Source organism: Oncorhynchus gorbuscha, linkage group LG06, assembly GCF_021184085.1.
Source record: "Oncorhynchus gorbuscha isolate QuinsamMale2020 ecotype Even-year linkage group LG06, OgorEven_v1.0, whole genome shotgun sequence".
Taxonomy (NCBI): domain Eukaryota; kingdom Metazoa; phylum Chordata; class Actinopteri; order Salmoniformes; family Salmonidae; genus Oncorhynchus; species Oncorhynchus gorbuscha.
The window spans coordinates 33,176,925-33,303,061 of NC_060178.1; the positions used below are offsets into that span (position 1 = coordinate 33,176,925).

General features: G+C 43.0%; 4 protein-coding genes across 5 annotated transcripts; 2 read left to right on the top strand and 2 right to left on the bottom strand.

Annotated features, from left to right (window-relative positions):
* The first annotated feature begins 16,513 nt into the window (after nucleotides 1-16,513).
* On the top strand, nucleotides 16,514-19,856 carry srd5a3 (steroid 5 alpha-reductase 3). The gene is made up of 5 exons (XM_046353022.1): nucleotides 16,514-16,774; nucleotides 17,006-17,160; nucleotides 17,293-17,484; nucleotides 18,498-18,629; nucleotides 19,513-19,856. Exons 1-5 carry the CDS (start codon nucleotides 16,554-16,556, stop codon nucleotides 19,770-19,772), a joined length of 960 nt encoding a protein of 319 aa, XP_046208978.1. The 5' UTR covers nucleotides 16,514-16,553; the 3' UTR covers nucleotides 19,773-19,856.
* A 607-nt stretch (nucleotides 19,857-20,463) lies between these two features.
* On the top strand, nucleotides 20,464-25,400 carry tmem165 (transmembrane protein 165). 2 transcript variants are annotated; one of them, XM_046353024.1, is made up of 7 exons: nucleotides 20,464-20,573; nucleotides 20,713-20,836; nucleotides 22,920-23,148; nucleotides 23,297-23,472; nucleotides 23,590-23,772; nucleotides 24,077-24,182; nucleotides 24,501-25,400. In XM_046353024.1, exons 2-7 carry the CDS (start codon nucleotides 20,738-20,740, stop codon nucleotides 24,575-24,577), a joined length of 870 nt encoding a protein of 289 aa, XP_046208980.1. In that variant the 5' UTR covers nucleotides 20,464-20,573; nucleotides 20,713-20,737; the 3' UTR covers nucleotides 24,578-25,400. The 2 variants fall into 2 exon arrangements, with proteins under 2 accessions (XP_046208980.1, XP_046208979.1); XM_046353023.1 differs by having other exon boundaries at nucleotides 20,498-20,836.
* Nucleotides 25,401-29,509: 4,109 nt separating this feature from the next.
* clocka (clock circadian regulator a) lies at nucleotides 29,510-89,965 on the bottom strand. The gene is made up of 24 exons (XM_046353025.1): nucleotides 89,868-89,965; nucleotides 70,763-70,852; nucleotides 57,515-57,579; nucleotides 57,012-57,256; nucleotides 56,811-56,902; nucleotides 50,144-50,206; nucleotides 49,865-50,013; nucleotides 48,037-48,128; nucleotides 46,334-46,423; nucleotides 45,986-46,106; nucleotides 44,281-44,394; nucleotides 44,013-44,131; nucleotides 43,772-43,854; nucleotides 43,295-43,401; nucleotides 39,830-39,977; nucleotides 39,613-39,694; nucleotides 34,325-34,469; nucleotides 34,123-34,217; nucleotides 33,850-34,028; nucleotides 33,627-33,732; nucleotides 33,371-33,529; nucleotides 32,762-33,180; nucleotides 32,359-32,605; nucleotides 29,510-32,273 (listed from the first exon to the last, which is right to left on the bottom strand). Exons 5-24 carry the CDS (start codon nucleotides 56,828-56,830, stop codon nucleotides 31,998-32,000), a joined length of 2,814 nt encoding a protein of 937 aa, XP_046208981.1. The 5' UTR covers nucleotides 56,831-56,902; nucleotides 57,012-57,256; nucleotides 57,515-57,579; nucleotides 70,763-70,852; nucleotides 89,868-89,965; the 3' UTR covers nucleotides 29,510-31,997.
* A 13,462-nt stretch (nucleotides 89,966-103,427) lies between these two features.
* nmu (neuromedin U) lies at nucleotides 103,428-114,438 on the bottom strand. The gene is made up of 8 exons (XM_046351747.1): nucleotides 114,227-114,438; nucleotides 112,011-112,066; nucleotides 111,746-111,793; nucleotides 111,461-111,514; nucleotides 111,259-111,285; nucleotides 104,036-104,089; nucleotides 103,904-103,941; nucleotides 103,428-103,645 (listed from the first exon to the last, which is right to left on the bottom strand). The coding sequence occupies exons 1-7, from the start codon at nucleotides 114,372-114,374 to the stop codon at nucleotides 103,906-103,908; spliced, it is 423 nt and encodes a 140-aa protein (XP_046207703.1). The 5' UTR covers nucleotides 114,375-114,438; the 3' UTR covers nucleotides 103,428-103,645; nucleotides 103,904-103,905.
* Nucleotides 114,439-126,137: the final 11,699 nt, after the last annotated feature.

Below are 126,137 nucleotides of genomic sequence, written 5' to 3' on the forward strand. Positions count from 1 at the left end.
CTGCTGGGACTCTGCCACCTGAACCGCCTGCCCTCCTCGTAGCCAACACTTCCTGGCGGGCACTCCAATCCCGACAGGGCACTTAGAACAGGAACTTTTCTTTTTTTCTTCTTGTGTTGTTAGATTCACAATACAAGGTTCTAATTGTTCTCTACTCAACAAAGAGAATGAGAGAGAGAGAGAGACCGAAAGAAGAAAGGATGGTGAAAGAGAGAGAGGCAGGGGCTCTTGAGGGAGAGAGAAATGTTGTACCAGAAGATAATGATCCTCTATGTTTATGAGGTATTTGGGTGTTGCTGGATGGGGAGCGCATATTTCACAGTGGGAAAAAGCAAGGGTTGTGATTCCTGCTGGAGATTTGTGCAAGTTTTTCCAGTAGTTAAAACAAAGACCACTGCCCTTGTTCTAAATGTGCACCTTGCCGAACTGGTCCTATATCTGGTCAACCACCGAGGGGTGCAGTTTCCACTCCGTAGCGATAGGATCAAAGAGTCAACTCCTTTAGGCATGACGGGGATACCTTAAACAACCAATGGCAGTGGCAAGATATGTCCGGACGTGTAGAAATCACCCAAAAGAAGCATCGACAGAAGTCCCAGATGCACCACAGCTATCATAGAGGAACTGTGCAAGACAGAGTAAGAATGCGACCCTCCTCTGTTGAGAAAGAAAATGCTTGATTCAGAAGCAATTACAGAATGAGACCCAGAAACTTAATGCGCTGAGCCAGAGTCAAACAACTTTTCATTATAAACCCCAGAGACTGAATATGGGAAACCAGCATGGCAGTGTGGAACTGTTCCCTCGACTCCGCTATGACCAGCCAATCGTCCAGTTAGGCCAATACTCTGATTCACTGGCACTGCACCGGTTCCAAAGCCACCTCTACCACCACAGAAAAGGTGCAGGGAAAACTTGTAGGCCACACCCTCGAACTGAAGCTACATAAACTTTCTGTGGGGAGGATGTATAGCCACATGAAAATACTCATCCTTCAGACCTATGGATGTGAACTAATCACTGGGACGCACCGACTGCAATAGCTGGCAAAGTGTGAGGAAATTGCAAACCTTGAGGTGCTTGTTTAAAACAAGTCCAGGATGCAACGTTCCATCGCTCTTGGGAACTAAGAAGTACCAGCTATACCAATCACTCTAAACATTGAGGAATCTCGGGTAGAAACAATGTGCTTTCGTGGTACTACTGTTTTGATACCAGACTTGGTTGCGAGGTCTGCTACTTCCCCCGCACAGCTTTCACCCCGCTTTCCTTTTGACCCTGCATGACCTCTTTGCCAAGACGTCCGCCACTGCCAAGAAGCACCAATATGGTCAAAAACCGACCTCGAAGACACCCCCTGGCCCAGTGCAATCCACCTTTGGTCTGGACCCTTTCCTTCACGCCTCGAGAACTGCCGAGCAGCCCTTGAGATGGATTTTTCTGGGAGAAGGACCAGTAGAGCTGCGTCCTGTTTTTGTTTCTCCTCAAAATGAGCCTGTAAGGACTTCATTCAAAACAACCTTGTCAGCAAAACTGGCTCACCCAAATGCGTGGTACACTTTGTCCAGCTGATCCACAGAGAACCGGCAACTCGGAAGCACCGTGCTAGGATTAGCCCACTTGTTAGCCTCTGGATTTAAGTAACTAGCCAGCTTTCCATCCATCGACAGTGTGCAAACAAGCCTTGCCTCCTCCATCCCCTCAACATTCATGAACTCACCATAACCTGGTAGTACCAGCCTTGCTGAATGAGGGGAATCTCAGGTCGCCTTTAAAGAAATGCAATCAATGCTTCACTACTGCAATTACAGGAGGTAAATACTGTACCTTCCCCCAAACCTAGAGGAACACCGATGCGGGAGTTAAAGACGAATCCAATCCACCCCCAGGTGATCTGCCACCCCTACTACACCTCTCCATCAAAGGCGCATTATTACCACCAATGGTTCACTCTCCTCCCTCCATCAAATCCACAGCCGGGGGTTTAGACCGCCTCAAACTGATGTCAGGGTGTCTGTTGATAGGGGTGTCAGTCACACTATGAAAACCTTCCAGAGCCAACCAGGGACAGCATATCATCCCCGGAATCCGGAACCTGAACACCGCCAGAGAAACCGGAATGAGCCTCGCTTGGCTGGGATGACAGCCCTATAAACTTCAACCACCGCTGCGGCTCTCACCCGGCCTCAGACAACCCCATTCCCGAGGTCGCTTCACCGGAAGACCCTTTGCCAGAAGCCCCAATCTTTCTCACAAAGTCAGCCCGACGCACAATGGAAGTTGAGCCCAGCTGGATCTAATGGTCCCACGAACTGGTCCGAGCCAAAGCCTCCTGAGCGTGTTTTTACCCAGACAATCAGGACAGCACTTTAATTTTCATGGTGAAACCACATGTGCTAGGTCAGTGGTTCCCAAACAGTGTGGTGCACCCTCTGCCCAACCCTCGTGCATCCCCTAGGGGGATGTTCCCCAATGCTGAAAGGGGGGCCTGAGTTAAAAAGTGATGCCCAACTCACCTCAGCACAAATATCTCCTATAGTTAATCCTTTAAGCAACGCCCAAGACACTGCTGGACCCCAGGTAGAGTGGGCGCGTACATAGTTAGGTAACCGTTGTCCCATGTTGTTATATGCCAGGGAGATAACCTCCACAATCCAGTGGGAGTGCGCCCTGCTGCAAACTGGATTAGCAAAACAAACAAAAAGCTGGTCACCTGGGATCGTTCAATGTACATGCGTAAAGTTTGCACAGAACACAGGGCATGTAACATCTGTTGCTTTTCAGAAGCAAATGGAGGAGGTGAAAAGGGAACCAACTCAAAAGCTAAGGACCTGTAGGACATAGTCAAGACCTTTGGTGTGAAGGCCTCATTGAGACGCAATGTCACCTTAGAGTCGCCCGGAGCGAACTGATTACAGGAAGAGTGTACGGATAGTATGTGGAGGTCCCCAACATAATAGGCAGAGGCCAAAGCGATGAGCAGGGAGGTTTTGTAGGAGAGGATCTTCAATCCAGCAACTCCAGATTCTCAATGTGAGTGCAATAGGTTCACATGACATGCTGAGATAGCGACCATGTGCGCTTTTAAAGTGGAGAAGACTTGAAAAGCTCCTGTATGAACATAAGGATGTCCCTCAGAGAGCACTGAAAAGGAACCAGCCCTTTATCTTGGCACAAGGGCTCAAACGCAACTTATACGCATACATCCCTCTCATGGAGGGCGCCCTTGCGGACTGAATGGTAGCAATACCATACAGAGGTAAACCTCTAGCCATCAGATTGGCCCTCTACAGTCAGGGCGTGACTGTTTGTTTGTTTTAGTATACAGTACTACCGCAAATCGTTTTTGTTCACACCAAGTGGAATAATTGAAGGAATGAATCCAAGCCTCACACTTTTGGAAGGCAGGACTTTCAGTGAGGCGCACATTTCATTGGCCTTGTTAGGTGTGATTGTACATCCTTCAACCGAAGTATCGAGAGTGCGACTCCCCATAGTATCTTATACCGAAGTTGACCGACTGAAAGGGAACTAAATGGTTCACCCCTACCATTTCTTAGTTGGGGCCACACTCCTTTTTATCCAGGCTGTTGTCACGCCTTGGTCATTGTATCTTGTGTTTTTGTTATATGTTTGGGTAGGCCAGGGTGTGACATGGGTTTATATGTTGTATTTCGTATTAGGGTTTGTAGTAATTGGGAGTGTGTATTATTAGGGGTGTGTCTAGTTAGGCTTGGCTGCCTGAGGCGATTCCTAATTGGAGTCAGCTGATTCTAGTTGTCTCGGATTGGGAACCGTATTTAGGTAGCCTGAGTGCGCGTTGTATTTCGTGGGTGATTGTACCTGTCTGTACCTGTGATTGTACCAGATAGGCTGTATTAGTTTCATTTGTTTGTTGTTTTCTTCTTCCGTTATTTCATGTACCGTATTAGCTTCATTAAAAGTCATGAGTAACCTACACGCTGCATTTCGGTCTGACTTTCTACAAACAACAGATGAAGATCATTACAGAATCACCCACCACGATTCACAGACCGAGCAGCGTGTGAACTGGCAGGATCTGAAGGAGGACGCTATGGACGGCAGAAGCAGGGATTATACAACGTGGGAAGAAATCGACAGGTGGGCGGCCGACCCAGGGCGAGTGCAGGAACCCGCCTGGGATTCCCTACAGCAATGCGAAGAGGGCTATACACGTATGGAATCGAGAAGGAAAACATTGCTATACAGAGCGAAAACTGAAGGTAACAGGGGAAAGCGCAGAGAGAGAGTGGCTGAGTCAGGAAACAGACCTGAGCCTACTCTCCCTGTTAATCGTGAAGAGCAGTTGCAATGGGAGAGAATGCATCATTTGGAGATTTGGACATGGGAGGAGGAATTAGACGGTCAAGGACCCTGGGAGCAGCCGGGAGAATATCGCCGTCCCAAGGAGGAAATAGAAGTAGCTAAAGCGGAGAGGCGTGAGTATGAGGAGGCAGCACTGCGACGCGGTTGGAAACCGGAAAGTCACCCCAAAAAATGTATTGGGGGGGGCTAAAAGTGAGAATAGTTATGCCAGGTAGGAAACCTGCGCATACTCCCTGTGCTCACCGTTGGGCTAGAGAGACCGGGCAGGCACCGTGTTATGCTATGGAGCGCACAGTGTTTCCAGTGCGGGTGCAGAGCCAGCTGCGACTCATACCAGCCCTTCCTATTGGCCGGGCTAGAGGGGGCATCGAGCCAGGTAAGCTTGGGCAGGCTCGGTGCTCAAGAGCTCCAGTGCGCCTGCACGGTCCGGTCTATCCAGAGCCACCTATACACACCAGTCCTCCGGTAGCAGCTCCCCGCACCAGGCTTCCTGTGCGTGTCCTCGCGCCAGTACCACCAGTTCCAGCACCACGCACCAGGCCTCCAGTGCGCCTCGCCTGTTCAGCGCAGCCAGTGCTTTTCTCCCCTCCTGCGCTGCCGGAGTCTCCCGCTTGCTTAGCGCAACCAGAGCTGTTCTCTTCTCCTGCGCTATCGGAGTCTCCCGCCTGTTTAGCGCAGCCAGAGCTTTTCTCCTCTCCTGCGCTGCCGGAGTCTCCTGTCTGTCCAGCGCCACCAGTGCTCCCAGTCGGCCCAGCGCGTCCAGTGCGCCTCGCCTGTTTAGCGCAGCCAGAGCCTTTCTCCTCTCCTGCGCTGCCGGAGTCTCCTGTCTGTCCAGCGCCACCAGTGCTCCCAGTCGGCCCAGCGCGTCCAGTGCGCTTCGCCTGTTCAGCACAGCCAGAGCCTTTCTCCTCTCCTGCGCTGCCGGAGTCTCCTGTCTGCCCAGCGCCGCCAGTCGGCCCAGCGTCACCAGTCTGCCAGGATCCGCCAGAAGTGCCAGTCTGCCAGGATCCGCCAGAAGTGCCAGTCTACCAAGATCTTCTAGATCGGCCAGACAACCTTAATCATCCAGGTCCACCAGCCAGCCAGGATTTACCGGAGCCTACTACCTGCCTGAGCTTCCTCTCAGTACTGAGCTTCCTCTCAGTACTAGGCTCCCTCTCTGTACTGGGCTCCCTCTCAGTACCGAGCTTCCTCTCAGTACCGAGCTTCCTCTCAGTACCGAGCTTCCTCTCAGTACCGGGCTTCCCCTCAGTACCGGGCTTCCCCTCAGTACCGGGCTTCCCCTCAGTACCGGGCTGCTTCGGTCCCGGGCTGCCCCTCTGTCCCGGGCTGCCCCTCTGTCCCGGGCTGCCCCTCTATCCCGAGCTTCCCCTCTATCCCGAGCTGCCCCTCTGTCCCGAGCTGCCCCTCTGTCCCGAGCTGCCCCTCTGTCCCGAGCTGCCCCTCAGTTATGTGGGGATCAGCTTATTAGCTTCATTAAAAGTCATGAGTAACCTACACGCTGCATTTCGGTCTGACTTTCTACAAACAACAGACGAAGATCATTACACCCAGAACAACCGCAAACAAACTTGTGATGTTGCTGGAGGAAACGGGTCCAAAAGTATCTATATCGAGAGTAAAACGAGTCCTATATCGTCATAACCTGATAAGCCGCTCAGCAAGGAAGAAGCCACTGCTCCAAAACCGCCATAAAAAAAGCCAGACTACGGTTTACAACTGCACATGGGGACAAAGATGGTACTTTTTGGAGAAATGTCCTCTGGTCTGATAAAACAAAAACAGAACTCTGTTTGTCCATAATTACCATCGTTATGTTTGGAGGAAAAAGGGGGAGGCTTGCAAGCTGAAGAACACCATACCAACCGTGTAGCACGGAGGTGGGAGCATCATGTTGTGGGGGTGCTTCGCTGCAAGAGGGTCTGGTGCACTTCACAAAAAATGGCATCATGAGGATGGAAAAATATGTGGATATATTGAAGCAACATCTCAAGATATCAGTCAGGAAGTTAAAGCTTGGTCACAAATGGGTCTTCCAAATGGACAATGACCCCAAGCATACTTCCAAAGTTGTACCAAAATGGCTTAAGGACAACAGAGTCAAGGTATTAGAGTGGCCATCACAAAGCCCTGACCTCAATCCTATAGAACATTTGTGGGCAGAACTGGAAAAGGCGTGTGCGAGCAAGGAGGCCTACAAACCGGACTCAGTTACACCAGCTCTGTCAGGAGGAATGGGCCAAAATTCACCCAACTTATTGTGGGAAGCTTGGGAAAGGCTATCCGAAATGTTTGACCCAAGTTAAACAATTTAAAGGCAATGCTACCAAATACTAATTGAGTGTATGTAAACTTCTGACCCACTGGGAATGTGATGAAAGAAATAAAAGCTGAAATAAATCATTCTCTCCACTATTATTCTGACATTTCACATTCTTAAAATAAAGTGGTGATTATAACTGACCTAAGACAGAGCATTTTTACTAGGATGAAATGTCAGGAATTGTGAAAAACTGAGTTTAAATGTATTTGGCTAAGGTGTATGTAACCTTCCGACTTCAACTGTAGGCTACATTGCTAAACATACTGTAAATTTCACAAATTCTTTGCAGAATTTCATTAAATGCCAAGAAAAACTCATTACAGTTATTGTTTTATGAAGTTTATTTGGGTTAAAAATCTACTTCTTGAGAAGTTGATGTCCATGGGTCAGAGCCCTTTACCTGTCCTTACACACAGGGAGCTGTATGTAACCAGTCACTGGATCCTATCACCAGCAGAGTCACGTTCTTTGTAGATAGAGGCCGACGCCCATCTAGGAGAGAGCGAGTCCTTGAAGCTAAAGAAACAGTTTGTCCTCTAAGACAGTGGGGAAAACTCACCACGCGGTTAGGGATTCTGTATCGTGTCTCAAAACACCCAGCGAGTAAGAAGAAAATATTCCAATATGTCGTACCTGTGTCTTTGAGAGGCCTTGTGTTGAAGGGAGTTCATGATGATGCTGGTCATCAGGGTCAGCAGCGCACATTTTGGCTCACGAGACAGCGGTTTTACTTGTAATCTATGGAGGATGTCAAGGAATACGTGGCCCACTGTAAGAGATGTGTTTTGAGTAAAGCACCTGAGCCTGAAGCAAGAGCCCCCACTTGTCTCCATTGTGACAACAGCACCTTTAGGACTGGTGTGTATTGATTTCTGGACTGCAGAAGATTCAAACAACAAGTCTATTGATGTGTTAGTAGTGACTGATCACTTTACTAAGCTGGCCTGTGCGTATCCATGTCCAAACCAGTCTGCTAAGACTGTTGCTTGTGTTCTCTGGAATAATTTATTCTGCATTTATGGGTTCGCTGATTGTATCCATTCTGACAGGGGTGCTAACTTTGCAGAATTACTTCAGTTATCTGGTGTTGAAAAGTCCCACACCACACCTTATCATCCCATGGGTAACGGTCAAGCAGAATGTCTGAATCACACACTGGGTGGGATGATTAGAGCTCTGCCAGCTAGGTCCAAGGCTAAATGGCCTCAGATGTTGAACACGTTGACTTTCTCCTATAACTGCACTGTTCACGAGACTACTGGGTTTCCACCCTTCTTCTTGATGTTTGGACGCACCCCTAGGTTGCCAGTAGATTATATGTTTGAAAGTGTGCTGTTGGATGGGGACACAGTAGATGTGGATAAGTATGTCCAGTCTCTGGGTGAGGATCTGAGAGAGGCCATGACATTGGCCCAGCAGCATGCCAATAAGCAACAAAAGAGACAAACCGAGGTCTTACAACAAACGGTTTAAAGGTCACTCGGTACGGAAGGGAGACAGAGTTCAACTTGCTAACAAGGGGGAGAGGGGCAAGAAGAAACTGGCTGATCGCTGGGAGAGTGTGGTGTACATAATGGTTGCGAAGAACAGCTCTGTAACGGTTTTCTTCCGTTGAAGGAGAGGAGGACCAAAATGCAGCGTGGTTTGTGTTCAACATGTTTAATATAGACAATAAACAACAACACTACAAAAATACAAAACAACAAATGTGAAAACCAAAACAGTCCTATCTGGTGAAATGACACAAAGGCAGAAGACAACCACCCACAAAGTACCCACAGAATATGGCTGCCTAAATATGGTTCCCAATCAGAGACAACGATAGACAGCTGCCTCTAATTGAGAACCAATCTATGCAACCATAGACATACATACTACCTAGAAGGGAAACAGCCCCATAAACATACAAAAAACCCTAGACCAGACATAACACATAAATCCCCATGTCACACCCTGAACTAACCAAAATAATAAAGAAAACAAAGATAACTAAGGCTAGGGCGTGAGCTCACTGAACACATGTCGTATCCAACACCCTGCCACTGGACGCATCAAAACTGTGCATAGGAACCTGATTATGCCAGTCAACGTTCTGCCTTTGCTTTCGTAGGAGGAACCTGAGGGTCACGAATCTCTATCGAGTGGTGACGTGATCTCTGAGATGTCTGCAGAGTCCAGCCAAATGGATGGGAGAGACGCCAGGACTGTCCGCTGGGTAGCAGGCCTTCCTGAGTCTTCTGGGAGAACACTCCAAGAGGATGGTGAAGTCCCAGCTGATGGAAGTGAGGTGGAACAACCATATGAAGTCCCCTTAAGTGAGGTGTACTCAGCGGAAGTGGACCAGAGAGATATCCACAAAGCCTACAAGAGTTCTAATTGTGAAACTCCATTCCGTGTGGATGATGCTGTGACAGATAATGTTACCTTGGTTGAAGATGCTTCGTCAGTGTGGTCTGTGACAATCTACCAGGATTCTGATCAGTAGTCTGACACTACTAGTGTTGAGTCTGTAACTGAAAGTGTGCTGGCTCCGGATATGCGGATCTGTAGTACTCCCCATCCTGAGGTCAGACCTCTGAGCAGGGTTAGTGCTGTCCGTGACATTCCTGATAGGTTTTTGGGTGAGGGTGTTCGGACTAGACTAGGTAGAGTTATTAAGCCAGTGGATAGGCTAATCCAAACTATGTCTACACAGGAAAGGAAACAGTTCCTGGTTTCTCGGTGACGGTAGGATATTGCCTACCTTTTCATTTTTTTATATATATGTAGTAATCTAAGTGTCTTAGAATGATTCATTGAGATGGATGTTTTCTAACAACCTTTCTCTTAAGGCTGAGGTCACCTTGTTGCCTCGATCAGATTCTTTGATTTGAAAGACAATGGAATAATCAAACATTTAACATTGATATTCAATAGTTGGGTCTGTACATTACCAGAGGTTCTCACAGGCAATTCTTAGCCTTCAAACATTACTTCTCTGCAGAAAAACTCTAAATGTTACAGTCTTCTCAAACTTCTCGAAACAAATTTTCTGTCTGACTGCTGATGGCTCTTTTCACCACAATATACTCCCGACCTGTGCCAAGAGAGCCTGCTATTCCATTATGAAAAAGATAGGCAATGGCGGGAGAGGGAGAGAAAAATAGACCCAATCCCCAATACTCTGACTCTCAGCTTCGTATCCTCAAGTCTTTCCTGTCTCAGCCTCCAGTATTTATGCTGCAGTAGTTAATGTGTCGGGGGGCTAGGGTCAGTTTGTTATATCTGGAGTACTTCTCCTGTCCTATTCGGTGTCATGTGTGAATTGAAGTATGCTCTCTCTAATTCTCTCTTTCTCTCTTTCTTTCTCTCTCTCGGAGGACCTGAGCCGTAGGACCATGCCTCAGGACTACCTGACATGATGACTCCTTGCTGTCCCCAGCCCACCTGGCCGTGCTGCTGCTCCAGTTTCAACTGTTCTGCCTGTGTTTATTATTATTTGACCATGCTGGTCATTTATGAACATTTGAACATCTTGGCCATGTTCTGTTATAATCTCCACCCGGCACAGCCAGAAGAGGACTGGCCACCCCACATAGCCTGGTTCTTCTCTAGGTTTCTTCCTAGGTTTTGGCCTTTCTAGGGATTTTTTTCTAGCCACTGTGCTTCTACACCTGCATTGCTTGCTGTTTGGGGTTTTAGGCTGGGTTTCTGTACAGCACTTTGAGATATCAGCTGATGTACGAAGGGCTATATAAATACATTTGATTTGATTTGATTTTTCCTCCGTCATTCAGCAGGACTGTTGATACCCAGTTTGTGGTTCTCAGTTCAGTTCTATCCCAGTGTCATGTGTAATTAGGGATGTCTCTCTCAAAGCTGATGGTGGTGGTCTATGAGGGCACAGGACAGATGGGGCAGCTGTGGACATGGGGCCTAAAGAGGGTCCAACTCTGGCTACAGTGAGCGAGTGGAAGGTGGACAGCAGTGAGGGGAAGGGGACAGGAAACAGTCCACGCTTCCCCAGACAGGAAACTGAGCTCCTCTAAGAGGCATCCTGGAATCAAACGCCTCAAAAGCAGGACTGTCTCTTACACAGAAACACACACACAAGCCCTAAACACGTGTCACACTGTACACAAGGGAGCAGCATTTGATATATACATATACATTACTCTCACACACACACACACACACACACACACACACACACACACACACACACACACACACACACACACACACACACACACACACACACACACACACACACACACACACACACACACACACACACACACACACACACACACACACACACACACACACTCACTCACAGTCACACATAGAAAGCACTGAGTAAGCTGAACTCTGTCAAACCTGACAGTGATCGTGCATACTAAGAATAAACCAATCAATCAAATAGATAAAACACTTTCCATATCTATCACATACACACAAAGCCAAGAATACAGTGGATATACACAGTAAACACAAACACCCCTCACTCTCTCTCTCTCTCTCTCTCTCTCTCTCTCTCTCTCTCTCTCTCTCTCTCTCTCTCTCTCTCTCTCTCTCTCTCTCTCTCTCTCTCTCTCTCTCTCTCTCTCTCTCTCTCTCTCTCTCTCTCTCTCTCTCTCTCTCTCTCTCTCTCTCTCTCTCTCTCTCTCTCATCCATGCACTCACAATAAATAAAGTACATGCTTAGACTATTGTAGACCATCCTGTCTTCTGTGGGAAAATGGATTCCTAATTAAGTGGCTGTTGTACTGCAGACACAGAATAATTACTATAGCGGAAGAGGAGGACTGAATTTATAGCCTCGTAATGAATTTCAATTGTCATATATATCACGTCCAGGAAGTGGCTTTATCCTTGAGGCAGATAAGAACAGAGTAGACCAAAGCTACTGCCATTAAATCAAAGGAACTATAACTGAACCTGGTTGGCTAAAGAATAACTGCTATTAGGTCAATTAAAACATATTTGGTCTTGCTCCCCATCATTGGCTTACAGTACTTTTATGAACACAGCTCACTGTAATCAATCAATATTATTACCAATTATTTTAGACACTATGGAGCTCAGTGTCTTTTCCGTTAATAACAAAGATTTTGTCCGTCTTGTACACAACAAGTTTGCCATCGGAATCTTAACACCATAGTGTTAAATGTAACATTTTCTTAGAAATGATATGTGACCATCTCAAAGTCTTAAACTAACACTAAGTGTTGATAAACTAACACCCCAAAAGTGTTGAGTCCATAACACCATGGGTGTTGCAAATTCCAACTTAAATTAAAGATCATGACCATTCCAAATCATAATTTTTATGAAATTGGATGATATTTGGATGAAACCAGATCAAAGTATGAAACAAAATTGTTGCTTCTACATTGATGAAGTTTGATCATAAAGTTACTGTTCCTCTCCCCAATGTCAAACACTTAAATTCAGAAGGCGGGACTATTAAGGACATCACCCTAACTCTCTCATTTTAATACACCAATGGTAACATGATATTCTGTTACCCAATTTAAATAAGTACCACCTTGTAACCAACATCAGAGAAGGCGTGTTTGTAGAGGGGTGTGGAATATTTCTTACATTATTAGCCCAGAATTTCTGGGGGGAACTTTTGGATATCAGAGCGACAGTAACTCACCGGCAATACCAGCATTACGACATGGGAATACTACTTTCCCGAATTGGATCCTTTGTTCGTACCCCCCAGGGCAATCGAACTGATACCAGAGGCTGATCCAAAACACCGCCAGCAGAGAAGATGTATACGGAGTGGACATCTAGTCCCACTCAAGAGGCTGCGCACACCACCCACCGCTTCCGAGTATAATACTCGCTAATGTTCAGTCTCTGGATAATAAAGTTGATGACCTCAGGGTGAGGATCTCCTTCCAGAGAGACATCAGAGATTGTAACATACTTGCTTCACGGAAACATGGAATTCTCTGTATATACTGTCTGAGTCTATACTGTCAGTTGGGTTCTCAGTTCATCGTGCAGACAGGAATAAAGATCTCTTCCCGGGAAGAAGGGCGGGAGTTTATGTTTCATGATTAACTACTCATGGTGTGATTGTGACAACGAGAATCTCAAGTCATTTTGTTCACCCGAACTAGAATACCTCACAATGAAATACAGACCGCATTGCCCCTCAAGAGAATTCTCTTCGGTTATAGTCACAGCCGTGTATATTTCCCCTCAAGCCGATACCACGATGGCCCTCAAAGAACTACACTGGACTGTATATAAACTGGACACCACATATCCCGAGTCCGCATTTACTGTTAACAAAGCTAATCTGAGGAAAACGCTACCGAAGTTATACCAACACATTGACTGTAGCACTCGCTCTGAGAAAACATTGGAACACTGCTACTCAGCATTTCAAAATGCCTACAAAGCCCTCCCCCGCCCTCCCTTCGAAAAATCTGATCAAGACTCCATTTTGCTCCTCCCTTCTTATAGGCAGATACTCAAACAGGAAGTACCTGTGCTACGGACTATTCAACGCTGGTCTGACCAATCGGAATCCATACTTCAAGTGTTTTTTGATCACACGGTCTGGGATATGTTCCGGGTAGCCTCTGAGAATGACATTGACGAATACACGGATACAGTGACTGAGATTATCAGGAGATGTTGTACCCACGGTGACTCTTAAAACCTACCCAAACCAGAAACCAGCATTCGCGAAAACTGAAAGCGCGAACCACCGTATTTAACCATGGTAAGGTGACTAGGAATATGGCTTAATATAAACAGTGTTGTTATTCCCTCCATAAAGCAATCAAACAGGCAAAACATCAGTACAGAGACAAAGTGGAGTCACAAAAGACCCACTTCAATTTGCCCCAATAGATCCACAGACGATGAAATCGCCATCGCACTGCACACTGCCATCCCGTCTGGACTCCCAAGAGGAATACACCTATGTAAGAATGCTGTTCATTGACAACAGCTCAGCATTCAACACCATAGTACCCTCCAAGCTCATCATTAAGCTCGGGGCCCTGGGTCTGAACCCCGCCCTGTGCAACTGGATCCTGGACTTCCTGACAGTCCGTCCCCAGGTAGTGAATGTAGAAAACAACACCTCCACTTCGCTGATCCTCAACACAGGGGCCCCACAAGGGTGCGTGCTCAGCCTCCTCCTGTACTCCCTGTTCACCCATGACTCTGTGGCCACGCACGCCTCCAACTCAATCATCAAGTTTGCAGACGACACAACCTGTTTACCAACAATAACGAGACAGCCTACAGGGAGAAGGTGAGGGCCCTGGGAGTGTAGTGCCAGGAAAATAACCTCTCACTCAGCGTCAACAACTGATTGTGCACTTCAGGAAACAGCAGAGAGAACACCCCCCTATCCACATCGACACGACCGCAGTGGAGAAGGTGAAAAGTTTCAAGTTCCTCGGCATACACATCACTGACAAACTGAAATTGTCCACCTACACAGACAGTGTGGTGAAGAAGGTGCAACAGTGCCTCTTCAACCACAGGAGACTGAAGAAAACTAGCTTGGCATCTAAAACCCTGACAAACTTTTACAGATGCACAATTGAGAGCACCCTATCAGGCTGTATCACCGCCTGGTACGGCAACTGCACCTCCCACAATGACAGCACTCTGCAGAGGGTGGTGCGGTCTGCCAAACGCATCCCTGGGGGCAAACTACCTGCCCTCCAGGACACCTAAAGCACCCGATGTCACAGGAAAGCCAAAAAGATCATCAAGGAAAACAACCACCCAAGCCACTGCCTGTTCACCGCTATCATCCAGAATGTGAGGTCAGTACAGGTGCATCAAAGCTGGGACTGAGAGATTGAAAAACAGCTTCTATCTCAAGGCCATCAGACAGTTAAATAGCCATCACTAGCACCTTAGAGGCTGCTGCCCTATAGACATAGACTTGAGATCACTGGCCACTTTAATAATGGAACACTAGTCACTTTAATAATGTTTACATATTTTGTATTACTTATCTCATACGTATATACTGTATTCTATTCTAATTCTACTGTATTTTAGTCTATGCTCCACCGACATTGCTCGTCCAAATATTTATATTTTCCTTTACTTTAGATTTGTGTGTATTGTGTGTATTGTTGCGAAATTGTTCGATTTTACTTGTTAGATATTACTGCACTGTTGGAGCTAGAAACACAAGCATTTTGCTACACCCGCAATAACATCTGCTAAACAAGTATGTGACCAATACATTTGATTTGATTTAGATAGCTACTCTACTGATGCCAAAATTTGACTGTAGGGTGTCAGCAAATATAATAACACATTTACCCTATTCATATATAGGGTAAGCTTGTTTGCCCTTTCATATGTGTTTTGTTTTAACTAGTTACTGGCTAGCTAGGTCTTCAGCCAGCATGGAACCAAATGGGGTGAAGGTTCGTTCACTGCAGTTAGAATGACTGCCACGGTAAGGAAGATTGATAAAGGAGACTACCTAAACCATCTACATTTGAACCACCATCTCAATCATTTGTGAATAAGTCCAACCATTTACAGATTGGAATAGTTTCGAAAAATGTATGTTATTTATCTTTGTGCAGTATAAGATCAATTAATCAATCAATGTGCATACAGAAACATAAACATTAAAACTCTGATTTTCCAGTAGGGAGGCAACCATCTGCCAACAAAGCCATTGTCAGCCATCCCTCTCCGGTTCTCATTTAGGATTGTCAGAAGCCAATGCTTGTGGGCGTCATAGAGCATGTTACATGTGCGTGTTTGTCAGAGCCTCAGCTTTCATATATAGCTTTTAATAGTTTGTAGCTCAAACCATTCGGACTCTACATACATGCAGAAGAAATAAACAAATCCAAAGGTACAAACCAGAAGTCTGTAGCTCAAACACACTTATGTTTAAAAGGGGTAAGAAGTACAAAACGTGTCTGCAATACGGTGTGACTCATTGGGTTAACATCTTTTTAGCTTCCTCTCATGGATATGTTTTGTGTCATTTGTGTACATTTTTTCTTGTGTTTTGTTGTTCTCTTTTGCAGGGACAGTGGATACTAACCCACAGGTTTACCAGTGAAGGCTGGTTTGAGCTGGTCTCCTGTCATTACTTTCCTGAGCTGCTGATCTATGTATCTCTGGGGATTGTGTCTGGCAATCACACTCTCACCTGGTGGCTCATTCTCCTTTACATAAACACAGGCCCTCACGCACTTTGATATCTAGAGTTCTGACTGGGTCTTGACTGCTGGAGCTGCTGTACCTCTCATACCGCCTCCAACAGGAGGCCCTTAAAGGAAATCAATGGTATAGAAACAGTTAACATGGTTCTGCCTACATTTGCTGTACCAAAGCTTAAGTAAAAATGTCTACAGGAAAGCAATAAATGAATGTGTTCAATGAATGTTCCCACCTCAGCCACTGAATGACACTAAGGTTGAGTCAATGACAGTTTGGATATTTTGCATTGTGGATTTTTCTGAGCTGTTTTCTCAGGCAGTGGCTCGAACAGTCAAGTCAGAGGCTGTCAGAGGCAGAGACCGTTAAAAAAAAGACATTTTCAGAGGTCTTCTGGCCAAACTCTTGCTGCCACCTGCTGTTTACACCTGTAACATCAACAGCACATTAATGAATCGTTGTGTTTTTTTAAATCATCTATTGATTGGATCAGTTATATCCGTAATGTATCATACAGTACGGTGGTTATTTATCTGATGAACTAACTAATACACAACTGTCCCTGTGTAGTCTTCAAACCCCGACCCTAGGCAACGTTGTCAAGTTTCGGGTTACGGGTCGAGTTATCGAGACTAGTCCCTTTGCAGCAGTTGTGCATCGGAACTTGAATGCTCCATTGGTGTTTCCAGACGGAGGTTTTTGAGTGCCTGACCGAACAATGCTAACACTTTTAGGATTTTGTGTTATTGATTTCCTGTGGTTATCCTTGGCTTTATGCTTTCTCTTAGCTTTTTGCGTCCACAGACTTTCACGTTACCTGCCGACTGGATGTGAGCATTCAAAACTGTATATATTATTCCAGGATCTAATCCGATACGGTAAAACCAAGGGACCACTGAAACGAGACCACTGGCTGCGTGTTTTTGATATCCCAAAAAGGTAATGCTCGGCCCTTTTGAGGAAATGGGAAAACATATTTCAACTATATTTTAAATGACCCACTTCCATATATTTACTTTATTGGGTGGACGTTTATCAGCACAACGTAATGTAACAGCTGATCGGAAGTCCAGATTTTCGAATGGTTTTGCAAGACTAGAGCCCCGATTGATGATGATGACACTTGACTGACTGTAGGCCACTGATTTTAATTAAACCTCTTCTTTGTAGATGGTTCTGGCACTTCTATGCAATATCTGTTGGCTGGAATGGTTTTCTTATTGTCCTGTCACTTAACATGATTGTATGGGGCCAGAAATTCCCATCATGGTTGACTGACATATTGGGATTCCTGACTACTGGTGGACCAGTGGCAGTCAGGCAAGGTAACTTGTCCAGATTTGGGATATTTTATGGTTACCTCATTTGTTTTCATTTGCTGTGTTGGCACCTGGTAAGACCAACTCATCATATTAGGTTGTATGTGCCTGTAGAACACTGACTCGTGTTTACTTTAGTTCCACAGGTGTCAGCTGTGCTGGTGCAGGTCCTGTTATGGATTCATTCTCTTAGACGACTACTGGAGTGCCACTTGGTCAGCGTGTTCTCTGATGGGGTCATTCACATTGTTCAGTATATATTTGGCTTGGCCTACTACATTTTACTGGGGCTGACAGTGCTGTGCTCGGATTCTTTGATAATTGAAGGAGGTGAGCTTTGTTTTGTATTGCTTCACAATTCACATACTGCTTGATGATCTTTACCGAACAAAAATATAAACGCAACATGTAAAGTGTTGGTCCAATGTTTCATGAGCTGAAATAAAGTATCTCAGAAATGTTCCATATGCACAAAAAAGCTTATTTCTCTCAAATTGTGTACACAAATGTGTTAACATCCCTGTTAGTGAGCATTCCTCATTTGCCAAGATAATCCATCCACCAGACAGGTGTGGTATATCAAGAAGCAGATTGAACAGCATGTTCACATTGTGCTGGGGACAATAAAAGGCAACTCTAAAATGTGCAGTGCCACAGATGTCTCAAGTTTTGAGGGAGCATGCAATTGGCATGCTGACTGCAGGAATGTCCACCAGAGCTGTTGCCAGAGAATTGAATGTTAATTTCTCTACCATAAGCCGCCTCCAACGTCGTTTTAGAGAATTTGACAGAACGTCCAAACAGCCTCGCAACTGCAGGCCACATGTAACCATGCCAACCTAGGACCTCCACATCCAGCTTCTTTACCTGCAGATTGTCTGAGACCAGCCACCCGGACAGCGGATGAAACAGAGGAGTATATCTGTCTGTAATAAAGTGCTTTTGTGGGAGAAAAAATCATTCTGATTGGCTGGATCTGGCTCCCAGTAGGTGTGTCAGGCTCCCCAGTGGGTGGGCCTATGCCCTCCCATGCCCACCCATGGCTGTGCCTCTGCCCAGTCATGTGAAATCTATAGATTAGGGCCTAATTAATTAATGTAAATTAACTGATTTCCTTATATGAACTGTAACTCAGTAAAATTGGTGAAATTGTTGCTTGTTGCGTATATATAATATATTTGTAAGTCGCTCTGGATAAGAGCGTCTGCTAAATGACTTAAATGTAAATGTAAATGTAAATGTAATATATATATATATATATATATATATATATTCAGTGTATTATATGTAATTGTGATATTTGTTATGCTGTTGATGCCAGACTGATGGTGATGTTTTGGTAGGGAGCCCTGCTTTCCCATTGCTCTCCCAGCTGAGGTGGTACTATGTGGTTGGAGCTGTACTCTTCTTCTGGGCCTCTCTGCTGCAGCACCGCTCCCTGGTCTTGTTGGCCAGACTGCGCACTGGAGGATCAGGTGAGGTCATGCAGATCAGATGTCTCAATTATTAGTTCAAAATGACTCCGAGAGGACACTCGGCAAGTAAATGTTTGATCACATTAACCATATCAGTCCCGAGACCCCAGCAAAAATCTGCTTTTTTTGTCCATGCCTTATATTTATCCTCACAATTAAGTGTTTTACCATTTTCTTTTCAGGACAACGAGGGCTACAAGTAGCACACACAACACTTTGACACAATCATTTGCATTCATGAGTTGTATTGACAAATGTCAATAAAAAAAACAAGGTCACCCAAAGAAAAAACCTGATTTTTCTTTTTAATGAACGCTGTAAGTACAGAAATGGTTTGTTCACTGGGAAATGAATATCCAAATTGTCAGTGACAACTGTGTGGTGTTTCTGACAGCAACTATGTGAGCTTATTACAGTATAGACACTATGTCCTGGGATTTCCAATGACCTTTGTAGAAGAACATCATACATTCTAACGACTCTTGTGCTTGCTTGTGAGCATCAGAGAGCAAAACATGTGCGTGTTTGTGAGAGTCTCGACTTTTCATGGAAAGCTTTTAATAGTTTTGTAGCTCAAACCATTCGGACTCTGTATATGTTTTTGTATAAAGGCCCGGGCCCCTTTGGAATCCACCCTTGTCTCACAAACACTGCTCTATCTCAGCCCCGGTTAATTATGGACTACGGATGCAGAAGAAATAGATGAGTCCAATGGTAAAACCCAGTAGTCTCTAGCTCAAACACACTGTTTAAAAGGAGTTAGAAGTCCAAAATGTGCCAGCGATACAGTGGGACTCATTTGGTTAACATCTTTTTAGCTTCCCCTCATGAATATGTTTTGTATAATTTGTATACATTTTTGTCTTGTTCTCCTCTTTTGCAGGGACAGTGGAGACTCTAGCCCACAGGGTTCCCGGTGGAGGCTGGTTTGAGCTGGTCTCCTGTCCTCATTACTTAGCTGAGCTGCTGATCTATGTGTCTCTGGGGATTGTGTCTGGAAGTCACGCTCTCACCTGGTGGCTCGTTGTCCTCTATGTGCTCTTCAACCAGGCGCTGGCTGCCCAGCTCTGTCATGAGTTTTACACAAGCAAGTTTCAGTCTTACCCACAGCATCGCAAAGCATTCCTCCCTTATTTATTGTAACTGATGCCTGATATGAATAATGTGATTTATTTTGTACAACTTCATTTTCCAGAAAAATAAATCTAAAGATTTTGTTTGTTGAAATGATTGCGTTGAATATCTATTTTTTTAATGGAATAGATTTAAAGATGAAACAAATTAACAGGACAAGATTGATAAGGACACTGTTAGCAGCAGAAATCGTTTGTGTACATTGGCAAGGACTGATAAGGGAGTGCCTTGGCTTCCGTACTTAAGGTGACTTAATTAAGGTGCAGGGTTTACGCCAGGCCCTAACCCAGTTTATGCTGTGACTGACAGCAGCAGCTCCACTAGATAATGAATGGCATTGGTGTCCATTTCGGTGTCCATATCCTGAGATTGGCCCCAACTTAAAATCGCAGTTAATGACATCAATATTTAGAAAAGTCTTCCAGCATTTTTTAAATGATCACAGTATTTGAATTGCTTTTATTTGACTACTTGTATTACTCTACATTAAAGTGTAGCTACTATATAGTATAGTTTCATAGAGCCTCTTGCTCTCGCTGCATTTTCTTCCCTCCCATTATTGGTTGGCAATTGTAAGTCTCTCTAACTTGACATTTTCCATGACATCTACAAATTGGCAGTTGAAGTAGCCAATGACAGTACTGCACAGAAGTTAAAGTAGCAGATTACATACGCGTCCTCCTTTTAGCGATCCAATCACATTAGTGGTTTACTGTCTTTCAGGTAGCAAGTTCACAATTTAAAAATCCCGTATGAGTTCTATCCAAAGCAGTTCAATCGGCAAGCTTTTCTACCAACTAGCTATGTAGTGTACGTCTAGCTAATTATATCGAGTGATTTACGCAGTGATTTTTATCCCATACGCTTATGTAAACTGCCTTTATTATCAGCATTTTAACACAATCTGCTTGATTATCTTTGTTAAAATGTATCTACTGGCCGGCGGAAGGAATGGAAGGGCTAACAGAAGTGTGATGTGTGTCCTGCTGCCCCTGGTTGTCGCGGTGTTGTCAGCTGGAGTTTCTGGGATGCAGGAGGAACACAAACCAGTCCAAGAACAACCGCAACAAGAGGTAGTTAACTAGTTCGTTAGCTATCTTAACTAGCAACTCGAAAACATTCCACATAGCTAATAATGCTAACTAGCGAGCGTCGTCACGTTCGCATAGCCAGAGCAAGATGATGTGTAAAGTCACCACCAGTATCTATTTCACTCGGTTACTTTGACCTCTTTCTTGGTTCATGCTTTGGGGACATGCCATAGGTGGAAAACATGGTTAGCCGGGTTATTGTCCTGGTCGTCACTAGCCCTAGTCTGAAAGTTGAACTAATAACTACCAAGTTGTATTATACCCCCAGTCTACGTGGCTTTGACTACCTGCTTCAATGAGACAGGCTGTACACTTTCCAATATACAGTATCAGTCAAACGTTGACACACCTACTCATTCCAGGGTTTTAGTTTATTTTTTTCTATTTTCTACATTGTAGAATAATAGTAAAGATATTAACTATGAAATAACACACATGGAATCTTCTAGTAACCAAAAAAGTGTTAAACAAAAACATATTTTAGATTATTCAAAGTAGCCACCCTTTGCATTGATGACAGTTTGGTATTCTCTCAACTAGCCTCATGAGGTAGTCATGATGCATTTCAATTAACAGTTGTGCCTTGTTAAAAGTGAATTTGTGTAATGTCTTTCCGTAATGCATTTGAGCCAATCAGTTGTGTTGTGACAAGTTCGGTGTGGTATACAGAAGATAGCCCTATTTGGTAAAAGACCAAGTCCATATTATGGCAAGAACAGCTCAAATACGCAAAGAGAAATGACAGTACAACCATTACTTTAAGACATGAAGGTTAGTCAATCTGGAAAAATGTAAGAAACTTTGAACGTTTTCTTCAAGTGTGGCAGGTTGGGGCAGCAGGTAGCCTAGTGGTTAGAGCGTTGGGCCAGTAACCGGAAGGTTGCAAGATCAAATCCCCAAGCTAACAAGGTAAAAATCTGTCGTTTAACCCACTGTTCCTAGGCCGTCATTGTAAATAAGTATTTGTTCTTAACTGACTTGCCTAGTTAAATAAAATTTAAAGTTAAAAAAGTGCAGATACAAAACCATCAAGCGCAAAGGCTCTCATGAGGACCGCCACAGGAAAGGAAGACCCAGAGTTACCTCTGCTGCAGAGGATAAGTTCATTAGTTACCAGCCTCAGAAATTGCAGCCCATATAAATGCTTCAGAGTTCATGTAACAGACACATCTCAACATCAATTGTTCAGAGGAGACTGCGTGAATCAGGCCTTCATGGTTGAATTTCTGCAACAACACCACTACTAAAGGACACCGATAAGAAGAGAGAAACACGAGCAATGGACATTAGTTTGGTTTGAGGAGTCCAAATTTGTGATTTTTGGTTCCAACCGCTGTGTCTTTGAGACGCAGAGTAGGTGAACGGATTATCTCTGCATGTGTGGTTCCCACCGTGAAGCATGGAGGAGGTGGTGTGATGGTGCTTTGCTGGTGACATTGTCTGTGATTTATTTAGAATTCAAGGCACACTTACCCAGCATGGCTACCACTGCAGTGATACGCCATCCCAGCTGGTTTGCGCTTAGTGGGACTATCATTTGTTTTCAACAGGACAATGACCCAACACACCTCCAGGCTGCATAAGGGCTATTTGACCAAGAAGGAGAGTGTTTGAGTGCTGCATCAGATGACCTGGCTTCCACAATCACCTGACCTCAACTCAATTGAGATGGTTGGGGATGAGTTTGACTAGAGTGAAGGGATAGCAGCCAACAAATTCTCAGCATATGTGGGAACTCCTTCAAGACTGTTGGAAAATCATTCCAGGTGAAGCTGGTTGAGAGAGTGCCAAATTGTGCAAAGCTTTCAAGGCAAAGGGTGGCTACTTTGAAGATATATTTAGATTTGTTTTAACACTTTGTTTTGGTTACTACATGATTCCATGTGTGTTATTTCATAGTTTTGATGTCTTCACTATTATTCTACAATGTAGAAAATTGTTTAAAAAAAAATAAAAATAAATAACTTTTGACTAATACTGTATGTGTACAAAAAAAAAATTAAGACATGGTTTCCATGCCTAACCTGTTGTGGAACTGAACTGATATTTGTTTCCCCTTCAACAGAAAACACCAACCGCTCATGCTATTGGCCCAGAGGTCAGTGAAAATGATTCCAGCAAATCTGGTGACCTGGGCTTCATCCATGCCTTTGTTGCTGCCATCTCTGTCATCATTGTCTCTGAGCTGGGAGACAAGACTTTCTTCATCGCTGCCATCATGGCTATGCGCTACAACCGCCTCACTGTGCTGTTAGGGGCAATGCTAGCGCTTGGCATTATGACCTGCCTTTCAGGTTGGTGGATGGATTGTTGGGATTTTGTTCATGTATCCCAATTAGTGGAGGTGCGGATCCATCCTTGGTGTGTCTGAATGTCCCCCTGAGTATTTGGTTCTGTACAGTCCGTCCTTTATCCTACTAAGTCCCTCTTATGTTTTCTCAGTGATGTTTGGCTATGCCACCACCATCATCCCCAGGATCTACACATACTATGTGTCCACAGCTCTGTTTGCCATCTTTGGTGTTCGCATGCTGAGAGAGGGGCTGAAAATGAGTCCAGACGAGGGTCAGGAGGAGCTGGAGGAGGTGCAGGCTGAGATTAAAAAGAAGGATGAGGAGGTCTGTAAAACACACACTGCCCACACCTACATTTGCATGTTAGGAATTTTCATATTACCCTGCTGTAACTCTTGGTCTAGGGTTTCATTGTTTGGTTTGTATTCCTATTTCCTATAGCTCCAGCGGTCTAAGCTGGTGAATGGGGCTTCAGATGTGGAGTTGGGCTCAGGGTCAAGCCATCCTCAGGGGCGATGGCACAGCTTCATCTCACCTGTGTTCATCCAGGCCTTCACCCTCACCTTCCTGGCAGAGTGGGGAGACCGCTCTCAGCTGACCACCATCATCTTGGCTGCCCGGGAGGTGAGTCCTGGCAGACCCACTATGGAGTCTGAGTCTGCTTGCCTAGTAAAAATGGCACATGCTGGCAAATGTTACACTGATCTCAAGCTAAAATGCTGAGATGTGGCTGCAAAGCATTCATTGTGGATCTAAAGTCCGAGTTCATGATTAAGATCAGGATATAGGGTTGCTGTGTACGTGTAATATACTCAAAAGGAATTATATTGTTATGGAATTATTGTTGTGCATTTATTTCTACTGCACTGTGATCCTTGTTGGTTCTGTGAGAGGCTTAAACGTATCATAAACAAATGCTCTGTCTCAGGATCCTTTTGGAGTGGCAGTGGGTGGGACTCTGGGACACTGTCTGTGCACAGGACTGGCTGTGGTTGGAGGAAGGATGATTGCACAGAAGATCTCTGTCAGAACTGGTGATATATTTTTCCTCACTTGAATAATTTAAAAAATGTGTTCCTGGTTGTGGTCATAGCCTACACCAGGGCTCTCCAACCCTGTTCCTGGAGAGCTACCGTCCTGTAGGTTTTCGACTTCAAACCTAATCGAGCGCATCTGACTAATAATTAGCAGCTTGATTCGATTAATCAGAAGTTACAACTGGGGTTGGAGCGAGATCCTACAGAAGGGTAAGCTCTCAAGGAACAGGGTTGGAGAGCACTGGCCTAAACTGTAATGAATGTAGCTAGTAGTCATTGGAATTGTGTTATGGACCTCTGTTTTCTCCTCCTCAGTTACAATCGTTGGTGGGATAATGTTCCTGGCCTTTGCATTCTCTGCCCTCTTCGTCAAGCCAGATGCTGGAATCTGATTGGAGTACATACCTGTAAAGCTCAACTATGTGTATTTGGAGAGGCTGTACTCTTGACTCTGTGTGTATGACAGTTGTACTGTACTCATGGTGTGGGTGAGATATGGAGAATATTCTATAATGGGACTCTAATGGGTGAGTGTATCTGTGTGAATGTTGCCCTCTTGTCTTACTGAGTCTGTGATCCCTCACCGTTCTGAATCCTGTGTCTTACACACAGGACAAGACTTACCTCTCCCTCAGGCCTGTCAGTACTGAGCTTGGGTCTGTTTTATTAATTCGTTCCCCATCCTCGGGTTATTATATTATGATTTAAGAGCAGCTCATTCATTGACTAAGTGCATGGAATCTCTCCTCCCCTCTTCAGCATGAGCTCAGTGTTGTTGAACGCTGACTTCAGGGAAATCCCATGGAGGGCCAGTCTGTCTTATCTACCACTCAAATTACTACAACGTTTTATGAAGAGGTTGTGTGAGGCCTACTGATGAAGAAATCATGGAACAAAATACTTCATAGCTTCACTGCCATGTTTTGAGACCTGAGCCATTGTCTACTACACCTTTCCTGAAAGTGGTTGGTTATGGTATTTATTTACAACTTTTGAGCAGAAATTGGTATCGTTAACTTTTATTTTTTTAGCTGAAGTACTGTAGACATTTTACTTTTTAAAAGTACACAGGGAAATGTCACTACATTGTCAATATTTGACAAGTTGTACCCTGTGATGACCGACCAAGCGTGTACATGTACGCTGTTTGCGATATTCACTTCATTGTTAAAGCCTGATTAATGTAAATACGCAATAAAACTTGTCATGCCAAGACTGGTTTCTTACCTTATAAATTATTGTCTAGCCCCTACATTTTATGCAATGACTAAGTTATCCTGGATATGAGTGATTGCTGAAAATTGCGAGAAGCAATTAACGCCTGCCTTCTGGTTTGTCCATCGAGTGAATGTCCAAAACAAGGGATTTCTCAATTAAAAAACATTTTATTCATTTTAAAATGTAATAAGGGATTCAAGCAGCATTGCTTGCTTTAAAAGGTTCCATTATGTTTAGTTTATGTAGGAATGATCTGGCTCTAGAAATTAATTTATAGCAGCAAACTCCTTAGTGATATTACAGCACCATTAAAATACTAAATTCCTTCAGAATGTCTCAGTGTTATCACACAGCCTAATTTACCTATGCTGCAGAGCATGGTTAGCACCATTGAAATAGAAGGGGTAGAACGGACATTAAAATGCATTTTTCCTTTAAGTCTACTCCGGGGTCCAAGGGATGAAACTCCCAAACAAATATCTATCATATTGGTCCATTCCACTGATTTCTGAACACCCTCAACGATCGTGTTCGAACTTTGAGTTCAACTGATGACACAGAACTAGACAGAGGTTGTGGAATTCATTGCTTGAATAAAATGCTGAGATATACATTTAACTACAAACTGTCCATTCTACTTGTTCTAAATCTATGGTTAAATGTAATTATGGGTCAAGAACTGATGTAAAAAGTGGAACACAGCCCTAGGTTATGACTCAATTGTGCCAAGATAAACCATTTTCCAGTTCCAGATGTTTTTTGGAAATTGTACTGAACAGATTAATTTCATGAGCCAAACAAGTGTACTGCAAAGAACGCCACACATACAAAGATTAAATGATGGAACACTGATAAACATTCAGAACTTCTAGCGTGTACATCAGAACTACAGAACATTAAACATGATTCAGCACCCTCTACATTGGGCATTAAAAACATCTTTCCCACATATTTCCCACTGGGTTGAATTACCTTGTATATATGCCTTTTGAGATACAACATAGGAGATCCCTACTTTGATACTTCTGGTAAACATGTGAAAAAGGAACATCAATATGTGGTCATCCTAGAGATGATCCAATATATTAATATAGCATTCCCCTCAAATCACATTGAGAGAATTCATAAGATTTATTTGGCAATTGAAACCAATTACATGGAGGGGGGGGCATACAGCATATGCTGTTAAATAAGAATTCCTTTCAACATTTCAATATACCTTTGTATAACCATGAGCTCATGAGTCCGTATCTAGGAGCTCAAAGTAGCCAATCCTGTTTTGGGGAAATTAGATCAATAGTTCTTACGCATGTCACAGTTTGTTTAATTCCTTTCTCATTTGAGGTAAATCATTAGGTAGATTTTTCTATTCTGCTTTCCCTTTCTACACCATGATAGCAGTATATTACAGTGTATGACAATATCTACTATAGCTATCGTTTGAGGTCTAGCTTGGCCATAGAAAAATAATCTTAAAATCTGAGGTGTGTGTTCTGTTAAAACACTTGGTTATTCATTTCTTTATGCATACCAGTTTTTACACAGCTATGTTGGTGTTCGATATTAAATTACATTCATTCAAGTATTGCACTGCCTGACCCACTGATGGTAGCTGAAAAGGTTTATCAGTAGATGGAGCAACTTTCATTTATGTTAATAAAAATAACAGCATAAAATCAGTGACCAACCAACTATTAAGAAAGAGCCACATATACCGTTTCCATACAACTTGTTGAATAATCTGTGTCAATATGCATTACTGGCAATACAATAACTTTGAGGTTATAGGAAGTACCAGCCTTGTTGTACTGTACAGGGCAATGCACCACCAATAGCCTAGCAACAGGGACCACCATTCACACTAAGCGTGAATTTTAATAAGCAGAGACTAGCAGGCTTTGTGTGACTTATTGTACATGTGAACAGAAGGGCTTGGGACAGTTTTGCCATGAGGTACTGCAACATGAACATGGATTAGACCAGCCAGCCTTGTGAGAGACCAGAGCAGGAAATGACCCCTAGAAGGCCCAGAGGTTCTACAATGTTATGCTGTGATACCAGAGGTTTGATAGAGAATGTTATTTGTCAACTTCCACCAATAAAAAAAGTGAAACTTAATGCAGGTTTCACACAATCCTTCTCAACTAAAAGATAGCAAACGATCAAGAATATTAATTATTCAACACTGAACAAAAATATAAATGCAACATGCAACAATTTCACAGATTTTACTGAGTTAAAGTTCAGTTCATTCAAGGAAATCAGTCAATTGAAATAAATTCATTAGGCCCTAATCTATGGATTTCACATGACTGGGAATACAGATATTGTTGGTCACAGATACCTTAAAAAAAGGGAGGGGTGTGGATCAGAAAACCAGTCAGTATCTGGTGTGACCACCATTTGCCTCATACACCACCACGCAACTCCTTCACATCGAGTTGATCAGGCTGTTGATTGTGGCCTGTGGAATATTGTCCCATTTCTCTCTTCAATGGCTGTGTGAAGTTGCTGGATATTGGTGGGAACTGGAACATGTCGTACACGTCGATCCAGAGCCTCCCAAAAATGCTCAATGGGTGACATGTCTGGTGAGTATGTAGGCCATGGAAGAACTGAGATATCTTCAGTCAAGAATTGTGTACAGATCCTTGAGACACGGGGCTGTATATTATCATGCTGAAACATGAGATTATGGCGGCGGCTGAATGGCACGTCAATGGGCCACAGGATCTCGTCACGGTATCTCTGTGCATTTCAATTACCTTCGATAAAATGCAATCGTGTTCATTGTCCATAGCTTATGCTTGCCCATAACCATAACCCCACCATGAGCACTGTTCACAACATTGACGTCAGCAAACAGCTCGCCCCCACATGACGTTTCCCCAGCGTCCCAGTAGCCATCGAAAGTAAGCATTTGCTCACTGAAGTCAGTTACGAAGCCGAACTGCAGTCAGGTCAAGACCCTGGTAACGATGACGAGCGTGCAGATGAACTTCCCTAAAAAGGTTTCTGACAGTTTGTGCAGAATTTCTTCGGTTGTACAAACCCACAGTTTCATCAGCTGTCCGGGTGGCTGGTCTCAGATGATCCTGCAGATGAAGAAGTCGGATGTGGAGGTCCTGGGCTAGCGTGATCTGAGGTTGTGAGGCCGGTTGGACGTACTGCCAAATTCTCTAAAACAACATTGGAGGCGGCTTATGATAGAGAAATTAACAGTCAATTCTCTGGAAACAGCTCTGCTGAACATTCCTGCAGTCAGCATGCCAATTGCACACTCCCTCAAAACTTGAGACATCTGTGGCATTGTTTTGTGTGAAAAAACGGCATATTTTAGAGTGGCCTTTTATTGTAACTGTGTAATGATCATGCTATTTAATCAGCTTCTTGATGTGTCACATGTCACGTGGATGGACTATCTTGGCTAAAAACAAATGCTCACTAACGGGGATGTAAACAACTTTGTGCACAACATTTGAGAGAGAAGCTTTTGTGCGTATAGAACATTTATGGGATATTTTATTTAATTCAGCTCATGAAACATGGGACCAACACTTTAAGGATTAGCCCCTTTTTTTCAATTTTCGCCCAAAAATGACATATCCAAATCTAACTGCCTGTAGCTCAGGCCCTGAAGCAAGGATATGCATATTCCTGGTACCATTTGAAAGGAAACACTTTGAAGTTTATGGAAATGTCAAAGGAATGTAGTAGAATATAACACAATAGATCTGGTAAAAGATAATACAAAGAAAAAAAAGAAGTTATTTTGTATTTTTTTTGTACCATCATCTTTGAAATGCAAGAGAAAGGCCATCATGTATTATTCCAGCCCAGGTGCAATTTAGATTTTGGCCACTAGATGGCATCAGTCTATGTGCAAAGTTTTAGACTGATCCAATGAATCCATTGTATTTCTGTTAAAAAGTTTTTATCAAGACTGCCCAAATGTGCCTAATTTGTTTATTTATAACTTTTCATGTTCAAAATTGTGCACTTACCTCAAACAATAGCATGGTATTTTTTCACTGTAATAGCTACTGTAAATTGAACAGTGAAGAATTTAAGAATTTAAGCTTTCAGCCAATATCAGATATGTCTATGTCCTGGGAAATATTCTTGTTACTTACAACCTCATGCTAATCACATTAGCCTACGTTAGCTCAACCGTCCCGTGGAAGGGACACCGTTCCCAAAATGTTGCGTTTATATTTTTGTTCAGTATATAATCCATTTTTTATAGAGATGAAATTAGCTGACCTGCTCCCTGACCATTCTACTGTAAGTGAAGATTCATAACGACTACTACTAAAGTGCCATTCTGCAGAAGCCCCTGACAACAAATGAGCAACTGGGAAAACCAGAGGCTCAATCCCCAAGAACCTCACTTGACAACATTCACCATAGAAACCTGGAAATCCACTATGGAAGTTAATATGGCAACATATAGTACAACCAGTCCATAGGACCCCACTCAACAACAGTTGTTTTACATTTGCCATGGCACGACAATATAACCATCACCTTATAGCCTTACAACACAGTTACATGGTGATATGTACTGCCTGACAGGAGGAGCAGAGCAGCAGGAGAAGAAAAACTTCAAACAGACAACATCTCTTAACTGTATGATAATTGTTTCAATCCATTCTTTTGGCAGGTCCAACAAACACCAGTTTCACTTGTTTCAGAGGTCATTTGCGTTCTAGGATCAAATAGCCTCAGCATTTTCTCTGTTCTTGTCTGGACTGGGCCTAGCCTTAGGAAACATTTCCAGTAGTGTAGTTTGTCTTCTCGCAATCGAACAACTGAGAAGAAGTGAAGAGTACTGTCTGTAGGGCCAGAGTTTCAATAAGTGCTATACGTTTACTTTAATGAATGACCCCAGTAGGTCAGATTAGCAGTTTAACGTCTTGATTAAGACCACATCCCCCCCACAGTGTAATACCTACGCCACTGGCTTCAGACAAACATTACAAGCTTACTTCACGAACACATGAAGATGAACTCGGATCGCAACAATCGCTGGTGGCGTTCTGTCCTAACACCTATTTGATGAGATCCACCTTCATTACATTTCTCCTCTAAAGAGGACAAATTATCAATCATTTGTTTGTTCTGACCCAGAAAAAGCTTCATTGGAGATCAAGGTCATAAACATGTTGTAGTTGTTGGTTGTAAGTGACAGGAGAAAGTATGGACATAAGGGGATGCATTTCATTCATAGAACAGACACTAAAATAATTCAGTATTCATACAATTTCTAACAGAGCTAATATGTGATATTGTGCGGAAAAATCACAAGCGTATATTGCATTTCTTAGTTTAAGGTAGTGTTTTTGACCATTTAAAACGGCATTGAATAGATACTTTTTCTATGGGAATACTTATATTTTCTACACATTAAGCCTTCGAGGCTAAAATAACTACAGTATTGTAAAGCATTATGACTTGGCCCTAGTATAGCCTGTATCTAGAGGTACTATTCATGCATCACTATGAGTGTTATGTGACCACTCCTTAAAACAGTGATAATGCCACAGGTTTGAATAAACAAATAAATGCTTTTGGCATGAGGCATTATGGCCGAGTAAAGAATGAACTCATAGGGTTTCCATAGGATGCATTTAAAGTCTATTTGGTCAACTTTGGGTCTTTGCTTTATTAACTATTTAAAATATTGTTTTGACTAAGATTGTGTCTATTTAGAGTCCTCAACATGTTGCTTTGGACCACAATGTATATTCTAAAAAAATATTGTAAATTTAAAACATTTTTTTTCCTTTACCAAGACATTGAAAGTGAGGAAGAGGATGAAACAAACTGTGACATGACGAGCAGCATCAGCGGTGTCCGCTAAGCAGACCCCCCCCCCCCCTGAGAAGAAGGAAGTCTGTGAAAAGATCTGCCCTTAAGCGTGTTAGGTTTGCTTTCTTTCATAGAGTACTAGATAAAAAATATATATATTCAAAGCTACAAATAACAGACTACGCTTTTCATTTCATGCATCATATAAAATATTAGTTATCTTTTTGTCCATATATTTACATATTATTTTACATGTGTTCTGTACAATAAAAGTACAATCCACATGACATTCTTAAAAATATTTTCTTACCCATAATTACTTTCACATGAAAAACAAAAATAGGAGGAAAAACAATACACACAAGGAATCTGTCTGCTGTCTGTTCCGTAGGACTTCTTTGAAGCCTGGATTGAAGCTCCAGTGTGTCGACTGGATCATCCTGCATAAATTAATCCTGTGAGGGTGACCGGAGCACACACTGAACACACAAGACGAGGACAGGGGAGGGGACAAACACTGGCGGGACCAGGGTTTCCTCTTCCTGCCACCGTGGTGAGGGGACCTGGACAGAGTGGAGGTCTCTGTGAGGTAAGAGTTCTGAGCATGGCCGTGAGGCAGAGCGACCCTGTGCTCACTGTCAGCACAGCATTGTTTTCTCTCTGAAGCGCCAATCGTTCCCAAGTTCTATTGATCCATCCATCCACTATAACTCTTCACCCCCTCACACAAACACACAGACCTTGTCTTGGTTCAGTCCACATGTCTAATTGGCTGTTGCCAGGTTACTGGGGCTGTGTGCTGGAGCGACCTGACATGCTACCTGCCCTGTGAGAGGCCAGCTGCTGCTCCTGTTGCTGCTGTTGTTGGAGTTGCTGTTGCTGTTGTTGTTGCTGCTGCTGGAGCTGTTGCTGTTGCTGCTGATGTTGCTGTTGTAACTGTTGTTGTTGTTGCTGCTGCTGCTGCAGTTGCGTGGTGGCGAAAGCGCCTTGATGCTGCAGTGGGAACGCCGCCTGCAGGATCAACTGAGTGGACTGGTTTCCATGGAGCAGCCGAGGGCCCTAGAGAGGGAGAACAGAGAGGTGGGTGGGAGGGAAAAATACTTTATCTACCTCTACAGACAGTGCTCCCTATTGGTCACCTCACCTGGAGGAACTGGGTTTGTTGCTGGGCCTGTCCATGCTGTGTGGCTAAGGCCTGAGACTGCGCCTGCGTCTGCTGCTCCTGCTGCTGAGGCTGCTGCTGGGCGATGCTGATTGTCTGAGTCTGGCCCTGCTGAGGAGTGAACGCTGTCACCACCTGGCCCATGAACATGGTCGTAGGGACCATGACCGCTCCACACGCCATCGGACCAGTCACCAGCTTAGTCAGCAACTGAGAGCCAGCTGGGAACCTGAGAGAGATGAGGGAGAGAGGATGGCAATAAATGAGCAACATAAGAACCACACACAAAAAATGTATGCAAATCCCTTGGGTAATCAATATAGTTCTCAGCAACAATCAGCTGCTGAGTGAGAGGAGAATAAACCCTGTTGATGGCATCATGTACCTGATCTGTCCCGAGCGGTCCTGGGCAAAGGTTGCCACAGTAGCAGTGTTGTTGCTGCTGTTCTGGGCCAAGCTGTTGGCTATCTGGACCACATTGGCCTGGTTGGGCTGAGAGATCATCATGGTGTTGTAGAGGGAGGCCGGCAGGGCACTCTGCTGGGGCGGCAGAGAGTGAGTCGACCTCACAGAAGACTGTGAGAGGACAGAGCTGGTGTCTTGTAGCAGGTTCTGTTGTTGAGGCTGGGCCTGCTGCTGAGGTTGCCGTTGAACCGTGTGCTGCTGCTGAGTACTGCCCTGCAGGTTGCCTGCAGACACCACCTGACCCTGCATGTTGAGAGCGCCACCTGGCTGCATGGTGGTCCCCTGGGCCAGCTGCACAGAGCTCAGGCTCAGCCCACCTGCACCCTGTTGGAGGAACATCTGCACCAGAGAAAATACCACATGGTAAGACTCTTCTTACATAGAAAAACACAGGCATAATGACACATGCATGCATCCACACAAATGTAAGCAGACATTTTGGTTCAAGTACCCTTTCCCAGCTCTACATAAGAGGGCCATGGTCAATATAGTGCTGTTCCCGAGACAGACAGCAGGGGGCAGTGCTAACCTGTAGGCCCTGGCCCTGCACCTTCTGGAGCTCCTCCTGGATCTGCCTGAGCTCTTGCTGCTGCCTCTGGATGTTGGCCTCAATCCTCCTGGTCCTCTGCTCCAGCTGATCCTTCAGGTGCTGCATGGCATCCAGCTGGGTGGAGAACTGTACCATGGGCTAGCAAAGATGAAAAATAAGGGATGTTTGTGGATGGCTCATTATAATTGAACATTTCTGTCACTGCGAAATTACAGTCCTGCGAGAGATTTCTCACCTGGACACTGGGCTGGATCTGCAGCTGCTGCTGTTGTGGCGGTTGCTGCTCTGGTGGTGGTTGCTGCTGCTGTTGTGGTGGTGGTTGCTGCTGTTGTGGTGGTGGTTGCTGCTGTTGTGGTGGTGGTGGTTGCTGCTGTTGTGGTGGTGGTGGTTGCTGCTGTTGTGGTGGTGGTGGTTGCTGCTGTTGTGGTGGTGGTGGTTGCTGCTGTTGTGGTGGTGGTGGTTGCTGCTGTTGTGGTGGTGGTGGTTGCTGCTGTTGTGGTGGTGGTGGTTGCTGCTGTTGCCGTTGTGGTTGTGGTTGCTGCTGCCTCTGCTGTTGCTGTTGATGATGTTGTTGTGAAACAATGGACGGGGCCATGTTCTGCCCTGTATTCTGGGTGTGCTGGGAGCTCATTGATTGCTGTTGGAGACAAACACAGGAACTACATTATGAACCAGATTACTATCAAAAATAAAGATGCGGTGACCGCAAGCGGAAGAAAGCCAACACTGACCTGACTGCTGACGGACGACCTTCGCTGTGATGTCATCTCAATAGCAGAGACGGACTGGCATCCTGGTGTACCCCTGTCGGTCTTTAGCTTAGGTGCTGAGGAGGAAAAAACAAACAACTTACTCTTAGGATCAAAGTAGCTCTCAGAAAGGATGTGACCATAGACAAGATGGATGTAGTGATGTCATGTGGTAGGTGCTTACAGGCTGGATTGGAGACGGCGGTGTGAGACGAGGACTTGCGGGAGCTGCGGGAGGAGGTGGAGGGCGTGCGGCTGCGGTCAAATCGCTCCAGGGCCTCCTTCAGGCTGGAGGTGTTGAGCTGGTGTTGAGACTCAGAGCCAGAGTCCTGAGATTGGAGAGAGCAGAGAGAGAACAGTCAGACTCACTACTAAAACTCCCAAACGTTGTTAGGAGACTTTGGAAATACATCCCTCCTTCATCGCATGAGGTAATCACTGATCTAACACAGTTCGATAGGTGAAAACAAAATGTTTTTATATAGTTTTTCCATTTGCACATTTAGCTCACATAATATAATTTAAAAGTATGCATTACGGTGTCTGTAATAAATAATACATTTGGCAAAAACGAGTGTAGACATTAATAAATGCATTTCCATAGCTACAACAGTGTTGTACCAAGATGGAGACACGGTGGATTCAACACAGCGCCCCCTAACAGTCATATAGTGAATATATAAATCATTGTTCACAACCTCTCCAGCAGTAGGAGTTGATGACTTCACACAGCACACTTGAGCTGTCCAAAGCAAAATGAAGTGCCAATCAATCTACTCTGAGCGTATTTATTTTAGGGAAAGCGATTTACAAAAGTACACCTTCAATAGTGAACATTCTAGCAATATGCTGGCTAGCGTTGACAGTATGCAAAAATGTATGCTAGCCTACTGTAGCCATTTTGATCTCTCTTTTGGAGCGTTTGTCTTAAAAGGGACAGCGTCCTATTTTCAAATCTTCTCAAAATGACATAGTTTAGAAACAAATGAATGCAATGTAATTCTAAAGAATAGAGTAATGACTTGCATTGCTAAATTATGACACAGCTTTTAAATACATATCATAATAACCAAATATAGGCAATTAACAGCTGAATATAGAGAGAAAGCATGGCAAACTTTAGGCCAATGTATTTAAGAACCAAACCATGTCCGGGCCAGTATAAATTATTTTTGGGACACTCAATTTTTGGCCAACTTGGCAGAACACGGCCCTATCCATATTTTAACAACAAAAACAGCAACATCATCAACAGCAACAGCAGAGAATGCCAAGAGTGTGCACAGCTGTCATCAAGGCAAAGTGTGGCTACTTTGAAGAATCTCAAAATATAAACTCAGCAAAAAAAGACATGTCCTCTCACTGTCAACTGCGTTTATTTTCAGCAAACTTAACATGTGTAAATATTTGTACGGACATAACGAGATTAAACAACTGAGACAAAAACTGAACAAGTCCCACAGAAATGTGACTAACAGAAATGGAATAACGTGTCCCTGAACAAGGGGGGGAGGTCAAAATCAAAAGTAACAGTCAGTATCTGGTGTGGCCACCAGCTGCATTAAGTACTGCAGTGCATCTCCTCCTCATAGACTGCACCAGATTTGCCAGTACTTGCTGTGAGATGTTACCCCACTCTTCCACCAAGGTACCTGCAAGTTCCCGGACATTCCTGGGGGGAATGGCAATAGCCCTCACCCTCCGATCCAACAGGTCCCAGATGTGATCAATGGGATTGAGATCCGGGCTCTTCGCTGGCCATGGCAGAACACGTAACATTCCTGTCTTGCAGGAAATCACACAAAGAACGAGCAGTATGGCTGGTGGCATTGTCACGCTGGAGGGTCATGTCAGGATGAACCTGCAGGAAGGGTACCACATGATGGAGGAGGATGTCTTCCCTGTAACGCATAGCGTTGAAATTGCCTGCAATGACAACAAGCTCAGTCCAATGATGCTGTGACACACCGCCCCAGACCACGATGGAGCCTCAACCTCCAGAGTACAGGCCTCGGTGTAACGCTCATTCCTTCGACGATAAACGCAAATTCGACCATCACCCCTGGTGAGACAAAACCGCGACTCATCAGTGAAGTGCACTTTTTGCCAGTCCTGTCTGGTCCAGCGACTGTGGATTTGTGCCCATAGGCGACGTTGTTGCCAGTGATGTCTGGTGAGGACCTGCCTTTACAACAGGCCTAGAAGCTCTCAGTCCAGCCTCTCTCAGCCTATTGCGGACATTCTGAGCACTGATGGAGGGATTGTGCATTCCTGGTGTAACTCAGGCAGTTGTTGTTGCCATCCTGTACCTGTCCCACAGGTGTGATGTTTGCATGTACCGATCCTGTAAAGGTGTTGTTACACGTGGTCTGCCACTGCGAGGACGATCAGCTTTCCGTCCTGTCTCCCTGTAGCGCTGTCTTAGGCGTCTCACAGTACGGACTTTGCAATTTATTGCCCTGGCCACATTTGCAGTCCTGATGCCTCCATTCACGAAGATGAGCAGGGACCCTTGGGCATCTTTCTTTCTGTGTTTTTCCAGATTCAGTAGAAAGGCCTCTTTTAGTGTCCTCAGTTTTCATAACTGTGACCTTAATTGCCTATTGTCTGTAAGAAGTTAGTGTCTTAAAGACCATTCCACAGGTGCATGTTCATTAATTGTTTATGGTTCATTGAACAAGCCTGGGAAACAGTGTTTAAACCCTTTACAATGCAGATCTGTGAAGTTACTTGGATTTCTACAAATTATCTTTGAAAAAGGGACGTTTCTTTTTTTGTTGAGTTAATAAAATATATTTAGATTTGTTTAATACTCTTTTGGCTATTACATGATTCCATATGTGTTATTTCAGAGTTTATATGTCTTCCCCATTATTCCACAATGTAGAAAACAGTAAAAAAATATATATAAAAAATAAACCATGAATGAGTAGGTGTGTGTGTGTGTGTGTGTGTGTGTGTGTGTGTGTGTGTGTGTGTGTGTGTGTGTGTGTGTGTGTGTGTGTGTGTGTGTGTGTGTGTGTGTGTGTGTGTGTGTGTGTGTGTGTGTGTGTGTGTGTGTGTGTGTGTGTGTGTGTGTGTGTGTGTGTGTGTGTGTGTGTGTGTGTGTGTGTGTGTGTGTGTGTGTGTGTGTGTGTGTGTGTGTGTGTGTGTGTGTGTGTGTGTGTGTGTGTCCTTCTGTAGCTCAGTTGGTAGAGCATGGCGCTTGTAACAGGGTAGTATGTACAGTATGCACACATGACTGTAAGTCGCTTTGGAGGTTTAAATGGCATATATTATATTATATTATTTATTATTATTATTATTATTATTATTATTATATTATTATTATTATTATAACGTATGTACAGTTGAAAGTCGGAGGTTTACATAAACCGTAGCCAAGTACATTCAAACTCAGTTTTTCACCATTACTGACATTTCATCCTAGTAAAAATTCCATATCTTAGGTCAGTTAGGATCACCACTTTAATTTAAGAATGTGAAATGTCAGAATAATAGTAGAGAAAATGATTTATTTCAGCTTTTATTTCTTTCATCACATTGCCAATGGGTCAGAAGTTTACATACACTCAATTTGTATATGTAAAATAAAACTATTTATTTGGCAGCATTGCCTTTAAATGGTTTAACTTGGGTCAAATGTTTCAGGTAGCCTTCCACAAGCTTCCCACAATAAGTTGGGTGAATTTTGGCCTATTCCTCCTGACAGAGCTAGTGTAGCTGAGTCAGGTTTGTAGGCCTCCTTTTTCAGATCTGCCCCAAAATGTTCTATAGTATTGAGGTCAGGGCTTTGTGATGGCCACTCCAATACCTTGACTTTGTTGTCCTTAAGCCATTTTGCCACAACTTTGGAAATATGCTTGGGGTCATTGTCCATTTGGAAGACCCATTTGCGAACAGGCTTTAACTTATACTTATTTTCCACCATAATTTGCAAATAAATTCATAAAAAATCCTACAATATGATTTTCTGGATTTTGTCTTCTCATTTTGTCTGTCATAGTTGAAGTGTACCTATGATAAAAAGTACAGGCCTCTCTCATCGTTTTAAGTGGGAGAACTTGCACAATTGGTGGCTGACTAAATACTTTTTTGCCCCACTGTATGTAGGTACAGTCGTGGCCAAAAGATTTGAGAATGACACAAATATTAATTTTCACAAAGTCTGCTGCCTCAGTTTGTATGATGGCAATTTGCATATACTCCAGAATGTTATGAAGAGTGATCAGATGAATTGCAATTAATTGCAAAGTCCCTCTTTGCCACTGAATCCCCCCCCCAAAAAAATCCACTGCATTTCAGCCCTACCACAAAAGGACCAGCTGACATCATGTCAGTGTCTCGTTACACAGGTGTGAGTGTTGACGAGGACAGGGCTGGAGATCACTCTGTCATGCTGATTAAGTTTGAATAACAGACTGGAAGCTTCAAAAGGAGGGTGGTGCTTGGAATCATTGTTCTTCCTCTGTCAGACATGGTTACCTGCAAGGAAACACATGTCGTCATCATTGCTTTGCACAAAAAGGGCTTCACAGGCAAGGATATTGCTGCAAGTAAGATTGCACCTAAATCAACCATTTATCGGATCATCAAGAACTTCAAGGAGAGCGGTTCAATTGTTGTGAAGAAGGCTTCAGGGCGCCCAAGAAAGTCCAGCAAGCGTCAGGACCGTCTCCTATAGTTGATTCAGCTGCGGGATCGGGGCACCACCAGTAATGGCAGCAGGCAGGTGTGAGTGCATCTGCTGGCCTGGTGTCAAGAAGGGCAGCTAAGAAACCACTTCTTTCCAGGAAAAACATCAGGGACAGACTGATAGTCTGCAAAAGGGATTGGACTGCTGAGGACTGGTGTAAAGTCATTTTCTGATTGTTTGCCAAGAAGTTAATTGACAGCATGCCAGGGCGGATTGCAGAGGTCTTGAAAAAGAAGGGTCAACACTGCAAATATTGACTCTTTGCATCAACTTCATGTAATTGTCAATAAAAGCATTTGACACTTGTGAAATGCTTGTAATTATACTCCAGTATTCCATAGTAACATCTGACAAAAATATCTAAAGACACTGAGGCAGCAAACTTTATGAAAATTAATATTTGTGTCATTCTCAAAACTTTTGGCCGCGACTTTATGTATGTATGTATGCATGCATGTATATACATGTATATATGTATATATATATACATTTTTATTTTTATCAATCTTATTTCCTGATAGTTGCTGGTTGAAAAAAACAATCTAGCATTAAAATGTACCAGAGGCCACCAAACTAGAGCTTGTAACACCCCCATCCCAGCCCGGGGGAGCCTGGTTGGCTATTTTCTACTTGGCTGGCTTCTCCATGTGCCTGTGGAAAACACCCTCATCATTAACGAAACTCAGCCCCGTCTTTATCCCCTAAACTGAATTCTGATTGCTCGTGCTCAGGAGTCGGCGAGACGAGCTCTCATGTCAGTCTCATAAATGTCTCACCTTATCTACCGCAAAGATTTCTGGCGGCGGTGACTCAACAATCCCCAGCTCCCTGCGCTGTTCTGCCCTTACCTCAGCATAGCTGCAACACAACAGTGAAAGAGGGTTATGAACATCCTAACACAATGTAATACTACTGGTTATCCATAGTATGACAGACATACTTCTTGTGAAATATACATACGAATATCATTATTATTGATTGGCCGATTTATACCTGACGACAGTGTGCGTGCATACGATGAACTCGGGCCTTGAATTCCACTGGTGGTAGGTGATGTAGTAATGAGTCTGGAGCCAGATCCACTGCTGCCCTTTGGTGAGAAACCTGTAGTAGCATGACTTCCCCTTCCCATACTGCATTACTGAAGAAGAGAGAGAGAGGAGTGAACTGATGTCACAGATATGGACATGGGACAGGAAAACGCAAACACACTCATAAAATGTGTACTCACCGTGACTATTAAAACCTACCCTAACCAGAAACCGTTTGCAACTTCCGGCGCCGACAGAGATGGCCGCCTCGCTTCGCGTTCCTAGGAAACTATGCAGTATTTTGTTTTTTTTACGTGTTATTTCTTACATTGGTACCCCAGGTAATCTTAGGTTTCATTACATACAGTCGGGAGGAACTACTGAATATAAGAGCAACGTCAACTCACCATCATTACGACCAGGAATACGACTTTCCCGAAGTGTATCCTGTGTTTTGCCCACCACCCAGGACAATGGATCGGATCCCAGCCGGCGAACCAAAACAACGTCGCCGTAAAAGGGGCAAATGAAGCGGTCTTCTGGTCAGGCTCCGGAGACGGGCACATCGCACACCACTCCCTAGCATACTACTCGCCAATGTCCAGTCTCTTGACAACAAGGTTGATGAAATCCGAGCAAGAGTAGCATTCCAGAGAGACATCACAGACTGTAACGTTCTTTGCCTCACGGAAACATGGCTCACTCGAGACACGCTATCGGAGTCGGTACAGCCAGCTGGTTTCTTCACGCATCGCGATGACAGAAACAAGCATCTTTCTGGTAAGAAGAGGGGCGGGGGGGTATGCCTTATGATTAACGAGACGTGGTGTGATCATAACAACATACAGGAACTCAAGTCCTTCTGTTCATCTGACTCACAATCAAATGTCGACCGCAATATCTACCTAGAGAATTCTCTTCGATTATAATCACATCAGTATATATTCCCTCCCCAAGCAGACACATCGATGGCCCTGAACAAACTTTATGTAAACTGGAAACCACATATCCTGAGGCTGCATTCATTGTAGCTGGGGATTTTAACAATGCTAATCTGAAAACAAGACTCCCTAAATTCTATCAGCATATCGATTGTGCAACCAGGGCTGGGAAAACCCTGGATCATTGTTATTCTAACTTCCGCGACACATATAAGGCCCTCCCCTGCCCTCCTTTCGAAAAAGCTGACCACGACTCCTTTTTGTTGCTCCCAGCCTTTATCCAGAGACTAAAACAGGAAGTTCCCGCGCTCAGGTCTGCTCAACGCTGGTCCGACCAATCTGATTCCACGCTTCAAGAATGCTTCGATCACGTGGATTGGGATATGTTCCGCATTGCATCCAACAACAACATTGACGAATACGCTGATTAGGTGAGCGAGTTCATTAGCAAGTGCATCGGCGATGTCGTACCCACAGCAACTATTAAAACATTCCCAAACCAGAAACCGTGGATTGATGGCAGCATTCGCGCGAAACTGAAAGCGCGAACCACTTCCTTTAACCAGGGCAAGGTGACCAGAAACATGACCGAATAAAAACAGTGTAGCTATTCCCCCCGCAAGGCAATCAAACAAGCTAAGCGTCAGTATAGAGACAAAGTAGAGTCGCAATTCAACGGCTCAGACACAAGAGATATGTGGCAGGGTCTACAGTCAATCACGGATTATAAAAAGAAAACCAGCCCCGTCGCGGACCAGGATGTCTTGCTCCCAGACAGACTAAATAACTTCTTTGCTCACTTTGAGGACAATACAGTGCCACTGACATTGCCCGCCACCAAAAACTGCGGACTCTCCTTCGCTGCAGCCGACGTGAGGAAAACATTTAAACGTGTCAACCCTCGCAAGGCTGCAGGCCCAGACGGCATCCCCAGCCGCGTCCTCAGAGCATGCGCAGACCAGCTGGCTGGTGTGTTTACGGACATATTAAATCAATCCTTATCCCAGTTTGCTGTCCCCACATGCTTCAAGAGGGCCACCATTGTTCCTGTTCCCAAGAAAGTTAAGGTAACAGAGCTAAACGACTACCGCCCCGTAGTACTCATTTCTGTCATCATGAAGTGCTTTGAGAGACTAGTCAAGGAACATATCACCTCAACCTTACACCCTAGACCCACTTCAATTTGCTTACCGCCCCAATAGATTCACAGACGATGCAATCGCCATTGCACTGCACACTGTTCTATCCCATCTGGACAAGAGGAATACCTACGTAAGAATGCTGTTCATTGACAATAGCCCTCCAAGCTCATCATTAAGCTCAAGGCCCTGGGTCTGAACCCTCCATGTGCAACTGGGTCCTGGACTTCCTGACGGGCCGCACCCAGGTGGTGAAGGTAGTAAACAACATCTCCACTTCGCTGATCCTCAACACAGGAGCCCCATAAGGGTGCGTGCTCAGCCCCCTCCTGTACTTCCCGTTCACCCATGACTGCATTGACACGCACGCCTCCAACACCTCCTCTCACTCAACATCAACAAAACAAAGGAGCTGATCGTGGACTTGAGGAAACACGCCCCTATCCACATCGATGGGACCGCATTGGAGAAGATGGAAAGCTTCAAGTTCCTCGGCGTACACATCACTGACGATCTGAAAGGGTCCACTCACATAGACATTGTGGTGAAGAAGGCGCAACAGCGCTTCTTCAACCTCAGGATGCTAAAGGAATTTGGCTTGGCACCTAAAACCCTCACATATTTTAATAGATACACAAATGAGAGCATCCTGTCGGGCTATATCACTGCCTGGTACGGCAACTGCATCGCCTGCAACCGCAGGGCTCTCCAGAGGGTGGTGCAGTCTTCCCACCGTGTCACTGGGGGCAAACTACCTGCCCTCCAGGACACCTACAGCATCCAATGTCACAGGAAGGCCAAAAACATCATCAAGGACAACCACGTGAGCCACTGCCTGTTCACCCCTCTATCATCAAGAAGGCTAAGTCAGTACAGGTACATCAAAACTGGGAACAAGAGACTGAAAAAAAAAAGCTTCTATCTGAAGGCCATCAGACTGTTAAATAACCATCACTAGCTGGCTTCCACTCGGTTACGCAACCCTGCACCTTAGAGGCTGCTGCCCTATATACACAGACATGGAATCACTGCCCACTTTAATAATGAAACACTAGTCACTTTAATAATGTTTAATTAAATGTTTACATACTGCTTTACTAATCTCATATGTATATAATGCATGCTATTTTACTGTATTTTAGTCAATGCCACTCCGACATTGCTCATTCTAATAATTATATATTTCTTAATTCCATTATTTTACTTTTAGATTTGTGTGTATTGTTGGATACAACTGCACTTTTTGAGCTAGGAACACAAGCATTTTGCTACAACATCTGCTAAATATGTGTATGTGACCAATACAATTTGATTTGAAATACACAAATGTGACAGAAATGTACTTACAGTGTTCGTGGCATTTGGCCAGTGACTCCAGGTCATCCACGTGGTAGTAGTCATAACCAGATGTACCCAGAACCTCAAACGGCAGGTAACCTATTATGGGCGGAGCCCTGGGGAGGTAACAATGTCATTAAATGAGAGCACAACCCATTCAAAGACAATAATATACAGTTTATCACCCTTTAAAGTAGTTATAATAACACATCAAAAACACACAAAACAATGCATTACCCTCTGGACCTGGTATCTACAGAGGACAGTATAATAAAGGTTTTCAGTGGCAGTGAAACACTATGTACTCTTTCTAGTGTTGTTGCTCAAAAACAGTTGAGACTGACTGGCCCAGAGAGAACACAGCAGCCAGCTAATTGGATTTGAGATGAACCTAACACTCTAGTTTCAAACAGGTAGAGGCTAACTCACTCGAACATGACATAGGCAAGTAAACACACAGACATGGCTATAGACAGCACACATTACCTGTGGTCCAAGAAGAGGAACTTCCATTCTAAGCTGTGTCTGGAGGTGAATTCTTCATTGGGTTCTTCCACAGTGCACATCTCCTGTGGGTGAGTGAGGAAAAACTAGATGTTTACTTCTTATACAAAGGAAATCATTTACAAGGCAGTCACTTAGGAAACGTTACAGTACAGCATTTGACATACCTGGTTACCTAGCTACCTACATATGCAGTCTGTGATATACTGTATAAGTGTCTTACCTTAATAAACTGTGGTTTAGCTAATCTCACAGTTGCTATGAAACAGACTCGGTCCTCAAAAGCGGGCCGGAGTGAACGCTGGATCACCCCTTCCAAGCCGTTTCGAGTTGAGTTAGGTACTTTGGGAGAAAGGGAAAATAAAGATTGGGACAGACCAAAAGGCAACAGTGACTAAGTGCATTTATGGTCACAAACTAAATACAGAGCAACTACTTGTGTACACATTCCAAGCCTATATTCCCATAAATCAATATAAAATAAAACTTACCATTATTCAGGGCCTTGAAGTTTCCGATGAACTTGACGTACTCGTACACAGGGGGAGCTTTAGGGTCAATCGTCCCTCTGAGCATGTGGCAATAGAATTCTAACTGGTTTTTAGCTGAAAACAAATTAATTATACAATAAAAGAGTACAAATAAACTCATGGGTACATCTAACTCTAAAAAAATGATCTGCTTATACTGTGGCCAAAGAAACTTGACTATGACGTTACTTTAGCTAATATGGTGACAGCGATATAGGCTGTGTGTAGCGGTTATCATCTGGTTTGGCTTGGAAATATGTTTTTTTTTACGCCTGGTAACATATAGCTGATGTGCATTGAAGTCCACAAACAAAGAGAAAAGGTGAGAGGAAGAGAGCGCATGGTTGCGAGAAGGAATACAACGTGGCTGCTCTTAAAGTGAACTGTGTTTACATGTGATCAGGAGTGTATACATTCTGCCGATTCAGTTTAAAAACATTTCTTAAAATGGCAGCAAGCGGAATGAGCAGAGTTAAACATACCTCAATTTGTCTAATAGAAACTCTCGTTTGCAACTGTTGGACTAACAATTACACTCTAGATCAGCTAGATGCAAGCAAGAGTGTGCAAGGCGGTATTGAATGTGTCACTATCTGTCCGTGTGTTACTGTCTGTCACCTAAAAATATCTCGACCTGTATGCACCTACGTTGTAAACTTTGATTCACTGGTCGAATTGCTGCAAATAAACTACTACTAAAGGGCACCAATAAGAAGAAGAGACTTGCATGGGCCAAGAAACATGAGCAATGGACATTAGACCGGTGGAAATCTGTCCTTTGGTCTGCTGAGTCCAAATTTTATATTTTAGGTTCCAACTGCGGTGTCTTTGTGAGACACAGAGTAGGTGAACGGGATTAACTCCGCATGTGTGGTTCCAACCTTGAAGCATGGAGGAGGAGGTGTGATGGTGTGGGTATGCTTTTTCTGGGGACACAGTCTGTGATTTATATAGAATTCAAGGCACACTTAACCAGCATGGCTACCACAGCATTTTGCAACAATATGCCATCTGGTTTGCACTTAGTGGGACTATCATGTGTTTTTCAACAGGACAATGACCCAAAATGACCCACACCTCCAGGCTGTGTAAGAGTTATTTGATCAAGAAGGAGAGTGATGGAGTGCTGCATCAGATGACCTGGCCTCCACAATCACCTGACCTCAACCCAATTGAGATGGTTTGGGATGAGTTGGACAGCAGAGTGAAAGAAAAGCTGCCAAGTAGTGCTGAAGGTATGTGGGAACTCCTTCATCCTCCCTCTTCATAAACGGCACCGACCGCCACTGATATGCACATACATTTATACTGACTCTACACACACGCACACCCACTCACTTACAAGCTACAGCCTCTCTGTTTATCTTATATCCTGTTGCTTAGTCACCTTACTCCTATACATACAGTATCTAGCTCCATCAAACTTGTATCCCTACACATTGTAAATATGGTATTGGAGCTGACCCTGTATATAGTATGCTTACTTACTTATTGTGTTCTTCATATTTCTTCTTATTTCTCATGTGTTTTTTCTAGTATTACATTGTTATTGATTATTGCATTGTTGAGTTTTGAGTTTGCTAGAAAGGCATTTAACTGCACTTGTGCATGTGACATTAAAACCTGAAACTGAACAAAAAAACACTAAAACAGCTCCAGTACTTACTCTTGAGATACTCAGGCGTTAGCGTCTCGCCCTCCAGTATGTGAGACGACAGAGCTTTATACACGTCTGAATGTTCCCCCAGGGGCAGGAAGTTCAATAGGTTCTGATCCACCAGGTCAGACTGAAACACACACACGGATGTCAACCTTGGTCATGTATGTCAACCTTGGTCATGCATGTCAACCGTCGTCACGCATGTCAACCGTAGTCACGCATGTCAACCGTCGTCACGCATGTCAACCGTCGTCACGCATGTCAACCATCGTCATGCATGTCAACCTTTAGTAATGCATAACAACAACCTTACATAGGCATTAAGTAATGTGTATGGACAGAATTAATACTCACAGGAAGATGTTCCAGTAGAGATGTAACACTCTCTGAGACATAGATTATGTTCCCATCAGTCATAATTGCTAGGAAGAAGCCGTCTAACGCCTAGCAGATACAAAACAGTTATTAAAGCACCATCTACTTGCAGTATAGAGTATTACTAAGTAAACTATGTAGAAAAAAATGTACCATTGCGGTTAACTTTAAACTTGAATAGTCCTTGGTGTGTTAAACCAATCAACAATGACATCCCAAAAAATGAAGGGTGGTTTGCATACAAGCATTTATACAAATATTCCTTCGTTTTTTTTTTTTTTACCTATACAGTGGACCTGTTTTAACCCACACACAATTTTTCTCTAGCTTATACAGCAGACAGGGGGAAAATATTTCACACAGACGTTTCATTGTCAACCTTCTTACGGAAACTATGAACAAAAACATGTTCAGAATGTTGTTACTGCTACCTGACATCCTTTTTGACTGACATACTTTATTTGTACACTGAACAAAAATATAAAATGCAACATGTAGTGTTGGTCCCATGTTTCATGAGCTGAAATAAAAGATCCTAGAATGGTTCCATACGCACAAAAAGCGTATTTCTCTCAAATTTGGTGCACAAATTTGTTTACATCTCTGTCAGTGAGCATATCTCCTTTGCCAAGATAATCGATCCACCTGACAGATGTGGCATATCAAGAAGCTGATTAAACAGCACAATCATTTCACAGGTGCACCTTATACTGGGAACAATAAAAGGCCACTCGAAAAATGTACAGTTTTGTCACACAATTCCACAGATGTTTCAAGTTGAGGGAGCGAGCAGTTGGCATGCTGACTGCAGGAATGTCCACCAGAGTAGTTGCCAGAGAATTTAATGTTCATATCTCTACCATAAGCCGCCTCCAACGTTGTTTTAGAGAATTTGGCAGTACATCCAACCGGCCTCACAATCGCAGACCATGTGTATGGCGTCGTGTGGGCGAGGGGTTTGCTGATGTCAACATTGTGAACAGAGTGCCCCATGGTGGAGGTGGGGTTATGGTATGGACAGGCATAAGCTAGGGACAACAAACACAATGGCATTTTATCAATGGCAATTTGAATGCACAGAGATACAGTGACGAGATTCTGGAGGCCCATTGTTGTGCCATTCATCTGCCGCCATCACCTCATGTTTCAGCATGATAATGCACAGCCCCATGTCACAAGGATCTGTACACAATTCCTGGAATGTCCCAGTTCTTCCACGGCCTGCATACTCGCCAGACATGTCACCCATTGAGCGTGTGTGGGATGATCTGGATCGACGTGTATGACACCGTGTTCCAGTTCCTGCCAATATCCAGCAACTTCGCACCGCCATTGAAGCGGAGTGGGACAACATTCCACAGGCCACAATCAACAGCCTGATTAACTCTATGTGAAGGAGATGTCATGCTGCATGATGAAAATGGTGGTCACATCAGATACTGACTGGTGTTCTGATCCACGCCCCTACCTTTTTAAGGGATGCATATCTGTATTCCCAGTCATGTGAAATCCATAGATTAGGGCCTAATGAATTTATTTAAATTAACTGATTTCCTTATATGAGCTGTAAATCAATATAATCTTCACAATTGTTGCATTTATATTTTTGTTCAGTATAGATCCTACTTCGTGAAAGGATGTGTAATCTACTGCACTTTAAGTGTGTTGACTGCCACTCTCACCTCCAGCATCAGCTGTGTGAACTCTTCATTACTAAGAAAAGGAGGTTTCCAGTCCTGTCGGATCTCACTTGACTCTGACTGCGCAGCGATTTCTGACAGGGAGAGACACAGATTGAGTAATTCACGTCAGTGATTCCCCTGACAGCTTGGTTAATACCAGGGGTTGGAACCGGTTCAGGGAACAGTCCCGAAAACTGGACAAAAATGTTTTTCCGAAGAACAGAACCAGAACCGAGAACGAAAGTGATGTATCCATGATCTGAATCTGCACGTTTCATCACAATATTGTTTTGCACGTTCGTTTTAGAACAGACGTCCAGATGAGCATTCATCTCTATGCAGTCTTAACAGGTGGGGATGACGATCTCGTCTAAAGTGCATTACTGTGCCGATGGCATTTCAAAAGGAGGCAAATAATTAGTAGGACATTTTTTGTCATCATTGTAATGTCGCCAGATTGACTTTAGATGTAGCATAACTTTAGCTAGCTAGCTACGATTGAGGGGAGGGCACCGACATTTTAGCCAGCTTAAAGTTAGCATTGCTACATATTTCTGACCAACTTTGCAGGCTCATGCCAACATTGCCATTTCTATAAAGTAAACTTGAGGACATCATAATGCCAATGTTGTTTTCTACAAATTATTTGTCTACTTTTAGCAATGTCATCTTATTTCCAGGCCACTATAGTGTAATTTTGACGAAACAGTCATTAGCCCCCGTTCAGGAAGACTAAGCAATAACCATCAGTAGGATATCAATATGCTGCAGCATCTGTAGAACCTTGATAGCAATGGCAATGGCGCGACCAAGTGACGGAGGTGCAACCCATGAATACTGTTCCGGAACAGAACCATTATTTTAAAAGCATGGGAACTGTTCTCCAGTCCCACGCAAAAAACAACAAAGCGCCCATGCAAAGAAACTTATTCTAGTGTCCGTCTGCCTACCAGCTGACAATCTTTGCCAGTGTGTGTAAACTACCGGCCCCTCCCCCTACTTCTAAAGCATGCATAGTCTACTGTAGTGTGATTTAGAAATTAGGGAGAGATTTTTAATTACAGAAAAACAAATTAACTTTTTTCACATGCGATTTAAGGATACTATAGTTACAGCATCATGTTTCACATTGGATTTATTAACAACAAAAAAGTTATTTTAATTTTAATTCTGGTGCTTCTCTGCACACACAAGCTTGTTAGCTAGCTAGCTCTGGTCTAGCTCTTGACAACTCTAGACGGCATTATGAGTAATGTAATGGAACTGAGAGTCATGATCCAAGGCTAGCTCTGGTCCACCGTCAGTTAAGCCAAATCTCTGAAGTTCAAAGATATTCAAAGTTCCTTCATAGAAGCCGCTCCTCCGTAGGTATAATTATGTGGGCTTAATTCAGATATTATACGTCATAATTACAAGATGCCCAGCACTTCATGCCCAGCGCTCTCCTCACCCGCCAAATTTCAGTCGCATGTTGCACCCTACACTACACTTGTCTGTCCAATGTATGCACATTGCTTGCCCGCTCCATAGCACGCTGCTCTATCCATTTGTGAAGTGATTTATTGTCAAACTAAATGTTTTAAAAAAAATCAAAAATCTGAGGTTTAAAAAGGAACAATATAAACAGTTCATTTTTTGGTGTTCGAACCAGTTCAGATCTTTATTTTGCTGGTCGGAACAGTGGAATGGAATTTTTTTTTTTAATTAAGATTCTGTTCAGAACAAAACTAATGGAAAATAATTTTGGTTCCCTGGTTAAAACACTGAAATGTTCCTATTTTTCCAGACATGTTGATGTCCAAGTGCTAGAAGGAGGAGAGGTCCATACCTTTATGCTTGCGCAGGAAATCGATGCTCTTCTGTAAGATGGTAGACTTGTCCATCTTCCGAGTGTTGCCTGGCAACATGGTAGCCAGCTCCTTGATGAGGACATTGAACTGGTCTCTGCGCTTCTTCTCAGACTTGTTACGGGATACTCTGGAGGGTTGGACATGAGAAAGATAAGAATACACATACTAAGATGCTAACAAAAACAACACAATGATCAAACTAAGCCTTTGTTCAGAGTTCCCTTTAATGGAGTGCTTGAGCTTTATTAAGACCTCACCGTTTTGCTTTGTCCTTTTCATCTTCTTCCATTAACCCATCAAAGATACTGCTTGCGTCATCACTGCAAAACAAACAACCAACCAACCGGTCAAACAAGATCCTCCAATCCTAAACCTCTACTCAATAAAGACCAGCCAATCACATACCACGGCCCCAAAACTATTTAAAATCCATTTATTTAAACTAACTTTGCATTTACTTACACTTAAATAAATTCAGAGGAATAATATAAACATTTATTCAATTACAGACCAGAACAAAAAAAAAAAACTTGACAATGGCATTACAAAATAATTATTTTGGGCCAAATATAAGAGGTGCAGATATCATTGGCCAGACTGCTACCTCAGCCCAAGCAGTAGAGGGCAGTGCCAGGCTCAGTCTATATTTAGACAGAGACTTGTGCTCTTTGACTCAGCTGGTATTGAGGAACAATGTCCGTGGATGTGACTCATTTGCCTTGGAAGGGAGAACCTTTCGCTTACTCAGCCGACTAAGACTGATATCACTAAAGTACGTCAAATTGTCATTATTAGGACCTTGACAAGTAGCATTGGCAATGTTCTGCCTGCAGTTAGAAAATATTCATAAGTACAGTGTGTCAGCATGGATGAGACCTATTGAAGCCTATGGCGCTGGGTATTCGTGCCAATATGCATGTAGCTGTGTATTCGTGCCAATATGCATGTAGCTGTGTATTCGTGCCAATATGCATGTAGCTGTGTATACGTGCAAATATGCATGTAGCTGTGTATACGTGCCAATATGCATGTAGCTGTGTATACGTGCCAAAATGCATGTAGCTGTGTATACGTGCCAATATGCATGTAGCTGTGTATACGTGCCAATATGCATGTAGCTGTGTATACGTGCCAATACGCATGTAGCTGTGTATTCGTGCCAATACGCATGTAGCTGTGTATTCGTGCCAATACGCATGTAGCTGTGTATACGTGCCAATACGCATGTAGCTGTGTATACGTGCCAATATGCATGTAGCTGTGTATACGTGCCAATATGCATGTAGCTGTGTATACGTGCCAATATGCATGTAGCTGTGTATACGTGCCAATATGCATGTAGCTGTGTATTCGTGCCAATATGCATGTAGCTGTGTATACGTGCCAATATGCATGTAGCTGTGTATACGTGCCAATATGCATGTAGCTGTGTATACGTGCCAATATGCATGTAGCTGTGTATGTAGCGTGCCAATATGCATGTAGCTGTGTATTCGTGCCAATATGCATGTAGCTGTGTATACGTGCCAATATGCATGTAGCTGTGTATACGTGCCAATATGCATGTAGCTGTGTATACGTGCCAATATGCATGTAGCTGTGTATACGTGCCAATATGCATGTAGCTGTGTATTCGTGCCAATATGCATGTAGCTGTGTATTCGTGCCAATATGCATGTAGCTGTGTATACGTACCAATATGCATGTAGCTGTGTATACATGCCAATATGCATGTAGCTGTGTATACATGCCAATATGCATGTAGCTGTGCGTGTGTGTACATGCAGTAAATGTTAATATGTACACCTCCAAGAAAATATTTTAAAGTGCTTGACTGTCTGTCTACATGCATAGCATGCGTGGATATTGTCCATATGTGGTGTCACTGTGCTCCACAGTCCTTCCAGCCAGTACCATAAAGGTTTATTGGCCAACCTGAGTCACTTCTGAGGTATATTGTCACTCCACACTTCCTCCCATTCAACAATCATTCATTAAATCACTGACCAAGATTCCTTGGAGGGGGAAAATCATGCTAATGCAAATGCGTAATGATCTAAGCCTGTGCCATTCTGTGGAATGAGGTACACTGGCATGCTTTCTGTATGTGTGCATCTGTCCCAATATTTGCGTTTTGGTGCATGCTGTGTGAGTATGAGATTAATGTTTTATATGAGTGTGTGTGTTTTTAACCCCAGAATTGCTACGATCAAATCAGCTTCAAATTACACTCACCAAAGATATTTTTAGATGAAGCCATGAACATCAACAATGTAGAAACCTGATGGTTTCATATCAAAACAACAAATGCTGCAATAAAGATACAGTAAAAACAAGCACACATCCACTGACAGATAAGTACAGCCAGGCTCTGCTCTCATATGAGAATGAATGGGACTGATATTTACATTCCAACTTGCTGGAGGCATCAGATCAATAACAAATTGCCCATAAAGATGCCACATGAATAAATGAATCTCCACCCATAGAGCACTATTAAATTAGGCCACCTAAAGCTGGCAGTGTTTTACTGTGGTGCCATGTAAAACGTGAGGATTGTGTATTTAAGCTGGTGTTAATAGTGTTGTTAATAGTGTGTGGCCAGCTCTAACCTCTGCCTTACAGGAGGCGGAACTACAGAGGACCGTGTGGCAGCAAAACACTATTCTCCTCTGAAACCAAGGGACAATGAGTAAGATGGATGCTCACAAAAATCCTACTTACAAACACAACCACCGTCAAAATACTTGAGACAAACTATCAACATACCTTTCACAATCTAACGACAGACTTTTGACAAGAGGTATTTTTATAGCAGTTGTGCTGGTCTTTGTGTTTTCGATCCTCACAAATCCTTAACATTTATTTCTTTAAGTAGCAGCCAAAGAGGGTCAAAGTGTGAATAGATTTTCAAGTAGATTTAAGTCAAAACTGTAACTCGACCACTCAGGAACATTCACTGTCTTCTTGGTAAGCAACGCCAGCGTAGATTTGGCCTTGTGTTTTAGGTTATTGTCCTGCTGAAAGGTGAATTAATCTCCCAGTGTCTGTTGGAAAGCAGACTGAACCAGGTTTTCTTCTAAGATTTTGCCTGTGCTTAGCTCCATTCCATTTTTTTTTCTATTCTGAAAAACTCCCCAGTCCTTAATGACTACAAGCATCCCCACCACTATGCTTGAAAATGTGGAGAGTGGTACTCAGTAATGCATTGTAATGGATTTGACCCAAACTGAACACTTATTCAGGACAAAAAGGACAAAAAGTTAATAGCTTTGCCAGTATTTGCAGTATTACTTTAGTGTCTTGTTGCAAACAGGATGCATGATTTGGACTATTTCTTATTCTGTACAGGTGTAATGACCTCTCTCTTTCTCTCTCTCAAATTCCTGGTGGAGACTCTCTCCCCCTGGCCATGCAGAAAGAGAGACACAGAGAAAGAACAAAGGATTTCACATGACAAACTCCTAAATCCCCAAAATGGAAATTTGAAACAAAATATCCACTTGTGAGAAGGTGGGAATGTTCCGTGGACACTTAAGGGGCGGGTATGACGAGTATGTTTCATTTGGTGACCTCAGAGAGTACAGGAAACACACATAACTATCTCTGAATGTGTGCATTTCTCAATTATGGGGTTTGCATCTAATTCTTGTATAAAATGAATGAGTAAAGATGAAATTATTTGTGAAATGATGTAATTTGATGTTAAACCTTTAATGTGAGAGAATTGTATTCCCTTTAAAGTTTAACTAAGTTATTGGCCCGCCCCCGTGAGCGCAGACATTACCTGGCGTCATAGAACCTACTTTTCTATTGTTACGAATAAAAACCCCTCCTAAGGAAATCCTCTTCAGACCACAAAAAATCTCAGTATAAGGTAAGGTTGTAATGGTTGCTGAATTCCTAACCATACTACGTGCAGCATTGGCTACACGGCTGGAAATGGTTCAACTCTGAGACTATCGATCCCTACAGACTAAGAGCAAATCTTAGATAATAATTACTAGTCTGCAGCTAGAAATGATGTCAACCTGGGATGTGAAGACCGACAAAACATCTAATCTATGAGAACATTTCTGAATGGTACTCTGAAGTATCCATTCTAACCACGATAGATTTTGATCTTCAGGGAAGTAGGGAGGGAGACGATGATGAACTGACTCTCCAACAGAAGAACTGACGATTCCAACAGAGATCATGACGACGCACTGGGTGTAAATATATATATTGATTACAATTATTCCCGAATGAGTGAGCGTTCATGTGCAAAGGATTAGCATTTCAATTAATATAATTATAGTAGTACTGTGTGTAGTGAGCCCTTTGTTCTTTTCCGCCTGTTCTCAGTCCACACCTACTTCTCTTTGTCCACCAAGCCGTCATACCGGCTTAGCCCACTAGGGAACCGCCCGGGAGGTTTCCTTGTAACCATAACTGTTTGTTTATGCATTTCGGTGACTATTTAGTTAGTTGGTAAATAAATGATTAAGACAATTGGTGTATGGATGATCCATAGTAAAGGCCGGGTTCGTGCAGATAACCAACAATGTACGACGTTTGCAATGAGACTAACGTTAGGTAAAGAATAATTCTATAATTAGTAGACACATTAATCAGATATTAAAATATCTGAAGAGTTATATTAGGAAAATGATAACTTTGTAATTGGAAGATCTTCCTTGGTGCCCCGACATCCTAGTTAATTACATTTACATGATTAGTTTAATCACCTTGCAAAAATGACAGAGAATTGATTTGATAAAATAACAGTTCACTTTTAATGGATGCCAAAGACACGACACAGGCTTCCTTTTTTTCACTTTGTCAATTAGGTTAGTACAGCCATTAAACTCTGGAACTGTTTTAAAGTCAACTTTGGCCTCATGGTAAAATCTCGGAGCGGTTTCCTTCCTCTCCTGCAGCTGAGTTAGGAAGGACGGCTGTATCTTTGTAGCGACTGGGTGTCTTAATAACCATCCAAAGTGTATTTAATAACTTCACCATGCTCAAAGAGACATTCAACGTCAGTCAAAGTGACATCCAATGTTTGTTTTCTAACCCATCTACCAATAGCTCCCCTTCTTGCAAGGCATTGGAAAACCTCCCTGGTCTTTGTGGTTGAATCTGTGAAATTCAGTGCTCGACTGAGGGACCTTACAGGTGTGCGGTACAGAGATGAGGTAGTCATTCAAAAATCAATTATTGCACAAGGATTGAGCCCAAGAAATGTATTATGTGACTTGTCATGCACATTTTTACTCCTGAACGTATTTAGATTTGCCATAAGAAAAGGTTTGAATACTTATTTTATACGCATTTCAGCGTGTTATTTTTTATAAATAAATATAAACATTTCAAAAGACATTATGGGCTTATTGTTAGTAGGCCAGTGACAAAAACATCTAAATGTAATTCGTTTTAAATGCAGGCTGTTACACAACAAAATGTGACAAAAGTAAAGGGATGTGAATTCTTTCTGAAGACACTGTATTTAACAAGGCAAGTTCATTAAGAACCATTTCTCATTTACCAATGACAACCTGGCAAGGTATAGTATATCCCTGCCTGGTGGGACAGTATACCAGGGTTGGGGTCCATTTGGAATATCTGAATTTAATTCATTTCAAACAATGAATTTGAATTGGACACATCTCATAGGAAGCAGAGTTTGAAATGAATTTTCATTTTAAGGAAGTATCATTTCAATTCAAAGCAAATCAAATCAATTCAACTGAGATGTGAAACATGAAAGTCTCATTCATTCGAAAAATCTTCTATCAAAAGGATATGCCTCTTAAATAATGCAAAGAACACTCAAGAGTCGATATTCATGTAATAATAAAGAATTCCCCTCAACCACAACTTCACGAAAACAAACATTCCTTGCCATTGACCCCAGTGTAAAAGAGCCAACTTCATCATCCATTTTTAGCTATACAGAAATAACAAAGCATGACGAAAAGCTGCTGTGTTGTTCAATGTAGATGTTACCAGATATAAAATCCCAACCCTACGGTTTGCAATGCTCCCACATAGGGAAATAGAGCCTGCGAGAAGAGCCCTGTGGGTTCAGGCTTTTCAGCGTGGGAGAGTGGGAAATGTGGGGAAGCCGGTGTCCAAGTAGGCTAAACGTAGCTATGTGTGTGGAAAACAGCACAGGTAAGACATTTATCTTGTTTAGTATAGTTTGTAACTCCACTCACTACTTCATTTTTTTTTACCCTTATTTTACCAGGTAAGTTGACTGAGAACACATTCTCATTTACAGCAACATACCTTTCCTGATAGCTAAACACATTAAGTCGAATTATTAGACAACCCACATGACAGTAGAGGGGGAGTTCAGTGGTGCCCAATAGAGAGGCCCCTCCCTTGCATAAGACGGCACACACACACACACACACACACACACACACACACACACACACACACACACACACACACACACACACACACACACACACACACACACACACACACACACACACACACACACACACACACACACACACACACACACCACACTGGGGGAAGAGAGAAAAGAAAACACAACCCACTCAAAATGGAGCGGGGCTGAGTGGTATACTAATCCTGGGGTTAAGGCGGGAGATCGCGTGCTGGTAGGATACAAGGACACTTCCGCTGTCACTCAGCTAGCCAGCCAGTTAAAACAGGTGCCGAGCCAGAGTCCACCCACACACAGGTCAGTCACACACACCTAAAGGTCCACCAAAATGTTGCTTGAAATCACCATGGGGACTCTGTGCAGCCAAGGTGAAGTACAGATGAAAATGTAAAAAATACTTAAGGATTTTTAACCACAGGTGATTTCAGAGACACCGTCTAGGTTACCAGTTTGACGAGCAGGTAAGGTAGGATATTTATTTCTCTCAGGGGTAGGAGGAGAGTGGTGGACTGACTCACCCGCCTATGCTGGAAGTCATCTTGTAGCCTGTTCAGGGTCGCAGTGGTGGAGAGGGGCCTTTTAATCGTGAGGTAGACATTTGTGAATTAACCTGCCAGATAAAACTAGATTAGCAGTGAAATTACAGTACCTGGCCTGAAACAAAAAAATAGTCCACAGCCTCCATCCCTGAAGCGCAGCAGCACACAGCCCAACCTTACCTCCTGTCTAGCCGACTATGTGGGAGGATGAGGAGTGTGGTGTAGGATGAAGGTCCACTCTGTGAGGAGACACTGTGGTGATGGCAGAGGTCTATGTGCCCACTAGGGGAGAGGGTTTGTTACGAGAGTCACGGAGAGGATCCTGTGTCAAAGGCCAGCGGTTGTCAACGGGTCCTTTCTGAGCTGAGCTTTCCGCCGGGTTCGGTTGTGGACGTACCTCATGACAGCTACATCGGATGCTCTAACTGGTTACAAAACAGAAGACATTACATTAGTAAACCTTTGGAGTTTTCTATTTTTTCTATTCCAAAGGTACTTGTGTACCCTAGGTCCTTGTGTCCGTCTGAAATGAATGATTGGAGAAATGTTACATGGAGAAAATTCCACCTAGCCTATCAGTGGCGGTATATTTCTCATGTGCCTAGGAGGGGAAGGGTTTAGGGGTCAATTTGGGACTGGCTGTAAATCACACTGGTTAGTACAGAGCAGAGGAAAGCACTTACCGATCACATGGTTGGTCTGGAGTCGCTACAGCACTGGACTAGAAGATACCCTTTTCTTCTCAGATCTAAAATAAGAAAAGGCACATGACATTATACCCCTGAAACATACACAAACACACACCCACATTATACCCTGAAAACAGACACACAAATAACCTTACATACAGACGCACATATAACCTTATACCCTTAGAGATGACACATGATGATGGAACAGCTGATTCAAAGAGACAGATGGGTCACAACAGCCACACGTACGCAACCAAAAACTGACATGATAAAATCCTTGTTTAGACACCGGCCATAGTCTTTAAACTGGTTAGCGGTCCTAATGATACCTACTTCTGCCAATGCAAGGACGTCTACAGTAGAGCTTGACTGACCAATAGAAAATCACCAATGACGAGCTTTCCTAAAATGACCAGTATCAGGATTCCTCCCATTCTGACTCAACAGACTGCAATACCTGGATAGAACAAACCATCAGAGTTGGTGTTTGACACATTTTTTAACTACGAACACATTTTAGGATAGAACGAGCGAAACCGAGACATTGGGGTGTGGTGGCTGTGGCTGAGTGTCTAGGTGAATGAGAGGAGTGCCTGATAGAAGGGGGGGGCGGGCCAGTGTCACCGGCCGTTGACTTTCAGCTATGCCCATTTTGCTGCTCTCTGCATGTGACAGATACATTTGACCTACACAGGCAGAATGACACACAGGCTCTCACACACAAACACATCACATAACACACAGAGAATAAGGTCTCTGTCCATAACATAAGGTTACAGGTTTAATGAACTCTCAACGTGACCATGTATGTAAGCAGCAGCAAGTTTCTATCCACATTATGTAGCCTTGCAACAAGGGCGCATTGACACAGCTGGTGATGTCGTTAAATATCCATTTCATCTGTCAAAACTATAAAATAACGTGCACAGAATTGGAAAGTTATGGTCATTCTCCAGTGGGAATAAATATTGAAAAAATGTCAAACGTAAGTGTTCACGTACAGTGGTATAAGCGAGGGATGGCAACAAACGGTATTCAATCACTTGTTGTGTGTTAATTTGAGAGAGAAAAAAATGGGCTTATTTTAACAATGAAAAAGCTGTCTAAATTCAATTCAGTTATCCATGTGACATTGTTACAGAAAGGATATACCATGGCATTTGAAATTCTTAACTTAATAAAACATCGAACTTTTGAATGTAGTTTTTATGACGGTGCGTTGAGCCACTGCTGCACATTTAGCCCACCAGGCAGCCCTGACAATGTTAAGCTATTTTCCCCTCTTCAATTAACGATTACAGGCATGCACCTAACGGAGGTTCCACAAGACCTGACACAGATAATTGCAAAATACCCAGCAGAAAATATTCTTCAAACAGAATCCGTTCAAATCAAATGTATTTACAATTTACAGCAAGTTTAAAAAGGTGCAGTGAAATTCTGACTGCTTTATCACAGCAAACATCAGACTTCTCTTTTATGATCTACTCAAAGCATATTTAGAACTTTATATATATATATATATTTTTTATATTTAAAAAACATCAAAAACCGTCATATGAAAAATATTGTGATATGGCCATATCGCCCAGCTCTAGTTCCTTAGGATTGCATATTTACAGGTAGTGTGAATAGTATACAAGGACAGGCACCACACCCTAATAGGTAATTATTTCTCTTTATATAGGCCTATATCAAAAGTAACCTTTACCTGTTGAATATAGACACATAATGTAACAAGATATGCAAATGAGACATACACTACCGTTCAAAAGTTTGGGGTCACTTAGAAATGTCCTTGTTTTGAAAGAAAAGCACATTTTATAAAGAACATCAAATTTGATCAGATGCAGTAAGAAATACAGTGTAGACATAGTTAATGTTGTAAATGACTATTGTAGCTGGAAACTGCTGATTTTTTTGTGGAATATCTACATAGGCGTACAGAGGCCTATTATCAGCAACCATCACTCCTGTGTTCCAATGGCACGTTGTGTTAGCTAATCTAAGTTTATCATTTTAAAAGGATAATTGATCATTAGAAAACCCTTTTGCAAGTATGTTAGTTAGCACAACTGAAAACTGTTCTCCTGATTAAAGTACATATCAATGACGCCACTCTTGCTGCGGGTGATTCCCTGATCCACCTCTACACAGACGACTCCATTCTGTATACATCTGGCCCTTCTTTGGACACTGTGTTAACTAGAGGTTGGCCGATTAATTAGGGACGATTTCAAGTTGTTTTCATAACAATCGGAAATCGGTACTTTTGGACACCGACTCATATTCCAGACTCATATTAAACATCTCCAATCCAAAATGAAATCTAGAATCGGCTTCATATTTCGCAACAATGTCTCATTCACTCACTCCTAAAACTGACTATCCTACCGATCCCCGATTTCAGCGATGTCATTTACAAAATAGCTTCAAATACTCTACTCGTCTATCTCAGTGCCAACCATTTTGTCACCAAAGCCCCTTATACCACCCACCACTGTGACCTGTATGCTCTAGTCGGCTGGCCCTCGCTACATATTCGTCGCCAGACCCACTGGCTCCAGGTCATCTATAAGTCCATGCTACGTAAAGCTCCGCCTTATCTCAGCTCACTGGTCACGATAACAACACCCACCCATAGCACGCGCTCCAGCAGGTATATCTCACTGGTCATCCCCAAAGCCAATACCTCCTTTGGCCGCCTTTCCTTCCAGTTCTCTGCTGCCAATGACTGGAACGAATTGCAAAAATCGCTGAAGCTGGAGACTTATATTTCCCTCACTAACTTTAAGCATCAGCTGTCAGAGCAGCTTATCGATCACTGCAGCTGTACATAGCCCATCTGTAAATAGCACATCCAACCAACTACCTACCTACCTGTTTTTCTGCTCTTTTGCACACCAGTATTTCTACTTGCACATCCTCATCTGCACATATATTACTCCAGTGTAAATTGCTCAATTGTAATTACTTCACCACTATTGCCCTCTATATTGACTTACCTCCTTACTTCATTTGCGCACACTGTATACAGATTTTTATATTGTGTTATTGACTGTACGTTTGTTTATCCCATGTGTAACTCCGTGTCATTGTTTTTGTCGCAGTGCTTTGCTTTATCTTGGCCAGGTCACAGTTGTAAATGAGAACTTGTTCTCAACTGGCCTACAAGGTCAAATAAAGGTGAAATAAAACAAATATATTCAAAAAGAGACTAACAACTTACAGATGGTAGGAAATTAAGATCACAATTATGAAAACTGAGGACACTAACTAAAGAGGCTTTTCTACTGACTCTGAAAAACAAGAAACGAAAGATGCCCAGGGTCCCTGCTCATCTGCGTGAACGTGCCTTAGGCATGCTGCAAGGAGGCATGAGGACTGCAGATGTGCCAGGGCAATAAATTGCCATGTCCGTGCTGTGAGACGCCTAAGACAGCGCTACAGGGTGACAGGACGGACAGCTGATCATCCTCGCAGTGGCAGACCACGTGTAACAACACCTGCACAGGATCGGTACATCCAAACATCACACCTAATGGAAAGGTACAGAATGGCAAAAACAACTGCCAGAGTTACACCAGGAAAGCACAATCCCTCAATCAGTGCTCAGACTGCCTGCAATAGGCTGAGAGAGGCTGGACTGAGGGCTTGTAGGCCTGTTGTGAGGCAGGTCCTCACCAGACATCACCGGCAACAATGTCGCCTATGGGCATAAACCCACCGTCGATGGAACAGACAGGACAAGCAAAAAGTGCTCTTCACTGACGAGTCGCGGTTTTGTCTCACCAGGGGTGATGGTCGGATTCGCAATTATCGTCGAAGGGGAATGAGCGTTACATTGAGTCCTGTACTCTGGAGCGGGATCGATTTGGAGGTGGAGGGTCCATCATGATCTGGGGCGATGTGTCACAGCACCATGGGACTGAGCTTGGTGTCATTGCAGGCAATCTCAATGCTGTGCGTTACAGGAAAGACATCCTCCTCCCTCATGTGGTACTCCTCCTGCAGGCTCATCCTGACATGACCCTCCAGCATGACAATGCCACTAGCCATACTGCTCGTTCTGTGCGTGATTTCTTGCAAGACAGGAATATCAGTGTTCTGCCATGGCCAGCAAAGAGCCCGGATCTCAATCCCATTGAGCATGTCTGGGTCCTGTTGGATCGGAGGCTGAGGGCTAGGGACATCCCCCCCCCCCAAAATGTCAGAGAACTTGCAGGTGCCTTGGTGGAAGAGCGGGGTAACATCTCACAGCAAGAACTGTCAAATCTGGTGCAGTCCATGAGGAGGAGATGCACTGCAGTACTTAATGCAGCTGGTGGCCACACCAGACTGTTACTTCTCATTTTGACCCCCCCCCCTTTGTTCAGGGACACATTATTACATTTCTCTTAGTCACATGTCTGTGGAACTTGTTCAGTTTATGTCTCAGTTGTTGAATCGTGTTACATTCATACAAATGTTCACACATGTTACATTTTCTGAAAATAAACGCAGTTGGCAGTGAGAGAACGTTTCTTTTTTTGCTTAGTTTACATTTTGTGATAACTGCACTGTGACTCTGCACTGAACAAAAATATAAACGCAACAATTTCAAAGATTTTACAGAGTTACAATGCATTAGGAAAGTATTCAGACCCCTCGACTTTTTCCACATTGATTATGTTACAGCCTTTTTCTAAAAATGATTAAATGGTTTTTTCCCCTCGTCAATCTACACACAATACCCCATAATGACGAAGCAAAAACAGGTTTTTAGAAATGTTTGCATAAGCATTCAAACCCATACTCAGCACTTTCTTGAAGCACCTTTGGCAGCGATTACAGCCTCGAGTCTTCTTGGGTATGACGCTACAAGCTTGGCACACCTGTATTTGGGGAGTTTCTCCCATTCTTCTCTGCACATCGTCTCAAGCTTTCAGGTTGGATGGAGAGCGTTGCTGCACAGCTATTTTCAGGTCTTTCCAGAGATGTTTGGGTTCAAGTCTGGGCTCTGGCTGGGCCACTCAAGGACATTCAGAAGCCACTCATGCATTGTCTTGACTGTGTGCTTAGGGTCGATGTCCTGTTGGAAGGTGAACCTTCGCCCCAGTCTGAATTCTTGTGCTATCTGAAGCAGGTTTTCATCAAGGATCTCTCTGTACTTTTCTCCGTTCATCTTTCCCTCGATCCTGATTAGTTTCCCAGTCCTTGCAGCTGAAAAACATCTCCACATCATGATGCGGCCACCACCATGCTTCACCGTATGGATGGAGCCAGGTTTCCTCCAGACGTGACACACATGGCATTCAACCCAAATAGTTCAATCTTGGTTTTATCAGACCAGAGAATCTTGTTTCTCATGGTCAGAGTCCTTTGGGTGCCTTTTGGAAAACTCCAAGTGGGATGTCATGTGCCTTTTACTGATGATTGGCTTCCCTCTGGCCACTCTACCATAAAGGCCTGATTGTGGAGATGGGAGAACCTTCTAGAAGGACTACCATCTCTGCATTTACTACACTAGAGGAACTCTGGAGCTCTGTCAGAGTGACCATCGGGTTTTTGGTCACCTCCCCGACCAAGGCCCTTCTCTACTGATTGCTCAGTTTGGCCAGACGGCCAGCTCTAGGAAGAGTCTTGGTGGTTCCAAACTTCTTCCATTTAAGAATGGCGGCCAATATGTTCTTGGCGACCTTCAAAGCTGCAGAAAGTTTTTAGTACCCTTCCACAGATCTGTGCCTCGACACAATCCTGTCTCGGAGCTTTACGGACAATTCCTGCGACCTCATGGCTTGGTTTCCGCGCTAACATGCACTGTCAACTGTGGGACCATATATAGACAGGTGGGTGCCTTTCCAAATCATGTCCAATCAATTGAATTTACAATAGGTGGACTCAAATAAAGTTGTAGAAACATCTCACTGATTTTTGATCAATGAAAACTGGACGCACTTGAGCTCAATTTCGAGTCTCAAAGCAAAGGGTCTGAATACTGATGTAAATAAGTTTTTTTTATTTTATTGTTTTCGCTTTGTCATTATGGGGTTGTGTGTGTCGATTGATGAGGAAAAAAATCCATATAATCAATTTTAAGATTAAGGCTGCAATGTAACAAAATGTGGAAAAGGGGAAAGGGTCTGAATACTTTCCGAATGCACTGTATATTTTATTTGTATTTTATTTTACTAGGCAAGTCAGTTAAGAACAAACTCTTATTTTCATTGACGGCCTAGGAACAGTGGGTTAACTGCCTGCAAGTGCTCGAGTGATAGGGTGCAGGGCTTTGTATAGGAAGCGTAGGGTGCAGGGCTTTGTATAGGAAGCGTAGGGTGCAGGGCTTTGTATAGGAAGCGTAGGGTGCAGGGCTTTGTATAGGAAGCGTAGGGTGCAGGGCTTTGTATAGGAAGCGTAGGGTGCAGGGCTTTGTATAGGAAGCGTAGGGTGCAGAGCTTTGTATAGGAAGCGTAGGGTGCAGGGCTTTGTATAGGAAGCGTAGGGTGCAGGGTTTTGTATAGGAAGCGTATGGGGAAGCGGCATCCAGGAGGAGCGGGAGAGACGACTCAATTAGGAAACGGAGTAAAGTATAGAAAGACGTTACATGCGCTGGAGGGGTGTATCTCATTACAAATTGAAATACCGTTATAAAAAGTAAAGTAAAACTGAAACCGGTGCGTGCATCAATACCAGTATATACTGTATAGTAAAATACTAATGCCGCCCGGGCCTATAAGTTACTATGCCTTTTGCGGATATTTTTCTAATTTGATTGTCTATTTCAGACTGTAACAACCATAACGGAGGGTGTAACATCCGTAAGTCATTTTTCGTCTCTAAAGTAATAATGGAAATGACAACCTTTAAAAAATTGTTTTTGTGCTCAGCCAAACCTTTCCTTCGAAATGGCTATCCATGTTAAGACGTATAGACTTTCACTAATATGTTCAGTCTCCTCTAAAAGCTTGTAAACAACATCCATAACGCTTCGTATTTGCTTTAATTCTCCAACATGCCAATATTTAGAAGTTAGCTTTTTGGGTATAAACACCCCCCCAGGGCTATTATACACACATAAAAGTTTAAATGTATATTTTTTGTAAATTCTTTTTGCGTGCAAGTCCATAACACTGGAATTGCCACGAAGAAAAACATGCAGACAGAGCATGACGTGAGAGCAGAGGAATGATAGGGAGTAGGATTAGGGTTAAAAAGCTACAGCAACATTTCTATTTCCTCTAAAATAACAACAGTTGCAGTAGCAGCAGCAACACTAGCTGTAGCTACAGCTAAAGGCTGTGCTTGTATAACTATGAGGTCACTGAGTGCTTCACTGATCCGCTGACACAATGACCTATTTTCCTCTTCCTTCCCCTTTAACTTCATCACAGCTCCACAGGCAGCCAATAACAGAGCACTTTCAGTCACCATGAAACCCTGAGCAGCCAACCACTGAGCAGAGAAAGTCACAATGAGCCCTGAACAGCCAATCAAGTCCCTAACCAGCATATCACAACATTCAAAAGCCAATTACACAGTTGGCAAATGCATCCGGGCTTCTCTGGGGCAGTAGTGAGACAAGAGGAAAAGAAGAGAGAGGGAGGCATGAAGGATAATGGGAAGGACATGGAAAATGAGAGGGTGGAAGGGGAAGAGAAATGTTTTTAAAGTAGCCACTCATCAATCACTGAAGCCGCAAATTTCCTGTTTCTCCCTCATATACACAGAAACCGATTAATACACCTCCCAGGTAGGAGCCCCCTCATAATTTCTTAGTAGCCTCAAATACAGAGCCTATAGGGAGGAGGTCAGAGAGCTGGAAGTGTGGTGCCAGGACAACAACCTCTCCCTCAACAACGGCAAGACAAGGGAGATGATTGTGGACTACAGGAAAAGCAGGGCCGAACATGCCCCAATTTATGTCGACGGGGCTGTTGTGGAATGGCTCGAGAGTTTCAAATTCCTTGGTGCCCACATCACCGACAAACTATCATGGTCAAACACACCAAGAAATTTGTGAAGAGGGCACGACTACGCCTTTCCCAGTCAGGAGACTGAAAAGACCTGGCATAGGTTGCTAGATCCTCAAAAAGTTATTCAGATGCACTATCGAGAGCATCCTAACCGGTCGCATCACCGCCTGGTATTGCAACTGCTCGGCACTCGACCATAAGGCTCTACAGAGGGTAGTGCATATTGCCCAGTTCATCACTGGGGCCAAGCTTCCTGCCTTCCAGAACCTATATACTAGTCGGTGTCAGAGGAAGGCCCAAAAAATGGTCAAGACTCCAGTCACCCAAGTCATAGACTGTTCTCTCGGCTACCGCACACATTTGTTCCCGGAGCGCCAAGAATAGGTCCAAAGGGCTCCTTAACAGCTTCTACCCCCAAGCTATAAGACTGCTGAACAATTAATCAAATGGCCACCTGGACAATTATTTTTTTACTTTAGCGAACTTAGTAAATATTTTATTCTCTATTTTCTTAGAACTGCATTGTTGGTTAAGGGATTGTAAAGTAAGCAATTCAGGGTAAGATATGCACTTGTTGTATTCGGCGCATGTGACAAATAAAATTAGATTTGATCCGATTTTTCTCCCACTTACAAAATCTCACTCACCAAACCCTTTTTCACCAATTCCCTCTCACAGGCATTGTGCTGATGCGCTGTGTGTGTGTGCGTGCGCACGCACTGACTCAGATGTAGGTCAGAGGAGCTCTGAGGATATGACTCATTCTAAAGTGGATCCTTGGCGCAGCTCGTCGTCACGCACACCAACGCATGCATCGAGACGCCAGCATATCGTCAGTGCCCATCAGCAACCCCATAGCAACCGCCCGCGCCATGCAGGGTAAAAATAGCTCCGCTGAATTCCTCTACAGATGAGAATTGCTCCATCATGAGTGCGCATCCCCCTATTCTATTATAGAGCAGAGAGAGAGACTCCCTTTATCTCTGTTGGAGGCTGAGCTCCCCCCTATGATGGTCTACCTACCGCAGAAAGAGGACCTACCTCCATACCTCTACGACCTTCGCTAGAAAAATGAGAAAAAAAGCATCAATAGCACTGTTTGTCCATCTTGAGACACTGTAGCCAGTATGCACTTCCTCAAAACAGTCTGAATTTATCTAAGATAACTCAAGAAATCGGTAATTAATTTTGACATTTTTGCCAACAAGATCTTAGTCACAAAATGTTTGCATCTAACTAAGATGTTTGGTACAGTATTTCTCAAGTAAAAAAAATATGCATGAAAACAATGAATCTCTCATTGAATGACAACAAACACTTCATTGAAGAATCCCTACTGTTGACCAATCACCAGCGAAGGGGCGTAGACTTTGGCTATCGACTTCAGGTTGCCTAGAGACATTGTGTGCGCACGAACAACATCTTGGTGTCATTATACTCCTAGTGTGCTCTAACATATGGACCTTCTGAAATACACACTCACATGAATGAATTCATTTAACATTGAAAATATGAATATGAATCAATCTCAAAAGTACCCTTTTTAAGACGTATTGTTTGGAACGATATCTACTCTATAAGTACATAAGATTTACAAAGTGGCCTCTCTGCTAATTCTGATCAATTTTATGAGCACCACCAACACAGTGAATGGGAAAATGGATTTGAAGGGAACTCTGTTGGTGATTTGCTGAATGTGCAACCCTAAAAGGAGGGCTGTGCTTGGTTAATGAACTATAATGTCAATTTATATGGAGAAAATTGTCATATTTTCAAGTACCAGAGTGCATTCTCTTGAAACGTGACGTGTTTGAAGAGAATATGGTTCCAGACAATGTCTAAAAATAAGCAAAATCAAAAAGGATACTTGTGAGATAAATATTTTTAATGTTGAATAAATTAATGGGAATCTAGACAGATATGAGAGCACACTATAGCCTAAGGAGTATAATGACACCAAGATGTTGTCTATATCATGTACAGTTCACGGATCATAGGGTCTTACTGGAGGTATGTAAAACGTACCTATATTAAACACAAAAAATCTGATCCGTATCGTATGGAACTTGGCATACAAAATAGGTCCTTTCTAAGCTCAGCCCAAGCAAGTGTGTACCATCCCGACATATTCTGACATCGGAATCTCAAAATAATTTGTGGACCATCGATTAGTAAGGAGGTAGGATAGCCAGAGTGTCACCATACGAAAAGCAGCAGTACTGCTTTTAGGGAACTGACAGTGGGGATGGGAAAATGTCTCCGCCATAGAAACAGGCCGACATTTAAGATATTCAGCCGTTCAGACAAGGAGCTGGAGGAGGAGAGTTTCTGCTCTAAGTGGCAGAGAATCCCTCAGTAATCTAATGCAGTCGGAAACCGCCAACGAGCATCAACACATTCACTGCCGGGAAACGAAGCAAATATACATTTACCCACACTTTGCATATACACCCTCTCTCTCTCCCGCTCTCAGACACAAAGGTTACACCTCTCCCTGTTAAATCAGACAATAAGAGAGTGTGCCTGCTACCAGCACACACTGTGGTTAATGGCTTCTAATTAGTAGGCTGACAATTCCAAGAAGAAGGAGAATACAGTGGAGTTACTGACAAACAAAAACAGCAGGCTCGATGATTCTTCTGACAGTCAGTGATCCGTACTGTGTCTGGGCTAAAGCTTAAACCTTGAGCTACTGTTTCTCTATCCATGCTGCTGCCCAGTTCCCTGCCCACCCCAGCTCGTCTCCACACCACTGGGCTGCTGAAGCCCCCAGAGCTGGGCAACCCAGTTGTGTTCCACCCAAGCACATGCATCCGCAGCCCCAACAGCACAAAAGGGGTCTTTGTTTGCGTTTGAATCCCACACTCCACAGACAGGAATGTCAGAGTAGGGCAGCGGTTTCCAATGGCAGCAGGAGGACGGAGAGGCTGCCAGGAGCCCCACCACTTGCCCATTCTCCCACAGTGGCCAGTTCAGACAGAGAGAGGGAGAGAGAGAGACAGAGACAGAGAGATGAGCACTGCCAGGCCAACACAGGAGAGGAAGATATTAAATACGCCATGCCAACTGCCCACAGTGCCCGCTACCACCGCCTACCACGATATGCATCATGAGCGTAGGCTTACACTACCGTTAAAAAGTTTGGGGTCACTTAAAAACGTCCTTGTTTTTCAAAGAAAAGCAATTTTTTCGTGAATTAAAATATCATCAAATTGATCACAAATACAGTGTTGGCACTGTTAATGTTGTAAATGACTATTGTAGCTGGAAACGGCTGATTTTTAATGGAATATCTAAATAGGCGTCTAGAGGCACATTATCAGCAACCATCACACCTGTGTTCCAATGGCACATTGTGTTAGCTAATCCAAGTTTATCATTTTAAAAGGCTAATTGATCATTAGAAAACCCTTCTGCAATTATGTTAGCACAGCTGAAAACTGTTGTGCTGTTTAAAGAAGCAATACAACTGGCTTTCTTTAGACTAGTTGAGTATCTGGAGCATCAGCATTCGTGGGTTCAATTACAGGCTCAAAATGATAATGGGCATCGGTATGCCTATTTAGATATTCCATAGAAAAATCAGCCGTTTCCAGCTACAATGGTCATTTACAACATTAAGAATATCTACACTGTATTTCTGATCAATTTGATGTTATTTTAAATGGACAAAAAAATAGCTTTTCTTTCAAAAACAAGGACATTTCTAAGTGACCCCAAACTTTTGAACGGAAGTGTAACTGTATCAATGTTTCCCCCCATCACTACTTACTAGTCAGGGCAAACCCGTTTTGGTGATTTGATCAAAATAAATAAATCACCTCATGTTTTTTTAACTCATTCAGCAGTTTTTACCAGATTAAGTACAATGCCATTGGAAATTCATTTTTGTTAATAAAGTTACATTTATATTACAAAAAACGTCAATTGAAAATTAGGCTGTCGCTGCTTTCTGCTGACAAAACATTTTGATGAATTGCCCAAAGTCAAAAAACAGTTTTAAAGTGTCCAAATCAATAACCAGAAACACATTTTGATATATTGAAAACCTAAAACATACAATTTACTATATACACATACTTTGTAATAGTAATCATATTACTTGTATTTTTTAAACAAGCACCTTGTAAACGGCACACATATGGTAAAATAATTACGCATGCAAATTTATGATAGTATACACTGAGTGCACAAAACATTAGGAACACCTGCTCTTTCCTTGACAGACTGACCAGATGAATCCAGGTGAAAGCTACTGATGTCACCTGTTAACCTGTAAATTCACTTCAATCAATGTAGATGAAGGATTTTTAAGTGTTGAGACATGGATTGTGTATGTGTGCAATTCAGAGGGTAAATGGGTAAGACAAAGTATGTAAGTGCCTTTGGTAGTAGGTGCCAGGTGCACCGATTTGAGTGTCAAGAACTGCAACGCTGCTGGGTTTTTCATGCTCAACAGCTTCCTGTGTGTATCAAGAATGGTCCACCACACAAAGAACATCCAACCAACTTAACACAACTGTGGGAATCATTGGAGTCAACATGGACCAGCATCCCTGTGGAAAGCTTTCGAACATTGTGTAGAGTCCATGCCCCAACAAATTGAGGCCAATGTTTGGTATACTCAGTGTAGATTCATGAGAATTGCAATACATTTTGTATCGGCACCCAAGTATCGTGATAATATCGTATCATGAGTATGTTGACCACTCAAAAACAATTGCAACAATGCCATTTATTTCTCACTCATTTAACCATTTCGAGAGTTTATAAATGCACTCAAACACAATTTACCCAGACACTCTAGACTAGAGCCTCGATAGAGGCTGAACGTTTTTCTTTGCTATTCGAACGGTCATTACGGAGACTGCGGTCATCAAAAACTCCATGACCGTCACAGCGCAAACGTCAACATCAGAACCAACCATTTATCTCAAGATAGTCAGGCTATAATATATTCCGAAACCCTTACCTATCACCATTTTGACCTATTACCTGGACAAATTTTAACAATGACTTTACTCTACTTGGGCAAACCCAAATACCCACTTTGAGAAACCCAAATTTAAAATTTAGACCCCAAAAGGTGACACATAGCTAAAATCATCAAATATAAATTACATGCACAAATAGCCTAAATTTGTCACTGCGTGTATTCAAAAATTCTTTAGACCACATTAACTTAATAGACCCGTCACACCAATGGTGCCAGTCTAAATGGAGTCGTTGCATAGACTGTGCAGTACATTCCTCAAATGCCATGCAGCTTTTTTCTTCGTCTCCTTACCTCTTACACTTTATTAAGCGATGTCCAATAAGGCAACCAACCCTCTGCAGCCCATGTTCTCAGCACAGCCGTTTTGTTCAAAATGTCAACCTGGAAAATAAAAATAACAAAGGCCACTGAGAACCACACATATATTTGGTCAAGAATGCCCTGTGGTCTGGGCGAGTCTATATGGTAGGAATGTTGAAACAGTCGTTACCTAACATTCTTGTGCAGTGACCCACCTGAAGCTTTTCAAATTTCCTTGTGACCAGCAGAAAAAACAATCACAATATATTGTGCCAGAGTGCAGTCTTTAGCAGGCAGGGCTGGGAATTGCCAGTGACCTCACAATACAATATTATCACGATACTTAGGCGCCGATACGATATGCATTGCGATTCTCACGATTCTATATGCATAGCGATTCGATAATAGGTTTCGATGTACCAAACATATTGACCACCATGTCTGCTGTAAAGGGACAAGAATGAGCCATGATCAATCAGCCATGGAAATAAAAGTGCTGAAATCATGTTGAGAATAAGCTAGACAAGGAGTTAGGGACTTGCTTTAGGTTTCATTGGGGTTGGCTGTGTGGTGAACTGAGTTTCCAGAGGACAAGGCGGTGCCGTGTGAGGTTCTGCTCTAGCCATCAGCTCTGCTACTCCCAGACGTTCTGATTAGAGATTAATCACATCCTGAAGCTTCCAAAGCAGTGACACACCAGTCAGAAAACACAGACACACACAACCACACCTCCTAAACTCATTTACAACCAAGACTTGGCACTGTGTCAGTCAGCTGGGATGGGGGGTTCGGTACCACAGATGTAAACACAAGCTTCCATCTGCTCCTGGATCCACATTAAACTAATCCTAGGTGTGTGTCGTGTCTTGAACCTGGCGAGAGAGAGAAATAGAGAAAGAGAGAGAGAAGGGTTGGACTCATTTCAAATTGATTTCAATTTACTTTTCAGTTTATTGAAAAGTCATTCAATTGTGATTTTAGTTTACTTCCTGAATTGACTGTCGTCAATACGAATTGAGCCCAACTCTGGCTGGCTGGCTGGCACAGACAGACAGACAAGGCTAGTGACTTGAAGGGGATTAAAGGTGCTACACCTACAATTTCTAGGTGAATTGCAACAGCGCTAGGCTGCATTCAAAACAAATCTCCCCCGCATCTCATTTCCGTGTTAGGTGGAGACTTGCTTGAGCCTTTTACTTTCGGTTTTGGTCCATCAGCTTCAAACAGCTGTCAAAACGATATTTTTTGTGATTGAAAATATATTTCCGAGCAATTTTGATGGTACAATGATTTCCTACAGTATTCAGTGCTTGTTTTCTCACATAAACTGAAATTGAGCAAACAGTGTACAATTTTAGCAGCCAGGAAATGACAGACTGATTTCTTCATGGCCACTTAATCCAATTCCCACTAGAAAACACAGCCACAAAGTCCATTTTGATTACAGATGCTGCACCGGTAGGAGAAATCAACAGGTGAATATCACAGCGGGAAGTAATACTGTCAAACACTATCATTGCAATAACTACGAATATATTATAGACATTTTCTCAAATGATTTTTTTTTTCAATTAGGCTACTATCTGACGAAAGAAGTTTCAATACTCTTTGCACAAAGACAGGCCCAGGCTGACCTTCTCCATCACCACTGGAGTGGAGATACACCAGATGTTAAGATGGCGCCGAAGAGGATGGCTGACGCTTTACATGCCCATAACCAATGTGTGTCCATGTGTGATTCAACCATATACGCATCAGCAACCACAGCTAATGAAGTCACTGAAAACCTTAACAAAGAGTTGCAGTCTGTTTTGGAAAGGGTTGGCCAGTAATAAACTGGTCCTGAACATCTCTAAAACTAAAAGCATTGTATTTGGTACAAATCATTCCTTAAGTGCTAGACCTCAGCTGAATCTGGTAATGAATGGTGTGGCTGTTGAACAAGTTGAGGGGACTAAAATACTTGGCATTACCTTAGATAGTAAACTGTCATGGTCAAGACATATTGATTCAATGGTTGCAAAGATGGGGAGAGGTCTGGCCGTAATAAAGTGATGCTCTGCTTTTTTGAGACAAGGATTTCCCTACCGGCCAAACCCTCCCTAACCCGGACGACACTAGGCCAATTGTGCGTCGCCCCAAGGACCTCCCGGTCGCGGCCGACAGAGCCTGGGCGCGATCCCAGAGTCTCTGGTGGCACAGCTGGCGCTGCAGTACAGCGCCCTTAGCCACTGCGCCATCCGGGAGGCCCTCTCTTGGCTAAGAGTTGAGGAGAGACTGACTGCATCACTTCTTCTTTTTACAAGAAACATTAATGTGTTGAAAATCACAACTTGTTTGCATAATCAACTTACACACAGCTCTGACACACACTTATCCCACCAGACATGCCACCAGGAGTCTTTCATAGTCCCCAAATCTAGAGTAAATTCAAGAAAACGTACAGGATTATATAGAGCCCTTATTGCATGGAACTTCCTATCTCATATTGCTCAAATAAACACCAAGTCTGGGCTCAAAAAACAGATAAAGCAACAACTCACGGCACAACGCCACTCCCCTTTTTCACCTAGATAGTTTGTGTGTCTGCATTTGTATGTAGGCTACGTGTGCCTTTTTTTAAATGTATGTAGTTCTGTCCTTGAGCTGTTCTTGTCTAATGATGTTCTGTATTATGTCATTCTGTTTTATGTTTCATGTTTTGTTTGGACCCCAGGAAGAGTATCTGCTGCTTTTGCAACAGCAAATGGGGATCCTAATAAAATACCAATTGTGCTATTATGTTCGATTTTTTTGCGTTGTTTGTAACTTGTTTTTTGACTTATTCTGTACATAATGTTGCAGCTACCGTCTCTTATGACTGAAAATGACGTCTGGACATCAGAACTGGGATTATTCAACACGAACTGGAAGATGATTTTTCATTTAACGAGTCTGACGAGAAAGATATACTGCTCTCCAGGGAACAGACCCAGATCCCCGCCATTTGCGTGAAGAAAAGACAGAGGAAAAGAGGACGCAGATCAGGCTGCCTTTTGACAATCCGTAGGCGAGTGAGTAAACTCCCACTGCCACCCGTTTTACTTGACAACAAACAATCATATCTTATGTTTCACCAAGTGATGGCTGAACGACCACACGGAAAATATAAAGCTGGACAGATTTTCAACGCACCTGCAGAACAGAGAAGCTACAGTTGAAGTCGGAAGTTTTTCAACCACTCCACAAGTTTCTTGTTAACAAACTATAGTTTTGGCAAGTTGGTTAGGACATCTACTTTGTGCATGACACAAGTCATTTTTACAACAATTGTTCACAGACAGATTATTTATATTTTAATTCACTGTATCACAATTCCAGTGGGTCAGAAGTTTACAAACACTAAGTTGACTGTGCTTTTAAACAGCTTGGAAAATTCCAGAAAGTGATGGCATGGCTTTAGAAGCTTCTGATTGGCTAATTGACATAATTTGTGTCAATTGGAGGTGTACCTGTGGATGTATTTCAAGGCCTACCTTCAAACTCAGTGCCTCTTTGCTTAACATCATGGGAAAATCAAATGCAATCAGCCAAGACCTCAGACAACAAATTGTAGATCTCCACAGGTCTGGTTCATCCTTGGGAGCAATTTACAAATGCCTGAAGGTACCACGTTCATCTGTACAAACAATAGTACGCAAGTATACACACCATGGGACCACGCAGCCGTCATACCGCTCTCCTAGAAATGAACATACTATGGTGCAAAAAGTGCAAATCAACCTTGTGAAGATGCTGGAGGAAGCAGGTAAAAGAGTATATATATCCACAGTAAAACGAGTCCTACATCGACATAACCTGAAAGGCCACTCAGCAAGGAGGAAGCCACTGCTCCAAAAACCGCCGTAAAAAAAGCCAGACTACGGTTTGCAACTGCACATGGGGACAAATATAGTACTTTTTGGAGAAATGTCCTCTGGTCTGATGAAACAAATGGGCCAAAATTCACCCAACTTATTGTGGGAAGCGTATGGAAGGCTTTCTGAATCGTTTGACCCAAGTTAAACAATTTAAAGGCAATGGTACCAAACACTAATTGAGTTTATGTAAACTTCTGACCCACTGAGAATGTGATGAAAAATAAAAGCTGAACTGAATCACCCTTCTATTATTCTGACATTTCACATTCTTAATTTAAAGTGGTGATCCTAACTGACCTAAGACAGGGCATTTTTACTAGGATTAAATGTCAGGAATAGTTCAAAACTGAGTTTAAATGTATTTGGCTAAGGTGTATCTAGACTTCCGACTTCAACTGTATAAATGTTGTACTGAAGTGTCTGCCCAGATTGACAGAAGGGTCTGGATCTCCTCAAAGGACCAAGGAACCGACTTTTTAGTTCTTTGCCGCAACAGTATACATTTATCTGTTGATTGATTGAAGAAGCTGACAACTGGTTGCTTAGCAACTGTGTTTGCCAACTTGAGAACAACGTCACTGGCCTGAATCTTAATCGGGCTAGCATCAGTTGTGAAACTGGGCTGGACTGGCCAGGGTTTCCTCCGACCCAGCTCTAATTTGAGAATTACATTCAAGCCAGCTCAAATTTGGCCTTAATTCAAATGCCAATGAAAAAGGGGCTTAGGTGTCAAAATACACATCTCCTCATATACATATTTCCTCACTGTACAGGTTCAACGAATACCAGGTTTAGGCTAAGGAATAAACTCTGTACTATTTGGGGAGTGACTGACACGCATCCTAACTTGGTCACGGTCAAACCAAAAGTCACTGGACATTTTCTAGAACTCAGACAACAGGCTACTGTGCATGCTGTGAGCAATGCTCAAGGACAACTTCCCCACAAATACTCCTAAAGACAAACGATAACAATGAGGACACAGACAAGGCATGCAGACACCGCTATAGATATTACAAGATGCATTGCAAAACAGATGCAGTTCAGGGTGGATGATAATGACTTACCATGGCCTGCCCTAGACAACTTGTTCAACCATAGAGCCACTGAACAACTTGTTATTCCATGGACCAATGTATGTTTCAACATTGGTTACATGCTGCGTCTGTCAGTGCAGATCGGTAGAATTCAGAGGGCAACTTAGCAACAACAGATCGGTACTGCTTCAACAGCTGACAAAGACACATATTGGTATGGTTTCAAGGCTGCCAAAAACACAACCCTACTGAGCATCACAGGAACCAGTGCACCAAACTGCATTAGGCAGGCATTCCGTGCATAAATAAATCAAATGTGTAGCCTACATTAAGGCAGTAGATTAATACAATGAACATGGTCAGATAGCTCTAGTTGAATATAGCAGTGGCTATTAGATTAATGCCATTTGGATACATTGTGTCCATATACAGGTGATTCTCATGAAACCAGTTTTAAACATGTCTGTAGCAAATAGAGTTACAATACCTATGATGCATTTGCAAAAATCAACTATCATTCTGCGGACTAAGATGTCTAGTTTTTGGCAAAGTGCAATATGTAACTTTTTGGTGATCTGACCAAATTCACATAGAAATGTGTGTTATAGATCTGTCATTCTCATTGAAAGCAAGTCTAAGAAGCAGTAGATATGTTCTATGTGCACTATTGCTATGTTTCGCTTTGTCTTTTACTTTCGGTTGTGTACACCAGCTTCAAAACAGCTGAAAATACAATATTTTTGGTGATGGAAAATATGTTTCACAGCAGTTTAGATGGTACAATGATTCTCTACACTGTACTTGCTTGTTTTGTCATATAAAAAGAGACATTAGGCAAATTATTAGAATTTTAGCAACCAGTAATTGGCAGTGCGATTTCTGCATAGTTCATCTTTAAATATATTATATATATATATATTATATATTATATTTTTGCCAGAATGTCTTACATTTTCACCCCAAATACTCATTACCGAAATGCGTCCGGATTAAATTATCGGGTCATTCTATACAATTTTACTTTATAAAAAAAATAATTTGAATAAAAGACTAAATAAGTTGCTGTAGTTAGTCTATAAATCATATTGTTTTTAAATAATAGTTGACGTTAAACTATCATTCAGTATTTATTACGTAAAAACACTGTCTGTGAACATGTCTCATTATCGTAACACTTTTTCAAGTAAAAACTAAAGTTCTCCTCAACATTTCTTGATGCATCATCTAGAGGAGTAGTCTTTAGATGAGCATAAGTTAATGTATTCGCTTAAATTCGCTGGTTCACCAACTACTTCTCAGAGAGAGTTCGGTGTGTCAAATCGGAGGGCCTGTTATCCGGACCTCTGGCAGTCTATGGGGGTACCACAGGGTTCAATTCTCGGGCCAACTCTTTTCTCTGTACATATCAACGATGTTGCTCGTTCTACTGGTGATTCCCTGATCCACCTCTGGAAATACCTAGGTGTCTTAATAGACTGTAAGCTCTCCTTCCAGACTCACATTAAACATCTCCGATCCAAAATTAAATCTAGAATCGGCTTCATATTTCGCAACAAAGCCTCCTTCACTCACACCGTCAAACATACCGTAAAACGTAAAACTGACTATCCTACCAATCCTCGACTTCGGAGATATCATTTGCAAAATAGCTTCCAATACTCTACTCAGCAAACTGGATGCAGTCTATCACAGTGCCATCCATTTTGTTACCAAAGCCCCTTATACCACCCACCACTGCGACCTGTATGCTCTAGTCGGCTGGCCCTCGCTACATATTCGTCGCCAGACCCACTGGCTCCAGGTCATCTTTAAGTCTATGCTAGGTAAAGCTCCGCCTTATCTCAACTCACTGGTCACGATAACAACACCCACCTGTAACACGCGCTCCAGCAGGTATATCTCACTGGTATATCTCACTATATCTCATCCCCAAAGCCAACACGTCCTTTGGCCGCCTTTCCTTCCAGTTCTCTGCTGCAAATGACTGGAACTAATTGCAAAAATCGCTGAAGCTGGAGACTTAGATTTTCCTCACTAACTTTAAACATAAGCTATCTGAGCAGCTGCAGCTGTACATAGCCCGTCTGCAAATAGCCCACCAAACCTACCTACCTCATCCCCATATTGTTTTTATTTACTTTCTGCTCTTTTGCATACCAGTATTTCTACTTGCACATCATGATCTGCACATCTATCACTACAGTGTTAATTTCCTAAATTGTAATTACTCCGCTACTATGGCCTATTTATTGCCTTACCTCCTCACACAATTTGCACACACTGTATATAGACTTTCTTTTATTTCTATTATGTTGACTGTACTCTTGTTTATTCCAAGTGTAAATCTGTGTTGTTGTTTGTGTCGCACTACTTTGCTTTATCTTGGCCAGGTCGCAGTTGTAAATGACAACTTGTTCTCAACTAGCCTACCTGGTTAAATAAAAGGTCAAATAGAAAATAAAAATACATGGGTTTTTTTCTGACTTTAGAAGAGGTTCTTATTCTCAAACACCCCCTTTACCTCACTTGGTCTTCTCATTACCAAAACGGCTAAAAAGTTCAAATAGGGAAAAAGTCAGAACCATTACTTTACCAACATTAAGCCATAAATGGGCTTTAGTGATGTGGTCAATTGTTTGTTGACTCATAACGGCCCTCCTATTATTTGCAGATTGAACTTGGGCCTCATGGCACGAAATACACATTTATCATTACCACATCATTTTTTAGGTCCGTTTTGTTAATGAGAACCTTAATTTCGGTAAAGATACTAAGCTAATTGTAATGTACAGTCAATGGGTGTGCTGTGCTGGTAACTTTATTAACTTACTAGGACCACTTCTTAAACCTATTGTATAGATATTTTTGTAAAACAACAGTTATTTCATTAAGTAGGGTTTGTTATGAAAATGGAGTGTATAAAACCCAATGTAATTTACTTTAAGCCACAATGGGCTGGATACCCCCCATTTCGACATGTGTATCTGTTTTCACACTTGTTTGATATTCCAAAACAGTTTTTAGTCCATCTCACGTATTTAGATACTTTATAGGCATATTGTGTTATGCTGTTTGCCCATAGGATTCCATTCAATCCATAAATATACCTAAAATACCTTTCAACCACAAATATCCACATCCTAAAAAACCAATATTACCTGTAATTACCTTGGATAAAAAATATATATATATTAAGTCACTTTATTAAGGTTTAAATCCACTTTTGGATGCAGTAACTTTACTTATACTGTATTTTTGTAAATTGCATTAAGATCGGTGATTTTAAACAGAACCAAAATGTACGGTTCAAATAAGGAAATGAGTCAATTGAAATAGTCATTAGGCCCTAATCTATGGATATCACATGACTGGGAATACAGACACGCATCTGTTGGTTTAAAGACACCAATACAAAAAGAAGTAGGGTCGTAGATCAGAAAACCACTCAGTATCTGGTGTGACCACCATTTGCCCCATGCAGGGCGACACCTCTCCTTCACATAGTGTTGATTAGGCGGTTGATTATGGCCTGTGAAATGTTGTCCCACTCCTCTTCAATGGCTGTGCAAAGTTGCTGGATAAAACATGCTCAATGTCTGGTTACATGCCTGGTGAGTATATGTAACGGATGTGAAACGGCTAGCTTAGTTAGCGGTGTGCGCTAAATAGCGTTTCAATCGGTTACGTCACTTGCTCTGAGACCTTGAAGTAGTGTTTCCCCTTGCTCTGCAAGGGCCGCGGCTTTTGTGGAACGATGGGTAACGATGCTTCGAGGGTGACTGTTGTCGTTGTGTGCAGAAGGTCCCTGGTTCGCGCCCGGGTATGGGCGAGGGGACGGTTTAAAATTATACTGTTACATATACAGGCCATGGAAGAACTTGGACATTTTCAGCTTCCAGGAATTGTGTACAGATTCTTCCGACATGGGGCTGTGCATTATAATGCTGAAACATGAGGGGATGGCGGCAGATGAATGGCACGACAACGGGCCTCGGGATCTCATCACCATATCTCTGTGCATTCAAATAGCCATTGATAAAATGCAATTGTGTTCGTTGTCAATAGCTTACACCTGGCCATACCATAACCCCACCACCACGGGGCACTCTGTTCACAATGTTGACATCTGCAAACCACTCACCCACACGACACCATACATACTGTCTGCCATCTGCCCGGTACAGTTGAAACCGGGATTCATCCGTGTAGAGCACACTTCTCTAGCATGCCAGTGGCCATCAACGGTAAGCATTTGCCCACTGAAGTAGGTTACGACGCCAAACTGCACTCAGGTTATGACCCTGGTGAGGATGACGAGTACGCACATGAGCTTCCCTGAGACAGTTTCTGACAGTTTGTGCAGAAATTCTGTGCAAACACATTTTTATCAGTTGGCCCGGGTGGCTGGTCTCAGATCCCACAGGTGAAGAAGTCGGATGTGGAGGTCCTGGGCTGGCGTGGTTATGCGTGGTCTGCAGTTTTGAGGGCGGTTGGATGTACTACCAAATTCTATAAAACGACGGAGGCGGCTTATGGTAGAGAAATTAACATTAAATTCTCTGGCAACAGATCTGATGGACATCCCTGCAGTCAGCATGCCAATTGCATGCGCCCTCAAAACTTGACACATCTGTGGCATTGTATTGTGTCACAGAACTGCACATTTTAGGAGTGGCCTTTTTTTGTCCCTAGCACAATGTGCACCTGTGTAATGATCATGCTATTTAATCAGCTTCTTGATATGTCACACCTGTCAGGTGGATAGATTGCATTGGCAAAGGAGAAGTGCTCACTAACAGGGATGTAAAGAAATTTGTGCACAAAATTTGAGAGAAATAAGCTTTTTGTGCATATTAAACATTTCTGGGATCTTTTATTTCAGCTCATGAAACATGGGACCAACACTTTACATGTTGCGTTTCAAATCAAATCAAATCAAATTTTATTTGTCACATACACATGGTTAGCAGATGTTAATGCGAGTGTAGCGAAATGCTTGTGCTTCTAGTTCCGACAATGCAGTGATAACCAACAAGTAATCTAACTAACAATTCCAAAACTACTGTCTTATACACAGTGTAAGGGGATAAGGAACATGTACATAAGGATATATGAATGAGTGATGGTACAGAGCAGCATACAGTAGATGGTATCGAGTACAGTATATACATATGAGATGAGTGTGTAGACAAAGTAAACAAAGTAGCATAGTTAAAGTGGCTAGTGATACATGTGTTACATAAGGATGCAGTCGATGATGTAGAGTACAGTATATACATATGCATATGAGATGAATAATGTAGGGTAAGTAACATTATATAAGGTAGCATTGTTTAAAGTGGCTAGTGATATATTTACATCATTTCCCATCAATTCCCATTATTAAAATGGCTGGAGTTGGGTCAGTGTCAATGACAGTGTGTTGGCAGCAGCCACTCAGTGTTAGTGGTGGCTGTTTAACAGTCTGATGGCCTTGAGATAGAAGCTGTTTTTCAGTCTCTCGGTCCCAGCTTTGATGCACCTGTACTGACCTCGCCTTCTGGATGATAGCGGGGTGAACAGGCAGTGGTTCGGGTGGTTGATGTCCTTGATGATCTTTATGGCCTTCCTGTAACAACGGGTGGTGTAGGTGTCCTGGAGGGCAGGTAGTTTGCCCCGGTGATGCGTTGTGCAGTCCTCACTACCCTCTGGAGAGCCTTACGGTTGAGGGCGGAGCAGTTGCCGTACCAGGCGGTGATACAGCCCGCCAGGATGCTCTCGATTGTGCATCTGTAGAAGTTTGTGAGTGCTTTTGGTGACAAGCCGAATTTCTTCAGCCTCCTGAGGTTGAATAGGCGCTGCTGCGCCTTCTTCACGACGCTGTCAGTGTGAGTGGACCAATTCAGTTTGTCTGTGATGTGTATGCCGAGGAACTTAAAACTAGCTACCCTCTCCACTACTGTTCCATCGATGTGGATAGGGGGTGTTCCCTCTGCTGTTTCCTGAAGTCCACAATCATCTCCTTAGTTTTGTTGACGTTGAGTGTGAGGTTATTTTCCTGACACCACACTCCGAGGGCCCTCACCTCCTCCCTGTAGGCCGTCTCGTCGTTGTTGGTAATCAAGCCTACCACTGTTGTGTCGTCCGCAAACTTGATGATTGAGTTGGAGGCGTGCGTGGCCACGCAGTCGTGGGTGAACAGGGAGTACAGGAGAGGGCTCAGAACGCACCCTTGTGGGGCCCCCGTGTTGAGGATCAGCGGGGAGGAGATGTTGTTGCCTACCCTCACCACCTGGGGGCGGCCCGTCAGGAAGTCCAGTACCCAGTTGCACAGGGCGGGGTCGAGACCCAGGGTCTCGAGCTTGATGACGAGCTTGGAGGGTACTATGGTGTTGAATGCCGAGCTGTAGTCGATGAACAGCATTCTCACATAGGTATTCCTCTTGTCCAGGTGGGTTAGGGCAGTGTGCAGTGTGGTTGAGATTGCATCGTCTGTGGACCTATTTGGGCGGTAAGCAAATTGGAGTGGGTCTAGGGTGTCAGGTAGGGTGGAGGTGATATGGTCCTTGACTAGTCTCTCAAAGCACTTCATGATGACGGAAGTGAGTGCTACGGGCGGTAGTCGTTTAGCTCAGTTACCTTAGCTTTCTTGGGAACAGGAACAATGGTGGCCCTCTTGAAGCATGTGGGAACAGCAGACTGGTATAGGGATTGATTGAATATGTCCGTAAACACACCGGCCAGCTGGTCTGCGCATGCTCTGAGGGCGCGGCTGGGGATGCCGTCTGGGCCTGCAGCCTTGCGAGGGTTAACACGTTTAAATGTCTTACTCACCTCGGCTGCAGTGAAGGAGAGACCGCATGTTTCCGTTGCAGGCCGTGTCAGTGGCACTGTATTGTCCTCAAAGCGGGCAAAAAGTTATTTAGTCTGCCTGGGAGCAAGACATCCTGGTCCGTGACTGGGCTGGATTTCATCTTGTAGTCCGTGATTGACTGTAGACCCTGCCACATGCCTCTTGTGTCTGAGCCATTGAATTGAGATTCCACTTTGTCTCTGTACTGACGCTTAGCTTGTTTAATAGCCTTACGGAGGGAATAGCTGCACTGTTTGTATTCAGTCATGTTGCCAGACACCTTGCCCTGATTAAAAGCAGTGGTTCGCGCTTTCAGTTTCACGCGAATGCTGCCATCAATCCACGGTTTCTGGTTAGGGAATGTTTTTATCGTTGCTATGGGAACGACATCTTCGACGCACGTTCTAATGAACTCGCACACCGAATCAGCGTATTCGTCAATATTCCCATCTGACGCAATACGAAACATGTCCCAGTCCACGTGATGGAAGCAGTCTTGGAGTTTAGAGTCAGCTTGGTCTGACCAGCGTTGGACAGACCTCAGCGTGGGAGCCTCTTGTTTTAATTTCTGCCTGTAGGCAGGGATCAGCAAAATGGAGTCGTGGTCAGCTTTTCCGAAAGGGGGGCGGGGCAGGGCCTTATATGCGTCGCGGAAGTTAGAGTATATTTTTGTTCAGTGTATTTCACCTCCAAGTCATCTAATTTGCTAGGTCATTAAAAGCTCAAATGTGTCACAGTCTCTGTGGTCATATATCTATCAGAGATGGTCCCCAATTTAGGGAATCTCCGATGCTATAAATGCTTTTGGTTTACTACAGTCTATGGCAGTGTTTTTTGTACTTGCATTCCACCCAACTGAAAAGTGCACATTCACTTCCATAACATTTGTTCTAGGCTACCAGCATGTAAGATAAGCATTCACAATAACACAGGATACCCTTACAAAACTGCAGTACAATGAAATAATGGTTGTTTTATTAATGATATCTGGATTTATTGCTGTGTGTGTTGGCTTCTAATAGTACTATTTTGTATTTTGTCGTGTTAGCTAATTGCACTGTTTATTGTGCTGCACATTTTCTTCTGTTCCATTAAATGCTGTTTTGATGTTCTATAATGACTTTTTTCAGAATTTAACAAATATTACATAGGCCTGCCTACACAACAACACAGCTGGAAAACCACAACAGGTTCTCGAAATTTACACAAGAAACTTATAAAAAAGATTTGACTGCTAAGTGGTAGTCCCCTGTTCTCCTGCATTCTTGTTACACTTTTGCAAGTAAAGCAGCAGTGTGTTGGGGAGAAGAACATCAAGGGATGATTTGAGCTAGCTACTGTAGTGATTTATTTGAATGATAGTAAATGTGTGTGTGTGTCAGTGGAGGCTCCTCAGAGGAGGAAGGGGAGGACCATCCTCAGTGCGTTTCATAAAAATAAAAATAGTTAAACATTTTAAAAGTTATCCTTTTTAGATAAAAAAATATATTCACATCACCAAATAATTGATTAAAACACACTGTTGAAGGTCTACAGAAACCTCAACAGCACTCTGTATGGTAGCGCCAGTGTAGCCAGAGGACAGCTAGCTTCCGTCCTCCTCTGGGTACATTGACTTCAATACATTCTCACCCCCTTCCATATACTTACACAGTAATAATGACAAGTTCCCGAGGACGTCCTCCAACCTATCAAAACTCATGCAGCATGAACTGACATGTTGCCCACCCAATCAAAGAATCAGAGAATGAATCTAGTACTGAAAGCATAAGCTACAGCTAGCTAGCACTGCAATGCATAAAATGTGGTGAGTGCTTGAGCCAGAGAGAAAGACAATACTTGAACAGGTTTGAACAAATTAATTTCTTCCAAAATTAAGAAGCAAGCAGGTTTTTTTCCCCAGAAAAGCTGATAGCTAGTTTAGCCTACTCAAACACCCTGCTCAAACAGAGGGGTGAGGTGTTAGCTAGCTGGCTATGACTATCCAACACAACACAATTTATTGCCACCGGGGCCCGACAGTGTAAGTGCTAAACTACTTACTGATTGCACACTAACTTTACTGCATGATTGTAGCGGGTTTACTAATGTGTTAGTTCTATTAGCCATGTTGACTATGATGTTACTTTAGCTAATATGGTGACAACGATGTAGGCTGTGTGAAGCAGTTACGATAGGGTTTGGCTTGGAAAGGTTTTTTCGCCTGGTCACATACAGCTGATGTGTTGTATATTGAAGTCCACTGTCTGTCACCTCAAATTTCTCTCTCGTCCTGTGTGCACCCACGTTGTAAACTTTCATTCGTAGGCTAGGTTGTAGCAACATCATGACGGGTACAGGGACAATTAGAGAATCATGTAGTAGCCTAAACCTAACGCTGTTACATTTAACTGGGTGAATAGAATATAAATGACAGTCATCCAATATGTGCGTGTGTCCTCTACGTGTGAGTGAGTGAGTGAGTGAGTGAGTGAGTGAGTGAGTGAGTGAGTGAGTGAGTGAGTGAGTGAGTGAGTGAGTGAGTGAGTGAGTGAGTGAGTGAGTGAGTGAGTGAGTGAGTGAGTGAGTGAGTGAGTGAGTGAGTGAGTGAGTGAGTGAGTGAGTGAGTGAGTGAGATCACAATAAGTTTAGAAAAAACATTGTCATGTCAACATTGTCATGCTAACTATGTGTGTATCTGTGTGAGAGGGAGGAGAGATGATTATGATCACAATAATAAAAAAGATTGTCATCATGTCTGTGTGTGTGTGTGTGTGTGTGTGTGTGTGTGTGTGTGTGTGTGTGTGTGTGTGTGTGTGTGTGTGTGTGTGTGTGTGTGTGTGTGTGTGTGTGTGTGTGTGTGTGTGTGTGTGTGTGTGTGTGTGTGTGTGTGTGTGTGTGTGTGTGTGTGTGTGTGTGTGTGTGTGTGAAGGAGAGAGTACATGAATACACAGAACATTGATTGTTTGTGTTGCGTAAGAACGTAAACTAGGCTAATTCTTGAAACTTCTACCCCCAATATGGATGTGAACATTTTCTTGATTCATTAGAGATCCTTGTATTTTTGGATATTTTATATTTGAGAATAACATACATTTTGCCAATACCAGCTCCCCATCCATCAACACGCATTCTAATGTTACACCGATCAACTGCCTTTGTCAATTCTTTATTCTCTGTTTTTGCAGGAATCTTCTAGCTTGGATGGAAGGATGGAGGAGGGAATAAAGGGGATGAGTACAGAAGTTATCCAGCCTGCAGACTAAGAAACGTAAATAGCCTATCCTTGGCTGTCTATGCCTCTCCGTCTGTCTGCCTGACATGCCAGATTGCTGAAGAAACTTTTTGGAACCCTTTATTTCGAATAGTGTAGTGTAAGTAGATCTAATCGAAATAGCACCGCTTCTAATAATATAACATTGTAAAGCAAATAAAATCCAATTTTAACTCGCCTTTTTCCCCCCAGGTGCAAAACCCTTGTGTCCTGATTTAACAGACACCTCCCTTGGTGAGCGATGTTCTCTCTAAACTGTTGCCCGGAGACTGTCGGGAGCGCAGAAGAAATATCAGCCAACAGAGAGAAGCGCGAGATTGAACTTCACTCAAATTCCTAGAGTTTTCCCTGTTAATTAACACCATCAACTTTTCCTGTTACTGTGGCTATTGTAATCTAATCAAAGCAATATTGGCAACTTTCAATGCAACATGCTAAAACAAAACAAACTATTTAAGAGATGTTGTTGTAGGCAGAACGCATCGGAGCAGGATTCTATTGGGCAGGACTCAGCCTGTACTATACACAGACCAGTGCGGCATAACTAATCAGAGCTGCAGTAGACCTTATATGCAAATAGACAATTGCCATATGGATCTGTGGTGTTTACTTTTATCTGAACTGTGTTGACAGCTGTGGTCTGAGTAGATTATCTTTATCTTGTTTTGAGATCAACGCATGAGCTGCATGTAGCCATGTGTCCACATTTTGTTCATGATTTGTAGTCAGCAATGGGGGCGTGATTGCTTCCTACAAGATCTCAAAATGTGTGCATTTCTAGACATCTTTGAAAGGCAGGTCAGGTAAAGAGCTTTTTCTGTCTTAGAGGGGCAGTGTTGTATTTTGAGACAGGCTTGAATAAGCTAAGTAGCCAATAGGCAGAGGGTTGCATAATTTGTCTGATTCTTTGTAATAATGTTATGGGAATAATGATGCATTTTATTTTGTAAATTGTTTTCTTGCATCAAACAACAACATTTTCACTTACCTCCTTGTCTGAAGGACAAGTGGATAAACAGGTTAATGTCTAGCCCTGCATGTTTTTTTCTCCAAAAGTCTCATAATTTAGAACACCACACATTGGCTGCTACTGTAGGCTGAATGTTAAAATGTTAAAATGTTATGGGATGCATTTTCTTTATTGTTTTTGATGATAGACCACTCTGTTAGAAGAAAAAGAAACGCACACCTATTAAGACGAGGTGCTGGCTAGCGGAGTAGAAACGTGAAAATAAAGAGAGCCGCACACTCTTGGAGCTCAGAGTATAATATACCCTGATGAAGACAGCTTGGCTGTCGAAACGTTGGTATTAAATTTTTGCATCGGAGCTCCAAGAGTGTGCGGCTCTCTTTTATTTTCAAGACCACTCTGTTAGGCCTACATTGTGATCAAATAGCCACTGTAGCCTATCTGGCCATTGTTAAAACTGTAGCTTAAAATGGGTACAGCCTCAGTGTTCACAGCAAAAGCACGCTGGAAGTTCATTCGAGTTTGCACTCAGCAGACCTGAAATTTGCTCAGTGCCGGATTTATTTTTTAGGTAACATTGTTGGTGAGTCATGTACAGTTTCTCCAATTTCTCTCTGTCGGTCACTCAAACACGTGTGCAGTTGCAAAGAAGAGGACGAGATTTGCCAATTACACCCATTTCTAACACTATTTGTTGCATTAATGATATGACAGACATCCCTTTTGAACAATATAATATTTTATTTGTCTTTACACCATACTTACATTTAACTTTCTTTTTTTAAGACTGCCAAGCTATCCTGAATTGGGGCCCCTCTGTCCGGGACAATGTCCTCAGGATTAGGCAGCGGTGTGTTTATAAAAAGCGTATTATTACCTGTATTAAGATAAAGCAACACTTGACCATTTAGAGAGGAGTTAAACATTTTCATTATCCAACTACTGTCTCATTTTTATATCCTCTTCCTTCAAAATGTTTCAGATTCATGACCAATTCATTTATGTCCGATTTCAAAATGTAGGGACCGAGGAGCAAACATGCCTTTGCTACCACTTTTAGTAGATTCTGACTGTTAAAATATATTTTACTGTGCGTTACTGTCATGTCGTGTCCTGCATGCCAACACTGTTGTTTTTTTTAATGCTCACAGTAAGTGTCATGAAAAGCCAGAAAACTCAGGAGATTGATGTGTTGCGGGCCCTCTGGAAAGTCCCGAAATATGCCCCTGAGCCGTGTTGGTGAAGGAAGCAAAGTATGTATATAAGCAAGTTGCACTTTTTTTTAAAGACATCTCAAAGCTATAACTGCCACAAAATACTTTAACTAGTACCATGCAAATACTTCTAGCCAGCTGAGTCCACAAAGTTTCTTCAAGAATGTCCTTTCCTATTTTGCTTATAAAATCTCAAATGTGTAAAGTTGTAATGCGCCGATTCTCTTCACTGCAGATCTGAGCCGTCACACGATTCTTCAAGAAGGTCACGACGCTCCAGATCACCATCTGTGCTCAGGGGTCCTCGATGAGGATCTACCCCATCACACCACTCGTATTAATCATGAATCAAATAAAACAATGGGCCTTTATATACTCACAGTATTTCTATGCATGTCATTTCTGTTGATGAATTATGAAACGATTACTGTACACAGATGTGTGAAATTGCGACGTAGATTTGTTTTTGCCATTGCTTGATACATTTTAAATGTAAAAAAATATGTTGCAGATTAACTTCAATCGGTGACTATGGAAACAAACAGAAATGTAATGAACAATGTTTTTAATATCCAACTTTGTCCTCTGCAATACTTTTTACAGTAAACTCTTAGGGGGGAAGAGAGGTGCTGTCTAGAACCTGAAAGGGTTATTTGGCTTTCCCCATAGGAGAACCCTTTGAAGAATCCTGTTTGGCTCCTGGTAGAACCCTTTTGGTTTCAGTTACTGTAGAACCCTTTTGGTTTCAGGTAGAACCCTTTTGGGTTCTATGTAGGACCCTTTCCACAGAGGGTACTACATGGAAACCAAAAGGGTTCTACGTGGAACCAAAAAGGCTTCTCCCGAGAACTAAAAAGGGTTATTCTATAGAGACCGCCGAAGAACCGTTTTGGAACCCTTTTATCTAAGAGTGTAGTAATAAGCTGTAGTCATTACCAGGTTATGATGAGGTCATAACTATGACCAGTAGGCTACAGAATATAGCACATAAAATAGTGGTAAGAATTATGACCAGCTGGTCAGATAGAGATCACAAATATATCCACCTGGTGGTATGGCGTTCTGAAAAATACGTTGAAAAACGTCATTTTTCAACCAGTTTGCGACCAGAAATAAGACATGACGTCTTTCAACCAGGGTTTGCCCACTGGGTAGGCTCCTTAAGAGTACGTCTTGGGCTAGCTGATGACATGCAAAGTGTGTATTCCCGTTATACGGATTTCCTCTGCATAATATTGATGTGTAGCCTATCTGCATTTCTCACTGGATCACCCAGCTACGTTTGCAGGTTGCGTCCTCAGATCCTGGGTGAAAATGTCGAGGGTTAATTGGATTTGTTTCAGCCCACATCTATGCGAAAGCTTCCGATTGCAGTGTAAAAATCTAACTCACATTCACAGCTACTGTTCACTGCACAGCCGTAGCGTTCAACCCACTGACATTATAGGCTCAGCCCCAAAAGGAACATCATTAGAAATTACAATGAAAGAGACGCAACTGTGCTGTCATTGCAAACGCGCACTCGAAACCAACTGCGTGTTTCATCACTCCAAAACAGGGGTCAATGCGAGCTATCAGGCTAAATATAGCAACGTAGTTATAACACATTATGCGACAGATACATCCACAATACTAATGAAAATGGTAAAAATACGAAAACCAGGAGCATATTTAAACATCAAAAACCTATGCGGCGATCTACTGCACACTCCCCGGTATTTCTAGCCTAGATTACGAATGTGGGTCACCAGGCCTTTTGAAACAAGCTTGCATAGCTAAGAAGAAAATGCCTCGGTTTACTCCTCGTCAATATAACTGTATCTACACATAAACCTATGACAGGCGCGTTTCCAAATTAAGTGTATTTTGTCGGTTAAAAGGTCATTCTTACCTTGTCTGTTCACCGTTCATCTGGATTTCCCCGCTTCTTGTTTTGCTTTAGCTGGCCGCGTTGAGTTGAACTCATAGAGAATGATAGAGGCCTCTAGTGGCCAAAAGGCGGTATTAGCATGGGCAGAGCCACTGAGGACTTCCACCATTTTAATGTAGTCAACTGGGTGGCCGATCCGTCCTGGTGCGGTTTCCACCAGTTACCATAGCCACAAAGTCTAAATGGCTATATGGTTGAAATTAATTAAACAAACATTTGCTTTTTGGTCTTCATTGTGGGGTTAGGATTGGACATAAGGATAGCAGTGTGGTTAAGGTTAGGTTTAACATCTTATTATAAGAAGAAACATTTTAGAAATATGCAGGGTTTATGACTTTGTGACTGTGGTAACTAGTGACGACCCTCCTGTTGACCCTGTTGAAATCATGTCCAACTGGGTCATCAGGGGGGATCAGTCAATCGCAAATAAGAAAATGTACTACTTCAAATGGAGATTGCCTCAATGGCGCCTCCCATTCTGTCACAGACGTTCTAATAGCACACGTACAACAATAAGTCCTCTATATATCTCTATGGTTCAACTGGATTTCAAATAAACAGCAGGGTCTACCTCGATCTCTTGACACGCATGCGCAGTTTTTACCGAGCAATACATTTGACACGAACAAACTCGTATATAACCACGTGCCCATTCACCATTTTCATGCGAGTAGTCATAGGCAACTGCATACATTTTTTTAAATCACGACAGCTGTGATGGAAACGGGAAGTTTCGGTACAATTTTATAAATGCCGACAGATAGGCCTACTTTCTTCGTTCAATATTGTGCGATATTTTTGTATCTGTAAAATTAATGATGCTTGAAATGGCGGTGAAAACGTCTTTATGCGCAGGTATTGATATAATAACTATCATATCGAAGTAAATTTGAACCACGAAGTGGTCCTCCCACCATATATGACTCACTGGAATCACGAGATTATATGTGGTCCTCCCACTTCGATTGACTGGCGGGAATATGCGCATATTTTCTTTAATCGGATCTGAATATATTAGCATGAAAATCAGTCGCCAATTGGATGGCAACCTAGCTCCTACCTCTAAAATATTGTAAGACGTTTGAAGTATGTTGCGATAAACATTCTAATTAATTGTATTTCACTCGAATAATAACACAATGCCTACAGCTCAACAACCATACTTAAATGTGTTGTTAAAACAATTTTTTTGGTGGGGGGGGGTTATGAAAGTAAATATGGTTCAATAGCTTTTAAAAATATATTCCAATATTTGTCATGTTTAATAGTTTATATTAGTGGTTCATTATCTGACTGAACTAAAAGGGTGACACCTCTATATCATTTATTGCTTACTGAGACCTGTTTCTCACAATAGCCTACAAACATTTGCGCCTTCAGTTATGTGAAAATGAGCAAACACAATCATTTCGCTTTTCCTATTAGATGCTGTGAAGCGAACTTTATTTTGTGTATTTCATTCCAATAAACATGCAAGGTACTATTTTTGTTTCATAAGGATCTTTTTTTCTGTGGTCAGGTTTTTGGCTACTCGTGTTCTCTCTGAAATCTTGTTATACAACTGTTCAAAATCCTTGGCCTTCATGTGCCGCTCACTTCCTTGGCAGGGTGCCAATTAGGTCAAACTCACGAACCAATCAACCTTCATTGTGCACGCGGGAAAATAAATTCTTGACAGCTGATGTGTTGAATCACTGGATTGTGTTCTTGAATGATAGGATTTATGTCATACAACCAAACAGCCATTTCAATTTCAATCCCGTGCACCCCACCTTGGTTTCTACGGTTAAAAGCAAACGCAATTAAACGCGTTTTCTTTCCGTATTTAAATGTCCGGTATCCAACTGTGGCAGTGGCAGCAAGACAACGTTCATGGTTATAAATGTATCCAGTCATGGAGCTAACGTTACACTTGTTTACTTCTCTCATCATATCGAGCCTACAGCTTTTGAAACTTTGTGGTTATCAACACCATGTGTCCAATCTTCCACAAAAAACACTGGACCTCATCAATATTTTTTATTTATTTGATTTAACATGGGTGGGTATAATTTGAGGAACATTCCTCAAATTATACCCACCCATTTAATATTTATTTAACACATATGCCCCTGTGTTACGGGATGTGGGAGCCATGGATCATCATGATCATATGACAGAAGAACAAGCAGAGGTAATTGTTTGATTTGTAATTTCATAAGTTTATTCTTCTTCTACGATAGGCCTATCTCCTACAACACATTATCATTCCCATAATAGATTCACTGTATTTTCTCAAGAGATCACTGAAGATACAGAGGTGATGTGGCTGTCTCAGATCCTTGTTATGCATCATGACACCCCAATGTACGAACCAGTGCCACCCTGAGCAAGGAGGCTTGCTGCTGTTAAGGAGATGGTGGCTGTACAGAAGATGCTCCTGTGGGAGGGCACAGCCATGAGTAGGGCGCAGAAGTAGAAGCTAGCCCTGGAGAATGATAAGTTTGCCATGAAAAAGCAAAAAAGACTTGATTATTAATATCCTAAAATAAATCTGGTTTGATATCATACAGACGTCTTCTTGTCATGTGAATCACCTCCTTATTGAATGTAGGCCAGCATTGCATCTACCAGCGGCATTGTGGTCAGCAGCGACATCCTGATCAGGTACAGCTGGTGGAATGTCAGGTATATTGGGATGTGGCATCAGGAAGCACCAGTGACTCGGTCAATAAAGAAGTGGTCAGATGACACAGATGCTAAGTTACAGGACTGTTTTGCTAGCACAGACTGGAATATGTTCTGGGAATTTCCGATGGTATTGAGCAGTACACCACATCAGTCACTGGCTTCATCAATAAGTGCATCGATGACGTCGTCCCCACAGTGACCGTACGTACATACCCCAACCAGAAGCAATGGATTACATGGAACCTCCCCACTGAGCTAAAGGTTAGAGCTGCCGCTTTCAATGAGCGGGATTCTAACCCGGATGCTTATAAGAAATCCCGGTATGCCCTAAAACAAACCATCAAACAGGCAAAGAGTCAATACAGGATTAAGATTGAATCGTACTGCACCGGCTCTGACGCGAGGAGGGTGTGGCAGGGCTTGCAAACTATTATGGACTACAAAGGGAAGCACAGCTGCGAGCTGCCCAGTGACACAAGCGTACCAGACAAGCTAAATTACTTCAATGCTAACTTCGAGGCAAGTAACACTGAAGCATGCATGAGAGCATCAGCTTTTCCGAACGACTGTGGGATCACACTCTCTGTAGCCAATGTGAGTAAGACCTTTAATCAGGTCAACATTCACAGACGGATTATCTGGACATGTACTCTGAGCATGCTCTGACCAACTGGCAAGTGTCTTCACTGTCATTTTCAACCTGTCCCTAAATGAGTCTGTAATACCAACATGTTTCAAGCAGACCACCATAGTCCCTGTGCCCAAGAACACTAAGGTAACCTGCCTAAATGACTATCGACCCATAGCATTCACGTCTGTAGCCATGAAGTGCTTTGAAAGGCTGGTCATGGCTCACATCAACACCATTATCCAAGAAACCCTAGACCCACTCAAATTTGCATACCGCCCCAACAGATCCACAGATGATGAAATCTCTATTGTACTTCACACTGCCCTTTCCCACCTATTCATTGACTACAGCTCAGTGTTTGACACCATAGTGCCCTCAAAGCCCATCACTAAGCTAAGGACCCTGGGACCATAACCGTCCCTCTGCACCTGGATCCTGGACTTCCTGGCGGGCCACCCACAGGTGGTAAGGGTAGGTAACAACACATCTGCTACGCTGATCCTTAACACAGGGGCCCTTCAGGGGTGTGTGCTCAGTCCCCTCCTGTACTCCCTGTTCACCCATGACTGCACGGCCGGTCATGACTCCAACACCATCATTAAGTTTACCGACGACACAACAGTGGTATGCCTGATCATCGACAACGATGAGACAGTCTATAGGGACATGGTGAGAGACCTGTCTATGTGGTGCCAGGATAACAATCTCTCCCTCGTCGTGGTCAAGACAAAGGAGATGATTGTGGACTATAGGAAAAGGAGGACCGAGCACACCCTCATTCTCATCGACAGGGCTGTAGTGTGGCAGGTTGAGAGGTCCAAGTTCCTTGGTGTCCACATCACCAACAAACTATCATGGTCCAAACACACCAAGACAGTTGTGAAGAGAGTAGGACAAAGCCTATTCCCCCTCAGGAGACTGAAAAGATCTGGCATGGGTCCTCAGATCCTCAAAAACTGCTACAGCTGCACCATCGAGAGCACTGTTTGCATCACTGCCTGGGATAAGCAACTGCTAGTCCTCCAACCACAAGGCACTACAGTGGGTAGTGCGTACGGCCCAGTTAATCACTGCAGCCAAGCTTCCTGTCATTCAGGACCTCTATACCAGGCAGTCAGAGGAAGGCCCTAAAAATTGCCAAAGACTCCAGCCACCCTAGTCATAGACTGTTCTCTCTGCTACCGCGCGGCAAGTGGTACTGGAAGTCTAGGGTCCAAAAGGCTTCTAAACAGCTTCTACCCCCAAGCCATAGGACTTCTGAACACCTAATCAAATGACTACCCAGACTCTTTAACTTATATATTTTTTAGTTAACCCGTATTTTTCTTGAAACTGCATTGTTGGTTAAGGGCTTTTAAGTAAGCATTTCACTGTAAGGTCTACCTACATCTGTTGTATTTGGCGCATGTGACAAATAACATTTTATTTGATTTGTTTTTTTTATGCAGATGTTGTGCAAGATACATGCCAATGTTATGATCTTGCATGTTTTTTGTGGGCTGTATAAAATAACTCCCCAGTGCGGTCAATGCCTGTCTTTTTCTAGTTCCTGTTTTCTAGTTTTCCAGATTTTTACCATTCTGCCTGCCCTGAGCCTGCCTGCCGTTCTGTACGTTATGGACTCTGATCTGGATTGTTGACCTCTGCCTGCCCTGACCCCGAGACTGCCTGCTGTTCTGTACGTTATGGACTCTGATCTGGATTTTTGACCTCTGCCTGCCCTGACCCCGAGACTGCCTGCTGTTCTGTACGTTATGGACTCTGATCTGGATTGTTGACCTCTGCCTGCTCTGACCCCGAGACTGCCTGCTGTTCTGTACGTTATGGACTCTGATCTGGATTACTGACCTCTGCCTGCCCTTGACCTGTCGTTTTGCCTGCCCCCTGTTCTAGTAATAAACCTTTGTTACTTCAACACTGTCTGTATCTCTGTCTTCTCCTGAAACGTGATAGAATCTGGATTTTAGGACTCTGATAGATCTCTCTACTAGACTTCTTGTTTTCATCAAAGCATGGTTGTAGTTCTCGTTGTGTCATTGTTAGTGTGTAGGACTGGTGTTATGAGCCATGTTTTTTGTCCATAGCCACTATCACCTAAAAACCCCAAAATACTAAGTAGTAAATTGATATCACAAGAAGAAACACTTTTTTAAAGTGTGCTTTGGACCACAAAACAATTACACAGTTAAATGGTATCAGGTGAAGGAAAGAATGGGTTAGTGATTTCTTTACATAATAGCCATCCACCAGGAATGTGCCATTCCTCAATCTTGGCTCCCAGGGCTGAATTTGATCAAATTAAGGAGTCGTGTGCTCCAGGACCATTTGGCAACAGCATTTGTGAAGGCTAGTGTGACATCATCATCATTGGCTCTGTCATAACCTCACATGGTCTCTCCTATCATTGCTATGCAGACGACACACAATTAATCTTCTCCTTTCCCCCTTCTGATGACCAGGTGGTGAATCGCATCTCTGCATGTCTGGCAGACATATCAGTGTGGATGACGGATCACCACCTCAAGCTGAACTTCGGCAAGACGGAGCTGCTCTTCTTCCCGGGGAAGGACTGCCCGTTCCATGATCTCGCCATCACGGTTGACAACTCCATTGTGTCCTCCTCCCAGAGCGCTAAGAACCTTGGCGTGATCCTGGACAACACCCTGTCGTTCTCAACTAACATCAAGGCGTTGGCCCGTTCCTGTAGGTTCATGCTCTACAACATCCGCAGAGTACGACCCTGCCTCACACAGGAAGCGGCGCAGGTCCTAATCCAGGCACTTGTCATCTCCCGTCTGGATTACTGCAACTCGCTGTTGGCGGGGCTCCCTGCCTGTGCCATTAAACCCCTACAACTCATCCAGAACGCCGCAGCCCGTCTAGTGTTCAACTTTCCCAAGTTCTCTCACATCACCCCGCTCCTCCGCTCTCTCCACTGGCTTCCAGTTGAAGCTCGCATCTGCTACAAGACCATGGTGCTTGCCTACGGAGCTGTGAGGGGAACGGCACCTCAGTACCTCCAGGCTCTGATCAGGCCCTACACCCAAATAAGGGCACTGCGTTCATCCACCTCTGGCCTGCTCGCCTCCCTACCACTGAGGAAGTACAGTTCCCGCTCAGCCCAGTCAAAACTGTTCGCTGCTCTGGCTCCCCAATGGTGGAACAAACTCCCTCACGACGCCAGGACAGCGGAGTCAATCACCACCTTCCGGAGACACCTGAAACCCCACCTCTTTAAGGAATACCTAGGATAGGATAAAGTAATCCTTCTCACCCCCCTTAAAATATTTAGATGCACTATTGTAAAGTGGTTGTTCCACTGAATGTCATAAGGTGAATGCACCAATTTGTAAGTCGCTCTGGATATGAGCGTCTGCTAAATGACTTAAATGTAAATGTAAATGTAATCACACACTACTTGGACATTGATAGAGTGGAAGTTATTTTGAATAACATACATTTCCTCCTCTTCACGTGGACCCTATCAGGTAGAACATTATACTCATAAGGCCTACTGAAATAATACATTTTGGTGGGGTGCAAACTTTACTTATGTATCATTGTCACTGACCTTTTTTGCCACATGGGTCCAATCCACTGCACCAAGGACATTGAGGAAGTTAGCCACCTCAAAAATGTTTTGTTTGGTGCTTATTTGTTCAGCTGCAGTTGATGGGAACTTGATAAATATTCAGACATGACACAGTGCATCACGCACACTGCACTAACCACCCGACTCACAGAGGACTGCAAGCAAGGCTTGAAAGGATCCCGATTCTAGGGATCTCAGGGCTATCATGATTGGAATGATGATTGGAAGAGGGTCTTTCTTTTTAAGTTTTCATTTAGGCCAGCCAAGTGTTGTGGTAGTCGATATTGCCTCAGTAGAACATGGTCAGGGACATATAGAGGATCCATCCAATCCCGTAGGGGCTTCTGTGAGTTCTCTTCTCTCTAGCCGCTGTGCAAAGAACATCCATCCTTCAAAATATCATCGTAAGCTTTGAATCACTAAATATTCATGTTTGATTACTGTTTTGGACTATTGCCATTAAATGGAAGTTGTTTTACTTGTTAATTTAATAATTTTCTAATAACACATTTAGTTGTCTTCATTTGATTTTATATGACCATTTCAACAATTATTTGTCAGGACCCGGTTACGAACCCGGGTCTCCGGAGTGAGAAACAGTCACTTAACCAACTGAGCCACGAATAGTCAGCAGAATCCAGAAGATGAGGCAGACACAGCAGTACTTGAGACGATGTATTTAATGAAGTAAAAAGTGAAGTTCTTCAGGAAAACATGTAACTCCACAACCTCAAAAGGAATCCTACAAGAACAAAGGTAATCCTCCAAGACAAAAAAGGTCAATCCACAAGGTGGAAGGTAAAGCACAAAAAGCCTCAAAAGATACTCAAAAAAACAAACAAAGAAGAACAAAAAACAGAATTCCACAAGAGAGTCCACCAGGATCAACAAGAGTACTAGGGCTGGGTGCTAACATACAAACACAGAGCAAAGAACAGAGGAAAACAAAGGGTTTAAATACAATCAGGGGAAACGAGGCACAGGTGCAAATAATAATGGGGATCAAGGGAAAACAAAAGGTCAAAAGGCACAATGGGGGCATCTAGTGACCAAAAACTGGAACAACCCTGGCCAAATCCTGACATTATTATTATCCATTATTTAGTCAAATATGTGATTTAAAAAATAAATAAATCAAGGTTTACAATGATGTTTTTAGTTATAATGTTTTTTTTTTAAATGCTCACCTCCTGACCAGTCTGCACAAGACAAGGGTTTAGCCCCCGAAAGCTATGTACATTTCCAAGAAGAAATCCAAGAAATGTATTTTAAAGAATCCCATTTCTTCTTAACTTTTCTCTTAGGAAGAAACATAGGTAGAAATGTAAGAACATTTCCAATACCTTTATTGAGGAATAGCAACTTTTGGTAAGTTAAAATTTCACTCATTAAGAAATGTCCCATTGCGTTTCACTCTATTACATTGGCTTGGCAGGAGAAAACAGTCCTTCCCGATTAATTTTCAGGTAGCTAAGGGTGTTTTCAGACTTGGTCCTTTTCAGACAATTTTTGTGAACTCTGTGCGGTTCGCTGATTATTTTTTCCTGTGTGAACCCTTCAAAGTATCTCAGACCCCTCAAAAGAACCCCCGAAGCGAACTGAACTGAGACCATCTCGAGAGGTGGTCTGAATTCGGTTCGCTAGAATTCCTCAGTCCGGTTCCCTTTTTTAGGGCAATGTGAACACAAAGCTCCCCAGATTCGCTTGTCATTATTTCCGCAGCAGACACTAAAATACTGCAACACCGTTTCTCCTGCCATAACCCTCACATTGGTGCCACAAAAGAGGGGAAATGATGAGCAGGTTCTCAGAAAAATGTGTGTGGTTTTGGGATATTGTTTAGCAATTGTCAAGGATGCACAGAAATTCCAAAATGTGTTTTTAGTTCAGATTGTTAATTTGAAATATGTGCGTTATAAAGACATGTCCATAAACTGTTTATTCGCTTGTGGGGTTTGAATAGTGTGAGAAGATGACAATATATTTGGTGAGAATCACAACATAGGATACAAAATCAATTCTAGCTCTTAAAGAGGCAGGAGCCTACATTTGGTGTACAGATATATATGCCATTTAGCAGACGCTTTTATCCAAAGCGACTTACAGTCATGTGTGCATACATTCTACGTATGGGTGGTCCCGGGGTGTTAAGCGCCATGCTCTACCAACTGAGATACAGAAGGATCTGGTGAAGGGTACCAAAAATGTCTACAGTATTGAAGGTCCCCAAGAACACAGTGGCCTCCATCATTCTTAAATGGAAGAAGTTTGGAACCACCAACACACTTCCTAGAGCTGGCCGTCCAGCCAAACTGAGCAATCGCGGGAGAAGGGCCTTGGATAGGGAGGTGACCGTCACTCTGACACAGCTCCAGAGTTCCTCTGTGGAGAGGACAACCATCTATGCAGCACTCCAACAACCAGGCCTTTAAGGTAGAGTGGCCAAACGGAAGCCAGTCCTAAGTAAAAGGTACATGACAGGCCGCTTGGAGTTTGCCAAAAAGTACCTAAATATTCTCAGACCAAGAGAAACAAGATTCTCTGGTCCAATGAAACCAAGATTGAACTATTTTGCCTGAATGCCAAGCGTCACGTCTGGAGGAAACCTGGCACCATCCCTACGGTGAAGCATGGTGGTGGCAGCATCATGCTGAGGGAATGTTTCTCAGCCACAGGGAGACTAGTCAGGATAGAGAGAAAGATGAACAGAGAAAAGTATAGAAAGATCCTTGATGACAAACTGCTCCAGAGCACTCAGGACCTCAGACTGGGGTGGTTCACCTTCCAACAGGACAACGGCTCTAAGCACACAGCCAAGACAACACAGGAGTGGCTTTGGAACAAGTCTCTAAATGTATGTGAGTGGCCCAGCCAGAGCCCGGACTTGAACCCGATCGAATATCTCTGGAGAGACCTGAAAATAGCTATGCAGCAACACTCCCCATCCAACATGACAGAGCTTGAGAGGATCTGCAGAGAAGAATGAGGGAAACTCTCCAAATACAGGTGTGCCCAACCTATAGCATCATACCCAAGAAGAATCAAGGCTGTAGTCGCTGCCAAAGGTGCTTCAACAAAGTACTGAGTAAATATTTATATGAGTGAATATTTATATAAATGTAATATATATGTACAGTACCCGTCAAAAGTTTGGACACCTACACACCTATTCCAGGGTTTTTCATTATTTTCACTATTTTCTACATTGCAGAATAATAATGAAGATATCAACACTATGAATTAACACATATGGAATCATGTAGTAACCAAAAAAGTGTTAAACAAATCAAAATATATTTTATATTTCAGATTCTTCCCTTTGCCTTTATGACAGCTTTGCACATTCTTGGCATTCTCTCAACCAGCTTCATGAGGTAGTCACCTGGAATGCATTTCAATTAACAGGTGTGCCTTGTTAAAAGTTCATTTGTGGAATTTCTTTCCTTCTTAATGTGTTTGATCCAATCAGTTGTGTTGTTTCAGGGCAAAAAAAGAAACATCCTTTCACTGTCAATTGCGTATATTTTATTTTTACCCCCTTTTTCTCCCCAATTTCATGGTATCCAATTGTTGTAGTAGCTACTATCTTGTCTTATCACTACAACTCCCGTACCGGGAGAGACGAAGGTTGAAAGTCATGCATCCTCCGATACACAACCCAACCAGCCGTACTGCTTCTTAACACAGTGCGCATCCAACCCGGAAGCCAGCCGCACCAATGTGTCGGAGGGTACACCGTGCACCTGGCAACCTTGGTTAGCGCGCACTGCACCCAGCCCGCCACAGGAGTCACTGGTGCGCAATGAGACAAGGACATCCCTACTGACCAAGCCCTCCCTAACCCGGACAACGCTAGGCCAATTGTGCATCGCCCCACGGACTTCCCGGTCGCGGCCGGTTACGACAGAGCCTGGGCGCGAACCCAGGGACTCTGATGGTACAGCGCCCTTAACCACTGCGCCACCCGGGAGGCCCAACTGCGTATATTTTCAGCAAAATTAACATGTGTAAATATTTGTATGAACATAACAAGATTCAACAACTGAGACATAAACTGAACAAGTTCCACAAACATGTGACTAACAGAAATGGAATAATGTGTCCCTGAACAAAGGGGGGTCAAAATCAAAAGTCCTCCTCATGGACTGCACCAGATTTGCCAGTTCTTGCTGTGAGATGTTTCCTCACTCTTCCACCAAGGCACCTGCAAGTTCCCGGACAATTCTGGGGGGAATGGCCTTAGCCCTCACCCTCCGGTCCAACAGGACCCAGACGTGCTCAATGGGATTGAGATCCGAGCTCTTCGCTGGCCATGGCAGAACACTGACATTCCTGTCTTGCAGGAAATCACGCACAGACCGAGCAGTATGACTGGGGGCATTGTCATGCTTGAGGGTCATGTCAGGATGAGCCTGCAGGAAGGGTACCACATGAGGGAGGAGGATGTCTTCCCTGTAACACACAGCATTGAGATTGCCTGCAATGACAACAAGCTCAGTCCGATGATGCTGTCACACACCGCCTCAGACCATGACAGACCCTCCACCTCCAAATTGAGAGTACAGGCCTTAGTACAGGCCTCGGTGTAACACTCATTCCTTCGACAATAAACGCAAATCCAACCATCAACCACCCTGTTGAGACAAAACCGCGACTCGTCAGTGAAGAGCACTTTTTACCAGTCCTGTCTTGTCCAGCGATGGTGGGTTTGTGCCCATAGGCGGCATTGTTGTCAGTGATGTCTGGTGAGAACCTGCCTTAAAACAGGCCTACAAGCCCTCAGTCCAGCCTCTCTCAGCCTTTTGCGGACAGTCTGAGCACTGATGGAGGGATTGTTTGTTCCTGGTGTAACTCGGGCAGTTGTTGTTGCCATCCTGTACCTATTCCGCAGGTGTGATGCTCAGATGTACCGATTTGCCTACTGTCTGTAAGCTATTAGTGTCTTAACGACCGTTCCACGGGTGCATGTTCATTATTTTTTTGTGGTTCATTGAACAAGCATGGGAAACATCTTTGAAAGACAGGGTCCTTTGAAAGACAGGGTCCTGAAAAAGGGATGGTTCTTTTTTTACTGAGTTTACATTATTTTCTGAAAGTGAAATTGTATTTGTTGTAGCATTGGGACATCTACTGTTTAGAGGAAGTACTGCACCTTGAAGCAGCTATCTTCCATTCCTTGTTTTATTTATTTAACTAGGCAAGTCAAAAAAAAAATATTTACAATGGCAGCCTACTCCAACCAATTGTGCACCACCCTATGGGACTCCCAATAAAAGGCAGATGTGATGCAGCCTGGATTCAAACCAGGTACTGCAGTGACACCTCTTGTACTGCTATGCAGTGTCTTAGACCACTGCCCCACTCGAGAGCCCTTGCAGCTCCCACAAAACAAAGAATTTGTCATATTGTCAGGTTGATCAATGAAAGGAACCAACCTATCTCCCTTTAGGGTCAAGGTTTTCAACAGTCTTGAAGGAATGTAACATTGCCTTGGGATGGGCTTGGTGCTGAAGATATGACTGTTCTTTCTGAGATGTTCTTTTTACTACCACTAGATAGCGCCATGGTCAAATATTTGATCCACACGGAAGTGAATTGATCCTGCATCAGATACAAATGTGTGTTCGTCTTCTGTTTTATCTGTTACAATATTATGTACAGCTGGGAGGTATTATATTTTACCAGCTCTTCTCACCCTTTGGCAGAGCATTCTGGCTGTTGACTGAACACCTGCTTCACGCTTGGCGGAGTTCTCACACTCAGAGACTTGTCTTGTGGGGGTGTGTCTTGTTGCTTCACACTCCCAACCTCCACCATCCTCTACCCAGATCTAGCTTTCCAGGACACAGTAGCCTGCTCATGGGTCACTATCAGTCCACAGCCTTCCAGCTACTTCTATCAAGAAATACTCCTGAAATACGCTGTGTGTGTTAAGTCTGATAATAGTTACTAGGTCACAAAAACAAAGTATACATTTTTATTCCATATTCCAGACCTGACTCTCCACAAATATTTTCCTAATTAAAAAAAACATTAATAAAGTGTCAATGCTATAAGGTAAATACAATTAGCAAGTCATCAGAATGAGTTTACCTCTTCACCTGAATGTAATAGTTGGCAGCTGAAACAATTAGGTTTTGGTATATTGAGACTTATAATCATCCTTTCTGGTCTTTCGTCTGTCTGAAAGGTAGAGTTTAATGCCAGAACGCGGGTGCAACATAATAGTGTTGGGTGAGATCTCAATCTTGTCATAGGAAATGTTTCACAGAGAGACATTGTTTTTTTTGAGCACACTAAGTATGGTCATGAGTATTTCAGCTCACACACACACACACACACACACACACACACACACACACACACACACACACACACACACACACACACACACACACACACACACACACACACACACACACACACACACACACACACACACACACACACACACACACACACACACACACACACACACACACACACACACACACACACACACACACACACACACACTCCTCTTGTGTGTTCACTGAAAATGTTCCAGTTGCGTCAGGACCTCTTTGTGCAAGTTTCATAAGCAGTATCTGTCTTTTTGCAAAATCATGCAATCACAAAGATAACCATATAACAATGCTTTTAATTCAAAAGACACATCGTCAAAACACAAATAAGACTTTTGGACAAACAAAGATTATTTTACTTAGACTCTCATTTCTTTGTTCTTCATTTAGTTTCTTCATTCTTTCAACATCGTTTTGGTGGAGGTCTGGACCACTCTAAGATGGTTGTGCCTGTTTGGTTATCTGGTTCTGTGTCATCTCTGTACAACGTATAGTAGGGACTCTGTAACACGTTGTTTTAAAGGGTCAAAGGCCATGCAAGTACAAACACAGTAGGCTACGACTCATGATAATACATGTTTTCACAGTAATAATAACCAAAGAGTTTCATGGAAACCTGCCTCCCCACTCTGTCAGATTACGGTTTGATATGTTTTTTTCCCCCATTCCCAACCCTTTCAGGGTACACTAGTAAATGGACAACAGTGTTACAGCAGTGTTTACTAATGATAATGGCATTGAGAAATACCCCAAACCTTACATTTACTCAAATTCTAGGGATCTTCTTCCATTTCTTGGCTGTAAGAAAGAAAAACAAATGTTACTGATGTAAATATGTAAATAAACGTTGTAATGGAGTTAATGCCTGTTCCCTGAATGTGTGTATTCATACCCGATATAAGAAGTACCCTCTGCTCTGAATACCCCCAGGTCCCTGGAGATTATCCTAAACAGAAAGCACAGAGGATTTCAATGATCAGGTGATAGAAATTCAGGTATTGTCTTACTTGAGTAAGGCAGTATTTATTCAGCCGACAAAAAATGAAAAAAAGTCAACATTTCAGTTGCAACAGAAAGAAGTGTGCTAGATATCCTTGTTTATCTGTCTAAGCTCCTTTCCCACTTATTTCATTCTTTCGTAGGCAAAACCATTAGAGCAGACGTCACTCCCATTGAGTCTCTGCCGTAAACAGACACACACTAAGCTGAGCACTTTTCCACTCACAATTCCGATGTAGCTACTATGTGAATGTCAACCCCAGGTAGAATGAAGGATTAATTATGTTGAGTTAAAGCACAGCGACGTGGATGTTCACCTGTCAGATGCACTAATTTTAAACTGTAATTACCTGAATCATGGAAAAGAACAGCTAATGTAGACGAGTACAGAGAGTGACAATATGTGTGTAAAAAAGGTAGCCTCTATACGCACAATGAAACAGTCTCATAATAGGACAACACACTGGAAAAATGACAAATCCTGTATGCATTGGCTAAGTGAAAAGAGAATAGCCTCCAGATGCCCTAAATTGACTGCAAAGGGAACATCAAGAGCTTAAAAAATAGTATGAACGCATGCTCCAGTGGATGCACCCATGTGCACGAGCACATCCGTGCGAGGGCAGGCGCCCACAGAATTTTTGAATTGACTCTCATTCCACTCATGAGTTGAAATTCTAATTGAATTGGCCACACCCTACAGGATGTAGAATTTGAGTTTGAGTGACAGAAAGTAGAAGTTAATTCAGTGCAATTCAAATCAATTCCAATCAGTCATAGAAAATGACTTGAATCTGACTGGTCACACTTCCAGATAACAATAAATATCAATTTTCTCTGGAATGTTCATATACTCTTTTAACATTAGTGCTTAGAATAGCCAATTATAATTCCACCAAACATTTAATTTGTTTGGCTTCTTTTTGAATCCCTCAGGGTCAATTTGAGGGTTAAACTAATGCAGTCTGGGAAATGTGGTATTTTCCCCATATTGAACAAAATGTAACTGATTAATGAAATATAATGAATATATGAATATTCATAAACAGGTTGCTTTCCTTGATCGTTCTTTTAAGAGTTTGTCCTGAAATAAATCGTTTCAACAATATCTTTTATGCATGTATATAATGACATGTTTTATGTTCAATATGTTTATTTGTATAGACTACCAGGTACTTTACCCTGCACCTTAGACTGCTGCCATATGTATATAGTCATTGAACACTGGTCACATGAATAATGTTTACATAATGTTTCTTCCACTTTATATGCATTGTATTCTAGTCATGGCTCATCATAGATAACTTATTTTGTAATTGTTTGCTAGGTATTATTGCACTGTTGGAGCTCGATTTGCAGATGTTATCGCAGGTGCAATGAATTGCTTGAACCACAAGCGGTGAAACACAAGCATTTCACTGCACCAGCGATAACATCTGCAAATCTGTGTATGTGAACAATAAACTTTGATTTGACTATACCTAATATAGAATAGAATAGGTATTTGAATTTAATTTAATTCTATTTACTTTCATTCATATTCAAATTGCAATTTTGTATCCTGTTTACTACCTCAATTCAAATTGCAGAATTTAATTGGAATTTGATGCATTCTCAATTCAATTCGGAATTGGGCAACACTGACACACACATACAGTTGAAGTCAGAAGTTTACATAAACCTTAGCCAAATACATTTAAACTCAGTTTTTCACAATTCCTGACATTTCATCCTAGTAAAGATTGCATGTCTTAGGTCAGTTAGGATCACCACTTTATTTTAAGAATGTGAAATGTCAGAATAATAGTAGAGAGAATGATTGATTTCAGCTTTTATTTCTTTCATCACATTCCCAGCGGGTCAGAAGTTTACATATACTCAATTAGTATTTGGTAGCATTGCCTTTAAATTGTTTAACTTGGGTCAAACACTTCGGGTAACCTTCCACAAGCTTCCCACAATAAGTTGGGGGAATTTTGGCCCAATTCCTCCAGACAGAGTTGGTGTAACTGAGTCAGGTTTGTTGGCCTCCTTACTCACACACACATTTAAAGTTTTGCCCACATATTTTATATAGGATTGAGGGCAGGGCTTTGTGATGGCCACTCCAATACCTTGACTTTGTTGTCCTTAAGCCATTTTGCCACAACTTTGGAAGTATGCTTGGGGTCATTGACCATTTGGAAGACCCATTTGCAACCAAGCTTTAACTTCCTGACTGATGTCTTGAGATGTTTCTTCAATATATCCACATAATTATCCACATTTTCTTTCCTCATGAAAAGCCATCTATTTTGTGAAGTGCACCAGTCCCTCCTGCAGCAAAGCACCCCCGCAACATGATGCTGCCACCCCCGTGCTTCAAGGTTGGGATGGTGTTCTTGAGCTTGCAAGCATCCCCTTTTTCCTCCAAACATAACGATGGTCATTATGGCCAAACAGTTCTATTTTTGTTTCATCAGACCAGAGGACATTTCTCCAAAAAGTATGATCTTTGTCCCCATGTGCAGTTGCAAACCGTAGTCTTGCTTTTTTATGGCGGTTTTGTAGCAAGTGGCTTCTTCCTTGCCTTTCAGGTTATGTCGATATAAGACTTGTTTTACTGTGGATAGAGATACTTTTGTACCTGTTTCCTCCAGCATCTTCACAAAGGCTTTTGCTGTTGTTCTGGGATTGATTAGGACTTTTCGCACCAAAGTACGTTCATCTCTAGGAGACAGAACATGTCTCCTTCCTGAGCGGTATGACGGCTGCACGGTCCAATGGTGTTTATACTATTGTTTGTACAGATGAACATGATACCTTCAGGCGTTTGGAAATTGCTCCAAGGATGAACCAGACTTGTGGAGGTCTACATTTATTTCTCTGAGGTCTTGGATGATTTCTGTTGATTTTCCCATGATGTCAAGCAAAGAGGCACTGAGTTTGAGGGTAAGCCTTGAAATACATCCACAGGTACACCTCCACTTGACTCAAATTATGTCAATTAGCCTATCAGAAGCTTCTAAAGCCATGACATTTTCTGGAATTTTCCAAGTTGTTTAAAGGCACAGTCAACTTAGTGTATGTAAACTTCTGACCCACTGGAATTGTGACACGGTGATTTATAAGTGAAATAATCTGTCTGTAAACAATTGCTGGAAAATGACTTGTGTCATGCACAAAGTAGATGTCATAACCGACATGCCAAAACTATAGTGTGTTAACAAGACATTTGTGGAGTGGTTGAAAAACAAGTTTTAAAGACTCCAACCTAAGTGTATGTAAACTTCCAACTTCGACTGTACGTACACACACAGTCCTCAGTACAACCCTGTGTTCATTCGCAGACTCTGAGACTCTGCATGTTTAGATCGACACATCACAGAGTGACAGCACGCTCTCCACATGCAGGCCATGCCAGGACATTTAAGTGCTATACCTTCTCTACTAATGTAATGTACCAGCGTCATGCGTAGGTAACATCGGACAACATTTGGTGTGGGATGTCATTATGACTGAATTGAAGTGATGTCAGATAACCGATTACAATCAGTTAAATAGACATTTTCATGGCGTAATCACAATGTCTAGGAAAGACATCATCTTTCGATTGTTATCTGGTTGACAAGTTTTACATTTTGTCAACTCAACTTGATTTTACTGTGCTAACATCCTCCGAGGATGAACTTTTAGCAAAGCCAATCTCTGCCCTGTGACTGTAAACAGAGCTATATCCTAAATGAATTAATGAAGCCATCACAGGAAATAGAGGATGTCATTTCGGTGCCATTACAATGACTTGGAGACTTGAGATGAAAATGGTTGGCACTTAAAAATACAGCCTTCCATGAATTATTCAGACAGGGCAGAAAATTACTCCCTTCATTGTACTTTCTGTTTATCTAATTTACACTAATGATGTTCCCCCACGTCAGTTATTCTGATGACAGAGGAAGTGAGGGTGAAATGAGTAATTCCAATTCTCATGCAAACAAGACAGGATACACTAATGTGTAAACAGGTGTGTCACGCACCCCAAAAATGTGAGGGGGCACAAAGTATGTCAAACTAGCTAGTGGTGGTCTGTAGGGGGGCTAGGCCCCCCGTCCGTAAATTTGAGAATTTAGCATTTTCAAACACCTTTTTCCTGCATAATCCTTATGCTTAATTCTATATCATTAAAAAAATGCATATCTAAGCATACCTCTTCACCTGTCTGTATCCTCCTGGCTGGGGATTTTTTAAAGAAACTAAGGGCTCTATTTTAACAAACCTAACACAATGGTAAATCTAAGCGCATGCGGTAGTGCTATACGTTCAGGGGTGTGTCAGAAATATTTGTGCCATTTTCACTATCACAATATTCGGCACACTTGCTTGCGTTTGCGCGAAAGGGCTGGGTTTTGATGAATAAACAAGTTGTGGGTGTGTGTAGAGGCTTGGCCCCTCACTGGCCAATCAGAACGTGCGCCATGGCGAAATATGTGGTTGCTTCAAGCTGTGTATTTACGTTTTTTATGTATTGCCTTTGGAATCAACTCCAATGTTAGTCTGTTATAGTTTGTTAAATAGCTTAATAATAACAAAGCCAAATAACAAAATGTAGACCTATCTTTGCTAACTGCTAACCTGAACCCATTTGTAGTCCACATTGTTCTAAGTAATTGCATGGCTTCAATAGCATTCACACTGATATAGGGGCCAGACCTACTGTAAATTGCATTATGGCTGAGCATGGACATGCCAAACATTATCAATAAGCAAGATTAAAATATTTATTGATAAGGCCTAAAAAGAGAATGAATAAGTCTAATCAAATTCTAAACAAAACAACTTGTTTTAAATAGGCTATGTTACACTTAAAAGGCACCATCATTTCTCCCCGTGGGCATATAATATTAAAACAACGCAGACTATGCAGGGTTTTATGCGCCTCCAAACTTTTCACAGTTGCTGGACTTTGATCCAATATAAATAGAAAGGGAGGATGTCCACTCACCGTTATACTACTCCCAAATAGTCCTATGTTTTATGAACATAATCAGAACCATTTTAAAGAACAGGTAGTGTTCACACACCTCCAGAAGTTACATTGCAAGCGTGACACGGACTTTGTCACCATAAAACCAAGACGTTGAATCATTCTAATAAGTTGTGGTAATAAAATTGAAAGAAAAACAATCTGTTTTTTTGAAACAACAAAATCACCAGGATAAAAAAAAGTCTACGTTATAGTAGATTTTGAACCTATGAAACGGAAAACAAGCCATTTTTACAGACCAGATAACTTCTAAATATGAGGTTCACCATGGGCATGGACACGTGGCCTACATCATGGAGGGGGTTTTACGCACGTCCAAAACCGGACCTGCATGGCTAAAATAATGTGTGCCTGCCTACAATGCATAGATAAAAAGGGAATGTCAAGCTCACTGTTTTACTCCTCTCAAACTTTATATTTTAATAAAGCTTTAGTGATTAGGATTTATTTCCAAGCGGTCTCAGGAGCCAACCCCTTTATTGACAGTCTTGCCGACTTCATAATTGCATTGGGCAAACAAAAAAAGCCTTCATTGAGAGGGGAGGCTATGCTTGGTTTTTAATCAAATAAAACTAAATGGGAGAAAAAAAATCTGTTTCTAAATACAAAGTATAGAGGCATCAAAAGCACATTAGGCTACTGTTGTTCCATGCACATATGGGTAGTGTGAGTCACGGCTGTATAGGCTGTGTTTCCACTGTCAAAATAATGCCATTACCCGCTAAACCAGCTTTTGGGTGGCCTTAAATATCCCTATCAGCGCTGTCTGAAATGACCACTTTGGATCATATTTTTAAGGAACTGTGTTTCTATGGCCAAGCAGCAGCACACAAGCCTAAGATCACCATGCGCAATGCCAAATGTCAGCTGGAGTGGTGTAAAGCTTGCCACCATTGGACTCCGGAGCAGTAGAAATGCATTTTTTAAATGATCAATCACGCTTAACCATCTAGCAGTCCGCTGGACGAATCTGGGTTTGGCGGATGCCAGGAGAACGCTACCTGCTGGAATGCATAGTGCCAAGTGTAAAGTTTGGTGGAGGAGGTTTAATAATCTGGGGCTGTTCTTCATGGTTCGGACTAGGCCCCTTAGTTCCAGTGAAGGGAAATCTTAACGCTACAGCATACAATTACATTCTGGATGATTCTGGGCTTCCAACTTTGTGGCAACAGTTTAGGGAAGGCCCTGTCCTGTTTCAGCATGACAATGCCCATGTGTACAAAGCGAGATCCATACAGAAATGGTTTGTCGAGATCGGTATGGAAGAACTTGACTGGCCTGCACAGGGTCCTGACCTCAAAACTTCATACAATTGCCAGGTGACTAGTAGTATTATAGAGAAACAACAACAACAAAAACTGGACAAATCTGACCCCTATATGGGCATGCCGCCTCTGTGTGGACACATGCGACATCTAAAAGAGTTTAAGAAAGTGTACATCTTGCATGCAGAGCAAGAGACAAGGGGAAGGGAAGCACTATGGCAGGTGGAGCAGTGTTTTCTATCAACCTTTTTCATACCAGGGATGGGAAAACTATGGTATTTCTTATACCAGAAACCTATGGGCCTGTCTCCTTGGAGGACAACTCTTGAGAAGTTAGCAAGCTGGGCAGCTATAGAGTGTACGTTTGTGTGAGCTGGCATGCATTTTGAGAACGTGAGAGCTGTGGTAATGTGATATGCAGCAAAGTGTCTGCAATTCATAACTCTAAATATTTGGTTTACTACGGAAATAAAAACTAAGCTAAAACCTAACACTTTTTCAAGATAAAAATGCAGGTTACGGAATAAAAAAGGTAATGCAATACTAAAAACACAGTACAAGTAACAGATAATAAAACGAAAATGCAATGTGCCTTCGTGTCAAGCCGCAAAGCAGTGCACAGTGAAATTGAGCTTTAACCCAACTTACCGGCTCCTCTGTTAAGCCGGCACCGTGTTGCTTAACATAATGAAATAAAAACTGTATATGCAAGCAAACACATACACGCACAAATAAAAATTGTCAAAGGGTTGGATGTTGATTGCATTGATATTAGTTACCCTTAGTGAACACTTTTCAATAGACGGATGAAACAGATGCCGCACTTACCCTTTTACTAGGATTGTCCCATCCTTTCTGCAATGACAATGAAATAAAACTACATTTACTCGAGAATGATTAAACACTGCAAATCTGAATATACATGCAACTGTGTTGTGCTCGCACAGTAGGATAAACCACAATGTGTGTATTTATATTTGTGATATCATTTTTTTTGAGCTACTATGCTGGAACATGAATGGTGGAATACCTTAGACTTCTGTACAAGCATCAACACACAGAGTTCTCCTAAAACATTGGGTATCTAGGGTAGCAACCAGAGAGCAGGGGGAAAGAGGTGAGCGCAATAGTCTGATACGGTTGTAACAGCATTTTCATTTCAAGCCTGTTATTGACTATTTTAAATTTCATCATAATTGGAATTGATCCTGAACTTGAAAATATGAGAGAAGGTTCAGAGAAAGAAAACATTGAACATTCATCCATCCTCTTCCGTGCTTCCATGTGAACATTTCATTATTCTAGTCTTACTCACCCGAAATGGCAGGTCTGCAGAAAGGTAGGATGAGCACACATCTTCTAGCTATGGGAGACAAGACGAGTGTTGTTATGAGAGAGGGAGTGAATAGTAAACATGTCTCTGCATAGCAAATGAGAGGAACAGCTCAGTCTTAGTATGGGAAAATGAGAGAGAGAGAGAGAGAGAGAGAGAGAGAGAGAGAGAGAGAGAGAGAGAGAGAGAGAGAGAGAGAGAGAGAGAAAGAGAGAGAACAGAGAGACACTGTAGTTCTGTGGCCTACCTGGTTGAGAAGCTGGTACTGGTCTAGTGTTGCTCTCTGCTGTTGTATTGGAGAACCTTCCATTGAAACACAGGCAGACACGAGAATCATTACATCATCACATTGATGCGGTATCACGAAGCTAATAGGAGTGTGTATATCGTGATTAAAAACCATAACAATCCATTTTGAGTGGATCATAGTCATAAACTAATGCATTTTGACAATATGACAGGAGGATGGGAACTTGGAGAGTGTATTTAAGCTTGTCTGTGTTATCCTGGGGTCATATTTGTTCATATTCAAAAAGGCATAGTGACCAACTATGAACCAACAGCTCTGTATCCCAAAAGTGTACTGACATCCAACAATGGTCTTTCTTTAAACCACTATTTTCCCTTATAGATCCCTCTTTCCCTCTTCTGTCCTTCTTTTTGTCTGAATTGTCCTAGCAGCACACAGCAATAGCTCTGTTCTCTTCCTGTCGCCATCGCGGTTTAAATGTCTCTGAACACCTGTGCCAATTATCACATAAGAGCATCAAAGCCGCGTTCAATCGCTCAATGTCACCGCAAATAACCCTGAACAAATACAATTGATCATGTCACTGAAGAGTGATTGACACGATTGCCATTCTGAATCTATTTATGTCTCAACCATTTGTGATTTTATTGCTGTTTAGGGTTGAATCCAAGCCAATGTTTAGAGCCATTACAATGGGGGGGGGGATTTATTGCTTTTTTTGTAGGACATTCAAGCTGTCTGTCACAGAACAAAGAAAGGAGAGGGAGAAGAGGACCATGCATGAAATAGATAATAGAGAGAAATTGCCAGTGCAGTAAATACACTAACATCGTAATTTTACCAAAACAAATGTCTAGCTGCAACAATGTCACAATAGATGCTATTCCCAGAAAGGTTTGACAGTACTAATGGGTCAATTTGAAACTAATGATCAGGCTCATCCACAACAAGTTCCAATAGTGCGTCCCATTATGGTTCAAAATACAGTGAAATTAACTGATTGTGGATTAGGAGGTCATTCGCTTTCCAACTTTTGTCGTTTATGTATGTTACATGGCTATGGGGGAGTCATAAAAGTGTAGCCTAATTTCATACTCAAAAATAGGGCTGGATTTCCCAAAATCATCATAGCACTAAAATCATATTTCTTCCAGTTAGTTTCAACAGAATTAAGATTAGCTTTATTGCTACTGTACCTACTGTACGATGCTTTTAGGAAACCCAGCCCAGGGCTGTTCAATTCCAGTACTGGAGGGCCGAAACACTTCTGTTTTTGTTTCTATCTGGTAGTTATTAAAGACCAGGTGAGTTGCAGCCCTAGAACAACAGGTTGCAAAGCCGCAGTACTGGTGGTGGGAGTTTATAGGCTTACACCAGTGCTCAATGCAACCCCGTTTATAATCAATTCATTTCCAGTCAGCGAAAATCCCTCAAACGAAAATACAGTCTTGGATAATAGATTATATAGGCTAAATGAAAAACATCGTTGTAACGAAAGTTCGCCCTCCGATGAAATATAGCGCTCTTATTGTAGCAACGACCTGGGAGACACCAGGCCCTCTTCACAACAAAGTACATTTACCAGATGAAAGTGCTGAAAGTGTTGATGACATGGCAAACGTTTAATTAAATGCAACAGGCAACAATCGACGTTAATTTACCAATAATTATCATGACAATCTGCAGTTAAGATAGACTTGAGTAAATGTCAAGTTTTTAAATATTTATCTAACCTTCTCTCCTTTGGGCAGGTTCCCAATAATGTGTAATTACGCACAATACTATAAAGATTGGCATGTGAAATAACCTTGTGTTTAAATATTGATATGGGTCTATTCATATTGTAAGGGATTGAAATACAACTACCTTTAGTCTACAGTTTTTTTTCTCCAGGAATTGTACACATTAAAGCTAACAAAGTGAGATGATTGATGAACCTAATTTTATTTTGTAGTCTAATTATTTTAAGCATTTATATTGTTGTTGTTGAGCTTGTTGATTAGGCCTATTAGCAATTTATGTTGCCCAAATTCAATGGTTTGAAAAAACCTTTGATTACACCTTTACATGTTTCATAACCTATTAAATTAGGCTACAGAAAACCCGCAAACATTTTCCATTGTTTTAAAAAGTTTTTCGTTTTAAGATCTTGACTTGGACCTTTAGCAATGCACAAGAACCAAAGCATGCTCAAAATATATTATTAAACTTACTTTTGCAGATGGGGATCGCTGAGATGAGGAGAACAAGGAGGATGAGGCTCGCGCTGCTTAGCGGGTTCATTGCGCTGGTGCTGAGGCTGCTCATGTAGCTCGCGCTGCCGCTCTGAGATACTCTGGTTTGGCACTGAGGGGTCTTCATAATTACTTCTCTCTGGTTGCTATTGGCTTGTGTTCTTGTTTATCTGTGATAAATACTATTCCACCGGAACAATTTTAAAACACGAGGTCACACCCTCTCTACATCAATGACACTACACTGCGTCATTAATTCCACATCACATGCATGCATAGGCCACACAAGGCTGTGGCCTATCTAATTGATGATTGAGGTTATGAGGAAACGTGATGCTATACATCAATAATATTCTTCCTGAACAAATACAGGAATGAGATGACAGCACATGTTTGACAAAATGTGTCTATATCCAGGCCTTTAAAACACCAAGCCATCAACATAATGAAATAGATACTGTAGCCTAATGAACTTACAGTTGAAGTCAGAAGTTTACAGACACCTTAGCCAAATACATCTAAACTAAATTCTTCACAATTCCTGACATTTAATCTGAATGAAAATTCCCTGTCTTAGGTCAGTTAGGATCACCACTTTATTTTAAGAATGTGAAATGTCAGAATAATTAGTAGAGAGCTTTTATCTCTTTCATTACATTCCTAGTGGGTCAGAAGTTTCCATACACTCAATTAGTAGCCCTCCACAAGCTTCCCACAATAAGTTGGGTGAATTCTGGCTTGTTCCTCCTGACAGAGCTGTTGTAACTGAGTCAGGTTTGTAGGCCTCCTTGCTTACACACGCTTTGTGATAACCACTTCAATACCTTGACTTTGTTGTCCTTAAGCCATTTTGCCACAACTTTGGAAGTATGCTCGGGGTCATTGTCCATTTGGAAGATTCATTTGCAACCAAGCTGTAACTTCCTGACTGATGTCTTGAGATGTTGCTTCAATATATCCACATAATTGTCCTACCTCATGATGCCATCTATTTTGTGAAGTGCACCAGTTCCTCCTGCAGCAAAGCACCCCCACAACATGATTCTACCACCCCTGTGCATCACGGTTAGAATGGGGTTCTTCTGCTTGCAAGCCTCCCCCTTTTTCCTCCAAACATAACGATGGTCATTATGGCCAACCAGTTCTATTTTTGTTTCATCAGACCAGAGGACATTTCTCCAAAAAATATGAGCTTTGTCCCCATGTGCAGTTGCAAACCTTGGTCTGGCTTTTTATGATGGTTTTGGAGCAGTGGCTTCTTCCTTGCAGAGCGGCCTTTCAGGTTATGTCGATATAGGACTCGTTTTACTGGGGATATAGATACCTTTGTACCTGTTTCCTCCAGCATCTTCACAAGGTCCTTTGCTGTTGTTCTGGGATTGATTTGCACTTTTCGCACAGTCATCTCTAGGAGACAGAATGCATCTCCTTCCTGAGCGGTATTTTTTTTCAATTACGTTTTATTTCACCTTTATTTAACCAGGTAGGCTAGTTGAGAACAAGTTCTCATTTACAACTGCGACCTGGCCAGGATAAAGCAAAGCATTGTGACACAAACAACACAGAGTTACACATGGAGTAAACAATAAACAAGTCAATGACACAGTAGAAAAAAGGAAAAAAAGTCTATATACAGTGTGCAAAAGGAGGTAGGCAATAAATAGGCCATAGGAGCGAATAATTACAATTTAGCAGATTAACACTGGAGTGATAAATGAGCAGATGATGATGTTCAAGTAGAGATACTGGTGTGCAAAAGAGCAGAAAAGTAAATAAAATAAAAACAGTATGGGGATGAGGTAGGTAGATTGGGTGGACTATTTACAGATGGACTAGTACAGCTGCAGCGATCGGTAAGCTGCTCAGATAGCTGATGTTTAAAGTTGGTGAGGGACATAAAAGTCTCCAACTTCAGCGATTTTTGCAATTCGTTCCAGTCACTGGCAGCAGAGAACTGGAAGGAAAGGTGGCCAAAGGAGGTGCTGACTTTGGGGATGATCATTGAGATATACCTGCTGGAACGTGTGCTACGGGTGGGTGTTATCGGGCCAGTGAATTGAGATAAGGCGGACCTTTACCTAGCATAGACTTATAGATGACCTGGAGCCAGTGGGTCTGGCGATGAATATGTAGCGAGGACCAGCTGACTAGAGCATACAGGTCGCAGTGGTGGGTGGTGTCATGACTGTCCTGATCAGGTCAGGTTACAGGAGACCGCAACCCTATAGATTATATCTCAACCTCAACAGAGGAGGAGAGATCGGTCTGAAGATGTGGGGTTTTATGACCCCTCACGCCCCTGGTAAATCTTAGACCACACAACATTCCTGTGTCCTCTCAATATGGAGAACCAACCTCAGAACATTGAACATGCAATAAAGGGACTTTGGAACAATGGTTTTCGTCAGCCACAATGGCGGTCATGACGATAGATGGAAAATGAAAATGTATGTCATGTTTGTTTTGTTATTAAAGGTTAATAGATTACGTTATTTCGAAAACATTGTAACGTGAAGAGTTTTCCTAGTATATGTTTGATGTTTATACATTGTACGTTGTGTGGAAAATGTCCAAATCAAAGGGAATCTTTTGGTAAAGATGAAATGTGAAGTTATTTGTCAAAAATTTGAGTTAAAATCTAGACCTTGCCCATAACTTGGTACGCCCAGAGAATTGCCCTCAAGGCGGTTACGCCCACTTCTGACACGAGGGTATAAAACCTGAGTAAAAATTTACAGATTACACTACGTGACCCAAGCTGCAGCCGAGGTCTAAAAAGTCAACGAACCCCAAAACGCAACACAAGTTTGAAGACAAAGAAATATTTTTCTACCCAAGCTGAGTAGCTGTGTCTAAGCGGGTGAATTCAAGTCGAACCACCTAGCCTCCACCTCCCATCGAATCGTGGTATCTACACTGTTTCATTCCTACACTGTGAGCTCTGAGCTACAGAGCTGTCTGTCCTCAGAAGAGCCCTTCCAGAACAAGGGCGAGGGAACAGACTCTTAAGCCAAAAGGACACTGACATCGTGAGGACGACCAGAGAGGTGCGCCGGAGAAGTGCGTCATTGAGCAGCCTGGACGGTCTACGCAGAGAATCCACAGACACCTTCCCCATGTAATTACATCATTGTATTCTGACCCATAAGAGCGGCAGTTTGGGGCAAGGCTAGGGTTAGAATAAACATAGCTGACAAATTCACCCAAATGTATATTTCTCTCGTGTATTTTCTCTTTTTCTCTCTCTTTTAAATCCCCATTTTGGGTAACATGCGCCATAGTGTGTTGGCCCATTATACTAAGTTCTAATCAATAGCTTGAATGTGTTTTTGCGTATGTGTATCTTTTATCATCATTTTAGCTTTCTAGTAAATAAATACTCAACTAAGATTGGTGTGGTACGAACTCATTGGTGAGACCCGGGTCCATGCAGATTCCCGGATTATACGACGTTCAGAACGAGATTGTATCTATTGTAAAATAGATATTCTGATATTCTTTGAGTTAATTTGGGAAATAGAAACTCAATAAAAACTTATTTTCCCATGGTGCCCCAGGTTAATGAGTTAATAATTGCTTGATTCAGTTAATCACGCAATTAGAAATGTTTAATCATTCGATGAGCAACAGTCGTCACATCAACACAACGTCACGACAGTGGTATAAGGTGATTTGGTAACAAAATGGATGGCACTGTGATAGACTGCATCCAGTTTGCTGAGTAGAGTATTGGAAGCAATTTTGTAGATGACGTCGGCAAAATCGAGGATCGGTAGGATAGTCAGTTTTATAGGGTAAGTTTGGCGGCGTGAGTGAAGGAGGCTTTGTTGAGAAATAGAAAGCCGATTCTAGATTTGATTTTGGATTGGAGATGTTTAATATGAGTCTGGAAGGAGAGTTTACAGTCTAACCAGACACGTAGGTATTTATAGTTGTCCACATATTCTAGGTCGGAACCGTCCAGGATGGTGATGCTAGTCGGGCGGTCGGGTGCGGGCAGCGAACGGTTGAAAATCATGCATTTGGTTTTACTAGCGTTTAAGAACAGTTGGAGGCCACGGAAGGAGTGTTGTATGGCATTGAAGCTCGTTTGGAGGTTAGTTAGCACAGTGTCCAAGGAAGGGCCGGAAGTATACAGAAAGGTGTCGTCTGCGTAGAGGTGGATCAGGGAATCGCCCGCAGCAAGAGCAATATCATCGATATATACAGAGAAAATAGTTGACCTGAGAATTTAACCCTGTGGTACCCCCATAGAGATTGCCAGAGGTCCGGACAACATGCCCTCCGATTTGACACACTGAACTCTGCAAAGTCTGCAAAGTAGTTGGTGAACCAGGCTAGGCAGTCATTAGAAAACCAAAGCTATTGAGTCTGCCGATAAGCTATTGAGTCTGCCTGGCCTTGGCCAGGTCGATGAAGATGGCTGCACAGTACTGTCTTTTATCGATGGCGGTTCTGATATCGTTTAGTACCTTGAGCGTGGCTGAGGTGCATCCGTGACCGGCTCGGAAAACGGATTGCACAGTGGAGAAGGTACGGTGGGATTGAAATGGTCAGTGATCTGTTTATTAACTTGGCTTTCGAAGACTTTAGATAGACAGGGCAGGATGGATATAGGTCTGTAACAGTTTGGGTCTAGGGTGTCACCCCCTTTGAAGAGGGGGATGATCGCGGCAGCTTTCCAATCTTTAGGGATCTCGGACGATACGAAAGAGAGGTTTAACAGGCTGGTAATAAAGGTTGCAACAATGGCGGCGGTTAGTTTTAGAAAGAGAGTGTCCAGATTGTCTAGCCCAGCTGATTTGTATGGGTCCAGGTTTTGCAGCTTTCAGAACATCTATCTGGATGTGGGTGAAGGAGAAGCTGGGGAGGCTTGGGCGAGTAGCTGCAGGAGGGGGGGGCAGGCATGGCCAGCCGTTGAGAAATGCTTATTGAAATGTTCGATTATCATGGATTTATCGGTGGTGACTGTGTTACCTAGCCTCAGTGCAGTGGGTAGCTGGGAGGAGGTGCTCTTGTTCTCCATGGACTTTACAGTGTCCCAAAACGTTTTGGAGTTAAAGCTACAGGATGCACATTTCTTCTTGAAAAAGCTAGCCTTTGCTTTCCTGACTGACTGTGTGTATTGAACATTTGCATATTGCGGGGACTATTCGATGCTATTGCAGTCCGCCACAGGATGTTTTTGTGCTGGTTCAAGGGCGGTCAGGTCTGGAGTGAACCAAGGGCTATATATGTTCTTAGTTCTGCATTATTTGAACGGGGCATGCTTATGTAAGATGGTGAGGAAATTACTTTTAAAGAATGACCAGGCATCCTTGATTGACGGGATGAGGTCAATATCCCTGCAGGATACCTGGGCCAGGTCGATTAGAAAGGCCTGCTCGCAGAAGTGTTATAGGGAGTGTTTGACAGTGATGAGGGGTGGTCGTTTGACCGCGGACCCATTGCGGATACAGGCAATGAGGCTGTGATCGCTGAGATCCTGATTGAAAACAGCGGAGGTGTATTTGGAGGGCAAGTTGGTCAGGATAATGTCTATGAGGTTGCCCATGTTTACAGATTTAGGGTTGTACCTGGTGGGTACCTTCATGATTTGTGTGAGATTGAGGGCATCTAGCTTAGATTGTAGGACTGCCGGGGTGTTAATAAGCATATCCCAGTTTAGGTCACCTAACAGAACGAACTCTGAAGCTAGATGGGGGGCGATCAATTCACAAATGGTGTCCAGGGCACAGCTGGGAGTGGAGGGGGTCAATAACAGGGGCCAACAATGATAGACTTATTTCTGGAGAGTTAGTTCCACCTGTTTGGGTATGGACCTGGAAAGTATGACAGAACTTTGCAGGCTAACTCCTCCCCCTTTAGCAGTTCTATCTTGTCGGAAAATGTTGTAGTTGGGTATGGAAATCTCCAAATTTTTGGTGGCCTTCCTAAGCCAGGATTCAGACATGGCACTGACATCAGGGTTGGTGGAGTGTGCTAAAGCAATGAGTAAAACAAACTTAGGGAAGAGGCTTCTGATGTTGACATGCATGAAGCCAAGGCTTTTTCGATCATAGAAGTCAACCAATGAGGGTGCCTGAGGACACACAGGGCCTGGGTTTACCTCCACATCACCCGAGGAACAGAGGAGGAGTAGGATGAGGGTACGGCTAAATGCTATCAAAACTGGTCGCCTAGCGCGTTGGGGACAAAGAATAACAGGAGCAGAATAGATTCTGGGCGTCGTAGAATAGATTCAGGGCATAATGTGCAGACAGGGGTATGGTGGGGTGCGGGTACAGCGGAGGTAAGCCCAGGCACTGAGTGATGCTAAGAGAGGTTGTATCTCTGGACTTGTTGGTTATAATGGGTGAGGTGACCGCATGTGTGGAACGTGGGACAAAGGAGGTATCAAAGGTATGATGAGTGGAACTAGGGGCTCCATTGTAAACTAAAACAATGTTAACTAACCTAAACAACAGTATAGAAGGCATATTGACATTTGAGAGAGACATACAGCGAAGCGAGGCATAAAGTAATCCGAGGTGTTGATTGGGAGAGCTAGCTAAGACAACAACGGGTGAGACAACAACAGCTAATCAGCTAAAACAAAAACAACAGGTAAAATGTTGATGACTGGACAGAGAGGGTCGGTTAACTACACACAGAGCCTGAGTTTGCGGCTGGGGCCGACAGATAAACAAGAAAAAACAAATAAATAAGTATACATAAATAAACAGAATGGAGTACCGTGATTAATGGACAGTCCAGCAGGCATCAGCGATGTAGTCAAGTGATCATAGGGTCCAGGGGGCAGTCGTTACTACACAAGCACGCGGGCGACACAGCATTTAAAATTAGTAGCCCGGGCTAGTGGAAGCGCCTGCTCCGACGTCCGACGGAGGCCGGTTGAAGGCACAGCGGATGGAGTATTCGTCAGCAGACCAGTCGTGGTGGTGCGGCAGGGCACCGTGTCGAGAAAGGATCCAAGCCAGATGGTGAAAGAGGTATTGTAGTTGTAGTAATTTAGTTTGCTAGCCAGGAGATGCTCCTGGCTCACGGCTAACTGGTGCTAGTTTCGGGGCAGAGGCATTAGCCACTATAGCCACTCGGTAGCAGCAGTGACCCGGTGCCAAGGTCCAGAGCTTACGGCAAGGATCCGGTGGAGTAGTGGGTTCTAGCCGTGTTTGGGTGGAGTCTGGGTGAACAACTGAGTAGGCCGGGAGGTGGGCCTCAGGGATAGCTTTGGTACTGGGTAACTCGGTGGGTGCTAGCTAGCTGTGAAGATCAGGAGTAATGGTCCAGGGATTACGGGAGGAATCCGCCGTTGTAGTGGAGAGACAGTCCGATACTGGTAGGCTGGCGAGTATTAGCCAGGCAAAAAAAAGGCTGGTATGTGTGCAGAAGGTAAAGGCCACTAGCAGTGGCTAACAATGACTTGTAGCTAATTAGCTGGTTGGCTTCTGATGGCTAGGTGGTTCTTGCTATAAGGTCTAAAATGTTTAAATAATAACGGTTCCGTATCACATTGGGTAAGGCAGATTACCGGAAGGTATAACTTAAATGAAAATGAAAAAGAGATTGAAATTGAAATGGAAATATATACAAAAAGACGAAAAATACAAAAGTACACGGGAGGACGAACAAAAGACGTCTGCACTGCTACGCCATCTTGGAAATGATAGGAAATCAAACGCCTGAAGGTATGATGGCTGCGTGGTCCCATTGTGCATACTATTGTTTGGACAGATGAATGTGGTACCTCCAGGCGTTTGGAAATTGCTCTCAAGGATGAACCAGATTTGTGGAGGTCTACAAGTTTTTTTTCTGAGGTCTTGGCTGATTTATTTTGATTTTCCCATGATGTCAAGGAAAGAAGCACTGAGTTTGAAGGTAGGCCTTGAAATACATCCACAGGTACACCGCTAATTGACTCAAAGGATTTCAATTAGCCCATCAGAAGCTTCTAAAGCTATGACATCATTTTCTGGAATTTTCCAAGCTGTTCAAAGGCACAGTCAATTTAGTGTATGTAAATTGTGCTGGAATTATAAGTGAAATAATCTGTCCGTAAACAATTGTTGGTAAAATTACTTGTGTCATGCACAAAGTAGATGTCCTAACCGATTTGCCAACACTATAGTTTTCTTTGTTGTTGTTTGTTTTTGTTGAATTTACCCCTTTTTCTCCCCAATTTCATCATATCCAATTGTTAGTAGCTACTATCTTGTCTCATCGCTACAACTCCCGTACGGGCTTGGGAGAGACGAAGTTTGAAAGTCATGCGTCCTCCGATACACAACCAAACCAAGCCGCACTGCTTCTTAACAAAGCGCACAACCAACCCGGAAGCCAGCTGCACCAATGTGTCGGAGGAAACACCGTGCACCTGGCAACCTTGGTTAGCAGGCACTGCGCCCGGCCCGCCACAGGAGTCGCTGGTGCTCGATGAGCCAAGGATATCCAGAATCTGGAGGCATACTCGGGGTCCCGGTTGGAGACGATGTCCAGAGAAAGTCTGAAGGGGAAATCATGCTGAAAAACTAGCTGAGCAGTCTCACGGGCAGATGGAAGCTTAGGCAGCGGAATGAAATGTGCCGCCTTGGAAAAGCTTTCCACAATGACCAGCATGACAGTGTGGACCCCTGAGGATGGAAGAACCGTGATGAAATCCATAGAGAGATGAGACGAGGGTCGAGAAGGTGTTGGCAGCAGATGAAGAAGCCCCAGAGGCTGCTGACGGGGAGCCTTGTTCCAAGCACATGTCGGACAGGCAGCCACAAAGATCCGAGTGTCCGCCTTCGCCGAGGGCCACCAAAATCTCCTCAGAAACTCTAGCATTTGCTGCCCTCCCGGATGAGAGGTGAGATGCGACGAGTGAGCCCACTGAAGTACCTTGGACCGTGCCTCAAGAGGAAAAAAGCCAGGTTATTGTGATCAGTCTAAACTGTAAAGGGATATTTCGAACCCTCCAAACAATGCCGCCACTCCTCCAAAGTCAGTTTGACCGCAAGAAGCTCCCGATTTCTGACATCATTGTTCCTCTCAGCTGGAGTGAGACGCCCGGAGAAGAAGATGCTGGACTTGCTTGGCTGTGCTTGGCCGTGACCAGTTGACCACCGCTTCTACCTTTTGGGAGTCCATCCGTACACAGTCCTGAGGCACGATGTACCCCAGGAAGGAGATCTGAGGAACGTGAAACTCATAGTTTTCGGTCTTCACGAACAAGTGGGGAGAGAGGAGTCTTTGAAGAACCTGGCAAACATGTTGGATGTGTTCAACCATGGACCCGGAGAAGATGATGTCATCCAGGTACACAAACTGGTGAAGGAAGTCACGCAACACATCATTAACCAGGGCCTGGAAAACGGCTGGAGCATTTGTATGTCCAAATGGCATGACACGGTACTCATAATGTCCATTTGGGGTGTTGAACGATGTCTCTACTCGTCTCCCTGTCTGATGCGCACCAGATTAAATGTGTTCTGTAAATACAATTTTGAGAAAACCATAGCTCCCTGGAGTCTCTCAAAGGCTGACGACATAAGAGGAAGAGGGTAACGGTTCTTGATGGTAATGTAATTTAAACTCCGATAATCAATACAGGGATGTAATCCCCCATCCCTATTTCCAACAAAGAAAACCCCCGCTTCTGCAGGTGAAGTGGTCAGCCGAATAAAACCAGCCGCCAGCCCCCCCTTAATATAACAGTTCATGGCTGCAGTCTCTGGACCTGAGAGAGAATACAGCCCTCCTCTCAGAGGAGTGGTGCCCGGCAGGAGATCGATGGCACAATCGTAGGACCTGTGAGGAGGCAGTTCGCTGGCCCTTCATTTGCTGAAGACCTGACCCACATCCCAGTAATCCTGAGGTACGTGGGAAAGATCAGGCTTGTTATCCTCAGCCGGGGGAACAGGAGAATCGGAAGCCTCCAGACAAGCAGGGACAGAAAGATGTGGAGAGAGTTGCTGGCAGGTGGACTGGCATTCCATCCCAGAACTCTTCCCGAGGGCCAGTCAATTTGAGGATTATGGATAGAAAGCCACAGATGTCCATGAACCAGGGGAAGCTCAGGAGAATCCACCAAATGTAATTGGAAAGACTCCACATGATAATCCAGAACCCATAGCTGAATAGGCATGGTGAGTTGCTTCACCGAGCGTTGCTTCACCGTGAATTGCTTCAGCGAGCATTGGAGCAGGAACCCATGACACCTCCCAGGATGCCCCTCATAGCACTCTGGTGCCGGGAGATGAGGCTTCCAAAGGGAGGAAAACACTGAGCTGGTTGGGAGTGGAGCTGTTTTTCCCATCTGTCTCCTGTCTGCAGAGCGGACACAATAGTTCTTAAATAATCCAACAATGTCTGCAGCCGCGCCTCATGGCGATTAATCACAGTTCCATGGTGGGTGAGAGCCGACCATAAATGGTGGTGTTCGGAATGTTCCTCGGATGACTGAGAAATCTCTGCTGGGTCCATTGTTGGCTTCGGTATACTGTAACAATAACGCTAGTGCGATATCGACCCCTGGCGCAGAGAAACACAGCAATCAGAGATAAGGGAAATCTAGAGCATTTCCTTGGAGTCTTAACAGAAACAAGCCAACCGCACACTAATAAAACATGAGACCTAAGCAAGGATACAGGCCAACTGAGGAACCCAAATAACAAGGCAACCAGGTGAACAGAGAAGGTAATTAAACACAGGTAGATAAGCTAATATGCATTTAGCTCTCACATACCCAAGGGTCACCAGGACATAGCCATGTATTGTAGCTTACTGTAAGTTAATGTGAGAGGTTATGGTTGACCTGTGTAAGATAACTTTATGTCACGGATAGTCCATCTGGAAAATTTACTCTACAGATGGTAAAACTATCTGTTGATAAGCAACTGAATGGTAAGGTTTGGGTGGGGTTTAGAATAAGGGTAAGGGTTAAGGTTAGGATAAAGGTTACGTTTAGGGCTAGGGTTAGGTTTAATAGATACACTTACTTTAATAGATACACTTGGTGGGTTTGGCTATTTCAGCCACACCTGTTGCTGACAGGTGTATAAAATCGAGCACACAGCCGTGTAATCATCATAGACAAACATTGGCAGTATGATGGCCTTACTGAAGAGCTCAGTGACATTCAACCTGGCACAGTCATAGGATGCCACCTTTCCAAGAAGTCAGTATGTCAAATTTCTTCCCTGCTAGAGCTATCCGGTCGAATGTAAGTGTTTTTATTGTGATGTCTAGGAGCAACAATGGCTCAGCCACGAAGTGGTAGGCCATAAGCTCACAGAACGGGACCGCAGAGTGCTGAAGAGCGTAGCGTGTCAAAATCGTCTGTCCTCGGTTGCAACACTCAGTTCCAAACTGCCTCTGGAAGCAATGTCAGCATAAGAACTGTTTTTTGGGAGCGGCATGAAATGGGAGCAGCCACACACAAGCCTAAGATAACCATGCACAATGCCAAGCGTTGGCTGGAGAGGTGTAAAGCTCGCCGTCATTGGACTCTGGAGCAGTGGCAACTCGTTCTCTGGCATGATGAATCACGCACGCTTCACCATCTGGAAGCGTCCATTAATCTGGGTTTGGTGGATACTAGGAGAATCCTACCTGCCCCAATGCATAGTGCCAGCTGTAAAGTTTGGTGGAGTTGGTATAATGGTCTGGGGCTGTTCGTAATCGTAATGCTACAGCATACAATGACATTCTAGACTATTCTGTGCTACCAACTTTGTGGCAACAGTTTAGGGAAGGCCATTTCCTGTTTCAGCATGACAATGCCCCCGTGCACAAAGCAAGGCCCATACAGAAATTGTTCGTTGAGATAAATGTGGAAGAACTTGACTGGCCTACACAGAGCACTGATCTCAACCCCATCAAACACATTTGGGATGAATTGGAACGCCGA

Bases quoted from the DNA above. Each gene is read 5' to 3' on its own strand.
- tmem165 (XM_046353023.1), top strand. From the start codon at position 20,690: ATGTATCTACTGGCCGGCGGAAGGAATGGAAGGGCTAACAGAAGTGTG. The intron at 23,473-23,589 runs GTCTGTAAAACA...TATTTCCTATAG, and splicing joins TTAAAAAGAAGGATGAGGAG to CTCCAGCGGTCTAAGCTGGT. The intron at 24,183-24,500 runs GTGATATATTTT...TCTCCTCCTCAG, and splicing joins GAAGATCTCTGTCAGAACTG to TTACAATCGTTGGTGGGATA.
- nmu (XM_046351747.1), bottom strand. From the start codon at position 114,374: ATGAAGACCCCTCAGTGCCAAACCAGAGTATCTCAGAGCGGCAGCGCG. The intron at 112,067-114,226 runs GTAAGTTTAATA...TTTCAATGGAAG, and splicing joins AGCGATCCCCATCTGCAAAA to GTTCTCCAATACAACAGCAG. The intron at 103,942-104,035 runs GTATGAATACAC...TCTTTCTTACAG, and splicing joins GAGGGTACTTCTTATATCGG to CCAAGAAATGGAAGAAGATC.
- clocka (XM_046353025.1), bottom strand. From the start codon at position 56,830: ATGACTTCCAGCATAGGCGG. The intron at 46,424-48,036 runs GTGAGAGTGGCA...TGTATCTGCTAG, and splicing joins TCACACAGCTGATGCTGGAG to GCGTTAGACGGCTTCTTCCT. The intron at 39,978-43,294 runs GTAAGTACATTT...TCTCTTCTTCAG, and splicing joins GGCCAAATGCCACGAACACT to TAATGCAGTATGGGAAGGGG.
- srd5a3 (XM_046353022.1), top strand. From the start codon at position 16,554: ATGCTAACACTTTTAGGATTTTGTGTTATTGATTTCCTGTGGTTATCC. The intron at 16,775-17,005 runs GTAATGCTCGGC...TCTTCTTTGTAG, and splicing joins GTTTTTGATATCCCAAAAAG to ATGGTTCTGGCACTTCTATG. The intron at 18,630-19,512 runs GTGAGGTCATGC...CCTCTTTTGCAG, and splicing joins ACTGCGCACTGGAGGATCAG to GGACAGTGGAGACTCTAGCC.